Source organism: Mauremys mutica, unplaced genomic scaffold, assembly GCF_020497125.1.
Source record: "Mauremys mutica isolate MM-2020 ecotype Southern unplaced genomic scaffold, ASM2049712v1 Super-Scaffold_100251, whole genome shotgun sequence".
Taxonomy (NCBI): Eukaryota; Metazoa; Chordata; order Testudines; family Geoemydidae; genus Mauremys; species Mauremys mutica.
Genome location: NW_025423295.1, coordinates 325,755 through 467,476, shown reverse-complemented (window position 1 = coordinate 467,476; position 141,722 = coordinate 325,755). Strand labels below are relative to the sequence as shown.

At 51.2% G+C, this 141,722-nt stretch overlaps 1 protein-coding gene and 14 non-coding genes across 15 annotated transcripts; 9 read left to right on the top strand and 6 right to left on the bottom strand.

Annotated features, from left to right (window-relative positions):
- Positions 1-12,414: 12,414 nt before the first annotated feature.
- Positions 12,415-15,126, top strand: CYSRT1 (cysteine rich tail 1). The gene is made up of 2 exons (XM_045001201.1): positions 12,415-12,495; positions 13,147-15,126. The coding sequence occupies exon 2, from the start codon at positions 13,328-13,330 to the stop codon at positions 13,931-13,933; it is 606 nt and encodes a 201-aa protein (XP_044857136.1). The 5' UTR covers positions 12,415-12,495; positions 13,147-13,327; the 3' UTR covers positions 13,934-15,126.
- A 7,285-nt stretch (positions 15,127-22,411) lies between these two features.
- On the top strand, positions 22,412-22,484 carry TRNAR-UCU. Its single transcript has one exon. It is a non-coding gene; the product is annotated as a tRNA-Arg (tRNA).
- A 6,836-nt stretch (positions 22,485-29,320) lies between these two features.
- Positions 29,321-29,402, top strand: TRNAS-GCU. The gene has a single exon. It is a non-coding gene; the product is annotated as a tRNA-Ser (tRNA).
- A 4,363-nt stretch (positions 29,403-33,765) lies between these two features.
- TRNAK-UUU lies at positions 33,766-33,838 on the bottom strand. Its single transcript has one exon. It is a non-coding gene; the product is annotated as a tRNA-Lys (tRNA).
- A 2,285-nt stretch (positions 33,839-36,123) lies between these two features.
- On the top strand, positions 36,124-36,195 carry TRNAG-UCC. The gene has a single exon. It is a non-coding gene; the product is annotated as a tRNA-Gly (tRNA).
- A 1,838-nt stretch (positions 36,196-38,033) lies between these two features.
- TRNAG-UCC lies at positions 38,034-38,105 on the top strand. Its single transcript has one exon. It is a non-coding gene; the product is annotated as a tRNA-Gly (tRNA).
- Positions 38,106-47,354: 9,249 nt separating this feature from the next.
- TRNAE-UUC lies at positions 47,355-47,426 on the bottom strand. The gene has a single exon. It is a non-coding gene; the product is annotated as a tRNA-Glu (tRNA).
- A 7,211-nt stretch (positions 47,427-54,637) lies between these two features.
- On the top strand, positions 54,638-54,854 carry LOC123360350. Its single transcript, XR_006576007.1, has one exon. It is a non-coding gene; the product is annotated as a small nucleolar RNA U3 (small nucleolar RNA).
- Positions 54,855-87,793: 32,939 nt separating this feature from the next.
- TRNAT-UGU lies at positions 87,794-87,867 on the top strand. The gene has a single exon. It is a non-coding gene; the product is annotated as a tRNA-Thr (tRNA).
- Positions 87,868-89,931: 2,064 nt separating this feature from the next.
- Positions 89,932-90,004, bottom strand: TRNAK-UUU. Its single transcript has one exon. It is a non-coding gene; the product is annotated as a tRNA-Lys (tRNA).
- Positions 90,005-95,772: 5,768 nt separating this feature from the next.
- Positions 95,773-95,845, bottom strand: TRNAK-UUU. Its single transcript has one exon. It is a non-coding gene; the product is annotated as a tRNA-Lys (tRNA).
- An 8,768-nt stretch (positions 95,846-104,613) lies between these two features.
- TRNAS-AGA lies at positions 104,614-104,695 on the bottom strand. The gene has a single exon. It is a non-coding gene; the product is annotated as a tRNA-Ser (tRNA).
- Positions 104,696-107,048: 2,353 nt separating this feature from the next.
- TRNAC-GCA lies at positions 107,049-107,120 on the top strand. The gene has a single exon. It is a non-coding gene; the product is annotated as a tRNA-Cys (tRNA).
- Positions 107,121-128,326: 21,206 nt separating this feature from the next.
- On the top strand, positions 128,327-128,399 carry TRNAG-UCC. Its single transcript has one exon. It is a non-coding gene; the product is annotated as a tRNA-Gly (tRNA).
- Positions 128,400-136,492: 8,093 nt separating this feature from the next.
- Positions 136,493-136,566, bottom strand: TRNAK-UUU. The gene has a single exon. It is a non-coding gene; the product is annotated as a tRNA-Lys (tRNA).
- Positions 136,567-141,722: the final 5,156 nt, after the last annotated feature.

The window sequence follows — 141,722 nt, the reverse complement described above, 5'->3', positions numbered from 1 at the left end:
CCTCCCAGGCTTCACACACGAACCATCAGGGGCAGAGGTTCCAGGGGCAGTCAGGGGACAGGGAGAAGGGGTGGTTGGATGGGGCAAGGGTCCCAGGGGGGCCATCAGGAATGAGAGAAGGGGTTGGATGGGGTGACGGGGGGCAGTCAGGGGACAGGGAAGGGTGGATGGGGTAGGGGTCCTGGGGGGGGTGTCAAGGAACGCGGGGGGTTGGATGGGACAGAAGTCCCGGGGAGCGGGGGTGGGCCATGACCCCGGTGGGGGGTGAGGAGGGAACCGGTTATTAAGATTTTGGCAGCTCATCACTGCCCAGGGGGGTGGGAGGCTGAGGAGGAGAGTGGAAGGGCAGTGGCAGGGGGTGAGTATGCGAGCCGGGGATGGGGGAGCTGAGGTGAGCGGGGCAGCAGGTGAGCCGGGGGAGTGGGGGTCTGAGGAGGCGAGCAGGAGGGCATTGGTGGGGGGTCAGGTGAGCTGGCGGTGGGGGAGGAGAGCTGAGGCGGTGGGCGGGCAGGCAGGTGAGCTGTGGGGGGCTGAGGAGGCGAGCAGGAAGGCAGTGGTGGGGGGGTGGGTGAGCCGGCGGCAGTGGAGGGGGGCTGAGGAGGTGAGCGGGGGGTGGGGGGGGCTGAGAAGGCGAGTGGTGAGTCAGTGGCTGACCTTCTACACCTTCCTCAGTCCCACCTCATTCATTCAACAGGGCGACTGATTACAACGTGGGGGGAAGATCTTATTCTACGTCTAGCAAAAGGACATTTTTCTTTTACCTTAATTACACTACCTTAGGGGCCTGCTATAACATATTACCAGGGTGCAATACCACTGTTTTGGCAGGGCAGTGCTGGGGAAGGAGGGTTTGTTTCCATGGGGCGGGCGGTGCTGGGGGGGGGTTGTTTTGGGAGGGCTGCGTGGCATTTGGGGGGTATTTCAGCGGCACAGGGGGGGTTTAGTGGGACCGGGGGGTTTTCAACCCTCAGCTGTTTTCTTTGGAGCAATATTGCCCTCGCCGCTTTATGAGTTGTGCAGGCCTGGACTAAACCAGAGACTCTGGACTCAGCATTCAAGTATCCTGAAATCTGAACTTCGAATCTGATACATTCCCTCCTTGGCTACCATTGTTTGCCCAGCACGGAAGTGCTTCTTGTCCAACAAGACAGCCAGATTGGGGCCCATAGGCATGGAATGGCTCTGAAGGAATCAGCTGTTTCTGTGCTTCATGAAACTTTGGATCCAAATGGTAAAAGACAGTTGTGCCCAATTTAATCATGGCGTCCTTTAGGAGTGTGACCAATGTCACTTAACTAGGGAGCAGGGTTCTAAAAATAGTTTACCTAGGCCACAGGTCACCATAGCTTCCATCTCTGGGGTGAAAATCAACCACCACTACCTGCAATTTCTACCTGAGTTCTTGTCAAATCTTTGACCTTACTTGGAGTAATTTTACACGTCTCTGGTGTAGAATTCTTCACCAACCACACAACAGATCAGTAGTGATAGTGAGGCACAACTCCCCCAAATATGCCCTTTCATTTCTTTAATCTGGTGGCACAGATTTAAATTAGGGACTAAATTCAGGTGCGGTTTAGAATCCCTGTAAAACACCAAATGTCAGGTCTCTATGGAAAATAGGTCTCTTTCTGCAGCTATGTCACATTCAACACGGATTTCATTTTCTACATATTTGCAGCATCTCCCACGGGTGACCTGAACCGAAATGTCACTTCCATTTTCCCATCTCTACCTAGATAGGAATTGCATTTCCCAAATAAAAGGCAACATGCACCTGATTAGGAAGGAGATCTCTTCAGGAGCAACCTCCTGCAGGGCCTGGGCCACAACGGCTTTGGGAGCCCAATGCAGGGGTATCTTGCTGAGTTAAAAGTCATTTACTAGGGAATCCTCTTCCCAGACCGTTATAAAAAATACTGACCTAACGAACTGAACAGCAGAGGGATTGGAATGGTGATGGGGAATAACGGAATCCCTCTGACTTACCCTATCTTCTTCTGTTGTTACAGAGGGTGAAAGGACATTTTCCCCTATCCCTGCCCTGTTGCTGCTCTTTGTTATAGTTCAATATATTTTAAGTGAGGAAAATGGTAGTAAAAGTATCTGCTCTCCAGAAAAACCTGAAGCAACATCAAAGCAACTGGGAATGAAACAATTTGTTTCCAAAGGGGAAACTCGATGACTAACAATTGCTGTGAAATGGAGGAACAGTATAACCGTGCGGCTCAGGGTTTGTTTAGACTAGGAAAAGTGATGGAGTTTAGGTCAGGTCCAGGGGAAAGCTAATGCCAACCACTGCCCCTGGGCTGCATCTGCTCTACAACTATAACTGTCTTTTTACACCTAGATCACTAACTTGAGCAGCCAACGCCATGTGCAGCCCTAGTGGATGGAAGGCCCAGGTAGCTTTTGCCTCAGTGTAGCTTGTTGGGAATCAACCCTCTCTCCCCCACCTGGAGCTGATGAACATTCCTGGCTGGAGGGGGACGCTCCTGCGAGTCAAAAGGAAAGGAGTTGATAGAAAAGATCACAGGACTGACCCCAAAGAAGGGTGAGCTGCAAAAGGCAGAAGCAGGTAACTCATCTGGGGGAGCTGAGAGACCACGGTGAAGATGGTGCAAAGATCACTATACTGGAATTAGCAAATGTGATTTTTTTAAAAACAAATCTTTGGCCAGCCCTAATCAAGGCATTTCTTACAGTTCTCTCCCATTTGGATTTTCTGATATCTAATAGGGAATGACCTCTGATTGAAGCTTTTCCCAAATGCAGAGCATGTGTAGGGTCTCTATCCACTGTGGATTCTGCCATGTCTGACAAGGTCTGAGCACTCAAAAGAAGGTTTTCCCGCACTCAGAGCATGTGTAGGGCGTCTCTCCTGTGTGGATTCTCTGATGTCTGCTCAGGCTTGAGCCCCGACTGAAGTATTTCCCGCACTCAGAGCACGTGTAGGGCGTCTCACCTGTGTGGATTCTACGATGTGTGATAAGCTGTGAGTGCCAATTAAAGCTTTTTCCACACTCAGAGCACGTGCAGGGCGTCTCTCCTGTGTGGATTATCTGATGTGCGATAAGGTGTGAGCTCCGACTGAAGCTTTTCCCACACTCAGAGCACATGTAGGGTCTCTCTCCTGTGTGGATTCCCTGATGTGTGAAAAGGTCTGACCACCCATTGAAGCTTTTCCCACACTCATGGCATGTGTAGCGTGTCTCTTCCAAGTTGACTCTCGCATGTAATAAGGTCTGAGAGCCTACTTAAGTTTTCCTCTGGCCTCTGCTGAGTCTCACAGGCTTTTGCTTTTTCTGGCAGTGCACAACTCCCGGAAACATTTCCTTTGGGTCTTCCTGATAACGTCCCATGTGGTTCTACTTGCTCAGCATCTTCCTGCTAGGGATTCTCCTCCTCGTTCTCACTCACTATCCCAACACCTGATGGGAGACAGAGAGAATCCAGACATAGGTCATTCCCTGTGCCTGAGAAAAAGGAAATGTCAGAGACAGGAATGGAATAAGGGAGAGCCTAGTAGTCTGGCATTAAATGACCAAACTTTTCTGTCTGACCCTTCCCAGTCAGTGAAACCTGCAGTGAAAAACTTTTCCTTGACTTTACTGAATTTGGATTTCCTGTCTTGTTGAATGGGTCCCTGGGAGCTGTCAGGCAAATCTCCATGGAAAAGGGGAGAAGATGTGAGCTTTGTTGGTTGGGAGATTTGACTGTGTTTTGTCTCCTTGTGAGATGGGCAAATTGGAGGAGCTCTTGCAGCATTTCTGATGATTGAGTTAAAAACTGCTACCACCTTTTGTTTTCAAAATAGCTCAGCCCTCAGTGTGTTCAGCCTTTCTGAAAACCTGGCCAACATTTTTGTTGCCCAAATGGCAGCTGAGTTCTTCTGAAAATCTGGCTCTAGGGGTGAGTGTGAGACCTTCTGAAAACTCTGGCCTCTGTGTCTGGAAGCTCTAAGAACCTTCAGAACTTTTATCTTGTGTGAGAGCCTGATGAGAAAACCTTCCTTCTGTAGAACTCAGCAGAGATTTTTCTCACTGACTTACAATCACAATGTTTTATCTTGATCTCAGGTTTAGATACCAACAAAATGCATTTATTGTATTTTTACCTGCAATGTGAAACAAACATCCCTAGTTGGGCAGAGGGATAGAAGTAGGTCTGCCACTAAATCACATTTCCTTTCATCAGTAGCTACCTGAGCAAGGTAGTAACCAGTGGGCAACAGGTGAAAGGCCCATTGTCCATGCTTAGAACACTTCAGCAGCTAGACCTCAGGAATGGAAGAGGCTAATGATCAGTTTCTCCAGGATAGTTACTTCCAAAGAGTGGGATGAAAGTTTTTGGCTGAATATTTCATTTGCTGAAATATTTTGGTTAGCCCAAAATGATTTTTTGGTTTTGTTTCAGCAAGAAAATTGGAAAAAAAATATTCATCTTGGGTCAACCTGAATGTCTATTATTGTAATTATAATGTTGGTTAGGCTCGCTAGCAAGGGGAAAAAAATAACTTGCACCTCTCTTTGTATAAAAGGGCATGCAGCCTGGACTTCCAGGTGCACAGGGGAAACATGCCCATATTCTGTTACTAGTCAGTGGGAAGCTTTGATTTTTATATGGTCTCCAAAGCCCTTCCCAACATCATGTAGAAGATGGGGGAACCAGGAAAAACAATGGATTTGTTTAAATTGGAAGTGAAAAATAATTGAAGGTTTTCTGACGTGAAGTCATTTCCCTGACTAGGAACTGAATCCAGGCTATGGCAGTGAAAGTGCCAAATCCAAACCACTAGACTGCCAGGGAGGTGATGATGTTGTTTTTCTTCTCACTTATGCTACACTTCATTAGGCTACTTTCTGTCCAATTTCTGAAGCAGCTCCATTGTCCACTCCCTGAGGGGCTAAGAGCAGACAGTGCAAGAACCCCTGTACTCAGGGTCACAACCCTGAGCCCAACCCAAGCCACTGAAACAAACTGAAATGATGCTTCAGCTTCCTCCAGCAGGATCACAGAGCAATACAAAGAAAACCCATGAGGAACAATCCTCCTCTGCTTTCATTTACCCCATCGCAACCCTCTCAGCAGCCAACTCTTGCAGGAAGGACTGAGCTGATAGGAGCTCTGGCACAGAGACCAAGGGAGGGGTGTTGCTCCCTCTCGCTGTGAGCTGATCACAGTCTGACTCCGTGTAACGGGGCTCTGAGCTTTGCCATCTTGTGAGTTCTGAGTGCTGAGCCCCCCGGACCCTTCTGCTGGGAGCATGGGGATTGCACAACAGCTGCAAGCCCTTTTCCCGTCTCCTTGTCCTCCTCGGCTTCCCCAGACCTTCCCCACAAATGGTTCTATCAGGCGCTGGAGGGATCTAAGGACCTGCAGGTTTCCCTCACCCATCTCCTAAAGCAAACAGTGATTCCCTTCTCTGACACTCCTGGGCCTGGGCTTCTTTTGAGTTTTTCCCCAGGGGGCCTGATTCCCTGTGAAAATGTGTGTGTGGCATGCTGGGAACCAGCTTGTCTTCCCCCTCTCTGGGAGCGGAGAAGCTTTTTCAGACTCTCCCCCACTAGATGAGTCCAACAGCACCTCCCCCTGGTAGGAGAATCCTAAATTCCACCCTCCCCGCTGGTTACTCTGACCAGCTGATGGCAACAGCATGTTAAATCAACCCCAGCTCTCTGGGCTAGAAAGCAGCATCTAACCAGCCTTGTAGCAGCTCTGGTTTGCTCACTAGAGACATAACGAACCAGGAAAGAAGGCAAATGTCAGACAGGGAACCTCAGCTCACAAATAAACACCCTCAGGGCTCCTTCTACATGGAGACTGGGCGACTGAAGAGACTCAAACCTGGCTGGCTCAGTTGGTAGCACATAACACTTTAAATCCCTTGGTCGTGCATTAAAGCCCCACATTGGGTGGTAGTGACAACCACTCTTCTGCTTATATTCACAGCCCAAAATGAAATAAACTCTCTGTCCTCTCTACCATCTTAGGCAGGTCATGTGTCTTCCTCCCTGTAAGCGTCAGTAAAACATGAAGAGAGAACAAACTGATGTTTGCATCCTGTGTTGAGACAGGTTTTTCTCCTCTTCCATTCTACCCCAGGCAACAGAGGGGGGATAATAACCATTTAATGGATAATTCCAGAGAGAAAAGTTTGGTCATTATAAATAGGATGATCCATTGAATCATATAGAAAGGTGAGGCAGGGAGGGATCCCGAGAGTCAGGACCAAGTATCCCTAGGCCATCCCTGACAGGTGTTTGTATAACCCCTTCTTAAAATCCTCCAATGACAGAGATTCTGAACATTTCCATTGAGGCCTCTGCCATGCAATCAACAACGCTTGGCTCATGGTTAAAGGCCAGGCTGTGATTCAGAAATTTTGGATTCAGTTCCCAGTTTGGTCCCATTATTTTCTGTGCAAACATGGACAAATTACAGCACATCTTCGGGCCTCAGTTTTCCTATCTGTAAAATGGGAACCGCCCTCCAACACTTTTGTCTATTTCACCTGTGAGCTGTTGGCAGCAAGGACTCTCTCTCTCTCACTCTGAGTTGTATAACACCTGGCAGAATCAGGGCCCCCACTCTCGGTCAGGGTCTCTGCAGTGCTTGGCACAACTAGGGCACCCACTCTTGGATGGGGTATCTGCAATGCCCAACACAATGAGGCCCCAATCTAGGAGCCTAATGAGGATACAAAAATCTCCCCTTTCATTTGTTTATTTTAAAAAGTCCATTTTTAGCCTTCAAGTTCAGCCAGAAAACATGGCCCAAGAATCTCAGAAAAACCAAGAAAGTAATAACATTACCCCCAAAGGGAGCATTTTTAAACATCTCATGATTTTTAAGCTGCCCTCTGGATTTTTGAGTCCAGACTCCTAGTTACTGTTCTCAATCTAACCTTGGCTGAACTCTGGAACTGTAACCAGTGACACTGAACTAGTAAGTGGAGTTGTACAAACAATTTTCCTTGGGCTGTTGGTCATCATAGCTTCCTTTACTGGGGTGGAAACCAAGAACTGAGTGTGTGCTCTTTCCACTCCAGTTCTTTCTGAATCCTTGGCCTTGGTTAGGGTAAATTTACACTTCTCTGAAGTAGAATCCTTTACAAAACCACTCCAAATCTCAACAGTGTTAGTAAGCACTGGCTTCCTGAAACATGCTCAGCTTTTCTTTAATTTGGTGGCACAGTTCCAGGCAACGGACTGGATACAGGGCTGGATCATAATCTTTGTTTGTTATCAGAGCTGGAGATTCTATTCAAAAATAGCTATTTTTCTGCAGCTATTAGATTTCCATCACTGATTTTATACACATTTTCAACACCTACAAAGGATAAATTCAACAAAAAGCCCTCGTCTATTTCCTCAACATCTGCATCAAGAAGGGCAGCATTCCCTGTAAGAGAGGATTAGTTAGGAGAGATCTTTTGTTGGGCCTGGGGTACATATCATTTGGAAACCAAATACATGGGCATTTTGCCTAGTTCAAAATCACCTAATGTGGAGTTCCCCAGATCATCTGAGACAATATTGACTTCAACAACTGAACTACAATGTGATCATATGAACTTCCTTCAGTTAGTTGGGTTTCTGCTATTGTTAACCATTTCTGAGTGGAGAATCACTGCTGTGACCTTGTTAGCATGTCCAGTAAATTGGACAGTTCTCTCCTGTTGACAGAACTGCACTTGAATTGTCTCCCTGTCATCATGGAGGGATGGGGGAAAAGCAAAGCTGAAATCACAAATGAGGACTTTAGAAAATGGTCATTTGTCTTAAATTCTCCAATAAATCTGAGCTACATCCTATCAAAGTGAACTAATATCCAACTGGGTGACCAAACAGCCTTCAGGAAAGATAGAAACCCACACCACAGAGAGATAGAATACATGACAGTGGAAGTGTGAAGTGAAATTCCAGAGCAGGTTACATCTGATTATTCAGAATCAGGACAAGAGATCCTCCCATCACATTCTCCTCTGATCCATTCAAACCTGCTTCACTCAGCACTGTCTCAATAGTCAGTTATGTTATTTACAACATGTTTAATATCCCAGCATCCCCATAGTGGGGGACAAAACAGCTACCTTGTAAGAAGTGGCTTTACCAATAGATGGAACCTGGGATTTAAACTCCCAATGATCACACTGTGTTTTGGATCCATTTGAATTCCCCTTCCAGGTCTTTGACACTTACGTCTGCACTCATAGCAACTCTGATATAGGATTAAAGTCAAACCATCATCTCCAAGCACAGACAACGGAGAATGCTTCATCACATGACACTTTGAAAAGTGGATGGATAGAATGTGAAGGTAACCTCTGCCTGGCTCAGACAAAAGGTAACAGTTCTGCAGCGATGGGGAAGGAGGGAATCTCTGAGTCGCCCCGTATCCTTCCGGTGTCACAGAGGCTGAAATGACACTTTTTTTCCTGCCCCTGCTCCTCTTCATTTAGATATAATTTGAAAAGTTCCCAATAGATCTGCTCTTCAGCACAACCCAGAGCAACGTGAGAACAACGGGCAATGATACAATCTGTATCACTGGTGACTAACAATAACTTTGCAATAGGAGGAATGGTATAAATGTGATGCTCCCTTGTTTCTTATGGGAAGGGCTCACTCAAATTACTCATGAGACAATGGAGTTGATAGAAAGGACAAACTGGTCTACCTCAAAACAGGGCAAACTGTAAAAAGGCAAAAATGGGCCACTCATCTGGTCAAACTGAGGGATAATGGTGCTGCAAACAGTTCAAACAGCTTCAAAAGTTACTGTGTGGGAATCAGGAAAATTATTAAAGAAAAAGAAAGTATTGATAGCCCTAGAGGTTTTTATAGTGTGGATCTCCTTGGCAGATTCTCTGATGGCTAACATGAGTTGAGAGCCAAGAGACGGTTTTCCCGCACTCACTGCATTGATAGGGCCTCTCCCCTGTGTGGAGTCTCCGATGCCTAATAAGGTGTGAGCTGCGATTGAAGCTTTTCCCACACTCACTGCATTCAAAGGGCCTCTCCCCTGTGTGGATTCTCTGATGTTCAGAAAGGGATGAGCTCTTAGTGAAGCATTTCCCACACTCACGGCATTCAAAGGGCCTTTCTCCTGTGTGGATTCTTTGATGCTTTATAAGGACTGAGAAGTCACATAAATTCTTCCCACCTTCAGTGCATGTATTTTTTCTTTCCCATGAGGATTTCCTGCTGTGTTGTGGTTTCGTTGAGGTCCGTCTGAGTTCCCCGACAGGAAATACATTTACCCACTTTCTCCCCTGCATGGTTTCCCTGCTCTCTTTCTGGTCTGTGCTGAATCTCACTGGAGTTTCCCGGCTCATGATTCCAGGACACATTCCTTTTCGATGATGTGGAAAGTTCATATTTCCCATGGGCGGCCCAGGGAAATATGAACTTTCCGCATCTCGGCACAAACCCAGTTTTGAGAAAACTTCTTTACAAGGTATCACTGGTTCTCAGCATCAGCTAGTGCTAAAAGGCACTAAAGCTCATTAAAAGGGTTGGACAAATATTTTCCATCAAAACTTTTTTTGGATCGAAAACTAGGGGTTTTTAAAAAACAGAACAAAATCATGGACAATGTCTGCTTTCCTTCAAAATTTGTTGTGGTATTTTTAATTGAAAAGCTGAAATTAGTCTGCCTGAACATGGTTTGGGGTTTCAGAAGTGTGTGGCCAAATATTTGCTGCTTGCTGTGTTTGATTGCTTAAAGAAACAATAAAAAAATTCTGCTTAAAAAAAATCCAAAACTTTTGAACCACCTCAGCTTGCGACCAAAATGCCTGAGCCCATCCAGGCAGAGATTTTTCCAGGTTTCTGATACTCTGCTGGCTTCCTTGACTAATAGCTGTCTGCATAACTTTGGGTTCATTTACCTTAGAACATAAGAACAGCCATACTGGGTCAAACCAAAGGTCCATCCGACAATGGCCAATGCCAAGTGCCCCAGAGGGAGTGAACCTAACAGGTAATGATCAAGTGATCTCTCTCCTGCCATCCATCTCCACCCTCTGACAAACAGAGGCTAAGGACACCATTCCTTACCCATCCTGGCTAATAGCCATTAATGGACTTAACCTCCATGCATTTATCTGTTTCCTAGAGACTGGCTCCATGGGGTCCCTCACAAACTGGAGACGGTTACTGTGGGTTTGTCTTTAGTATAGACTATGTACATACTCCACGAACTGAGCATTTGAGCTTGTCCAGAATCTGGGATGAGCCTATGTTGTGAAAACTGAAATGCTCAAAATAGCACATGCATGTGAATGGACACAGGGTGCTCAAATGAAATTAGCCCAGAGCTTCTCAAACTGGGGGTCAGGACCCCTCAGGGGGGTCAGGAGATTATTACTGGGGGTTGTGAGCTGTCAGCCTCCACCTCAAACCCCGCTTTGCCTCCAGCATTTATAATAGTGTTAAATATATAAAAAAGTGTGTTTAATTTATAAGGGGGGGGGCGCACTCAGAGGTTTGTTATGTGAAAGGGTCACCAGTAAAAAAGTTTGAGAACCACTGAATTAACCCCTCTGGAGCCTCGGGGAATGCGGAGGGAGGGGTCTCCCTTGGTAGGGTCGGGAAGGAGGTAGGTGGTGTAGGATATTGCTCTTCTCATGTGATCCCTCCCCCAGTGGCTAGTTTTAAATGAAGCTCCCCTCCCCTGACATGAATCTCCCTATGGCACTGAAATGAAATACAGACTAGAATTCGGCATTTGAGAAGTGAAGGGGATGGGAGCCCTAATGGAAAAGCTCACAGCTTGGCTCTTCTGCAAGCCTCAGACTGCTGAATGAGCTTTAGGGTGGGGAAGGCTCTGCCTCCCAAACAGCCTGGCCCTGCCCCCTATCCGACCCCCACCCACTTCCTGCCCCCCGACTGCCTGCCCCCTCAGAATCCCCGACCCATCCAGCCTAGTAAAAGGCCATGTGAACCGCCATGGAGTGCCATCAGCGTGCGAGTCGCTACGGGGACCTCTTCCACCAGGGCTCCTGCTGAGAGAAGCCTCACCCGAAAGCGAGTATATCAGGAAAGGAAAGTACTAGCTCAGCCTGCAATGGTGCTAGGAACCCCCCATCTAGCTAGCAACATCCTGCTCCCCACCCAGGGACCCCACCCCTGCTCCCTGTCCCCTGCCTGCCCCCGGCACACCCACGACCCAACCCCCCCCCCCATTCCCTGTCCGCCCCCCCAACCTCTTCCCCCTCCCTGTCCCCTGCCTGCCCCGACCCCTGTCCACCCCCCCCGCTGGGTCCTGACAGACCCCGGCACACCCACGACCCAACCCCGCCCGTTCCCTCTCTGCCCCCCCCAACCTCTTCCCCCTCCCTGTCCCCTGCCTACCCCGACCCCTGTCCACCCCCCCCCGCTGGGTCCTGACAGACCCCGGCACGCCCACGATCCAACCCCCCCCCGTTCCCTGTCCGCCCCCCCACAACCTCTTCCCCCTCCCTGTCCCCTGCCTGCCCTGACCCCTATCCACCCCCCCGCTGGGTCCTGACAGACCCCGGCACGCCCACGACCCAACCCCCCCCGTTCCCTGTCCGCCCCCCCACAACCTCTTCCCCCTCCCTGTCCCCTGCCTGCCCTGACCCCTAGCCACCCCCCCGCTGGGTCCTGACAGACCCCGGCACGCCCACGACGCAACCCACCCCGTTCCCTGTCCGCCCCCCCACAACCTCTTCCCCCTCCCTGTCCCCTGCCTGCCCCGACCCCTACCCACCCCCCCGCTGGGTCCTGACAGACCCCGGCACGCCCACGACCCAACCCCCCCCGTTCCCTGTCCGCCCCCCCAACCTCTTCCCCCTCCCTGTCCCCTTCCTGCCCCGACCCCTAACCCCCCCCCCGCTGGGTCCTGACAGACCCCGGCACGCCCACGATCCAACCCCCCCCCGTTCCCTGTCTGCCCCCCCCACCTCTTCCGCCTCCCTGTCCCCTGCCTGCCCCGACCCCTAACCACCCCCCCGCTGGGTCCTGACAGACCCCGGCACGCCCACGATCCAACCCCCCCCGTTCCCTGTCCGCCCCCCCAACCTCTTCCCCCTCCCTGTCCGCTGCCTGCCCCGACCCCTAACCACCCCCCCGCTGGGTCCTGACAGACCCCGGCACGCCCACGATCCAACCGGCCGCGCTCCCTGTCCGCCCCCCCAACCTCTTCCCCCTCCCTGTCCGCTGCCTGCCCCGACCCCTAGCCACCCCCCGCTGGGTCCTGACAGACCCCGGCACACCCACGATCCAACCCCCCCCCCCCGTTCCCTGTCCCCGGGACTCCCCCGGAGCCTCACCGCACCCAGCCGCTTCGCTCAGCACAGGCAGCGCGTCCCTGCGGGGCCTGAGCCACGCCCCGCTCCGGGCCGCGCGGGCAGGGGGCGGGGCTGCGAGCTCCGGGGCAGGGGGCGGGGCTGCGAGCTCCGGGCCGCGCGGAGGGAGCTCAGGCCCCGCCGGACACACGCTGCAGCTCTAGGACAGGGGCGGGGGGGTAAGGGACAAATTGCCCCACTTGCCCCCCACGTGGGCGGCCCCGCCCTGCCCTGCCCCGCCGCACCCGGCACCTGCCCCCTTCTCAACCCTCCCCCACCGCCCCTGGCCCCCTTCTCCCCACCCGTCACTCAGCCCAGCACTTGGCCCCCTTCTCTCCTCCCCTCCTCCGGAACCTGGCCATTGGCCCCCTTCTCTCCCCTTCCCCCCCACTGGCTCCCTTCTCCCCCCCCCGCACCTATCTAGTCCCCTCCCCCCACCTCTCACCCCTCCCCCACATCTGGCAAGGGAGATGACCCCCTTCTCATCCCCTTCCCCCCACCTGGCCCCCTTCTCTGCTCCCCTCCCTCGGAACCTGATACCAGCCAGTGGAGCCCTCGGCTGTTCCTGGGACCCCCCCCCCCCCAGCACCCGCAGGCGGGGCCCAGGGCAGTGATTGTAACGCTCCTGGCACGTATCCGTGCCCACTGCTCGCTGCTGGGGCTGGGTTTAGCTGGAGTTGGGGGGAAGGGCTCAGTCCCTTGCCTGGCCGGTGGGCTCAGCTGGGCGGCCTGGCCCCTAGGAGCTGGACACCGCTGTGCAGAGCCCTGCCCAGGCCTGTCCAGTGACCTGCCCACCCTCTCCCTGGGCTAATGGCGTCTCTCTCCCCTAGGAGCTGGGAAGATCTGTGGCCGCCCAGAGAAGTGAGCTGGGGCCGAGCCCGTTGGCCTGGGTCAGGGTGCCCCGTGGATGGGCGCAGTGCAGACTTAGCTCCCTCTGCCGTAGTTTGCCCGGTGGCTGGAGGCACCGCAGCAAGAGAGGACCTGTGAGAGCTCGTCTTGCCGCGGGGGAACATGCAGCGTGGTGGCATGGCTGTTGAGAACCCCTACGCCAGCGTGAATATTCAGCTCGAGAACAGCTTCATTAAGCGCTACCTGGGGGAGGAGCTGCCCTCGCCCACTGTCGTCGTTAATCCCAGGGCCGTGCCCACCTCCCCAGCCCCAGAGCAGCTGAGCGGTGCCAGTAAATCGGTGCCACTGCCGCGGGGGAACAGGCAGCGTGGTGGCATGGCTGTTGAGAACCCCTACGCCAGCGTGAATATTCAGCTCGAGAACAGCTTCATTAAGCGCTACCTGGGGGAGGAGCTGCCCTCGCCCACTGTCGTCGTTAATCCCAGGGCCGTGCCCACCTACCCATCCCCAGAGCAGCTGAGCGGTGCCAGTAAATCGGTGCCACTGGGTAGTTGGGATGGTTCAAAAGTCCTGACGCGGAAGTCCAGGGCCCTGCCGTATAACCCGTATGGCAGCCTGAAGCTGCTGAACGACGCTTCCTCGGCCCTGCCCTACACCATCGAGCTAGACAAGCACCAGAAGAGTCCTGAGGTGGGCACGGACAGTGGCTGCTGCTGCTGCTGTAAGTGCTGCCCCTGCTGCCGGAAATGCTGCTGTGTCGTCTCCTAACCCCCCGAGCCCTGACCCCTTGCCACACCCGGACCGGCACCGGGCTGGCCCTGCTGAGACATCGGCCTGAGCCAGCCTCCTTAAGGAGCTGGGATCCTGCAGCAAGGGGGGCTGGGATGGACAGCCCCAGCTATGGTGCCCATCCTAGCAGGAACGGTGGGACGCCTCGGGGGGCAACCGGAGCCCACAGCAGCCTTGCAGTCTCCTGAGACTCTCCGTGATCTTTGGCTCTCTCGGGGATGCTGGGCGTGGGGAAGGGGGGTGACTATTTTTGCCCCGGTTGCAGGGTGGCTTTCTAGACCTTGTTTATCCTATGGAAAGTGAGCTCAGGTGCCATGGTGATGGGCATGTAGCAGTGATGTGCTGCCAGGATCGTGGCCAGGCCTCGGGGGAGTTGCAAGACCTGCTGATGAAGCCTGGAGTGCCTCGTGCAGTGCCCTGTGGTGGAAACTCGACCGCTTGCTCCCACTTCCTGTCTGGCTGGGGAACAGCCCTGATGCAACAGGCCGTGCAGCTGTGCTGACCTCCACGCAGACAAAGACGTGCCCTGGTATCACCCATTGCAGAAGCAAGAACCTGAGCTTGGGGGGACCTAAGCGGTGTTTTATGGGTGCTTGTGTGGATTCTCACTGCCCCTCCCCGTGGGTGGGGCATGCTGGTACAGTCTCGCCTAGCTGCGGAGGCTGCGTGCCTCTTGATTCTGTGGGGAAATGGCCTTGCAAACCAAGGCCTTGTCTACACACAACAGTCATGGTTAATGTGGTACAATTCTCTAGTGTGGCTGCAGTTAGACTGGCGGAAAGGTGCTCATACTGGTCTAGCATTCCAGTAGGGGAAGGGAATGAGCTCTACTGGTACGAAGCACCTGGGTCCTGCTCTAGCTGTGTCCACGCTAGGACTTGGGCTGGTAGAACTGGGTAGGTAACGCTCACGCCCCTGACCCACGCGGTTGAGAGGTACAAACTCTGTTTGCTAAGCAGGCTGGAATGAGGATCCTGCCAGTCCCTGCCTGCTCACCCGCCCGACAAAAGAAGGAAACACCCCCCGGAAAAACAAACAAACGAAACAGCTTGGAGAATGTGCTCGGCTCTGCTCTGGGGACGTGCCATGGCTGGACACGTTGGCCTCTGGGTCTGAACTCACAGTGGTAGGAGACTCTTCTGACATCTCACCCCCCTCGGTGCTGGGGCCTCGCTGGCAGGAGCTGCTTTCCAGGGCTTGGGTGCAGCGCAGGCAGGGGCTGGGCACTTGTACCCCCAGCTTGGTCTGGAGAGGGGGCAGCAGGCCAGCCCTGCTCTACGTGGCACTAACGCCGGCTTTTGGTGTTAGTGCCAGTGCTGCTGTGGGACTAGGGCAGGCTGCAGAGGAGGGTTCAGAATGAAACGGGGAGGGGAGGGGAGGAGAGGGAATGGGACAAGGGGTGTGGAGTCCAGGACCTGCCAGACTCCAAGGTGCTGGGGTTGTCAGCTAGCCAGGAATAGGGTGTAATGAAGTCATTGGGTCTGCTCCCTTGGGGGAGTTTCTGAAGCAGAAGCCCCAGCCCTGATGTGGGGGGCAGGGCCATGGGGAGTAGCGGTGCTGTCCTCCGCACGGGCAGAGGGGCGCCAGCTGGCTGGGTAATGAGCAAGGGGAATGAGGCAGCCCCTCTCTGCCCTTTACACTGGCCGCCCCTTCCCATGCTTTGCAGCCGGCTGATTGCTGCTCAGTCCCTCTGCAGCTTGTCAGTGGCACCCCAGACTTGGCTTTCCTGCCAGATGTCAGGCGTGTTCTGTGCAAGGCCAAGTGGTTTGCACGTGAAACCTGAACCAGACCCACTGTTGTCCTTCATAAACAGCCCCATGCAGCGCTGGTCCTAGCGGCTGCAGCTGCCGGCTCCGACCTGCCTCCCAGGTGAGTTTCTCCACTAGACAAGGGGTGTTTCTCTCGCAGCAGCTGCACTGTGTAAGTGCTGGCACAGCCGGGGTCCAGGGGGTTTGGGGCACGGTGGTAAAGCTCCCCGAGCCCTGTGCTAGCACTTGCCCAGTTGCTAGACCTGCTGCATCACAGGCCACTGTCTCTGGGGCAAGCGCCCTGACTGAGTGGTGCTGCAGCAGCGGGAGGGACCATGCCCAGGGTCCTAGGTGCAGAATCTCAGCTTGCCCGGCTAGGAAGATGCTAACCGTTGTGTAGGCTGGGTAGAATTCAGCTTTTATTTGTGATCTCTACAGATAGTATCAATGTTTATTAGTAAGAATATTTTTAGTTTTATTGATTTAAATTTTCACAGTAGGGGAGGTTATTGGAGGGCCAGAAAATGGAAGGTCAGACAATTATTTCATGACAGTAGACGATGAGATTCAAAAAGTTAAAGGTTTATAACCATTCAGACACAAATTGTTTAAGTGTACAAAGTAAGTAGGCAATGTAAGAGAAATGCTGCGTTGATATAAGGCGATCTGTACATTTGGGGTATTACCAATGGAAATAGGTTTTGGTCATTTGGGTGTGTATGGTGTAATGGATGGTCATGGATATCTACCGATAAAAGTCTTATCCCTCCAACCCTGTTCTGAGAGGTGTGAACAGCCTGGCCCACCCTCTTGATGTGTGCTGACTCAAACCTAATGATGTCAGCATGTAACTAGTTCACTGCTGATCACTGTAGCAGAAACACCCAGCTAATTTTTGCTCACCCTAACCCTAGCTGCCTCCCAGATATCCCCAGGTACCAAAAGCTCCCACTGTCTCCTGCCCAGCTGCCAGAACTTCCCCAGGAATGTTTCCAGCCCAGAACTCTGCAGCAGGGGACGTGGAATGGAATCTCCCTGGGATGCTGGGGGGTGGGGTTCCATGCGGTGGGACCAAGGAGCCATGCCGCAGAGCTCCAGCCCGTTGTGGCCTTCACTCAAGTGCACTGAGCCCCAGGATTGCCCGCAAGGAGTGACCCAGCAGCCCATCTGTGCCTCTTGTCCCTCAGCTGCGTCGCTCCCCCCCCCAGGTAATCTAGAGCAATAGGCCAGTTGTACTCCAACTAGTGCCTCTGAAGACCAGTTTGTCCCTTCCCAGGCGAGTGTGAATGCTCCGTCCCTGGATCACAAGCTGCAGTGTAAAGAGCGTTGCATGGGGTGGCTACAGGACTGCCCTTGCTAGGGACATGTCTGAGAAATCTGGCAGTTCCTGGTGCCCCTGTCACTGTTGCTGTGAATAAAGTACTTTGACCAGTGTCCAGCACTTGTGTTATTTCTCTGACGCTGCTCCGCTCCCCCATCCCCTCCCCGGCTTTGTCACATAGGCCACAGGTCTGTTTGGAGCTCAGCTGGGATGGGGAGGGGAGGGGAGGCTCAGTGTCTCTGGATGGAATAGGGGTTACCGGGTCCTCCCCCAGGATGGGGAGGACTAGCAGGCTCCCAGGGGCTAGATAGGGTGACCGGATGTCCCAATTTTCTAGGGACAGCCCCGATATTTGGGGTTTTGTCTTATGTAGGCACCTATTACCCCCCACCCCCTGTCCTGATTGTTCACACTTGCTGCCTGGTCACCCTAGGGCTAGAGCAGTGTCTCCAACCTTTTACACCCAGGGTCACTTTTTGAATTGAAGGGCAACCGAGGACCTGTCCTGCCCCTTCCCCAAGGCCCTGCCCCACTCACTCCATCCCCCCCATCGCTCACTCTCCCCTACCCTCCTTCACTTTCATTAGGCTGGGGTAGGGGTGCAGGAGGAGGTGCAGGCTCTGGGCTGGGGCCAAGGGGTTTGCAGTGTGGGACAGGCTCTGGGCTGAGCCTGGGGCAGGGAGTTGGGGTGCAGGAGGGGGTGTAGGGTGTGGGCTCTGGGAGGAAGCCTGGGTGCAGGAGGGGGCTCCTGAGGGGTCCAAGAGGGGGCATGGGGTGCTGGCTCTGGGAGTGGGTTTGGGGTGCAGGAGGGGGCATGGGGTGCTGGCTCTGGGAGTGGGTTTGGGGTGCAGGGCGCGTCTCTACCCCGGGCTGGCAGTGATCCATCTCATCCGGGGGGAGCTGCACAGGGCAGGATGAGCTGCTGTGGCTCCATGGGTGACCTGTCCCTGAGATCAGCTGCTGTGCTAACTTCACCATGGTCTGTAAGGCTGGTGGTGGTGCCCATTGGCGTGTGATCGGACCTGAGGGTTTGCTGCTGCTGTTGCCACTCTGCACCCCAAGAGGTGGATTTTGGGGTCTACTGCAGCTGTTGGACCAGCAGGCTGGGGGGGGGGGGGAGTCAAGCATGAAATCAGTACTGTGTTGCCATTTAGATTGCCATTTAACAACTTTGTTTGCCAAAAATACTTGCTAACAATCCTGAATCCAATTTCAATATTAAAAAAAAATCAATATCTTAGCCAAAAACAGAAAATTAAGTTGTTGACAATTATTAGTGACAGGTTTGGTTTGAGGCAGGGAGTGGGCCAGTTTTCATCAGAGAAACAAAAAATGTCGACTGACTTTCCTATAGCCTGTTACTCCTGATAAGAGCCCTCCAACAACTGTAATATGCTCATCTCCTTACTGGTGTATAGAGCAGGGGTCGGCAACCTACAGCACACGTGCCAAAGGTGGCAGGTGAGCTGATTTTTGGTGGTACGCAGCGGCAGGCTGAGCGGCTCAGCCCATCACTGCTCTGGAGTTCCGGCTGCTGCCCTATTGCCAGCTGGGATACCGGCCGCCGGCCCCACTCAGCACCTGCTGCTGGCTCTGTGTGTTACCCTGATTGGCCACTGGGTGTCACTGCTGCGCCAAGGGAGACACCTTCTGTGCATTACTCTGACTGCCCACTGGGTGTCACTGCTGCGCCAAGGGAGACATAAGAACGGCCAGACTGGTTCAGACGCAAAGTCCATCTAGCCCCGTATCCTCCTGTCTTCTGACCGCGGCCAGTGCCAGGGGCCCCGGGGGAATGAACAGAGCAGGGAATCATCAAGTGATCCAGCCCCTGCCGCCCATTCCCAGCTTCTGGCAAACAGAGGCTACAGGCACCATCCCTGCCCACCCTGGCTAATAGCCCTTGATGGACCTGTCCTCTGTTCATTTATCTAGTTCTTTTTTTGAATCCTGTTATAGTCTTGGCCTTCACAACATCCTCTGGCAAGGAGTTCCACAGGTTGACTATGCAACTGCCCTGAGTTCCCCCCCACCCCGGGCTGTATATGGAAAAGAGGATGAGGATGAGGAGAGCCATGATGTGTCTGTCACTAGCTGGTGCCTCAGTTTCCTCTAGGCAGCAGTGCTGCAGGCTCCTTTGGTCAGTTCCCATGCAGCTGTGTCAGGGGAAGGGGGAGTAGAGGCTCATGCCCCCCAGCCCCACACCCCTCCCCCAGCAGCTGGGGAATCCAGGCCAAATGTAACCCTGGTAGCTGGGCCGGGATTAGCCTGGGCCGGGGTAGGGCTGGGGAGGAATTGCGGGGGAGACAGATGCACCTGCTGTGAGAGGAGATCCTCCCATTCCCTGCCAACCCCCCCTCACTCCTTGCAGCACGGTGCCCCCTAGCACTTCTTTCTCTGTCGTGGGGGTGTCTGCTGCCTGCTTCTCCCTTAGCATCATCTCTCCCCACCCTGGGGCACTGGCATTGCCCGTCCTGTGCAAACAGGCAGCCCCTGGTGTGCCCCATGGCACTGCCCTGCAATTGAGGGGGCAGCAATTGGATGGAGCCATATCGAAATATGGGCGTGGGCAAGGCTGGGGACCAGGACTCCTGGGTTCTCCCCCCAACTCTGGGAGGAGAGTGGAGGTTAGGGGGTAGAGTGGGGGAGGGGCAGGGCTGGGATCCAGGGCTTCTGGTTTTCTCCACCTCCTGCAGCTGCCTCTGTCCTTTCAGTGCATTTCCTGTTCCAAATTCATTTGCTGACTTGTGCAACCCACCCCAGAGGTGGCTGCATCTCAGTGTTGGGTGAGGCATCCTTGGCTGCATCACCTCCAGAGCAGGGAGCAGCATCCGCCCATGCAGCCAGGCAATGAGCATTTCCCACAGCCTGGAGCCGAGGGGGAGGCGGCAGCTGCTGTTCCAGCTCCTCGGGGACAGGCCCTGTCAGCCAACAGCCACTTCTTACTCCCCACAGCTAAGGGCGTCGGGTTCCTCCGGTGGGGGTGTGGAGCAGCCGTTCGTTTTCCTGTTCGCACTCCTCTGTGGTGTGAAAATCGGGGAGGGGAGGCAGAAGCCCCACGTCCCTCCCAAAACGACGCCCAGTGGGGGAAGGCAGGACAACAGGGTGGGGCGGGAAGTGGTGGCCAGACTCTCACCGCCAGGGTCTAGTCTAGCTCAGGGTCCAGCTCAACTTCCTCCCCGCGCCACTGGCCCCCAGTCCCCTTCCACCACCAGGTCAACCCGGGCACTAGGGCAGGAACAGGGTGAGGCAGCAAGTCAAGCTGAGCAAGGCAGGCAAAAGTGAGTCTTGTCTTCATGGGCCGCTCCCAATGACGTCCTTTTTGTGTGCAACTGCTGCAAAAATATCTCGGGCAGAGAAGCAACAGGCCAAAACATTATTGTACAGCTGCCAAAGTAGCTCAGTTGGGAGAGCGTTAGACTGAAGATCTAAAGGTCCCTGGGTCAATCCAAGGCTTTGGCAGGTCCTTTCATCCTCTTTGTGCAGGGGTGGCTTGTTCTCTGGGAGCACAGTGGTGTCTGTGCCCAAGATGAGCAGGGCTGATTTAGGGGGTCTAGGAAAAAAGCAATTTTGGGGGCCCCTTCTATTAAAAAAAAGTTGCAATGCTTTATTCTCATGGGGCCCCTGTGGGGCCTGGGGCAAATTGCCCTGCTTGCCTCCCCTCTGGGTGGCCCTGAAGGTGAGTCTCTGATCTTGGGCTCTGCAGTAGGAAAACATAGAATGGGCTTCTGCCCCTAGTTGGCCCACCTGACCTTTACCAAGGAGAGATGGGAGCTGTCTTTCCCAACATGGCAGGAAGAGAGTGAGGCAGAGCAGTCCTCAGAAATGGTGCCAGAGGGCTGCTGGGCAGTGACAGGCAGGGATTGGGGATGAAAACTCCTCTGTGCAGCTGAGCAAGGGCAGTACCAGGGAAGGGGCATCTGTGAAAGTGGCCATGTGGAAGGTGGCAGGGATTTGGGGGCCCAGGAGGAGGCGCTTGATGTTCAGTGCCATGGAGCAGCTGGACTTCGACAAGGTGAGTGTTCAGGAAATGCACATTCATGACTTTAGGGTAGATCAATGGGCAGAGGGTGATTGGAGGAAGGGTCTCCTGGCCAGGGAAGAACGATGGGGCTGGAGTTTTGTTCTTCACATTGGCGGTGCGAGTACAGAAGGGGCTGGAGCTCTGACCAGGGAGGGCATTACTGGTGGGCTTTGTGCTCTGTGGCACTGGTTACTGCTATATTAGTGTGTATGGTCCCCAGTTAAGGCATGAGAGGGAAGATCAAAGGCTCCCTTGCTCTGGACTGCATGGTGTTTGTTGTTGGGGGGGGATTTTAATTGTGTCCGCCGGCCTGAGCACCGCTGGTCCCATTTTCCCAACCTTCAGAGGAAACATTTTTACAATGAGCACTACCTGGCGCAGATCTGTAGTGAGGTCGGCTTAGAGGAGCTCACTCCAGCCACAGAGGGGGTTCACCTTTCTGCAGGGACAGACCAGGACTCGCATTGACCGGATTTATGCTCAGCTTTTGTGTCTTTAGCACGTTGCTTCTCAGATTCTTTCTTGGCCTGACTTGTTACACTTTGACACTTAACAGGCCAGAGTTTGTGCACCTCCCTATTATCCTCACTAGGATCTGATTTCCAAATTTTGAGGAATGACTTTTTGCCTCTAACGGCCTCCATTACTCTGCCATGTACCTAGAGTGGCGTTCTGCTGGTCGTCCTATTGTCGTTTCTGATTTAGGGCAAACGTTTCATCTGAGCCTCTAATTGCAGTGTTTGTAAACGGTCTGCATGCTGCTTGCAGGCACCTAACACTTGTGACAGCAGCTCCTTTTAATTCCCATCTAACCATCTGTACTTATGCCGATAGGTCGACTTTAGGGTTTTAACTTTGAGCGGTAGCTGAGAAGATGGTAAATCGGGCAGAAACCCGTTCGACAAACCTCATTTCCTCGTTATTTCCTGACTTCTTCATTCATCCCCTTTTCCTTATTTCCTGGGTGAGGCGGCGGCCTGCCAGGGAGCTCCCCGGCACCTCTGGCTGCCTGGGCTGAAGGCAAGAGGCAGGCCTGGGCGTGGCGAGGGCCTCCTGTCCCGGAATGATGCTGCAGTGCTTCCTGGTCCCCTTTTCCCACCCACACCGGCAGGCGGCGGCTGCGGGAGAACACGAGGGAGGCTCTCGGGGCGCTAGGCAGCTCTGTGTGGCTGTCAGGGGAAAGAGCCTTCTTCTCTAAAGATGGCTGGCAGAAAGGTGGTGCTCAGCTCTGTAAGCGACCTCCCTAGTAGCCTCGCTGCCAGGGGATGCAGACATTTCTGTATGGTGCAGAAAGAGGGTATTTGGCTTCCAAGTTAATATGAGAAATATGCATTTAGGAGATTGAATTTCCATTTTTTCACAGGGCCCCAGTGGCCTAATGGACAAGGCAATGGCTTTCTAAGTCAGAGATTGTGGGTTCGAGTCCCATTTGGGGTGAAAAACTGCCTCTATATTGCAAGGAAACCTGGGCCTTATTTTCACCAAGGAAGCTGGGAGATGTTTGAACAGAAAATACTGGATCTTGGGAAAAATCCCCCAGAAATGGCATCTTGACAAATGCTTTCTAAACCCATCAGTAGCAAACAGTTAATACTAGTGTTTGTCTGAGACTAGAGGGAAGGGGAGTGTTTACTCCCACACCTCAGTGAGTGAAACAGATGGAAAGAGCAAGGCTGTTCTGAAAGAGAACGGATCTGTCTGGAGACAAAGCATCCCCTGAGAATGAGCAATGGTGTGAAAAGAAGGGGTTCAAATGTGTGTTAGATGTTAGTTAGTGTTAGAGGGTTTATCCCTTCACCCTCCCATTACTGGCTCCTTCTTGCATAGACACAGAGCAGCAGTACCCAAAGTCCGAAGGTGCAAACAATGAGATGTTTATTGGATTGAACTTCCAGCAAGCAATGATTCCAGTTTCCTTCCTCAGTGTCCCCATCCCAGCCCTGATGCCACAGAGCCTTGCCTGTGTCCCTGTTCCCATTCTCCCCCTTAGCAAAACATAGGACATATGGTGACACATTTCCTGATAGGGCCAGGCATCAAGGTGGAAGGTGCTGATATTCCATTTGTCCCACTGCCCCTTGCGTAGTACAGTGCCCTGCACCTTCTCTCCTACGGTGTGCCACACCTGTTCCAATTAGCGTTCCAGACTTCCCACTATAGTGGGCCCGCGAAGGTTGGGTCCAGGTTGTCTAGTACAGGGGGGCGGGGCTTACTCCATTACTTCTAGGTTATTTCCATAGGCAATGTAACACAAGTATACTTAGCAATACACCAGCCGCTGTAATAATCCACAGCAACACCGAGAGCCCTGAGCACTGCAGCATGGTCCAACATCCTGGCCACCACCAAAACACCTCCTCTCCTCCTTCGACAGAGTCAAGCTCTTAACATGTCCAGTTGCTGGCAGTTGCAATACTCTGCCGCTGCAGGTTTTTGTGCTTTTGTCCATATCATAAGTCCATTGAATGTGCACAGAGAAATGGGTTATTGTCCAAACCAACTTAACCACGTGGTGTGGAATCAGGCTGTATGTGCTGGTTTGATTATTCACAGCAGTAAGAGTCACAGGTCTATCTGTGCACCAAAGCCCAGAGAGCAGCATGTAGTGTGGAGTTTGGTTAGGGGCTGGTGTAATTGTGTCCCCAGTGATATGTACATTTCCAGCAAAACACCTCATACACAGTACACCCAATTGTCCACCCCTTGCCACGGGCCATTGGGTGTGCTCCTCCACGGCCATCAGGGAGGGGCACATTCAAACATCTTCTCTGGATTCACACCATTTTACACACCCCTCCATTGATTCCCAGCGAGCAAATCCCCTTCTCATTATTCCCATAGGGCTTGTGGGGCCCACATTAGCTGCCGATTCACTTCCAGATATCATGGTAGCTATTACACAGGCGCTGGCCTCCTAGTCGAGCATTTTGCATTTCATACACATCTTCCCCCAGGTCAGCCTTTTGAAGCCATCCCCACCCACGTCATGAGGTTTTCTGTTCATTGAAACACAACAATGCTAACAACAAGACAAACACCACAGACAAACAACACAAAACATAGATTCATGGTATTATGGGTTAGTCTTTTGCTGGCACCAGCTTGCTTGTAGAGTGTCTGAAAAACAAAAGAAACAATTTCCACACACACCCCTGGTGGGGACAGATTAGTGCTTAGTAATAATAATACCACTTCCTTTTACAAATTTCCTTGCTAATTGCAGGAAAAACAGAAGAATTCCCTCCAGGCTGTCCTTATTTTGTTCTATAGTCAGATAGTGAATTACCCCACTCACGGGTCATTTATGAAATTCATGAGGTGGTGTGCCTCAGTTTCCCCTCTTGTACAACAGACCCAGTTTGCAATAGTTTCTCTGCTGCACCAAGCTTTAAGTTTATTCTCAGGTAATAGCTGAGAGACAGCTTTAGCACTGTACGTATGCACGCACACACACACACACACACAGTGTAGTAGTAGTATACACACACTCCTTAGGGTTAACCTGTCCCCCTTATTTTCAGGCTTGACTTGTTTTTTCACCTCCCTTTCCTGGAGGGCCACAATCTGAGTCTTCCAGTAGCTTGTTTGCTGACTAGATGTATTCATTATTTGCAGCTCCTTTGTGCTGCTACTGATGGGCAGTTCTCTCCTTCCCCCATCAGCTAGGTCATTTGCATTCACACCGGCTTTCAGTCTTGCTTTTGGATCCAAAGCCATCAGCAGCTCAGAGACTGTCTTAAAAGGGACACAATCAACTTCCACCCGAGTTCTGATTACTTTCCACTTTCATCTTCTGCTTCAAAACACACAGATCTGAAAAAGAAACCACAGCCTATTGTGGCTCCCTTTGGAGCCCTAATGGGGTTTTAATTAAGTACCATGTTTTGTTTGCATTTCTTTTACCCCTTCTCCAATATACACTGCACACGTCCTGGGAAAACGCACATTCCTTCCATAGTTTAACCTTCATAACATTATGTTACAAACCATAAGTCTCAGTTTAGGTTTTTAAAACCTTACACAATTACACACAACATTTTGTTTTGTCTAACAGCCCTTGCACTGCAATAAATTTTTTATTACACAACTGTACCCCGATTACACGTCCATCTTGTACAACCAGAGACAGCCAGGGGCAGCCAAGTTAAGTTCCAATAGAAACCCCGGACATTCCTTTAGTGATTTTGCTTACATTACCCAGGAGTCAAATCATTTTGATGAGATTATCTCTCCGCCTGCTGCCTGCAGCCGTCCCTTATAGACCATTTCTGTGGGCAAAGGGCCCATTTCCCCTCAGAATGGCTGTAAAGGCTTCTCGGGACAAAACACAGTGGTGGTAGTAGCCACTTTACCTGACCCTCTTGTATAATTTAATTACAAAGCTTCCATCCAACGTGAGTACACAGAGCTGCACATACAGTTACATTTATATAACTGGGTTTTATTATTAAACCAAAAACTGCCCTTCTTGTAACACCACAACTGTTGCCTTTTACTATTTCCACAACTCCCAAACATTTACTTTCCTCCAAACTCTGTATTATTATTTTTTGCAAAACCCTGGGCGGCTGCACTGCAGTGCTGGGGTGACTCTGCAGGGGGAGAAGCTGCTGTGGAGCAATGTAGAGCAGGTGCAGGAAGGAGCCGGGGTCACTATTCACATTGTGAACTGCACAATTTTCCAAATTTGGGAATGTCCAAGAACAATTCTAAGGGGAAGGTGAATGCAGAGCAGTGACACTGGAGGTGCCCAGACCTCCAGTGGGGGTGGCGTGGAAATTAATAATGGGAAGATCATTTGCGAAATTAGTCATCACTGACAAGATTTGTCTCTTCTTATTTCATGTTACGGTGTTATTTAGCGGAATCAGGACATATTTTTACTATGTTAAACACTTAATTTTATTTAACTGAGCCAAAAACTTAGTGTCACTTATTTTTTTTCCTCTGTCCTAGCAAGAACTAAATGAATTTTGTGACTTTCTGGAAAGTGCAGCGAGATTAAATGTGGGGAATTCAGTCTCTGTGTTTGTGAGCTGATGTTTTCCTCTCACAGGTCAGTGCCTGCATTGAAATACCAAGAGGGATCTAAGGGCTGGTGTACGCTGGGCACAGGGGTGTTTGCAGAAGGGGCGGGGCCTCAGGTGGAAGGGGCGGGGCAGGGCGTTAGTCTCTCCCAGATGGCGGTTCACGCCCTGCCCATGGTGTTGCAATGACAGAGGCTGCTCAGGCTGCACTTGTAGCGAGGTTCCCCCACTACGTGGCCACACAGAGGCTGCAGGAGACAGGCAGGGGGCAGCAGGGGAAGTGGCGACACAGGAGCTCTCAGCAGCAGGGTGAAGGACAATGCCGTGGAGCGGCAGCGACGCAGAGTGAACAGGGCAAACTGAGAGCCAGTTGAAGGAGTGTTGGCAGCAGAAGCTGAGGTTTCGCTTGATGCCTTCCCTTCCCTCCCCCACCCCTGGGGCTTTGCTGCCCAAGGGGAGTGGGGGTTGGGGGAGGAGAGCAGAGGGACATTGGATTGGCCTGTCACACTGCAAGGTGAGAAACTGAGGCACAGCACTGCCCAGTGTACTCTGGGGTGGGGGGGGGGGTTGCTGATGAGCGTAGATTTGAATGTGGTTGTGGGGTTTTCCCAAACTCAGGCTTGATTCTCTTTCCCTTTTAATAGAAGTTCTTATTGGCTCTCTGCCAGGCAGAGCTGGGGAGTGGGGGCATGTTGCCTTTTCCCCAGGCGGAAGGGTGACACCTGCCTGGCGAGTGAGGGTCGGTTTGGGTGACCCCCACTCAGGGCAGGCTAAGGGCAGGTCTCTGCCCTTTACTCAGCCCAGGAGGAGTTTTTTGCACTAACATCCCAAGTGTGCAAGTCCGTCCCCAGAGAGCTGCCCCATAGGGACTGAAAACTCTACTGGAGGTGGACAGGAGCCTGTTGCAAAAATAAAATAACCAAGATTTACCAAACTCCCTGTTACACATTCAATCCTCTCTTTTTTCTATTCTATTAAACTGGGAGCAAGTTACCAGTGACCCAGGGCTGGGGCGGAAGGAGGGTGCAAGTGGGGGGAGGAGCCCAGGGCTGGGGCAGCAGGGCGGGTGTGGGTGGGGGAGCACTGGTGGGGGGAAGGGGAGAGTCGAGAGCTGGGGCAGCACAGGGTGTGTGTGGGGGAGAGCCCAGGGCTGGCTTGGCAGGGACGTGAGGGTCAGGGGGTAGAGCCCAGGGCTGGGGCAGCAGGAGGGTGTGAGTGGTGGGAGGCCCAGAGCTGGGGAGGCAGGGGGTGCAGGTGTGGGGAGGGGAGAGCCCAGGGCTCAGGCAGCAAGGGGATGCGGGGGCAGACAAATTTTTTTTTGCTTAGGGAGGCAAAAAACCTAGAGCCTGCCCTGCCTCCACCTACCATTAGAGCATCTAATCTGACCACTTGAAGATCACTTGAGCTGCAGTCAAGCACTCTACCACTGAGCTATACCCCCACAATGACCTGAGTAGGGAATCGTGATTTCCAGGACTTTGAAGGACAAACCCTGATTCATCGAGCTCCTTTGCCATTCCCAGACCACAGGTGGTTTTAAAAATGGGGTTTGATTAAACTTCTTAAATGTGGTAAACACCACAGCTTGCACACCCACCGATATACCTTCTCCCACTGACATAGCTGCCACCTCTTGCAAAGTGGCTTAACTACACCCACAGGAAAACTCTCTCCCCTCAGCATAGAGCAGTGGTTCTCAAGCTGTGGGAAAGGCCCCCAAAGTGGGACGTGACCCTGTTTTAATGGGGTCGCCAGGGCTGGCATTAGACTTGTTGGGGCCTGGGGCTGAAGCCAAATGTCTGAGCCCCACCACCCAGGGCTGAATCCTTCAAGCTCTGGTTTTGCCCTCCCCTAAGTGGGGCAGGGCTCAGGCTTTGTCTCCCCTGCCTCTGCCAAGTGTGGAGGGGCTTGGTCCCTCTTTCCAGGGCCATGTAGTAAGTTTTTTTTTTTGGCAGAAGGGGGTTGTAGTGAAAGGAAGTTTGAGAAACCCTGGCATAGAGCCTCTGAATATGTCTAGACTTGGCTCCCTGTGGCAGATCAGAGACAGAAAGTGCAGCCATGGAGACACCACACACCAGCCTTGCCTAGCAGGCAAAAATCAAACCTCCACAGAAAAACTTGCCTGTTGTTTTCTAACCCATCTCCCTAAGCCCTCAGCCACCACCAGTCAACAAAGGGGCTTTTCTACACTCTGGTTCTGGTCTCACTGAAGGGTCATTTCCAATTGTTTGCTCAGACCAGCATTAGGGAAAATGGTGCCCTGGGCAAAGCTTGTACTTTGGCACTTCCCCATGGCCCCTGGACGATCCCCACTTCCCCTTTACCACTAGCTCCTGCACTCCCAACCCTTGCGCCTCCTTCACCCCTAACTCCTGCCCCCTCCTGTGCCCCCTTTGCCCTTAACTCCCTGGGCCACCAGCCATAGCCCCTCTCCTGCAGCCCCTTCACATGGCTCCAGTGCTGGGGGCCCCGCACTTGTTCTCCCTTTCCCTGGGCTTTGGCATCACTAGCCCCTGCTTAGCGAGTAGGGTTCAGTGGTTCCCAAAATGAGGGGCATGACTCCTAGGGGGACACAGAGGAACATTCATGGGGGCACCTCAGGGCCTGAACCAGCCCCCATGGAAGGAGCAGCACTCAGCCCCACTCTGTCCCAGCTCTTCCCCAACCCCACCCTCAGCCTGGGACTTTGGCTCCCAACTCGGCCTCAACCCCCTTACCTCTGTCTGCACCCCTCTCCCCAGCAAGCAACAGCCCCACTCCCAGCCCATGTTCTCAACTGTGACTTCCGAGGGGCCACAGCCATGGCTAAGAGGGCACAGTGTGAAATGTTTGGGGACCCCTGGTTTAGGGTGATGTTCTCAATCACTTCTATGAAGTCCAATAAAAGCTATTCCTCACCCACCCACCCAGCCCTCCATCAGGACGGACTAGGTATGTTCTGCTGCCCTTCACTCATGCAGGAAGGATAATAACATTTCATTCTATTCACTCCTAAAGTGATTTGTAACCCACCACCAGCCAGAACTGGTCATTTTGGGAAAGCGGCCCCATCATGCTGCATAGCTAGGCAGAGTAGGTGTGTCTATGCAAACATGGTCAGTTCGTGAAGTCTTTCCCCCAGCTCCTCACTAGATGTGAGGGGGGAGCTCATTCAGCCCTTGCTTCCGCTTAGTATTTAAAAACTCCTTATTGTCCCTAGCTCTGCTGGCCTTAGATTTCTCCTTCTGTCCTTTGTATAACAGCTCAGATGAGGTGGCCAAGTGGTTAAGGTGATGGACTGCTAATCCATTGTGCTCTGCACGCATGGGTTCAAATCCCATTCTCATCGGCTGCGTTTAGTTTTCACCCCTCCTTTGTAGACAACCATCTCCCCCTTTGGTACAATGACAGATCAAACAATGTTGCTTCTTGCAAACAAAAACCTTCTCAGAAACTCAGAACTCCCTTGCTTTAAATAAAATGTCTAAATCCCAGATTTCTTAAAAAAAGAAATTCTCTAGTGCTGTATTTCTTAGTTTTTATCTCAAAAGGGAACATCCTCATCATCTCCCCCAAACACCCTGGGACCTGCCCAAATTATTAAAATACCCTCAACACGAGCAAGGCCAGAGCAGTGAACCAGAGCTAGTGTCTAGGCCAAGCTGTTCTGAAGGAGGCAACTCCAACATTTTCTCCCTGCTTCCCTTGGCAAGGTCTGACTGAGAAAACAAAATTCCCCAAACTGAAAATTTTCTGCTGAAAAACCAATACTAGTCTGTTTGGGGACTTTGATTTGAATGTATTAATATTATTCTCTTCTGATTTATCTCAGTTCAGTGTTTGTCCTCCAGATGTGTGCTATCTCGGAGAAGCCTGCATTGTACACGGTTCCTGGGATAGTCCTTGGGAGTGTGGATCCCTTCAATGGGCCAGCAGTTAGTCTGGCTCCTCCACTGTTACACCTGAAAGGCTGGTGGGGGGCATTTCCCAACCTCATAACATATCTCAGTAACTCACACAGAGCAAAACTTCATAACTTCCCAACCAATGCGAGCACACACAATCCAACACGATATTAATGTTCAACAGATCAAGACTTTTGAAATGATACCACACAAGGCAGACTTTGTACAAACCATGTCATCATTATATGAGAGTGGTGAATATGGGGCTTCCAGGTGCTGCTTTGAGCACAGCCTGCTACACCTGCTCTTCCATTGCAATGGAGACGTACCCTTAGAGTCCATCTCTCCTGAGATAAAGATGGCAGCATGGCTGGCCTGGGTCATCTGACTTGGGCTCCTGGACGTAAAGCTGAGGGGCTAAAAACTGTGGTGCAGATATTTGTGTTCACGCTGAAGCCTGGGTTCAGAAACCCTCACCCCTCATGGGGCCTCAGAGGTTGGGCTCAAGCCCATTTGTCTGCATTGTAATTTTATAGAGGTTGGGAGGGAATTTAGCAAGTGGAAATGGTAAAACCGCATTGAGGGGACTGGCCTGTCAGCTCTTAACACCCAAACTTTCAGTAACTCTATTATCAGTGCCTGCGAGTGTAATTTAAACCATAGGTCCATCTAGCTCTGAATAATTTAAACCATAAGAAAAAACACACTGGGCTAGACCAAAGATCCATCTAGCTCTGAATCTTGTCTTCTGACAGTAGCCAATACCAGTTGCCCCAAAAGCCACTCCGTAAGGCACCACTGGGAGTTGAACCCAGAATCTCCTGTTTACAAAACAGGGGCTTTAACCAGCTAAACCATGGTACCTGCTGTTACTTTAAGCAGTGTGTTTGCCCACACCTGACTCTCTGCCAATCCCCACTGGGCCCTGACAAGCGTTGCTCGTGTTTGGATTCTGTAAAGCAGAGGAGCAGGTGACATTTTGCTCCCAAGGTGTGTGTGCGATTCTTTGGACAGGTCTACACAACAAAATTAGGTTGGTGTAATTACATTTCTTAGGCTGGCAATGCAGTTCTATCAACCTAATCCCAATGTAGATAGTACCTCAGCTATCAGAACTTTCTGGAGCTATGAAATGGGAGGAGCTCAGCCTCTGTAGCAGGAATGCAGGGCAGGTGAGTCCATGGCAGGCATGGTGGGATACTGGTGGAGGCCAGTTATGGTGATATAATGAACAGCAGCATTTAAACTGACAATTTGTCACTTTAAGTTTGCTGCACAAAGCTCTAAGCCTCTCGTCTAGGTGGTTTTATTTTGTCACCAAAACAGAGCAGTTTTGTCACCAGACGTGGTATTGCAGTGTGTGCACCAGCCACAAGCTGCTGACCGAGGGAGTGTTGTGTGTTTTTCATACACTTGAGCAATATAATGATGATGAAATAACTTTGTAGTGCAGACCTGGCCAAAGATTCACACACACACACACACACACACACATAGAGCTTGCAAGGAAAACCTCACCTGCTCCTCTGCTTTGCAGAATCCAAACACAAGCAAAGCTTGTCAGGCCTCAGTGGGGATGGCAGGGAGTCAGGTGTGGGCAGAGACTGTGTTTTAGCCAGAGGCAGGCACCATGGCTTAGCTGGCTAAAGCACCTGTGTTGTAAACGGGAGATCCTGGGTTCAACTCCCAGTGGTGCCTTGTTGAGTAACTGTTAGGGCACCTGGTATTGGCTACTGTCAGAGGACAGAGCTCGGTAGACCTGTGGTCTAGCCCAGTGTGGCTTTTCTTAGGGTTTAAATTACACTCACAGGCACTGATAATAGAGTTACTGAAAGTTTGGGAGTTAAGAGCTGATAGGTCAGTGTTCCAAGCCCATCACAGATGACCCCCTCCCTCTGGGGCAGGTCTGAGCTCTCACACCAAAGGGCTCATTGTGGCTGCCAGAACCTGTGAGCAGCTCATTTAGTTTGCACTGAGGGTTGAGTCCTGCTTTGTGCACTGTGTGTGAGAATGAAAATCCTAAACCGCCCTTTGAAATAACAAAAGCAGCAGGATGTGTAATTGTCCCTGCCCCAAAGCAGACAGACCAATGGAGAAATGCCATTGAGTCCAGGGTAACACTCCACTGCCATTTTACCTGTTTTGCTTGCTAAACTCCCTCCCAACCTTGAGGGCTCCCAGAGCCCAGTATTGAGCTTGAGCCGAGATGTCTACGGTGCAAATTTACCACGGCACTAGCCTGGGAGCCTGCACTGGCACGGGGCAGCCGTGGGTGTTTCATTGCAGTGTGGACATAGCCTAGCATTATGTCTACACTGCCATTAACACACCCAAGTCACTATTCTCAAACCCTGGGTCAGTTGATTCAGGCTTGTGGGGCTTGTGCTGCAGGGTTATAAAATTACAGTGTAGACACTTGGGCTTGAGACCAGCCTCCGAGACCCCACGAGGGGTGAGGGTCTCTGAGCCGGGGCTCCAGTCTGAGCCCCAGGAGCCCAAATCAGATCATCCAGGCCAGCCGGGCCAGCGGGATTTTGTCACAGTATAGATGCCCTCTCAGGGTATGTCTACACTGCAATGTAAGCCCAGGGTTAGCAGAAGTCATGTCAGCAGCCCCAGCACATAAACCTAAACCACGAGGGAAAGACCCACCCCTCAAATAAGCTGGGCAGTGTCCTTCTGCCTACGGTTCGTAAGTCCAGCAACCAAAAGTCCTTTAACATGAGCCATCCCCTCTCTGCACCCCACTCACAGCTGTTGTCCTTAGTCAGTGCAAGCCCAGAGGTGCCTCTGTAGAGTTCACCTGCCATCCTGGGTGGAAAAGGGGGAAACTAAGAAGGCACCGTACTCACTATGGTGTCTAGGGACTCACTCATCCCTCCACAGCCACCCTGTCCTAACGTTGGTCTAACACCTACATGTTAGTATTGACAGCCAGACCCCGGCCCACTTGGCTTTGGAACCCCTGTCCCCTGCCTAGCAAGTGATATTGAATTGAGGGTGAGTCCCTCAGTCGGGGTCTGCCAAGCACAGTTGTGCTGCCCTCGATTCACACAACAAGGATAACAACCCTTTATTTTACTCCTGCCCCTGTAACATGGAGACTGGGAATCCAACACCAGCCACGAGTGATCATTTCGGCAAGCAACCCAACCTATTTCTAACATACTGTAAAATCCACATGCAGACTCATACACGAAACCTTGCAAGAAAATCTCCCTGAGGGGGTCTGAAGCACCTGCTGCTGGAGGGAAGGAGGGAGCTGTGGGTTGGGATTGTGGAGCAGCGTGAGGAGCAGGGGCCTGTGGGTTGGGATTGAGGGGTACTGGGAATAGGAGGGGGCTGTGGGTTGGGATTGAGGGGCACTGGGAATAGGAGGGGGCTGTGGGTTGGGACAGAGGAGAAGGGTGAAGAGGAGCAGGCTCTGGTTGGGAGTGAGGAGCAGTGAGCATAGGAGGGACTGAGGGCTGGGATTGAGGGGCACTGGGAAAAGAGGGGACATGGGTTTAGGCTGAAGAGCATCTTCATTTGGGGATCCAGCAGGAAAGGGGAAGGCAGCAGGTGATTCTAATTCCTTAGGGATATTCTGTGTGTTTGTACGTGTGTGTGTGTGCAGGGAAGGAACATGCTCTATGCCCAGAGGCCTTTATTCCTCCAGGCTGCAAGGACAGAGGGGCTGTCATGAAGTTGCCCCTTCAAACCCACACACAAAAAGGCCCTTCTGAGGAAAGGGAAAATCCTGCAGAGAGAAAACAACATCAAAGAGGACTCCAGCAAGACAGCTGAAGATCTTGGTGAGTAGTTTATCACCTGACCAGGGACTTGAACCCTGGACCCTCAGATTAAAAGTCTGATGCTCTGCCAACTGAGCTAGCCAGGCTCACATAGGAAAAGTGCAAGTTGGTGCAGAGGAGAAACTAGTCAAGAAAACAAGAGCGGGAAACAATAGGGGAAACTTACTGCTCTTTCTGGCCTGGTCAACACTACGAGTTTATATCCAATTTAGCAGCGTTAAATCGCATTAACCCTGCACCCGTCCACACAACGAAGCCCTTTATATCGATATAAAGGGCTCTTAATACCGGTATCTGTACTCATTCCCGACGAGGGGAGTAGCGCTGAAATCGGTATTGCTATTTCGGATTAGGGTTAGTGTGGCTGCAATTTGATGGTATTGGCCGCCGGGCACTATCCCACAGTGCACCATTGTGACCGCTCTGGACAGCAATCTGAACTCAGATGCACTGTCCAGGTAGACAGGAAAAGCCCCACGAACTTTTGAATTTAATTTCCTGTTTGCCCAGCTTGGAGAGCTCATCAGCACAGGTGACCATGCAGTCCCAGAATCAAAAAAGAGCTCCAGCATGGACCGTACGGGAGATAGTGAAGCTGATCTCTGTATGGGGAGATGAATCTGTTCTATCAGAACTCCGTTCCAAAATACAAAATGCCAAAAAGTTGAAAAAAATCCCCAAGGCTATGATGGACAGAGGCCACAAGAGGGACTCAACACAGTGCTGAAACTTAAGGAGCTGAGACAAGCGTACCAGAAAGCCAAAGAATGAAATGGACGCTCACGGAGGGAGGGACGACTGATGACTGTAGCTATCCCACAGTTCCCGCACTCTCCAAAAACCATTTGAATTCTTGGCTGAGTTCCCAAAGCCTGAAGGGTCACAAACATTGTTGCGGGTGGTTCAGGGTATATGTCGTTCCCCCCCACCCCCACCCCCGTGAAAGCAAAGGGAAAAAAATCATTTCTCGCCTTTTTTCAATGTCACCGTATGTCTACTGGATGCTCCTGGCAGACGCGGTGCTGCAAAGCAGCATCCCCATCCCTTCCCTTCCAGATGGCAGACGGTACAGTAGGGCTGGTATCCGTCATCGTCGTACCGTGAGTGCTCCTGGCTGGCCTCGGTGAGGTCGGTAGGGGGTGCCTGGGCAAAAACGGGAATGACTCCAGGTCATTCTCTTCTTTAAGCTTTGTCTAATGGAGATTCAGTCCTGCCTGGAATATCACAGCAGCTGGAGGCTGCCCTCCCCTCCCCGCTTTGAGCTCTACTTGCAGAGGCAATAAAGTCAGTGTTGTTTCAAATTCCTGCGTTCTTTATTACTTCATCACACAAATGGGGGGATAACTGCCACGGTAGCCCAGGAGGGGTGGAGGAGGAGGGAAGCAATGGGTGGGGTTGTTTCAGGGGCACCCCCTAGAATGGCATACAGCCCATCATTTCTGCGGGATGTCTGGGGCTCTGACCCGGAGCGGCCGTTTGCCTCTCTGGTTCTTTAGCAGGCTTGCCCGATAGTCTAGACAGGACTGACTCTCCCTTTAGACAAAACTTATGGAAGGGAACGACCTGGGGAGTCATTCCCATTTTTGTCCATACGCCCCCTGCTGACCTCACTGAGGCCAGCCAGGAGCACCCATGACAGCAGCAAACGATACAGTATAACTGGTCACTGTCATTGTCAACTTGCAAAGCAGCAGACGGGACGGTATGGCTGGTAACCATCTTTCCTAACTTGCAAAAGGCAAGGGGATGCTGCTGTGTAGCGCTGCAGTACCACGTCTGTCAGCACCATCCAGTAGAGATACAGTGACAGTGAAAAAAGGCTGAATGGGCTCCATGGTTGCCGTGCTATGGCGTCTGCCCAGGCAATCCAGGGAAAAGGGTGCAAAATGATTGTCTGCCGTTGCTTTCACAGAGGGAGGATTGAGTGACGACATTTACCCAGTATCACCCACGACACTGTTTTTGCCCCATCAGGCTTTGGGATCTCAACCCAGAATTCCAATGGGCGGGGGAGACTGCGGGGACTATGGGAGAGCTACCCACAGTGCAACGCTCCGGTAATGGACACTAGCCTTGGTACAAGGACGCACACCGCCGAATTAATGTGCTTAGTGGGGCCACATCCACTCGACTTTATACAATCTGTTTCCAAATACAGGCTTCTGTAAAATCAGAATAATCCCACATCTTAGACATACCCTGTGATTAACAACTTTGGTGGCTAATTGAAAGGCTGATGGTTCAAACCCAAGCGAAGATGGAGTTGTTGTTTTTTTAAGTGATGAGAATCCAGTACATTTTAACAGGCAGAAAATCTCCTCAATGCTGCTCTAGCCTCATTGGGCAAGGATAAGGGAGACTCTTGCCAGATGCATTGGTGTTATAGTGGTGCGCATAGCTGCTTTCCAAGCAGTTGACCTGGGTTCGATTCCCAGCCAATGCAGGGATGTGACATTTTCTCTACTGTGAATTAGTTTTATTTCAGTCATGTTGTATCAGTTTATCAATGAAAACTCCGTATAGCATAACACTCTGCCATATGAAATCATGGAACATGTGCTCTTCCTGGGGATTACACTGGATGAGAAGCTGGATATGAGTCAACAGCACCCTTGTTGCCAAGAAGGCTAACAGCAGATTGGGCTGCGTTAGTAGAAGCATTGCCAGCAGCTTGAGGGAAGTGTGTTCATTTCAAACCTGCAGCTTATTCATTTCATGTGGTGACCCCTCCTACTTCTTGTGTTATGAGAAGGAGTAAATAATACTCCCTTCCTTGGTCCTTTAGAAGATATTATGTGACCTCCTCCCCCTTGTTGTATCCATGTTGGTCCCAGGACATGAGAGACAACACCGCAAACAACAAGGTTCAAAGTCAATGCACATGGGAGAAGCATCTTGTGTTTCATTCCTTATGTCCTACTCCCATCGTGTGGCCATTTCCTTTTCTTCCTTTCTGTCAAAAGCTTTGGTGTTTTGCACAGAAACATTATTTCCCCAGGAGAGACCCAGGAGTGAGGGCTGCATTCCTGTACCAAACAGTCACTAGAAGGGGGCAGACAAAGGCCTTTAGGACGAGGCGTCCGTCACTGTCAAAAAATCATCTCCCTCCTGTGGTTCCGTGGGCAGCAGGAGGAGCCGCAGCTCGGTGGCCCCTGGCAGCAGCACTCCTGGGGTGGCCAGAGCAGCAGCAGGCCCCCTGGGGCTCCCCCCCCCCCCCGCCGGGGCAGCAGCTGGAGTGGCAGCAGGTTGGCAGGGCTTCTCCCCTGGTAGCGGGTGCTCATTATCCATCAAATAAATCAAAACACTTCCACCTGCAAGTGGATTTAGCCCAGGACCCTCAGAGTCAGCAGCTCTTACACCCCCCACTGAGCTCTCTGGTCAGGTGTCCTAGCGCCGGAAGCCTCCTGTTTAGATCCTAAAATAGCATTTTTGCAGTGGAGGCGGGGGCTGAAATTTTGGACTGGACATTGTAGCTCCACCGTTATTTTATTGAATTGCTTCAAAACAGCAAGTGTAGAAAGTCTCCTAAGGGCCGACGCTCTCCCATGGAAACAGCTGCCCCTGCTCTCCAGGAGTCTGTGCGTTCCACCCAGCAATGTACAAACCTCTGCACTGAAGGGGGGTCAGACAGTGACGGTAACACAAATCTTCCGACTGTTAACCCAAGTCCCTTCCTTTCTTTAACCCAGGACATGCCAGTCAACTGTTAGCCCTGGTGTTATCTTCATCTTAAAATACCTCTCAGGACATTGAACAGAGGAAGTGAAACCCCCTCCCCCGAATGGCTCCCTGTTGAGGCGTTGTACCCTACCTTCCCCTGGAGACTGTCTGGTTTTATATCCTTAGACCTTTTTCTCTTCAAACCCCTTATCCCAATTTCTGGGCCACCACCACATTTCAGAGTTTAGAATTTACTCTCCTCACCCTGGTATGGCACTTTCCATGTGAATTAGACAAAGTGAGTGGGGGAAGCTCCCTTGCTAATGAAAACCGATACTTTGGGTGAGGCCTGAACTCATAACCCCAGCAGTGCACCTCCCTCACTAGCTAGATGTGCCCCTGTTTGTGCTTCATAGACAAGCTTGGGAAGTAGGGTAGTTACCTGTGTCTGTGCTTAACCACTTTGGTGACCTAATTGAGAGGCTGATGGTTCAAACCCAGGTGAAGATGGAGGTAGTTTTTTTTTTAGTGACGAGACTCCAGTACATTTTAACAGGCAGTAAAATGCCTCCATTCTGATCTAGCCTCATTGGGCAAGCATAAGTGGTGTTTTTGCCAGATGCATTGGTGGTATAGTGGTGAGCATAGCTGCTTTCCAAGCAGTTGATCTGGGTTCGATTCCCAGCCAATGCAAAGATGTGATGTTTTCTCATCTGGGTATTGGTTTAATTTCAGTCACATTGTATGAGTTTATCAATGGAATGAGAGAATCAATGGCCTGCAGGTCATTAAACACCCAGTGGAGGAAGAAAGGGGCGGGACTATACAATGAGCTCTTGGAGTTATCCTGTTATTATAATGTTTGGTTTATTTTTTATTTTTTTCCCTTTACTTTATTTGGTTTATTTTTTTTAAAAAATTTCTTTACTTCCCTCTCCATTTTAGAGCCTTTAAGGTCAGAAGGGACCAGTGTGATCATCTAGACCGACCTGCTGCACCTTGCAGGCCAAAAGACCCCACCCACCCACTCCTGTAACAGACCCGGGAGGGGAGGCAGCTCTGTGCACTGCCCCTACCCCAGGCAGCACATGGACGACCTCTGCTCCCCTCCCCCCATGGGTGTGCAGAGATGTGCCAGCAGCACTGAGGTGGCTCCCTGCCCACTCTGCCTCTGTCCCTCCGTGCCACTCCCAGAAATGGACGGCATGTCCCAGCATCCCCTGGGGCGTGGGGAGTGTCTCCATGCACTGCCCCTGCCCCGAGTACCAACTCCGCGGCCCCCATTGGCCAGGAACTGCAGCCAATGGGAGCTCTGGGGGCAGCTCCTGCAGGGAGCAGCACACGGAGACCCCCTGGCCCCGCCCACCAAGGAGCTGCTGCCGCAGGGTTGTGTGTACTGGTCACTTTGGGAGCTGCAGTGCCCGGGGTAAGCGCCACCCCTCCTGCACCCCAACCCCCTCCCCCAGCGCAGAGCCAGCACCCCACTCCCAAATTTACTCCTTCCTTTCACCCAGAACCGTCCTTCTTCTCCTGGGCTGCAAGTAGCCACCCCTGGGAAGCCAAGAGGCAGGCACAGGATTCTACCTCCCAGCAGCCAACTGCACCTCCCCAGGCTTTGCAGAACGACTGGTGACGCTCTACTAACCCCACTTAGCCGCACTGAGGCGCTTAGCTTCTGCCCTGCCTTCCTCAGCTCGACTTTCCTCTTTTGCCCCATTCCTGCCTCACTCCCTCCTTTGACAAGTCACACAGAAGAGCCGGCCACCATAGGCCAACCTCCCAGGGCAGAGGAGACCAAGCCACAAGACTTCAAAAGGTGACTGGCCCAGATCCTCTAGCTTTCCCCTGCTGATGCCAAGGCTTTTTCTCAGCTCATTTCACCACTCTCTGCCCTGCAGGGGTTGGGGTTATCACAGGTGTTACCCAAAATTGGGCCAGCTAGTAAGCGTAGGGAGGACTAATGACCCACCAGAGTTTGGCAGAAAGCAGCACGTTTGTTATACTGACAGCTAAGCTCAAAAGAAGAAGGGGGAGGGTATCACACCCACATTTGCATACTCTCGCTCCCAGGACAGGCACAGCACTGAAGATGTCAGGATTCTGCAAGGTAAGTGTCCCACAGCGCAGCTATGGACGGTGCGATGAAGGTAAGTCTCGCTGAGGCACAATGAAATGCAACGCAGAGAACCACTGGCCAGGTGGTCCGGGCGAAGGGCATTCACTGGAGGTACAAGCTTGTGAGTGCTCCCCTGAGCACAGGGCCCTTCCCCTTTTAAGGGCCTGCACCTCATGCCCTGCGACTAGAGATGACTTGGCTGCATCTGGTGGGTCACACTCCACCTTGGGCAGTGTCCATGCTCTGGGTGTGTGAGTGCTGCCTAATTAGCGTCCCAGACACCTTGTCTACCTGGGAGCTCTTCTGCTCTTCAACCAGCCCATTCATCCCACCAGCATTCCAGGAGGGAGCGGGAGGGGAAAAGCCACTTCACAGGCATTCAGAGAGGGAGAGGAGACAAAAGTGGGAGCAGGGGAAGTATAACAGATCTTCTGAGCATAGAAATCACTGCTGCTCCTACAACAGCAGGGACAGGCCAGGAAGAGCTGGGAAAATGAAGCCCACATGTTTCTGCCTGGTTTCAAACCAGGAACCTTTTGTGTGTTAGGCAAATGTGATAACCACTACACTATAGAAACTCTGTCCCAATCTTTACCCCTCCCTTCATAAGGACATAAGAATGGCCATACTGGGTCAGACCAAAGGTCCATCCAACCCCACATCCTATCTGCCAACAGTGGCCAATGCCAGGTGCCCCAGAGAGACTGAACCTAACAGGTAATGAGCAAGTGATTTCTCTCCTGCCATCTATCTCCACCTTCTGACAAACAGAGGCTAGAGACACCATTCTTTACCCATCCTGGCTAATAGCCATTCATGGACTTAACCTCCATTCATTTATCTGCAAAAAGAAAGAGGCGTACTTGTGGCACCTTAGAGACTAACAAATTTATTTGAGCATAAGATTTTGTGGGCTAAAACCCACTTCATCAGATGCATGCAGTGGAAAATGCAGCAGGAAGATATATATATATATATATATAAACACAGAGAACATGAAAAAATGGGTGCTGCCATACACACAATAACAAGAGTGAGCAGTTAAGGTGAGCTATTATGAGCAGGAGAAAAAAACCTTTTGTAGTGATTATCGGGATGGCCCATTTCCAACAGTTGACAGGAAGGTGTGAGTAACAGTAGGGGGACAAATAAACATGGGGAAATAGTTTGACTTTGTGTAATGACCCATCCACTCCCAGTCTTTATTCAAGCCTAATTTAATGGTGTCCACTTTGCAAATTAATTCCAATTCAGCAGTCTCTCATGGGAGTCTGTTTTTGAAGGTTATTTGTTGTAATATTGCGACTTTTAGGTCTGTAAATGAGTGACCAGAGAAACTGAAGTGTTCTCCAACTGGTTTTTGAATGTTATAATTCTTGACATGTGATTTATGTCCATTTATTCGTTTACGTAGAGACTGTCTGGTTTGGCCAATGTACATGGTAGAGGGGCATTGCTGGCACATAATAGCATATATCACATTGGTAGATGTGCAGGTGAACTTGCCTCTGATAGTGTGGCTGATGTGATTAGGTCCTATGATGGTGTCCCCTGAATAGATATGTGGACAGAGTTGGCAATGGGCTCTGTTGCAAGGATAGGTTCCTGGGTTAGTGTTTTTGTTGTGTGGTTGCTGGTAAGTATTTGCTTCAGGTTGTGGGGCTGTCTGTAAGCAAGGCCTGGTCTGTCTCCCAAGATCTGTGAGAGTGAGGGATAGGTTGTAGATCCTTGATGATGCAGTGGAGAGGTTTCAGTTGGGGGCTGAAGGTGACGGCTAGTGGGGTTCTGTTACTTTCTTTGTTGGGCCTGTCCTGTAATAGGTGATTTCTGGGTACTCTTCTGGCTCTGTCAATCTGTTTTTTCACTTCAGCAGGTGGGTATGGTAGTTGTAAGAACACTTGATCGAGATCTTGTAGGTGTTTGTCTCTGTCTGAGGGGTTGGAGCTAATGTGGTTATGTCTTAGAGCTTGCCTGTAGACAATGGATTGTGTGGTGTGCTCTGGTGAAAGCTGGAGGCATGTAGGTAAGTATAATGGTCAGTAGGTTTACGGTATAGGATGGTGTTTATGTGACCATCGCTTATTAGCACTGTAGTGTCCAGGAAGTCGATTTCTTGTGTGGACTGGGCCAGGCTGAGGTTGATGGTGGGATGGAAATTGTTGAAATCATGGTGGAATTCCTCAAGGGCTTCTTTTCCATGGGTCCAGATGATGAAGATGTCATCAGTGTAGCGCAAGTAGAGTAGGGGCATTAGGGGATGAGAGCTGAGGAAGTGTTGTTCTAAGTCAGCCATAAAAATGTTGGCATACTGTGGGGCCATGCGGGTACCCATAGCAGTGCCACTGACTTGAAGGTATACATTGTCCCCAAATCTGAAATAGTTATGGGTGAGGACAAAGTCACAAAGTTCAGCCAGCAGGTTTGCTGTGACATTATCGGGGATACTGTTCCTGACGGCTTGTAGTCCATCTTTGTGTGGAATGTTGGTGTAGAGGGCTTCTCCCTCCATAGTGGCCAGGATGGTGTTTTCTGGAAGATCACCAATGGATTGTAGTTTCCTCAGGAAGTCAGTGGTGTCTCGAAGATAGCTAGGAGTGCTGGTAGCATAGGGCCTGAAGAGGGAGTCTACACAGCCAGACAATCCTGCTGTCAGGGTGCCATTGCCTGAAATGATGGGGCATCCAGGATTTCCAGGTTTATGGATCTTGGATAGCAGATAGAATACCCCTGCTGCTTTTTTGGCCTGCTGCTTCTCTGTCTGGGAGGTTTTTGTCAGCCCTGGCACACAAAAAGGGCATCACTGCGAGCACCCACGAAGGCAAGATGAATTTTTGCCTGCCTTGCTCAGCTTGACTTGCTTCCTCACCCCATTCCTGCCTTAGATCCTGGGTCACCTGGTGGCTGATGATGGTCCATTGTCTCAAGCGGTGCCAGAGCCTGACACAGTGCCCCTGGGCAGCCTTTGCTCTGCACATGCCAGCCATGCATATTTGCAAATACTTTAAAGCTCCTGTCAGTAAGTTCTGGGGACAGTTGCTCACCATCAGAGGAAGCTCCCTAAAATTGGCCTGTCTCACCCAGTGGTACATTGACCTCTGTTCAGACTGAGCCAAAGGTGGGGGCCTCGCTGCTGTGGCCGCCGCTGCTGTGAGGGCGGCCACTGTTGTGGATGAAGCCATCCTGCAAGCACCTTCCACTAGAGAGGGGGGCCTCCCCCTTCCCCCCTTCCCATACCCGGTGCTGCACCCAGTGGGGTAAAAAGAAAATACAGCCATATCGGAAGAGTCAGTTGCGTTCTTTGCGGTTGCCCCACCATTCCCCTCGGGCCTGAACTACCCTCCAGCTCAGCCACCACTGAAAATTGAAACACAAAACAGTAGAGCCGTACAAGGCTTCAAAGCCCACCAGGCCCAACCCCTCTTCCAATACGTCAGAAAAGCCGCACTTCTCCTGACTAGGTAGGGACGTCCTATCGCTCCACAAGAAGTGGAAGGCCATCGTGTTCGGTCTCAGCAGCACTCATGGAGCAGAGGGAAATAACTGGCTGAGGAAATTCCCCACAGATGGGTCTTGAGCATCACAACCTTGTAGGTAATGACAGGTCCACTTACGCCACCGGCCGAGCCATTCCTCACAGGCCAGCAACTGCTTCTCCCAGTTCACGTTCCCCACCTTGTCCCCAACCGAACGCTAGAAGGCCCAGCCATCAACCTGCCCACTCTTGCAGCCCTCCTCTTCCGCCCTGACTGATAGGGGGGAGTATTGAGCCTCCCTCCCTTAGGCCCTTCAGCATCCCTGTGGAACACCAACGCCGCCCAAGTGACTTTGGGCCAGTAGGTCAACCAATAGGGCTGCCTCCTAGGCCAGGCTGCAGCCCAGCTTCAGGACTGAGAGGAAATGGAGCTCGCATCCCTACCTACAGGACTCCAGACACAGCCAGGCTTCTGGATCAAACGTCTCCTCTTGTGCTCAAGTCACAACAGCTAGCGGGCAAAAGACAGGCTTTCATGGCATTGGAGAAAGCAAGACAGAGCCTTGGAAGACCCAGCAGGCTTTGTGGCACAGGGGGCATAAGGAATTGTCCTCAGATCCCACCAAGACTTCAACTCAGATTGCAGGATTCAAAGTCCCGAGTGCTGGCCCTTACACCATGGAACCCCCAGACCTCTGCTGAGGATGACCCTGTGCAGGCAGCCCTGCATTTGCTCACCAAGTTGTCATGCAGCAGTTTGCTGCAGCTCCCAGAGGCCTTTCTTAATCCAGACTGAGAGGCCAGTGGGCATGTGAGGAAGTTGCCCCTTCAGTCCCAGGCCCTTCCTAGTGAAAAGAAGGTGATGTCAAATAACATCCTGGAGAGATGCCTTCTTTTATTTTGAGGGGAATGGTTCCTTTTTCACCTAACCAGGGACTTGAACCCTGGACCCTCAGATTAAAAGTCTGATGCTCTGCCAACTGAGCTAACCAGCCTCACATATAAAAGAAGCAAATGTCATGCAGCAGAGAAACTAGTCATGAAAATGAGAGCAGAAAACAATGCAGAAAACCTGCTACTCTCGCTCTCTTAGCAGTCCTGGCCCCAGCCTGCTCCTCCATCCAACGCCCTGAGGCCTTATTCTTTTTTTAGTTAAATATCAAATCCAGGAGAAAACACAGTTATACAAAGCAAAACGAAATCACAAACAGAAATGTCATTGGAAATACAGAAATAAAAAAGGAAAATGCAATTCCCATCACTTTATTGTTTCTGGGCCATTCCTGTATCGAGAGCACCCGCGAAGGTCCCTGTGTGCTTACGAGAAACCTGGAGGAACTCATACCACAGCCTGAACATGAAACTCAACTGCTCCCAGGTGCTGCAGTAAAACCCTTTCCCTGCTGTGACGTTGCACCCCATAGGATTTTATGAAAATATACTAATGAGTGTGAATATAAAGTGACTGGACTATGCTTCATGCAAAAGGTCTCTTGTAAGGTATCATTACAAAGCTTATAATCTACTGTGTGTGCTCATCCTATTTGTATGAACCGATCATTCCTGTATCTGAAATTAGAAATATGAACTATAACTCTGAGGTCCTGTTGTAATGATGCAAAGTGTGGGCCATTAGTAGTGGTTTGGACTCTTGATGGCTCCCATTGACCAGGACAATAGACTATAGATGGCTCTGTCCTGCACCATTTAATTTGGTCTTATTAAAATGTAACTAGCATGTTACACTTGTGTTTTTAAAGGTGGCTTCCCCAAGCAATCCCAAGTTGTTCTTCCCACAGCTGCACACTCTCCTCCACCCCAACCCCCTGACTGAGCCCACACCCTGCACCCAAACTGTATCCCAGAGCCCAGCGCCTCTCCCTCCCTCAGCAAACTCCACCCCAGAGCCTTAGGCAGGTGTGTGTGTGGGGGGGGCAGGACTTGGTCCCATTCTGGGCACCACCAAAAATTATACAAACCTGCCTCCCGTATCCAGTCCAACCTTCTGCTGATGCACCTCAGCCCAGACCCCTGCAGGGTTTGAAGCTTCCATTGCTTAAATTCCAGGACACTGAGGGATTTCAGCTCCCCTTTGCCCAGAGGGAACCTTCACCCCACTCCCAGCCAGGTTCCTGTCCATGACATCACTGTAGGGGGCCTGGGTCCCGCTGGGTCTTTTCTCTCTCTGTGACAGGACAGGGTGCAATAACTGGGGCATCTGAGCACCCAGGACCTTCTGTGGGGCTGCCATTCCCCTTCCCCTGCTGTGGTCTCATCAGTCATTGACTCCAGCCTTTTTTCTATCCATCGTCAGCACCATCCCAAGCCAGCTGCACTCGCCTCAAAAAGACAGAGAGTCCTGTGGCACCTTACAGACTAACAGACATATTAGAGCATGAGCTTTCATGGATGAATCCCCACTTTGTCAGATGAATGTAGTGGAAATTCCCAGGGGCAGGTTTAAATATGCAGGCGAGAATCAGCCTAGAGATAAGGAGGTTAGTTCAATCAGGGAGGATGAGGCCCTCTTCTAGCAGCTGAGGTGTGAGCATCAAGGGAGGAGAAATTGCTTTTGTAGTTGGCTAGCCAGGCACAGAATTCCCACTCCATTCATCTGACGAAGTGGGGATTCACCCAGAAAAGCTTATGCTCCTGTACGTCTGTTAGTCTATAAGGTGCCACAGGACTCTGTCTCTTTTTACAGATCCAGACTAACACAGCTACCCCTGTGATACTCAAAAAGACAGTGTCCCCTGGTGGGTGTAAATCACTGACCTGAGCACTGACTGCCCCTCTGTATCCTTGCCTCTCAGTCTGTGCAGATGGGACCTTGCTCTCCAGTGCTGGAGGATTCACCCTTCTCATCTACCCTAGTCCCAAGCAGCACAGTGGGTGGGAATCTTACATGTACAGAGGGGAGTTAGGAGCAGAAACCCCCCCAGACCTTCCATGCAATTGGCACTTGTCCCTCACTGAGCAGGATTAAAACTCCTGCAGGGAGACTGGTGGGCCACATCCCCTCTGGGCATGAGCAAAGCAGCAGGGTGAAAAAAGGAACCTGGAGAGGCTGGGAATTGAACCCAGAACCTCTCATATGCAAAACATGTGCTCTACCACTGAGCTACATCTCCAGATGGGCTACAGGCTGCACTCAGAGCCCTCCTGTTTCCAGAGCATCCAGTGGCCTAACAGCAGCATGTGGGACACATTCCCTGCTCTGAGGGCCAAACTTGCTGTCCTGGAGGTTGCTGGTTCTTAGGGGTCACTTTGCAGCAGGGCCAGATTCGATGTGTGGGGCAGAGAGAGTGGGTGCCCTGGACTCAGGGTGCAGAGATACAATCAGGCCTCTCCCCAGCATTGGGTGGGGGGTGCTGCCACCTCCTGCTGGAAGGTAATGGGAGGGGAGGGGCGCTGTGAGTCGCTCAACACCTGACCCTGTTGGCAGCAGTGGTGTGGGAAGCTCCAGGTGTTTCTAGGATCTGCTATTGCCACCTGCCTGTGAAGTCCAGCTTTCCCCAGCACATTCACTGTGGTGCAATTGGGTCACTGTTTCCATGGCTGAGCAGCAAAGAATCACTCCCAGTTTCCCTTCTATCTGCGGCAGGATTAGCCTGTGTTATTCATTCCCCGCCTTGATAATTCAACCAGTCCCTTTCCTACTCAAATCCCCAGCACCTCAGTGATCCTGGTAGCAGGAGTTGGGTCCTGAGATTTTCAGGGTTCTTTCCCCCTCCACCTGGAGTGAACTCAGCTTTTCCCCCATCCCAGACAATCCATGAAATAACAACAGGGGCATAAAGAAAGAGGGGAGGGAACATCTCACGGCCAGGGCTGGATGTGCCCAGGGCCCCCTGCTTGTCCATTGTTTCCATGGAATTTGGCCCCCTGCTTTGCACAAGGGACAGAGAAGGATCTTGCTGTTCCTGTGTCTGTGCAAGGAAAATTGTGCTTCCCTAGGAAAGAGAGGAGGGAAATGGCCCCATGGTGGGACAATAGCCTCAGGATTAAGACCTAAGGACTCAGGCTGAGAACTGATATAACTCCACTCATCTAGGATTTAACAAATTGTCTTCCATGAAGCAGGGCCAGTTCCAGAGTTTTTGCCATCCCAAGCGGAAAAATAAAAAAGCTGCAATCAATGGCAGCTCTACCTCTGCTGCTTTCGATGGCTGAATTGCTGCTGAAGCCTCCTCTTTCCATTGGTCGCCTCAGTCACCTGCTTGCTGTGCTGGTGCCTGGAGCCAGCCCTGCCATGGAGACACTGGGAAGATGGGGGAATCAGGAAATAAAAACATGGATTTATTTACATTACAAGTGAAGAATAACTGAGGTTTTTTTTGGTTTAAAATCACTTTTCCTTGACTGGGAATTGAACCCAGGTCTTGGCAGTGAAAGTGCCAAATCCTAACCACTAGACCACCAAGGAGGTGTTTATGTGGGTTTTCTTCTCACTTATACTACACTTTCTTGCTTGTGTTTGGATTCTGCAACACAGAGGAGCAGGTGACGTTTTCCTTGCAAGCTGTGTGTGAATGAATCTTTGGCCAGGTCTGCACAACAAAGTTGTTTCAGCAGAATTATATTGCTCTGGTGTGTGAAAAACACACAACGCTCCCTCGGTCGGCAGCTTGTGGCTGGTGTGCACACTGCAATGCCACGTCTGGTGACAAAACTGCTCTGTTTTGCTGACAAAATAAAACGACTTCGATGAGAGGTCTAGAGCTTTTTGCAGCAAACTTAAAGTGACAGAGTAGACGCTGCTGTTCATTATATCACCATAACTGGCCTCCTCCAGTATCCCACAATGCCTGCCATGAACTCGCCTGCCCTGCATTCCTGCTACAGAGCCATGGGCCCCTCCCCTTTCATTGCTCTGGGAAGTTCTGACAGCTGAGCCTGCTGCTCTGCTCCAGCAGCCAGGAGCAAATCACTGCCATGGATGCTGCGCTCTCCCGCACTGTGAACACAGAGCAGGGTGGCAGGAACTTCCTTACATTGGGGGGGGGGGCACCGGCATCTGAATGGGACACCCCCATGACACCCCTTCCCTCAAGGAGGCTCTTACCTTCTAAACAGGGACGGCTGTTTTCTAGTAAAATCACTAAAAAGGAAGGAGAAAACTCAAAAGAGGTTCCACCTGGCGCTCATGTCCGTGAACCCAAATACTCTCTCAGTCCTCAAAGAGAGACCTGGAGAAGGAGACTGGCTGCAGCAAAGCCACAGGGGTCTCTGAGGTTTCCCTGGCCCCTTGCCCCTGTCCTGCCTGGCTGATGTCAGCATCTCTCTGTGAGGTCATCACCTCCCCACCACCTTTGACCAATAGTCTGAGGTCCTGCAAAAAGCCTTTGTGATGTCACTGCCACACCCCTCCCTTGCTGTGCTAATGTCCTGCCCCAGGCCAGGCACTTGGGAGGTTTGAGTTACTCCCTGTGGATCACCCCACCCAAGGAGCGTTCGTTCTAGGAAGCAAGCCGGCTAGACAGGAAAACATCAGATGCTGCTCCCAATGCTACACTCAGTTTTTCAGAAATTAGTCGACCTTATGGCCACAAGAGACCATTAGAGCATCTAATCTGACCCCCTGCATATCACAGGCCTCCTGTATGACACAAGAGCTACTTTTGGGGCAAACACATTCCAGAAAGGCATCTAGTCTTCATTAAATGACATCAAGAGATGGTGAATCCACCACTTTCCTTGGTAGCTTGTTGCTGTAGCGAATCATCCTCGCTGTTCAATATTTGTGCCTTAGTTGTAATATGAATTTGTCTCTTTTCACCTTCCAGCCACTGAGTCTTGCTATGCCTTTCTCTGCTAGATTACAGAGCCCTTTAATACCCAATCTTTTCTCTCCATTAAGGCCCTTCAACACTTCAATGAAGTCACCTTTCAATCTTCTTTTGATAAGATAAACAGGTTGAGCTCTTTCAGTAGCTCACTAGAAGGCATTTTTCTCCAGCTCTCAGAACATTTGGTGGCTCTTTGCTGCCCCAGCTCCAATTTCACAACATCTTTTTCAAACGAGGACACCAGAACTGGAGGCAGTATTCCAGTATCAGTCTCACTGATGATGCCGTGTCACCTCCTGTGACATTATTGACATAATCTGTAACTGTATAGATCACCGTTGCGACCACTGTTCTATATTTGCGGCCAATATGGTAGAAAGGTTGTCGTGTAAGGGGTCTATGGAGAGGTTCTGATTGGCTGATTATAATGATGCTATCTCTAGATGTGTATCATTTTTGTAGTTGACGTTATGAATATTGGCTCTATGCTGCCCGTATTTCAAACTTGTGCTCTGCTTCTGGGAAACACCCCAGACAAGTTGGTGTCAGTTCTGCCTAGCCTGCTTGATGACCCATTAAGTACCATCAGCTATACAATCGACCCATTGAGAGAAGGCAGATATGCCTTGTGCCTCAGCAAAGTATGCAGGGACCTGCCTATGGACAGAACTCAGGTTTTTCTATGCCACGTGCTGTATAGAGTGTCCTTGGGACAAAGAAAGCAAAGACCACATAACAAGAGACTATAAAACGCTGATGCCTCGTCTCCATCTTGTTTTCAATACTGCTTCATATCCCTGGAGGGACTTCACTACAAACTGAAGCTCTCTTAAGGACCGAATGACCCATCCCAGCTGTGGATGGACTCCAGAGACTTAATTTCAAGCTGCAGATTATTCCATCACTGCTACAAGCCTGAACCAAGAACTTTGCCATTACTGAAGGGTTAAAATCCATGTGCATTTTATATAACAACCTGGTCTATGGATTGTGCCAGCTCTTTTCCAGACCCAAAGTCCAGAGTATGGTCAAGGGACCAGAGACCTAGGAAATCGTGATCAGCTAAGAGAAAGCTGGGTGAACAGAAAGCCTTGCTTGCTAAGATAGGCCTGGTCAGCAAATTGCCAGGTATTGGAGCTAAGAACTAAATAATTGTGTCTTATTCAGAGTTGCAGATTGAACAAAGAGAATTAACAACACCCACAGGAAAACTCTCTCCCCTCAGCATAGAGCAGTGGTTCTCAAACTGTGAGTCAGGACCCCAAAGTGGGTCATGACCCTGTTTTAATGGGGTCACCAGGGCTGGCGTTAGACCTCAAGCTTTGGTTTTGCCCTCCCCCACGGGGGCGGGGCTCAGGCTTTGGCTCCGCCCCCCCACCCAGTGTGGACAGGCTTGGTGCTTGGTCCCTCTTTCCAGGGCCATGCAGTAAGTTTTTTTGGCAGAAGGGGGTGGCAGTGAAAGGAAGTTTGAGAAACCCTGGCATAGAGCATCTCCATTACTGAGCTGCAGCAGCATAGACTCACTGTTTGAAACATTGACCTGGCCTTAGCCTCTGAATATGTCTAGGCTTGGATCCCTGTGGCACCGTGGGTGATCAGACACTGAAAGTGCAGCCATGGAGACACCACACACCAGCCTTGCCTAGCTGGCAAGAATCAAACTTCCACAGAAAAACCCCTATGGTATCATAGCCCAGCTCCCTCAGCCACAACCACTTAACACAGGGGCCTTTCTACGCTCTGGTTCTGTTCTCACTGAAGGGTCATTTCCAATTGTTTGCTCAGACCAGCTTCCCCAGCACACTGTCTGCTGTGCAGCTCTGTACGTGTGGCCATGGCTGAACAGCAAGAATTCCTGCCCATTTCCCTACTGGCTGGAGCATGGCTAGAGTGTGTCTGTGATTAATGATGCTGCTGTAGATTGTTCATTCCCTGCCTTGGCAATTCAGACAGCCCCTTTTCCCGTCGTATCGCCAGCACCTCTGTGAGTCCAATAGCAGGGCAGGTTTTCTCTGGGCACTGAGGTTTTTCAGGGAGTTGGTGGCTCCTTTCTTTCCTCACCCTGGAGTAAACTCAGTTTTTTATTCTATCCTTGATGACTCATGGAATAACAACAGCAGCATGAAGAGGAGAGGGAATATCTCACTGCCAGGGGGTGGAGGGTGAAGGTGGACACGTCCCCTCTGTTTGAGTATTGCCATTGCAGGAGAGAAGGTTTCAATGGAATCGAATGCCCTGGCTCAGACCAGAGACACAGGGAGGTTTTTCTGTTCATGGATCCATGCAAAGGAAATTGTGTCTCTGTGTGAAACTGAGGTCGGAAATGAAACGTCCACATGGTGGTGCCTGAGGCAGAAGGGACCCCTATAGGATTAGAACAGGACACATTCTCAAGCAGCATGTTTCTTACTTTGCCCATCTGTAAATTTGGATTATTATTGATGGAAATATTTTGCCATTGGGTTGTGTGTTTCCACAGAAATTGACATTTACCAACAAACACGTAATTCTTCCAAGCCTGCCGAGTCTGCCCTTGGTGAGTTTAGAGGGACACATTCCCTCTTCCCACTCCCCATGCCAGGCCTGGACTCTCCATGCTGCCCACTTCCCACACTGCTGGGATCATTCCCTGATCTCCCCTCAGAGCTCTGTCCCCCACTCCCACTTCTGGGATCCCCTCCCAACACTGTCTAATGCTCTGTTTCCAGGATCCCTCCCCATTCCCTTCCTCCCCTCTGAGCAAAAACTCTGCATTATTCCCACACTGGGAATTAAACCCAGGCTGCTTTGGTGAAAACCAGGAATCCTGACCACTAGACCCTATGGGACTGGGATTGGGATGTTTGTCTGTTAAAACAACCCCTCAGAAGAGCAGCAGCGCCACCCAGTGAGGGTTGCACACAGGGCTGCATTAACCCTTCAGGTGCTGAGGTTTCCCTCTCTCCATTCCCAGTGCCTGTGATCAGGAAACAGACATCAGGGCTCCCAGGTGCTGCACAGACCATGACTGAGATCAGGGTCCCATATTGCGCTAGGTGCTGTACAAACCCTGGCCAACACTGGGACACCCAGGGGGTTCCCCTCAATTTCTCTGAGCCTCTGCTGCCCAACTTCTTCTGACTCCCTCTGGATCACCCTCCCCCCTCGCAAAAAACCCACCTTTCCAAACAGTCCTTCTTTCCCTGCCCCCTAATTCTGCTTTCACACCCTGGGACCATCTCCTCTCTTTGTCTCTCCCACCCCCCAGGTAAAGCAGAGATGGAGGCAACTTCAGCCACTGGAGACAGCCCCAGCGAGCACTGCAGCCCGCCCTGGGGACGGGGGTGTTTGCAGACACAGGAGGGGAGCAGCTGGGAGTGGTGGGTGCTGGTAAGAAGGAGGCAGGAGAACTAAGCCCAGAGATGGGATATTGGGCAGCTCCTGGGGGCGGGGCTCTGGCACAGCCCGGGGGCGGGGCAGCTCCTGGGGCGGGGCTCTGGCACAGCCCGGGGGCAGGGCAGCTCCTAGGGGCGGGGCTCTGGCACAGCCCGGGGGCGGGGCAGCTCCTGGGGGCGGGGCTCTGGCACAGCCCGGGGGCGGGGCAGCTTCTAGGGGCGGGGCTCTGGCACAGCCCGGGGGCGGGGCAGCTCCTGGGGGCGGGGCTCTGGCACAGCCCCGGGGCGGGGCAGCTCCTGGGGGCGGGGCTCTGGCACAGCCCGGGGGTGGGGCAGCTCCTTTGGGCGGGGCTCTGGCACAGACCAGGGATGGGGCAGCTCCTGGGGGCGGGGCTCTGGCACAGCCCGGGGGCGGGCCGCTCCTGGGGGCGGGGCTCTGGCACCGCCCGGGGGCGGGGCAGCTCCTGGGGGCGGGGCTTTGGCACAGACCGGGGGCGGGGCAGCTCCTGGGGGCGGGGCTCTGGCACAGACCGGGGGCGGGGCAGCTCCTGGGGGCGGGGCTCTGGCACATTGTGACGCGGGAGCCCAGGCGGTGCAGCTGCTCCCTGGTGGCCACGTGCTGCCAGCAGCGCTGGAGCTGCCCAAGCCGGAGCGGAGCCGCTGTTCTACGCTGCAGCCAGGATCTGCCCCCGGCCCCGCTGGGATCCAGGTGGGGACAGAACCTGGGGCCCGGGGGTTCCCCGCTGTGTGGCGGGCGGGGGCGGGAGGGGAGGGGAGGGGAGAAGCCGGAGCTGCAGGCGGGGGAAGGGCAGTGGGGCAGGTGGGGGTTGAACGGTCTCTGTGCAGCCGAGAAAGTCCAGGGGGAGAGTGTGTGTGAGTCGAGGGGGGAGATACCTGCCTCCTTCTCCTGTCTGTGCCACTTCCCTCCCCAGTACTGGTAACAAGTCTCTCTGGTTCTCCCCCTTTTCTCTCCCCTCACCACACAGGACTGTCAAACCCAAGGAGATTCCCTCGTTTTTCCTAAAATTATTGACTCTCTAGTCTCTTATTTTTCCTGATTTTTTTCTATAATTCTCAAATGTCAATTTAAATTCTCCTCATATTTGGGGGGCTTCCCCCACCCCCATTTAATCTGCAGCAATTCATCCTTGTTGGGGTGGGAAATTGTTGCCCTGAGTCATTCCCCAAAAGGGATGGGGGTTACTGGGTGCTGTTTGGGGGAGCCCTGAGACACAGCTCCCTCTGGGGTGGCGATTGGGTGGCCGTTCTCTGCCAGCCACAGGGCATGGCTGGGGCACCGGTGGGGAAGGAGGAACCAGTGTCCCCTATGGCGCCTACCCAGCCCCTTTGGTTCTGCTCCTTTCTCGCATTTTGTTCAGAGAGTTTATTACTGTGGAGGCTGAAAAATGTCTGTGGATTTAGCCCTGGCAGGAGGGGTCAGGTCTACACTGTAATAAAGAGATCGAGCATTTCCCAGCAAGCCCAGGTAGTATATATTGTGTGGATTCTGCTCACATAACAGAGAAAGTTGCCTGTGCAGCTCACAAGAGTAAATAGGGTCAGACCAGAAGATATCTTCTTTCCACGTGGGAATTGTGCAGGGACGAACAACAGACCTAGTGCAGCTGTGTTGCCACTGTCTACTAGCCCTGAAATGGTTCCGAATGCCTTGGGTCAAGTGGCACCAGTTCTAAAAGTAAGGGTGATTTAGTGCTGTGGTTCTCAAACAGGGGTATCCAATGGTCTTCCAGGGGGTACAGCAACTCATCTAGATATTTGCCTAGTTTTACAACAGGCTACATAGAAAGCACTAGCAAATTCGTAACAAATTAAAATTCATAGATTGGTTTGTTTATACTGTTCTCTATATTATACACTGAAATGTAAGTACAATATTTATATTCAAGTGATTTATTTTTATAAATATTGCATCTGATTTTGTAAGCAAGTAGTTTTTAAGTGAGGTAAAACTTGGGGGTATGCAAGAGAAATCAGACTCCTGAAAGGGGTACAGGTGTCTCTAAAGGTTGAGAGCCACTGATTTAGTGCAGGTACCACCGGTAACATAGAACCCTGCAAAAACTTCTAGTGCAGATGAATTTGAGAGCAAGCCGGAGAGAAACAGCTGCGGAGCATGCTAGAAAGGGATGACGTGTCCGGATTGTCTGTGCCTGACAAGCTGTCATGTGGTAAGGAGGAGCCTGTGAGAGGTATGGCAAAGCAAGAGGGTTTGATTGGTCGGTAGGAGCTCCACATGCTAATCAGGAGGTGTGTTTCTGTAAATAGCGACATAGACATTTTCTAATGGTCAGTGTGCTAAAGCTGTCCCGATTGTGCTTTAATGAAATGGGGACTTGGTTTTAGATTTTTGTTCTTTAATTCGCTGGGGGTGAAACCCATTTTATGAAAACATTCACCGTGGGAAGAAACCTTTTGCACATTAGCCTGGGTGTGTAGCCGAGCACTGTTTTGTTAAGACTATACTTTCAGGGATCATTTCTATAGTTTGTAACTAGAGAAGTGTGGTTGAAAGTGTCTGATCTCGCTAACCATGATGAGGAATTAAAGTGTTTTCTTCTGAACATGAAGTGAGTGGACAGTGTTGTTTTAATGCAGCTGCTGTTTGCTATTAATGATTGTTCTTGCTTTCCTTTTAAGAAACTGAGAAGAAGAAAACACAGACTGAGGGGTTAGTCCTTATAAAATAAGTTTAAAAATAAGTGTTTTGGTTTTCTTTTCTCTTATCTGAATTTGTTTAAAGCTTTTGTTCAGTTCTGTTTTGTGGCAAGTCTTAATTTGTTTTGGTGGAATTTGGAAGAAAAGTAAAAGTAGTGTGAAAGTGGTGTTTTAAAGGTTTCTAATTCAGTACTTACTGAAAGATTTTTAAAATTTCTTTATGGTGTTCTCTCTTTTTTTCTTGTCATCTATTTCAGAATTTAGGTAGGGTCCTGTGTCTGCACGTTCTCTTCCTTTTCCCTTTTCTTCAGCCAAGGTTAGATTGAGAACAGTAACTAGGAGTCTGGACTCAAAAATCCAGAGGGCAGCTTAAAAATCATGAGATGTTTAAAAATGCTCCCTTTGGGGGTAATGTTATTACTTTCTTGGTTTTTTCTGAGACTCTTGGGCCATGTTTTCTGCCTTAACTTGAAGGCTAAAAATGGACTTTTTAAAATAAACAAATGGAAGGGAAGATTTTTGTATCCTCATTAGGCTCCTAGGCTTCATTGTGTTGGGCACTGCAGATACCCCATCCAAGAGTGCGTGCACCAGTTGTGCCAAGCACTGCAGAGACCCTGACCGAGGGTGGGGGCCCTGATTCTGCCAGGTATTATACAACTCAGAGTGAGAGAGAGAGAGTCCTTGCTGCCAACAGCTCACAGGTGAAATAGACAAAAGTGTGGGAGGGCGGTTCCCGTTTTACAGATAGGAAAACTGAGGCCCGAAGAAGTGCTGTAATTTGTCCATGTTTGCACAGAAAATAATGGGACCAAACTGGGAACTGAATCCAAATTTTCTGAATCACAGCCAGGCCTTTAACCACGCGTTGTTGATTCCATGGTGGAGGCCTCAATGGAAATTTTCAGAATCTCCATCATTGGAGGATTTTAAGAAGGGGTTATACAAACACCTGTCAGGGATGGCCTAGGGATACTTGGTCCTGACTCTTGGGATCCCTCCCTTCCCCACCTTCCTATATGATTCAGTGGATCATCCTATTTATAATGACCAAACTTTTCTCTCTGGAATTATCCGTTAAATGGTTATTATCCCCGGTCTTGCCTGGGGTAGAATGGAAGAGGAGAAAAACCTCTCTCAACAGAGGATGCAAACGTCAGTTTGGTCTCCCTTCATGTTTTACTGAAGCTTAGAGAGAGGAAGGAACCTGACCTGCCTAAGATGGTAGACAGGACAGAGAGTTTATTTCATTTGGGGCTGTGAATATAAGCGGAAGAGTGGCTGTCACTACCACCCAATCTGGGGCTTTTGCAACCGCCTCTGCACACTGCGTGGACATCTTCAGAGAACTATCCATGATGACTCCAAGATCTTTGTCTTGATTGATTGTAGCTAAATGAGCCCCCATCTGTAGCAGGTGGTTACCCCGCTCCTGCCCTGAAGGGCTTAAACCAGCCCTGGGGGAAGGTTGTGGCTGGGAGCTGCTAAGCTGGGCTGATTGGGAAGAGGCTGCAGCTGGGTTATGTCCCAGTCAGGCTACAGTGGCCTGTATAAAGAGGCTGTGAGCCAGGAGCTCAGCAGTCTCCCTCTGCCTGTAGAGGGAGATGGGCCCGGCTGCAGGGAGCTGGACACAGGGTACCTGAGTGGAGCAGGGCTGGGGACAGGCAGAGGAGCTCGGGAGTTCCGGCCTGGAAAGCCCCAGGCTGCAGCCTAGCAGAAGGCAACAGGTACTGGGGGTTGCAGAGGGCAGCCCCTCAGCTGACAGAGCACCAGAGTCCAGAGAGGGACATGGGGGCTGGAGGACAGGCGGATCACCAGCCTTCAGAGGGTGCTCCGGAGCTGGAGATCGAGCTAATTCCCTGAGAGACCAGCAGGAGGCGCCGCAGGGATGAGTCTGCACATCTACACCATCATATTGTATGTATAGTTGGGGTTATTTTTTCCAATGTGCATTACTTTATATTTATCCACATTACATTTCATTTGCCATTTTGTTGCCCAATCACTTAGTTTTGTGAGATCTTTTTGAAGTTCTTCACAGTCTGCTTTGGTCTTAACTATCTTGAGCAGTTTAGTGTCATCTGCAAACTTTGCCACCTCACTTTTTACCCCTTTCTCCAGATCATTTATGAATAAGTTGAATAGGATTGGTCCTAGGACTGACCTTTGGGGAACACCACTAGTTACCCCTCTCCATTCTGAGAATTTACCATTAATTCCTACCCTTTGTTCCCTGTCCTTTAACCAGTTCTCAATCCATGACATGACCTTCCCTTTTATCCCATGAAAACTTAATTTACATAAGAGCCTTTGGTTAGGGGCTTGTCAAAGGATTTCTGAAATTTAAGCATACTATGTCCACTGGATCCCCCTTGTCCACATGTTCAAAAACTTTAATCAGTAAGACACAATTTCCCTTTACAGAAACCAAGTTGACTTTTGCTCAACAATTTTTGTTCTTCTATGTGCCTGACAATTTTATTCTTTACTATGGTTTCAACGAATTTGCCCGATACTGATGTTAGACTTACCCGTCTGTAATTGCCAGGATCACCTCTAGAGCCCTTTTTAAATATTGGCATTACATTAGCTATCTCCCAGTCATCAGGTACAGAAGCCGATTTAAAGGACAGGTTACAAACCATAGTTAATAGTTCCGCAGCTTCACATTCGAGTTCTTTCATAACTCTTGGGTGAATGCCATCTGGTCCCGGTGACTTGTTTATGTTGAGTTTATCAATTAATTCCAAAACCTCCTCTAGTGACACTTCAATCTGTGACAGTTCCTCAGATTTGTCACCTACAAAAGCCGGCTCAGGTTTGGGAATCTCCCTAACATCCTCAGCTGTGAAGACTGAAGCAAAGAATTCATTTAGTTTCTCCTCAATTACTTTATCGTCTTTAAGCGCTCCTTTTGTATCTCGATCCTCCAGGGGCCCCACGAGTTGTTTAGGAGGCTTCCTGCTTCTGATGTACTTAAACATTTTATTACCTTTTGAGTTTTTGGCTAGCCAATCTTCAAACTCCTCTTTGGCTTTTCTTATTAAATTTTTCACTTAATTTGGCAGTGTTTATGCTCCTTTCTATTTACCTCACTAGGATTTCACTTCCACTTTTTAAAAGATGCCTTTTTATCTCTCATTGCTTCTTTTACATAGTTGTTATGCCACGGTGGCTCTTTTTTAGTTCTTTTACTGTGTTTCTCAAATTGGGGTATACATTGAAGTTGGGTCTCTTTTATAGTGTCTTTAAAAAGTGTCCATGCAGCTTGCAGGGATTTCACTTTAGTCACTGTACCTTTTAATTTCTGTTTAACTAACCCCTTCATTTTTGCATAGTTCCCCTTTTTTAAATTAAATGCCACAGTGTTGGGCTATTGAGATGTTCTTCCCACCACAGGGATGTTAAATGTTGTTATATTATGCAGTTTCTTTGGAGCAACTGCAGTTAGTCGGGAGAGTACACACGGGCAGAGTTTCCCCTCCTGAGTAGGTCTTGGTTAGATAAACAGTTAAGGCAAGCATTTATACCTTTTGTGTCATACAGTAATGAGCAACAACTGCATTTTGTTTGTACATATTCTTTTCTGATCTGTTACTTCTCTCAGCAATTTCTGTTACAGTCTGCATTCTGTTCTTCTCTAACACAAGGTTGAAAACCAGCATCTCTTACAGTTCTTTTCCACTCGCCCAATGTGCCCTGGACGTCTGCAGGCTGCATTAGCCAATCCAACCATTCGGCACTTGCAGATGGGCACCTCTTGTTGTGCCTAAGTCTTGTACAGCTGTGAAAGGCTGGTAGAGGCCGATATTTTCCCCTCTTTTTAATCAGCACTAATGCCAGGCCAGGGCTGGGCAGAGAGAGAGAGCAGCAGGTTTCCCCTATTGTTTCCTGCTCTCTTTTTCTTGACTAGTTTCTCCTCTGCACCAACTGGCCCTTTCCCTTTGTGAGCCTGGTTGGCTCAGTTGGTAGAAGTAGCAAAGAGTCGTGTGGCACCTTATAGACTAACAGACATTTTGGAGCATGAGCTTTCGTGGGTCAGTTGGCAGAGCATCAGACTCTTAATCTGAGGGTCCAGGGTTCAAGTCACTGGTCAGGTGATAAGCTACTCACTAAGGCCTGGTCTACACTAGGACTTTAATTTGAATTTAGCAGCGTTAATTCGAACTAACCGCTCAACCGTCCACACCAGGAAGCCATTTAATTCGAACTAGAGGGCTCTTTAGTTCGAATTTGGTACTCCACCCCGACAGGTGGAGTAACGCTAAATTCGACATGGCTAGCTCGAATTAGGCTAGGTGTGGATACAAATCGAACTTAGTAGCTCCGGGAGCTATCCCACAGTGCACCACTCTGTTGTCGCTCTGGACAGCAGTCCGAGCTTGGATTCTCTGACCAGCCACACAGGAAATGACCCGGGAAAATTTGAATTCATTTTCCTGTCTGAGCACTTTGAATCTGACGTCCTGGCTGGACATCGGGGCAAGCTCCGCAGCACCTGCAATGATGCAGAGCTCTCCAGCAGAGGAGTTCATGTTATCTGTGAATAGAAAGAGGGACCCAGCATAGACTGACTGGGAACTCTTCGATCTGATCGGTGTGTGGGGCGAGGAGTCTGTGCTTTCGGAGCTGCGCTCCAAAACACGGAATGCGAAGACCTACGAGAAGGTCTCCAAAGCCATGAGAGACAGAGGATACAGGCGGGATGCAACGCAGCGCCGCGTGAAAATCAAGGACCCCAGACAAGGCTACCAAAAAATCAAAGCGGCAAACGGACGCTACGGAGCCTGCCACCACTGCCCCACCAGTGACCGTGGACTCTGACGATGGGACAGTGTCGACGGCCAGTTCCTCGGTGATGTTCGCGGACGGGGAAGATGTGGAAGGGTTTGTGGAGGACGAGGCAGGCGAGAGCGCTTACAACGCTGGTTTCCCCGACAGCCAGGATCTCTTCATCACGGAGATCCCCCAACAACCCTCCCCGGCCATTAACCCGGATCCTGAATCAGGGGAAGGAGCAGTCGGTAAGTGCTTTAACCATGTTAACTTTTGTTCTTAATATAACAGGAATCTTAACTGTGTGAAAAGGAGGACTCTCTATATATGGGGATAGAACAGAAATCATCCTTGGAGATCTCCACGAAGCTCTCCTTGCGTTAATCGAAAAGCATCAGCAGGAGGTTCCTGAGGAGAGCTGCCTTATTGGGTGCTCCGTGGTAGCACAGTTTTCCATGCAAGGCTTTCATGAGGTACTCAGGGACCACTGCCTCTCCGAGCACGGCTGCATCGGGCCCTGGTTCGTGCCAGCTTTCACGCAGCATGCACTCTCTATCTCCTTCAGTGACCCTCCTCAGGGTGATTTCGCTCGGAGACTCCTGCATCTAATTAGGTTAATTACTGTAATTTTACGCCTGGTCCAAAGTATTTTTAAAAAATCTACGGACAGACGGCATAGCACAGACTCAGCACGCAGCTGCGTGACGAGCGTAACGGAAAGCCAAAGAATATAATGGACGCTCATGGAGGGAGGGGGGAATGAGGACGCAAGGTATCCCACAGTTCCTGCTGTCTCCGAAAAGTATTTGCATTCTTGGATGAGCTCCAAATGCTTCTAGGGTCAAACACAGTGTCTGCGGTGGGTCAGGGCATAGTTCGGCAATTTGCGCACACACCCCACCCACCACCAGAAGTGAAAACAATCCTCTGTTGACTCTTTTACATGTCACCCTATCTTTACTGAATGCTGCAGATAGACGTGATGGTGCAGCACTCAACACCAACATCCTTGCTCCCCCCACGCTATGGATGGCTGATGGTACAAAATGATGGAAATCCGTCCTCATCATCAGCCTATTGGCACATGGGGCAGTGCAAAAGGGCTGGTAACCATGCCGACTAGCATCAGTAAGGTCGATCAAGGGTGCCTGTCCCTAATTTTTGATGGCAGATGGTGCAATATGGCTGGTAACCATCCTCATCATTGCAACAGGGGGCTGAGCTCCATCAGCCCCCACCCTTCATTTTTAATAAAAGATTCAATTGCCCCTGTACTAGCAGAGGGATGATGGGCTCCTTCATCCACACTCCTTAATGTCCTGCCTGGACTATCATTGCAGCTGGAGGCTTCCTTCCACTCATTTCTCACAAACAAGTCACTGTGTCTTATTCCTGCATTCTTTATTACTTCATCACACAAGTGTTGGGACAATGGTATGGTAGCCCAGGAAGGCTGGGGTAAGAACGGAATGAACAGGTGGTGTTGTTGCAGGAGCACCCCCTGTGAATAGCATACAGATCATAATTTCTGCAGGATCTGACACAGAGCAGCTGTGCTCTCTGGTTCTATGATACAGTGGTTATCTAGTACACTTGCCTATATTGTAGGCAGGACTGATTCTATTTTTAGATACCAAAAAGGAGGGATTGACTCAGGGAGTCATTCCCAATTTTGGCTTTTGCGCCCCTGGCTAAGAGCAGCCAGGGGCACTTATGACAGCAGCAAATGGTACAAAAGGGCTGGTAGCCATGATCATCTTTGTTCCAATTTATGGAAGGGTTTGGATGGTGCAATATGGCTGGTAACCATCTCTGCTGTCATGCAAAAGCAAAAGCATGCTGCTGTGTAGCGCTGCTGGCCCGCCTCTGTCAGCGGCATCTAGTACACATACGGTGACATACACAAAAGGCAAAACAGTGTCCATGGTTGCCACGCTATGGCGTATGCCAGGGCAATTCTGGGAAAACGGGCTTGAAATGATTGTCTGCCGTTGCTTTCCCGGAGGAAGGAATGACTGGCGACATTTACCCAGAATCCACCGCGAAAATGATTTCTGCCCCAGCAGGCACAGGGGTCTCAACCCAGAATTCACAGAGACAGCCTAGACTCAGTTAATTGTTCGCAAAAATGTATCTTTGCAAGGAATTCACTCCTTGTTTCCCATCTCACAGCTTCCACTGTCTCCAGACCTGCCACAGCATCCCCCTCACAGAGGCTGGCAAAGATTAGGCGGCGAAAGAAAAAGACAAGGGACAAGATGTTCGAGGAACATATGGGCTGCTACCTAGCAGAAGCGGACCAGCAGAGCCAGTGGAGGGAGACTGTCTCTCTGTGCCAGTGCTCACACAGCGAACGGGAGGAGAGGTGGTGTGAGGAAGACAAGCAGGCGACTGAAACAATGCTTGGACTAGTGAGGGAGCAAACGGACACGCTCAGGCGCCTTGTGGATGTTCTGCAGGACCGCAGGAGGACAGAGACACCCTGCAGTGTATCTGCAACCGCACTCCCCCGCCACAAAGTCCCATACCCCCCTCACCGAAAATAATCAGGAGGAGGGGCGGCCGGGGACGTGAATACTGTCACTGCACCACAGCACAGTGCTCAAGTACCCAAAAGCTATCATACCCTACATTTGCCGAAGTCCTTCACTTCCAGACTCACAGTAGTCCCAATCCCAGTCCCATCCCCTAACTGTCTACTTAATTAATAAACATGCTTTGCTGTTAATTACTGTTTCCGTTATGTTTTTTCAAAGAAGACTGTGTTTGAATGGGGGGCGTGGGGAAGGGGGTGGTTAATTGCATAGGACAGTCACCTTTCCCAGGGTACAGACACGGGGGCAGGATCAGCAGCGGGTCACACACACGGTGCAGTCAGTAGGCACCCTGGTCGGTTTTTGGAGGTGGTTTCCAGGATCTGTGTGGGCGGGGGAGATGTGACTTTGCAGCGGGGGAGGGCGGTTACAGATCTTATACAGCGGTCCTTGTCCTGGACCGCTGAGTCACGCAGCTGAGGAATCTGTATCCGTCCTCCTCCACCACAAGGTCACATATCCGCCCGCACACAGAATTCCATAAAGAGGGATGGCAGGCTCCGTTGAAAGAAGCCTTCCGGCACTGCGGACCGCTCTAGGAGCAGGAGCCTGTCATTCCTTGAGTTTAGAGGCGGTCTTTACATCACCGCACACCCTACCCAGCACAGCCTGCGTCCCAGTTTCAACCCTTTCACGAAAAGTCATGAATAAAGAAACCTTTGTTAAGTAATAATGGGACATGTATTTTATTTTTACACGTGTGCTGGAAGTGGGGGTAACGGGGTGAACGGGGTATGTAACCGAAGAGGAGAGTCAACAGTCAGTGGGTAAAGAAACAGGGGCAGGTTCAGCTTCTCTGTAAAGAAACTGAACAGTCACAGGTCACGCTGCTCGCTGGTATTTGAAGAGTTCCTTGTCGCTGTCCCAGGCGCCTGTATAGGGCTTCATGAGCAAGTGCATTAGCGGGCAGGCTGGGTCCCTGAGGATGACTATAGGCATCTGCACATCCACAACAGTTATTTCGTGGTCCGGGAAGAAACTACCTTCCTGCAGGCATCTGAGCAGCCCACAGTTCCTGAAAACACACGCATCATGAACCTTGCCCGGCCACCCGACGTTGATGTTTGTAAAACGTCCCCTATGGTCCCCCAGTGCTTGCAGCACCATTGAAAAGTAGCCCAATTTCTCAGCAGCTGACTGTGGAAGAGGTGGACGATAAAGTGCGAGGAGGAGAAAACGGCGATGATCGCAGCGGGCTCCGTGCTTGCAGTGCTGTGGTGTCCGCGCTGTCACTGACCAGAAAAGTGCACGAACAGATTGCCCGCAGGCGCTTTCACGGAGGGAGGGAGGGAGGTTGTGATTGACGGTTCAATGACGACACTTACCCAAAACCACCCTCGACACATTTCTCCCCCCAGCAGGCATTGGGGGCTCTACCCAGCATTCAAATGGGCAGCGGGGACTGCGGGAACTGTGGAATAGCTTCCCACAGTGCACCGCTTCCAAAGTCGACGCTGGCCCCGTGAATGTGGACTCAGAAATTCGAATTAGTGTATTTAGTATGGATACACAAATTCGACTTCATAAGGTCGAATCCACAAATTCGAACTAAGTTGATTCGAAATAGTCTTGTAGTGTAGACAAGGCCTTAGATCTTAAAAATCTGTCTTTCTAGAGTCCTCTTTGGTGTTACTTTTTCTCTTCAGGATTTTGCCTTTCCTCAGAAGGGCCTTTGTGTGTGTGGGATTGAAGGGGCAACTTCCTGACAGCCCCTCTGTCCTCACAGGCTGGAGGAATAACATAGAGCATGTTCCTCCCCTGCACACACAGACACACACACAGAATGTCCCTAAGGAATTAGAATCACCTGCTGCCTTCCCCTGTCCTGCTGGATCCTCAAACGAGGATGCTCTTCAGCCTAAACCCATGTCCCCTCTATTCCCAGTGCCCCTCAGACCCAACCCACAGCCCCTCCTGTGCTCACTGCTCCTCACTCCCAACCAGAGCCTGCTCCTCTTCACCCTTCTCCTCTGTCCCAACCCACAGCCCCCTCCTATTCCCAGTGCCCCTCAATCCCAACATACAGCCCCCCCCCCGCCTTTTTACAGTGCTCCTCAATCCCAACCCACGGCTCCCTCTTTCCCTCCAGCAGCAGGTGCCTCAGCCTCCTTCAGGAAGATTTTCTTGCAAGGTTTTGTGTATGAGTCTGCATGTGGATTTTACAGCATGTTGGAAATAGGTTGGGTTGCTTGCCGAAATGATCACTTTTGTCTGGTGTTGGATTTCCAGTCTCCATGTTACAGGGGCAGGAGAAATAAAGGGTTGTTATCCTTGCTGTGTGAATCGAGGGCAGCACAACTGTGCTTGGCAGACTCCGATTGAGGGACTCACCCTCAATTCAATAGCACTTGCTAGGCAGGGGACAGGGGTTCCAAAGCCAAGTGGTACGGCCCCTGGGTTCTAATACTAAAATTTAGGTGTTAAACCAACTTTAAGACAGGGTGGCTGTGGAGGGATGAGTGAGTCCCTAGACAACATTTCATTTACTTTTATGATAAACTTGATGGTACTTATATTGAAGACAGGCTTAGCGACTAGTAAAGCCATTATGGTTTATAAACTACTAGCTTCACCAGTGAAGGACATAAATCCACACCGTCTAGAGGTCAAGCATAGGAGTTTATTACACACAGCGCTGTCGGAGTGTCAACTTGCTTATTAGGCTCAGTGACACTGTCAATCAATTGATTAAAATAGAATATATAGATTTTCCATGGGTGGGGGAAAGTGACGGGGTAGGCAGTTCCACACCCCGGGATAGGTTTTGCAGCAAGACAAGATAAGCACATTAGCCAACTGTCATAGGTCTCACCCCCACTTGGAGCTGTTGAGTTCACAAGATAGGGACCTGCATGGACTCCTCTAAACTAAAATCCTAGTTTACATCTGATACGCTGCCACCACCCAATAATGTACGTGTATTGGGACACAGTCCTTCCCCAAAATCCTTGGGGATCCCAAGAGCCCCAAATCCATGGAGTTCTTACACCCAGGAGAAACAAACCATTCCCCCCTGCTTCCTTCCCCCTCCCCTGTCCTGGAGAGAGATAGCTTGATTCAAACTTCTTGAATCAAACACAAAGGGAAACAAACCATTTCCCCCCTCCCCCTGAATTTCCACAAGAGAAGGAATTAACCAAGTCCAAAGAAAAGAAAAGAATTTATTAAAGAATAAAAAGCAAAGTAACTTGTCTCTGTAATACCAAGGTGGAACAATACACAGAGTCTAACCTATAAACCTGGAGAGAATTCCCCCTCCTCCTTTCTTTCTCAGTAAAAGCAAAGTAACAGCAAACAGGAATAAAGCATTTCCTTCAGCAAACACATAATTGCAAATGTAGAAATCAAATTATAAGACTAATCCGCCTTTCTAATTAATACTTACTATTGAATAGTAGGAACTACTCCAGGAGAACTTGGAGACATGACTGGCCTCTCTTAGATCCAAAAAGAGAACTTTAACAAAGAACACAGACAAAGGCTTCCCTCCACAGAGATTTGAAAATCTCTTGTCCCTGATTGGTCCTCTGGTCAGGTGTTCACAGGTACTGCTTGTTAACCCTTTACAGGTAGAAAAAAACCTTAACCCTTAACTAACTGTTTATGACACCAACAGGTTATATAATGTCTCTGGCCATGGTCTTAAATTAGCAAGTTAACAGTTAATGAATACTTTGATAAAATGTTATTAGTATAAAATATCTATGTTGAATTCTGATTTGGGGTCCATTGGAATGGAGCAACTCCTTTGATTGTCCAACAGGTACATTCCTAGGGGTTAAAGCAAAGAAACAGTGAAAGTATATGGCAATAAAGATTGTTTTCTGTGTGTCTAAAGGCAAGGTATTGGTTACTGACCTGTGCCAACTTTTCATAAACTCAAGGTTGGATCTGTGGGAAGAACGTCTCCCTACAGAAGCGACTAACACAATAGGAACAGGGATTCTTTGTTCAATCTGCAACTCTGAATAAGACACAATTCTTTAGTTCTTAGCTCCAACACCTGGCAATTTGCTGACCAGGCCTATCTTAGCAAGCAAGACTTTCTGTTTACCCAGCTTTCTCTTAGCTGATCACGATTTGCTAGGCCTCTGGTCCCTTGACCATACTCTGGATGTTGGGTCTGGAAAAGAGCAGGCACAATCCATAGACCAGGTTGTTATACAAAATGCACATGGATTTTAACCCTTCACATCCAGGAATGGCAAAGTTCTTGGTTCAGGCTTGTAGCAGTGATGGAATAAACTGCAGGTTCAAATACAGTCTCTGGAGTCCATCCACAGCTGGGATGGGTCATTAAGTCCTTTGTACAGAGCTTCAGTTTGTAGCAAAGTCCCTCCAGAGGTATGAAGTAGGATTGAAGACAAGATGGAGACGAGGCATCAGCCTTGTATAGTCTCTTGCCATGTGGTCTTTGCTTTCTTTGTCCCAAAGACACACTATCCAGCACGTGGCATAGAAAAACCTTAGAGTTCTGTCCATAGGCAGGTCCCTGCATACCTTGCTGAGTCACAAGGTGTATCTGCCTTCTCTCAATGGGTCGATTATATAGTTGATGGTCTTTAACTGGGTGATCCACAGGGAGTAGCTCAAACCTCCACAGTGCCTGGCCAGAGGCAGGACATTAGCACAGCAAGGGAGGGGTGTGGCAGTGACATCACAAAGGCTTTTGCAGGACCTCAGACTATTGGTCAAAGATGGTGGGGAGGTGGTGACCTCACAGAGAGATGCTGACATCAGCCAGGCAGGACAGGGGTGAGGGGCCAGGGAAACCTCAGACACCCCTGGGGCTTTGCTTCAGCAAGTCTCCTTCTCCAGGTCTCTCTTTGAGGACTGAGAGAGTATTCGGGTTCACGGACATGAGTTCCAGGAGGAACCTCTTTCGAGTTTTCTCCTTCCCTTTTAGTGATTTTACTAGAAAACAGCCATCCCTGTTTAGAAGGTAAGAGCCTCCTTGAGGTTTGAAACCTGTTCAGTCTGATCCATCTGGTGACAATTGAATTCTAGGCATGGAAAACACGAACTTAAGGAGGCAGAATTTTATTCTGCACCTGGGATTTTGTCCCTTAGAATCACTGGGGACATTAGGATTTGTCCTTTTGGTTTCACCTTTTCTTCCATCCATCTCTCCCTCCTCTCTTCTTCTCTTGCTTCTTTTGTCCTTTCTCCTGTTCCCCTCCCAACACCAGGAGGTGTGTGTGTGTGGGCCGCAGGGGACTGCTCTGCAGCTCCCACTGTGGGAGGTCCACCCAAAAATGTGGGGCTGAAATAGTGCTCAGGCAGTGATCCCCACCAGTGCCTGGGCCATCCTTTGGGCTCTCTGGTGAGAACCCTCAGCCTCCCGTCCTCAGTCTCTACCCTGATTGGCTGAGCAGGGGGTTATTGACAGGGAGGAGACTCAGGTCCTTGTTGTTCTCTTTTAAGACTAAGTAAATAAGTCATAACCACTTCTATGTTTGATGAATTTTGCCGCTCCTCTGCATTAATTGTCTCTGAACAGTTCATGATTCTCTCTAACACTGCAGTTCTCCTAAAATACTTGCTGAATAATTACTGTGCACTGTTGTTGGTCTGGAGCTCATCTGAGAGCACTTTATTCAGGTCAGTCAATGGATGAAATTCAAGATCTGATGGTTAGTTTGAAAATCAGGGCTCTTGGGTCCTATTCCCAACTCTGCCACTGGCTGGCTGTGTGACCTAAAACAAGTCAATTCTCCTTTCTCAGCCTTTGCTTCTCCCTCTTTCAAGTAGGGATAATAATGATCCGCTCCTACCTACGTCACGGTGGGTGGAGGATGGGGATCCATTGGAGAGTGTCACTAGGAGTAGTGCATAATATGAGTGTCCTATCACGTTTACTCAGAACAGATTATGACATAATAGAATAGCTGAAATAGTCTATTTGATTTGTATTTTTTTATTTTGAAATTGTGAAGAGCAGCAACATCTTAGCTAAGACTGAAGCATGTTATCTAATTTTTGAGATCTAAGTGTCTCCCCTTTGTGTGCGAAGAGACAATTTAACACACTGTGACAAACAGGAGATGCTTTTGTTTTGCAACAAAATATTTTTGCAAAGAACTTTCATCCCACTTTTGATTTCGAGAAACAAACTGGTTTAGTCTGAAGGGGATTTTCTGACAGAAATGGTTTCAGTGAAATTTCCCCACCATCTCGATTCCTGGGCTCTATCCCTGCCTCTGGGGGTTTTTGCTGTTTGTTAGAACAGGAGTCAAGACCGATGGCTTCTCTTTCTGGCTCTGCCACTGCCTTGCTGTGTAGGTCCTTGGGTACGTCACTTCCCTTCTCTGGACCTCAGGCTCCTCCCCATCTGTCCAATGGGAACAGGGACAGTTCTCGAACTCTGGGCAGTTGTGAGACTGAGTGAGATAAGGGGAGTTAAACCCCTCTGTGAAGGAGAAAGGGGAGTTTCTTGGTGTTTAGCATGAAGTAATTCTAAAGTTTGCTAAAATGTCTAGTCTGTGGAAACAAGAAATAGTCGTGGCCAAACTTTTTAACCACTGCCTTTTTTAAAGCCCATTCAGGGATGTGAGTCCCTGTCTCTTAGGTACCTGGGCTTCTTTGCCAGCAGGAGAGAAGAGGTTCCTGCCTCTGTTTTTGTGGCCTTAACAAACCTGGTGTTGTGACCCAGTTCTCGTCTGAGATCCCTGAAAAAGAACATCTTCCCATCCATGAACAAGACAGGACCTATCTTTAAGAGGGGAACAAAGAGACCCCTGGGCCTTACAGTCTAGCTAGCCTCACTTCCATAGCTGGAGAGATCCTGGAATACATTCTTAAACAATCAGTGTGTCAGCAGCACCTCCAGGACACTTTGGTTCTTAGGACTAGTGAGCATGGATTTGTCAAGAACAAATCATTCCAAACCCAGCCTCTTTCCTTCTTTGGCAGGGTTCTGGCGTAGTGGAGGTGGATAAACAGTAGATGGGATCTAGGACATTCTCACAAGCAAACAAGGGAAATGCGATCTAGCTGCAATCAGTGTCATGTGGGTGCAGAGCTGATTGAAAGCCCAGACTCCAAGAGCCCTTCTCCATGTCTGGCTGTCCAACGGAGAGGGTGCACCGAGTGGGTCCGGCCGGGATCAGTCCGGGGTCCGATACTAGTCAATATTTTCATGAATGATTTGGAAAATGGAGTGGAGAGCAGGCTTCTAAAATTGGCAACTGACACCAAGCACTTTGGAGCACAGGATTGGAATTCAAAACGCCCTGAACAAATTGGAGAATTGGTCTTCTTGAGCCAAACTCCATGGCTGGGCCCCTCTCTCTAGACTGGGCTGAAGTGAAACCCCAGAGCCAAACCCTCCCCCTCCTGGGCCGTGCGCTCCGACCTTGAATGGTCAGATGGTGCTTAGCACTTTCCAATAGCGGGAAGGAGGAGGAGGTCGGGGCGCTGAGGGCGGGGGGGGGGGTGAATGGAAAGGCCGGGCAGAGCGGACAGGGTGGGGGAGGGGATGCCGGGGGCAGGGCTGGCGGGAGGGTCACAGCGGGGGGGGGACACTGCGGGGGCAGGTTGGGGGCGGGGTTGGAGGCCTCTGCCCTGTGCTCCCTCCCCCGCTCGGATTCCCCGCGGGATTCGAATCCCAACGGCCGCAGCGCATGCCGGGGGGGGGCGGCAGCGAAGCCTCGGGGCGAGGGAACCGGGGCCTCCCCCCACGCGCAGCGTCTCTGTCCCGCACTTTCTCCGCCAATCAGGGAGCGGGGAGGGGCGCGGCGAAGTGACGAGTTACGGCCCCTCCTCCAATGAGGCCGCGTGTGTGTGAAAGGGAGAACTACGCTTCCCAGAGTGCACCGGGCGGGGCGTTGTCTGAGCAACCTCCCGTCACTTCCGCTCTGAGACGAGCCAGGAACTAAAACTCCCAGCCTGCCCTGGGGCGCCTCCATCCGCTCCAGCCCAGGTAAGGGCGGGTCCCTGGGTCAACCTGACACCTCCCCCCCCAATGCAACTCCTCATCCCCGCCCCGCCCCCAGAGAGCCCCTGCCCCGCCCCCCTCCGGCTCCTCATGCGAACTCATGTGTCCTGGGGTCCCGGCCCGGCCCTGCCCCCTCCCCACAGTGCCGCGTCCCCAGTGCCCCCCCCGCCTGCTTCTCCCCTGGCCTCATCTCTCCCCACTCGTGGGGGGGGCAGCTGTTGGATGGAGCCATATGGAAATACGGGGGTGGGGCAGGACTGGGAGCCAGGACTCCTGGGTTCTCCCCGAGCTCTGGGAGGGGAGTGGGGGTTAGGGGGGTAGAGTGGGGGAGGGGTTCAGTGGGCTTGTTGTGGGTGCAATTAGACCCTCACTTCTCTGGTGGGGGCGGGGCTTCTACTGTCTGCCTGGGGGAGGGGGAGGTCTATGATGTCACAGCCCATGGTTGGGGGGGGCGTTGAATCATGATTCTGAAGTGGGAGAGCAACTTCCCTCGCTCCCACTCACTCTCCACTAGGGGGCTGGGCTGGGATCTCTAGGGAGGGGAGCACAGGAAAAAACAGTCTCCCCTATGGAACCCAGGAGTCCTGGCTCCCAGTCCCCCTGCTCTAGACCCCCTCCACTCCCAGGGCCAGGGATAGAACCCAGGGGTCCTGGTGCCCAACCCCCTCCTGCTCTGACCACTAGACCCCAATGTCCTCCCAGGGTGGTGCAGGGGTCACTGGGTCTGTGTCTCAGCTCTGCTAAGAGCCTTGACTGATTTTCCCAAAGTGCTTCCTTCTGAATCCAGCACATCTGCCCCTCCCAGCCCGGTCGTTGCCCACCCCCGTGTGGGGGCACCAGCACTGTGCCGGGTCGTGATGGGAAATTGTCCAAGCTGGCCCAGGAGAGACGTGTGTGTCCCTGCTGCCCCCTGCTGGTGTGTGTGTGTTGGCTTTGCAGGCTTTTGTATCCTGCAGCAAGTGACACACACACACATTTACGCACAAAGGGACTCACACAATCCCAAGAACACTCACACACAACACACCCAGAGGGGCATGCTAGCCCAACCCCCAAAGAGAGAAACAATCACATCTCCAGCCATACTCACAATCACACACACACACCAGAATATTCACAATTGTGCTCAGAGACACAACCGCACACAGTTCACTCCCACTCCTCCCAACACAAGGACCTCCTGCCCCACACAGCCTGTGCTGAGGCCTGTGGAACTCACTGCCACTGGACAGCTCCCAATGAGAATGGACCTTTCCAGGAGACCAATAGACATGGCCGTGGCGACAGACGGGGCTGGGCTCCCAGGGTCTGACCCGGGCTGAGACTGGTTTTGACCTAGAGGGGTCTATCCAGCAGGGGGCAGCGTGACCCACACACAAACCCACCAGAAGCACCTTTCTTAGCGGGTCTCCCAGACCATCCCCCGGGTTGGGTAACAAAGGGGCAGCACAGGACTCTGGGCCGTGTCACAACCCAGCCCCAGCCCCTCGCTCCCACAAGCTGGCGAGTTGGGTAACTGCCGAGGGATTGCACAAGAGGATCAGAGCCAGGGAGAGAACCCAGGAGTCCTGGCTCCCCCCCAACACACACTCTAACCACTGGACCCCACTCCCCTCCCAGGGCTGGGGATAGAACCCAGGAATTCTGACCACCAACCCTCACCCGCTCTGACCACTTGACCCCACACTCCCCTTTTAGATTTTAGTCCCGCTGCCTCTTTACCCACCCACCCCATCTGTCCATCGCTTTGCTGCAGGTTTTTGGGGTGTCACCCCTGCTCCGCATTCCCCCAGTGCAGCCCCTTTCCCTCCCCCCAACCACATGTCCTCTCCCCCTCGTGCTGGATCATCTGCTTGGTCCCCTGTCCCCTCTCGGGACTCGCTGTGCGGCGTGGCTGGGGATTGTGCAATGGCCCAGCACCAGGCAACGCAGAACAGACACCACACGCCCTGCCCTGCCTCACCTGAACTGCTCTCCAGGTGCAGCACAGCCCAGTGCCTGCACCTTGGCACTCCTGCCCCACAGGGGGTGAGCTGCAGCCCCCGCCACACTCCGCAGAGGGGAGAAGTGTCAGGCCAGCCAGCCCTTGTAACATGGGGAAACCACCATTAGGGTCGACGGTATGGGGGCTGTGACATACAGAGAAACAATTGTGCCGAAAGAGGGCAGCAGTGCGCGCGCGCACACACACACACGCAAACATACACAAACACATGCATGAATCCAGCCAGCATCAACACAACTGGTAACAGATGCAAACACATGCACAAATCCAGCCACATGAACACACACACTTGCACAGCCACAAACACAACACCCACAGCTGTAATAACACCCCTCCCAGAAAACCCTTGCAGAAAACCACACAAACATGCAGAAATCAATCCATCCATCCATCCCCCCTCCCCCCCACACACTCCCCATCCCCATTCTGTGCACACACCTTGGGTCACTGCGACACTGAATACTTCAATTGGATGGGGGAGCCCAGCACCATGGCTATTCCCTGCCCCCCAGGGCTCGCAGGGGGGGGGATTGGGGGCACAGGGGGCACGATCCAGTGCCAGCCAAGAGGGGGTTAGAGGTGGGGATGGGGCCGTGGTTTCTGCACCACCCGGTTCCTGGCACAGGCTCCTTCGAGGATTTGCATTTCTTGGTAGTTTTCACCCTAGCACCACTTCCTGCCCAGCCCCCTCCTGCTGTGCAAGATGGTTCGGGGGGGATGGGAAGAACCCAGGAGTCCTGGCTCCCAGCCCCACCTGTGCTAAGGTACGAGACTCCACTCTAACCCCAGCGCTGGGACTGGAACCCAGGAGTCCTGACACCCATCTTCCTTTCCTCTAACCACTAGACCCCACTCCCGCCCCTTTGGGGAGCCAGGACTCCTGGGTTCTGTCCCCAAATCTGGGAGCAGAGTGGGGTCTAGTGGTCAGAGCAGGAGGAGCCAGGAGTCTTGGGTTCTACTCTCAGTGCTGATGTGTGACACTGGGTCTGTTTCTCCTCCCACTTTTTGGGTGTGGAGCCTGTAAACTCTCTGGGGCAGGGCCTGTCTCTCGCTGTGTCTGGGCAGTCTCTGGGGTTTGGTTGGCTAGTTCCCAGCACCAATAGAAGGGGGAAGGGCCAATGGGAAATCAGGTCCCTGAGACTGACAGTCCCCAGGGGCAATGGGGAGAGGCCAAAGCTCCAAGTTAGCCGCACTGACAGGCCAGGCAGTGTAATGAGGGAGTCACCAGGCCAGGGGGTCCCATCCTCCGTGGGAGCTGGAACTGCCTGGGCCAGAGTGGGGCGGAGCTAAGGAGAGAGCAGGAGCCCGAGAAGAGCCGGGGAGCAGAGCTGCACCAGCCGGGGAGAACCAGAGCAGATCCATGCTGGGAGCCGAGCCGCAGCAGCACGAGCCGTAGAAGCTGCCCAGGGAGCAGATCTGTGCTGGGAGAAGAGCTGCAGCAAGCGGAGCCAGAGGAGCAGCCCAGGGAGCTGGAGGCAGAGCCGCAGCGGCACTGGGGCTGGAGGTGGGTGCAGTGAGCAGCGTGGGAGAGCGAGGGGGGCCCTGGGCAGAAGGCCCAGTGCAAGGAGATGCCACCCGTCAAGAGATCTTGCAGGCCAGACTTTTGGGGGTGGGGGGATCATATCCCCTACATGGGGGCTGACACTGGGAACAAGGGGCCTGTCACCTAGAGCGTGTGGCCACTGCCAGAGCAAGTGTCCAGCCCGTGGTGTCCCTGCAGCACAGCCAGGGCCTGGGGAGGAGGCCTGGGACATGTGAGGGAGAGACTGTGACCTGCCCTGACCCTCCAGAGACGCTGGTTGTGATCTCCCTGCACCACAGAACAGGGTGACGTGTTTTCCTTTCCCATCTTTCCTTGTGTTTTACACTGATTGCTGGGTAATAAATGGTGTTTGCTTGAAGCACATGCAATGAGGAGTGGGTCAGGGAAGTGCCCAGAGTGGGGACACTGTAGCCCTGTTCAAGTGATCATGGCAAGATTGGGGGTCATCAAACCCCCCAGGATTCCTGGGCCCAGCCTTGTTGGGGTTACGAGGTCTCTGCCACACAGGAGAGTAGAAAGATCGTCCTTGGGGTCAGGCACCCTCTGGGTAAGGGGGTGGGGACTCAGATCCTTTCTCCAGCCAATTGCACCAGGGTCATGTATAAACCAGGGAAGTTCCCCACAATAGCCAGACCTGAACCCCCTCTACACTTATACTCTGTCCTCATTGCTTCTCTGTCTCTCTTACTCTCATCTCTGCTGCTCCCCCTCTGAACTTTTTCAGCACTCAGGACTCTGTATCCTGCAATCTGAGTTCAAATCTCAGTGGGACCTTGTGTCGGCTTGTGGTAAAGCCCTGGAGCTCAGAGTGCTCCACTTCCCTGTCTCTTGTTGTACAAGAACAAGTCTTTCCCATCCTGTTATGTGACTCAGGCCTCTGGGTGGGACGGCTGCAGTGGGTTAGGGCTCTAGAACTGGCTACTGACACCTGAGGGTTGGGATTCTCATGGCTTCACCTGATGCCCACAAGTTTGGCACTTGCCTCTGTGCTTTTCCTCTTGCCCACCTGGCGCTTGAGGGAAGGAGGGCCAGGGCCAGGCTTCATAGTCAGGGCTAGGCAGGAGGGAGGCAGAGTCCCAGACTGGAGCCCAGCACCTCTCCTCCTCTGGGCACCTAGAGCAGAGGCAGCTGGTGCTGACAGCTCCAAGGGAAGGTTTAAAAGCCACAGAGCAATGGAAGGTGGGCCAAGAGGAGGGCAGGACCATGCCTATGTGTGGCCTTCAGACAGGCACAAAGACACCTGGCCAGGCTGCTCCCTGCCGTGCCAAACCCCCACTGAAGGCTACCGTCAGGCCAGCATGCAGGGCGGCTGCTGATGCTCTGTGGCCAACATCAGAAGAAGGTATGAAAGCAGGGCCAGGCCCCCTGGTGGGGCCTCTGACTGTTCCCACTCCAGGTGCTCACTTTGGAAGTGGAGCCGTCCATTTTTTTGGCAAGTCAGGAATGGCAAAGGCGAGACTGGAAGCACCTGGGACTCAGGTCCCAGACTCTGTGACGCCCAACCCCCAACTCCTTCCCAGGGCTCTAGTTGAAGCCAGAGCATTGGCCTGAGCGGCCAAGAAGAGGTTCCAGCTGTGAAGGGAGCAGGACTTGCAGCACAAAGTGAGCACAACCACGAGGGGACTCAAATCCTGAATCATCTGATCCACAGGGAGATGCCTTATCCTTTAGGCCACATGATGAGGGGGTCTAAGCACTTCTTTGGAAAAGCCGGACACTGTGTTTCTCAGGTCATCTATTGAGGGGGCCGAGATGCTCTGGACACAAGAAGTCGAGTTCCCAGTGACACGGGAGACTTAATTCTATGGGGCCAGGTGCAGGGCTTTGGCAGGGAGGCTCGGGCATGGGGGATTGTGGTGCAGCGGACGGATCGGCTGTCTAGGTACAGAGATTTAGTCTCCCTGAGGAGGAGGAGGAATCCTGCTGACATCTGGTCTGGCTATTGTGGGGAACTTCCCTGGTTTATACATGACCCTGTTGGAATTGAGTGGAGAAAGGATCTGAGTCCCCACCCCCTTACCCAGAGGCTGCCTGACCTTGAGGACTATTAGGATACAGATATTCAGGCCTGTCTGCAAAGGCCTGTACTTTAAGAATTTAGGTGTATTTTTATCACTTAGCTAGTTATAAAGATATAAAAGAAAGAATAAAAAATCACTGTCTGTCTGTGTAATGGCCTTCTCTTACTGTGACAGTCTGAGGCCTGGTTCTTCGGCTAAACAGCAAAGGCAGCCATAAGGTGGGAAGTGAATGGTCACATCCTCACATTCCCAACTAGTCACACTGAAATAAGGTGCGATTGGGCTGTTAGGAATACAATCCTGCCCTGATATTCCTATCACCTCCAGAGAAAGGGAAACTTAGTTTGGTAGCATCCTGTCTGGCAAGAACTCACTTATCAATAGACACAGGTGGAAAACCCTTATGTCTGTATAGATGTAGTTGTGAAATCCTCCCTTCTGTATTGTTTTGTATGTTTATTTGCATGGTCTCTGTCTGGTTCTGTGATTGTTTCTTTCTCCTGTATAATTCATTTTGTTGGGTGTGACCAGTGAAGGTGGTGGAATATAACCATGTTACAGTATATCAGGACTGGTTAGTCTAGAGAAGGAGTGAGGGTGCCAGGCAGCGCGGTGGTCGGGGCCACATGGTGAGTGTCCCGCTGAAGCCCTGGCCGCCCCCCTTCTCTCTCCCTCCGCTCCCTCCCCTCCCACTAGACCGGGCGCGCACTCTGCAGCACAGGGAGTCCACTGGCTCCGGCCACCCTGTGGGGTTTTTTGTTTTGTTTTTCCCCTGCTTTGCCGGCCGCGCCATTGTTTTTCCCACTGCCCCCCTGCTTTGCTGCTCCAGCCCCACCGTTTTTGTGTTGTCCCCCCCCCCACTTTGCTGCTCCAGCTGCACTATGATCCCCCCGCTTAGCCGCTCCACCCGTGCCGTTTTTCCCCCCTGTTTTGTTGCTCCGGTGGCCCCACCCCATTTTTTTTGCTTGGGGCGGCAAAAAAGCCAGAGCCGGCCCTGCCCACACCTGACTCCCTGCCATCTTTACAGAGGGGCCTGACAAGCTTTACTTGTGTTTGGATTCTGCAAAGCAGAGGAGCAGGTGAGGTTTTCCTTGCAAGCTGTGTGTGAGTCAGTCTTTGGCCAGGTCTGCACTACAAAGTTGTTTCAGCAGAATTATATTGCTCTGGTGTGTGAAAAACACACAACGCTCCCTCGGTCGGCAGCTTGTGGCTGGTGCACACACTGCAATGCCACATCTGGCGACAAAACTGCCCTGCTTTGCTGACAAACTAAAACAACTTCGATGAGAGGCCTAGAGCTTTTTGCAGCAAACTTAAAGTGACAGAGTGTCAGTGTAGACGCTGCTGTTCATTATATCGCCATAACTGGCCTCCTCCAGTATCCCACAATGCCCGCCGTGAACTCGCCTGCCCTGCATTCCTGCTACAGGGGCTGGGCCCTGTTGCATCGCAGAGGAGCAGGGACAGAGTCTGACAACCCATGTGATCATAAGCAGAGAGAGTTCTTTATTCATTTCCAGCATACTCTTATATCCCATTATGGCAAGCAATCAAACAGTTGCTAATTGGTTAATTCAATATACACAGCCGCAGCTGTAACCCCATCCTAATTAACATCCTACACACCTGTTTGACTTATCATCCTATTTACAGTGCTGGCCGATGAGAGCGCACCCAAGGTCAGCCCTTTATACACAATTCCCAACGTTATCGGCTCGTCCCAGAAGCCTAAACAATCTCAGCATTTCACACTCCATTGCCAACACTTCCCCCCTCCACCCAAAATCAAAAAGGAGGGGAAAAAAAAAGGGATAAAAACATTAGCAAAACATTTCCAACTTATAACAACATAACACCACAATCTATCACAAACCAAAATTAAAACTTTATAAAGCCAACCTATATAACCATGCAATTCTTAACATAACCCCAACAACACCAAACAAAAACAAAGCACAACAAATAAATGGTGTAAATTCTACAGGATTCCCCCCTTCTCTATAGCACACCAACTTGTGGCAAACTTCTATTACCAAATCATCCCGCAGATGTCAGGCGATCAAACTGACACTGAGGGAGGGGGGGTCCTAGAAAAAACACAACATAAACCACATAAAACGCAAAAGACAATTCTGGCCAGAAAAGAAACAAACAAACAAACACCACAAAACAACATAAAACACATAACATAAATTTAACTCTGTAAATAAATGCATGGTATATCAAATACTAAGCAGCTAACATCCATATTCCTCAATCATCTAAAAAACAAAAAACAAATATACCCCTACTGGGCAATCAATAATTACATACAATATACAAATACCCTTAGTACCATCAGTCAAAAAAAAAGGAAAATTACATCATCAATTAAATCATTTACAGTAATACAATTGCATCCTGACTTACTTCTAAATTCAACTGCTATTCCCTCCAGCAACCACAGAGTTAACTTTGTACTCTGCCTAACATTACTCGCTAGTAGTTAATTACCTTTTCTATCAACTACACCCTCAAGGTTATCAACCAGTATTCCAAGCTTGTTGTCTGTTGCCCGCCGCCTGGGCCCGATCCTTTTTTCCTCTCCAAGTTCTCTATCTATTGCGCGCCTGCCTGGGCCCGATCCAAAGCACTTTACATAAAGGTATTTTGGGTCACATAAATTCAAAGCCATTCTCCCAAATTTCCTAGATTTATGCCTACAACTCCCCGCTTTAAGAATACTCAACAAACCTTTAGGCCGAATCTTCTCAAACCTTAAAAACAAAAAACAAATAGGCTCTAAAAAACAGGGGTTAGTAATGGGGAGGGGTAATATCATTTACAATCCAATTAGGGAGGGCAATACATGCTAAAAAAAAAAATTCCACAACACAGGGCGCAGCCTGCAAAATAAACCCCCAAATCCAATCAATACCACAGTTTTTAGCAGGAGTCCCAAATTTTTTCCTGCCAGTGTGCAATTCTTTGCTTCTTTACCAGGGTCAGTTCTCAATGTCTTTTTAGTCAGGAATTTCTAGACACTGGCAATATCAATGATGTGAGTGTTTTTTCTCCTGTTCCACCACCATCGTGGTTCAAGTTCTACGGGGGAAATTATCAGGACATCATCCTATACATTCAGGCAAAGCAAAAATTATCTCAATCAATGAAATCATTCAGGGAGGATCAAACAAAAAAAATCCTGGCATAGCAAACAAGCAACTTTCCTCCAGGGGCCCAGGTTGTGTACATCGTGTGGCTCTTTCAGACATTCCATCCACCACTGCAGCAGACATCTCTGATACTAACACAGTTGCAATTTCTTCACTGCTACTGTTTGCAGCCTCAAATCCCGAATGAGCAGTGGTAATATCTTGGACTAGTTCAGGAAATAGTTTTCCAGGCACTGCTTCTAAAGGCTTTAAAGTTTCAGCTGAGGTTTCCATAGATGTTACAGTTTCTGCAATGATTTGTTCTTCAATTGCTGCAGCTGTAACAGGCACAAATGTTTTTTGAGCCCCAGAGCTTTCAATACTAAAAATGGGTGAGCCAGTATCTGCCAGCTGCACAGCTAAATTCCCTTGCTCCTCTTCGTCTCCCTTTCCACACACAGGCAGTTCTTGAGGACACATGTCGCTCTGTAGAGGGGCCCCATTTACAACTGCCCCTGGGCATTCTGATACTAGGTTAGATGGCGCATCTCCTACATCATTCTGCATGGGGGCCTCAGCTGCAACCGCTTCGGTGTGCTCTGATTCCAAGGTAAACACAGTATCTTCTACCTCTGTCGTCCCAGGTGCCTCAGTTACCCCACTCTGCATTGCATCCCCAATAAAGGCTTCCTGAGTGATTTGCCGCCCATCGGATCCCTGAAGCCGAGCAGTTCGGGTGGGCTTGCGCAAAGTGATGTCCATAGCAAAGGCAGTTTGGGGAGGGCCAGTGGATCCAAACCCTCGAGACCCGCGGTCAATCGGGGTCGATCGGGGCACACATCCCTTGAAAGGTATTAACTGAGCAAGACGTGTACCAGCAGTTATAGTCACAGGGGGACAGAGGGCACGTACCATTATCCCAATATTCCCCGTATAGTCGGCATCAATAAGGCCAGGCAAAACAAAAATACCTTGTTTCGATGTCGACGAACGGCCAATCAAAAGGGCACTCAGTCCAAATCCTAATGGACCATCGGTGTTGGAAGGAAGAACTTGAACCTCGTCAGTCTCTAAAACTACATCTGTCGCTGTGGCCAAGTCCACTCCGGCACTGCCACGGGTTGCTCCAGTGAGGTGTTCCAGGCAGCCGGGTTGGCGGGTGGAGGCACTTGTGTCGTCGCGCTCCTCCGAGGGGCGCTCCGTGATCCGTTTCCCGGCAGCGGTGTTCCATCCTTCGTGTAACGCGCCCAACAGTCGGCGGCGCGATGTCCAAACTTATCACATCGTGTGCAAGCGCCAGTTGCAGCTTCAGGTGACACATCAGAGGCCCGCTGCCCATTTTGCATAGGGCAGTTCCGCCGGAAATGCCCGGGTTTTCCACAACCAAAACAGGGGCCGGCTGGCCGGGTCGGTCTTCTAGCCCCCCGCTGTCCCCCGAGCAGGGGTTGTAACACCACGGCCAGTGCAGAGGCCTGTGCCTTAGCATGAATTGCCGCCTTATCCGTCTCCTCAAGCATAGCGGCCCTACCACATGCCTCGATCATTTCCATCAGGGTCGCAGTCTTGGGCAAGGTGGCTAATATACGGCGGCAAGTGGGATTTGCATTCTGGGTTGCAAGATCAAGTCCAACTGCAGTTCTGGCCTCTGGCGTCAGATTAGGAGATCTATCAATAGCCTCTCGAAGGCGATCCAAAAAGGTGGAATACGGTTCCGATGGGCCTTGTGTAATTTTAGCATAGGGAGGGGTCGGCTTTCCCATCTGGGGCACCGCTTTAAAGGCAGCCAAAGCTAGTTCCTGTGATTGCTGCAGGATCCGGGGCTCAAGGCGAGCTTGCAAGTGCGGGTCAACAAAGCGACCGGCTCCCAAAAACATATCAGCAGTGGCCAGGCGCCGAGGATCATCATCCGGTAAATCCAAATTGCGGACAAGAGCCAAGTCAACTCTCTTAGCCCAATCATCTTTCCACAACAGTTTCTGTGTAGGTGTAAGAAGCATATCAGCTAGCTTAATCGCATCGTACGGACACATTGCTTGGCCAACAAATACCTGTTCAATGATAGACTGTACATACGGATTATCTAGTCCATAAGCCATGATCGATTTCTGTGCCTCACGGATCAACTTCCAGTCCAAAGGGGCCCACCGTCTATGATTAGGGTGTTGAGGGTCTGGCGTAATCACCGGAAAGGCCTCGGGTGTTAGACCTTCAAGGATGGCTTCTCTTAAAACCCCATGCCAGCGCTGTACCGGATCCGGAGGGTCTCCAGTTGGAGGGTCCCCGGGGCCAGGCGGGGCGGGGGGGCGAGTTGAATGAAAGCACTTGTGAAGATGCGACCGCGATGATCCAGGTGGAAAACTTTCCAATTGGTCCAACTTATCACACATATGCTGCAGCTGTCGACCCTGGCGCTCCATCTCCTTATAGAAGGCATCAAACTGAGTAAACTGAGTAAACGTAGTCAAATCGGGATATGGGTTTGATGGCACACGTTCCACCCGAGCCCCCTCTGTCCCCCCGCAATCGAGGCACCCCCAGGCCCCGTGGACACGGCATGGCTTTGGAGGGGGTGCATACGGCAAGGCTGTCTCCATAGGCTCGGGCGTATCGGGGGGTAACGGGACCGTAGCAGGATCAATCATGTCGGGGCCGATAGCCACATTGGAGGGTAGTGGGGCCGTAGCAGGGGCAACATCATCCATAGGGTAGGGGTTGGAAGCCAAAGGTATCACCGTGTCCTCACCACCGAAAAACTCTCTGGCTCCAACCGGCAACACAGAAGGCATTCCGGGCGTTGGGCGGCAAAGCTCAGAAAGGGCCGCCTGCACTCCTGCCTCGGCCGCGAGAGTTTCTACTATCTCCTTCGCCTTATTCCATACTGGACTCAGGGAGAAGGCCTCCTTATCGCCCCGAGCCACCGACTTCCAAAGCTCGGAGCCTAGCCGCTCCCAAACAGTTTTATCAAAAATTGTACTTGGTTGAACAGAAAGTCCCCTTCTCCATCCCCACCGCAGCAGATGGGATAACGTATCAGAGGGGAGCTTCTCTCCCTGCCGCTCCGCGATGCGCATCAAATATTCATGCACCGTCCTTTCTTCCGCTGATGCAGCGGTTCCCATGTTAGCTGCTCACCTCTGGGCTGGGGTGTGCCTCCCTTTTCAGACGCCCTGCGGCTTGCCGCTCGACACTGAGCTCAGGTGCGCCCCTCTTTTCGGACGCCCTGCGGCTCCTAGCCGCTCGACACTGAACTCAGGTGCGCCCTTCTTTTCGGACGCCCTGTGGCCGCCGCTCGACACTGAGCTCAGGTGCGCCCCTCTTTTCGGACGCCCTGCGGCTCCTAGCCGCTCGACACTGAGACTCAGGTGCGCCTCCTTTTCCTCCTTTCAGTTCAGGCCACCAACACTGTCCTCATTCAATCACGTCGGGGTCACCATTTGTTGCATCGCAGAGGAGCAGGGACAGAGTCTGACAACCCATGTGATCATAAGCAGAGAGAGTTCTTTATTCATTTCCAGCATACTCTTATATCCCATTATGGCAAGCAATCAAACAGTTGCTAATTGGTTAATTCAATATACACAGCCGCAGCTGTAACCCCATCCTAATTAACATCCTACACACCTGTTTGACTTATCATCCTATTTACAGTGCTGGCCGATGAGAGCGCACCCAAGGTCAGCCCTTTATACACAATTCCCAACGTTATCGGCTCGTCCCAGAAGCCTAAACAATCTCAGCATTTCACACTCCATTGCCAACAGGGCCCCTCCCCTTTCATCGCTCCGGGAAGTTCTGCCAGCTGAGCCTGCTGCTCTGCTCCAGCAGCCAGGAGCAAATCACTGCCGTGGATGCTGTTCTCTGCCGCACTGTGAACACAGAGCAGGGTGGTGGGAACTTCCATACATTGTGGGGGGGTGGTGGCACCGGCATCCGAATTGTGACGCCACTATGACACCCCTTCCCTCGAGGAGGCTCTTACCTTCTAAACAGGGTCGGCTATTTTCTTGTAAAATTGCTAAAAGGGAAGGAGAAAACTCGAAAGAGGTTCCTCCTGGCGCTGACGTACGTGAACCCGAATACTCTCTCAGTCCTCAAAGAGAGACCTGGAGAAGGAGACTTGCTGAAGCAAAGCCACAGGCATCTCTGAGGTTTCCCTGGCCCCTCGCCCGTCTCCTGCCTGGCTGATGTCAGCATCTCTCTGTGAGGTCACCACCTCCCCACCACCTTTGACCAATAGTCTGAGGTCCTGCAAAAGGCCTTTGTGATGTCACTGCCACACCCCTCTCTTGCTGGGCTAATGTCCTGCCCCTGGCCAGGCACTTTGGAGGTTTGAGCTACTCCCTGTGGTCACCCCACTCAAGGAGCGTTCGTTCTAGGAAGCAAGCTGGCTAGACAGGAAAACAGCGGACGCTGCTCCCAATGCTACACTCAATTTTTCAGAAATTAGTCGACTTTATGGCCAGAAGAGACCATTAGAGCTTCTAATCTGACCCCCTGCATATCACAGGCCTCCTGTATGACACAAGAGCTACTTATGGGGCAAATGCATTCCAGAAAGGCATCTAGTCTTCATTAAATGACATCAGGAGATGGCAAATCCATCATTTTCCTTGGTAGCTTGTTCCTGTAGTGAATTATCCTGGCTGTTGAATATTTGTGTCTTATTTGTAATATGAATTGGTCTCTTTTCACCTTCCAGCCATTGGGTCTTGTTATGCCTTTCTCTGCTGGATTAAAGAGCCCTTTAATACACAACCTTTTGTCTCCATTAAGGACCTTCAACACTTCAATGAAGTCACCTTTCAATCTTCTTTTGATAAGCGAAACAGGTTGAGCTCGTTCAATAGCTCACTGGAAGGCATTTTTCTCCAGCCCTCAGAACATTTGTTGGCTCTTTCGTCATCAGACATCTCAACTGCAGCTGGATGTGGTTCTTGTTCTTCTGCACAGCACAGCTCCTGGAGAAGAGGGATCTGCAAATGTACATTCCTATGATACCTTTGTTTAATTGATGAAAACATAAACTAGACACTTAGAGGATTGGAACTGATTTCAGCTGATGGACAGCTTTGCTAGGGTTTTATGCTTTTGGACAGCGAAATGTTGAGTGTTTACATTCATATCAAGCACCCCCGTATAGTGGAGCTCCTGAACAGAATGGAGAATGGAAATGAAAATGTTTTCCTTTTTTTTAAAAAAAAGAAAGAAGGTTATAAGAGAACACAGGAGTTTGACCAAGTACCACTGTGAGCAGCAAGAAGCTATCACTGAGCTATACCCCCGTGACAACAGGAGTATAGAATTGTGATCTCCAGGACTTTGAAGGACAGACCCTGCTTCATCGAGGTCCTTTGCCATTCCCAGACCACAGGTGGTTTTAAAAATGGGGTTTGATTAAACTTCTTAAATGTGGCAAACACCACAGCTTGCACACCCACCGATATAGCTTCTCCCACTGACATCGCTGCCACCTCTTGGGAAGTGGATTAACTGCACCCACAGGAAAACTTTCTCCCATCAGCATAGAGCAGTGGTTCTCAAACTGTGAGTCAGGACCCCAAAGTGGGATGTGACCCTGATTTAATGGGGTTGCCAGGGCTGGCATTAGAGTTGTTTGGGCCTGGGGCTGAAGCCAAACGTCTGAGCCCCACCACCCAGCACTGAATCACTCAAGCTCTGGTTTTGCCCTCCCCTAACTGGGGCAGGGCTCAGGCTTTGTCTCCCCTGCCTCTGCGCAGTGGCTTGGTCCTTCTTTCCAGGGCCATGTAGTAAGTTTTTTTTTTTTGGCAAAAGGGGGTTGCAGTGAAAGGAAGTTTGAGAAACCCTGGCACAGAGCCTCTGAATATGTCTAGACTTGGCTCCCTGTGGCAGATCAGAGACGGAAAGTGCAGCCATGGAGACACCACACACCAGCCTTGCCTAGCAGGCAAGAATCAAACCTCCACAGAAAGATGCCTGTTGTTTTCTAACCCATCTCCCTAAGCCCTCAGCCCTCAGCCACCACCACTTAACAAAGGGGCTTTTCTACACTGTGGTTCTGGTCTCACTGAAGGGTCATTTCCAATTGTTTGCTCAGACCAGCATTAGGGGAAATGGTGACCTGGGCAAAGCTTGTACTTTGGCACTTCCGCATTGCCCCTGGACGATCCCCACTCCCCCTTTACCGCTAGCTCCTGCACTCCCAAACCTTGCACCTCCTTCACCCCTAACTTCTGCCCCCTCCTGTGCCCCCTTTGCCCTTAACTCCCTGGGCCACCAGCCATTGCCCCTCTCCTGCAGCCCCTTCACATGGCTCCAGTGCTGGGGGCCCCGCACTTGTTCTCCCTTTCCCTGGGCTTTGGCATCACTTGCCCCTGCTTAGCGAGTAGGGTTCAGTGGTTCCCAAAATGTGGGGCATGACTCCTAGGGGGACACAGAGGAACATTCATGGGGGCACCTCAGGGCCTGAGCCAGCCCCCATGGAGGGAGCAGCACTCAGCCCCACTCTGCCCCAGCTCTTCCCCAACCCCACCCTCAGCCTGGGCCTCTGGCGCCCAGCTCGGCCTTGACCCCCTTACCCCTGTCTGCACCCCTCTCCCCAGCAAGCAACAGCCCCACTCCCAGCCTTGGTTCTCAACCGCGGCTTCCGCGGGGCCACAGCCATGGCTAAGAGGGCACAGAGTGAAATGTTTGGGGACCACTGGTTTAGGGTGATGTTCTCAATCGCTTCTATGCAGTCCAATAAAAGCTATTCCTCACCCACCCACCCAGCCCTCCATCAGGACGGACTAGGTATGTTCTGCTGCCCTTCACTCATGCAGGAAGGATAATAACATTTCATTCCACTCAATCCTAAAGTGATTTGTAACCCGCCACCAGCCAAAACTGGTCATTTTGGGGAAGTGGCCCCATCATGCTGCATAGCTAGGCAGAGTAGGTGTGTCTGTGCAAACACGGTCTGTTCCTGAAGTCTTTCCCCCAGCTCCTCACTAGATGTGAGGGGGGAGCTCATTCAGCCCCTGCTTCCACTTAGTATTTAAAAACTCCTTATTGTCCCTAGCTCTGCTGTTCTAAGATTTCTCCTCCTGTCCTATTTCTAACAGCTCAGATGAGGCGGCTGAGTGGTTAAGGTGATGGACTGCTAATCCATTGTGCTCTGCATGCATGGGTTCGAATCCCATCCTCATTGGATGCGTTTAGTTTTCACCCCTCCTTTGTAGACAACCATCTCCCCCTTTGGTACAATGACAGATCAAACAATGTTGCTTCTTGCAAACAAAAACCTTCTCAGAAACTCAGAACTCCCTTGCTTTAAATAAAATGTCTAAATCCCAGATTTCTTAAAAAAAGAAATTCTCTAGTGCTGTATTTCTTAGTTTTTATCTGAAAAGGGAACATCCTCGTCATCTCCCCCAAACACCCTGGGACCTGCCCAAATTATTAAAATACCCTCAACCCGAGCAAGGCCAGAACAGTGAACCAGAGCTAGTGTCTAGGCCAAGCTGTTCTGAAGGAGGCAACTCAAACATTTTCTCCCTGCTTCCCTTGGAAAAGTCTGACTGAGAAAACAAAATTCCCCAAACTGCAAATTTTCTGCTGAAAAACCAATACTAGTCTGTTTGGGGACTTTGGTTTGCAAGTATTATTGTTATTATTCTCTTCTGATTTCTGAATCAGTTCAGTTCAGTCTTTGTCCTCCAGGTGTGTTTCCACCTGCTGAGTTGTGGGGGAGAGAGGCCAAGTCATGATGTCTCTTCCCCTCTTTCATAGTTTCTTCCAACTTGCTAGGAAGCGCCTTTGTTACCATGTGAGTCAAGCATTGTCCATTGTCTCTGTGCTATCTCAGAGAAGCCTGCATTGTACACTGTTCCTGGGATAGTCCTTGGGAGTGTGGATCCCTTCAATGGGCCAGCAGCGAGTCTGGCTCCTCCCTTGTCACACCTGAAAGGCTGGTGGGGGGTATTTCTCAACCTCATAACATATTTCAGTAACACAGAGCAAAACTTCATAACTTCCCAACCAATACGAGCACACACAATCCAACAAGATATTAATGTTCAACAGATCAAGACTTTTGAAATGATACGTCACAAGGCAGACTTTGAACAAACCATGTCATCATTATATGAGAGTGGTGAATATGGGGCTTCCAGGTGCTGCTCTGAGCACAGCGTGCCACACCTGGGCTTACATTGCAATGGAGACGTACCCTTAGAGTCCATCTCTCCTGGGATAAAGATGGCCCACACCTGACTCTCTGCCAATCCCCACGGGACCCTGACAAGTGTTGTTCGTGTTTGTATTCTATAAAGCAGAGGAGCAGATGAAGTTTTGCTCCCAAGGTGTGTGTGTGATTCTTTGGACAGGTCTACACTACAAAATTAGGTTGGTGTAATTACATGACTTAGGCTGGCAATGCAGTTCTATCAAGCTAATCCCGGTATAGATAGTAGCTCATCTGTCAGAACTTTCTGGAGCTATGAAAGGGGAGGGGCCCAGCCTCTGTAGCAGGAATGCAGGGCAGGCGAGTTCACAGCAGGCATGGTGGGATACTGGTGGAGGCCCGTTATGGTGATATAATGACCAGCAGCATTTACACTGACATTTGTCACTTTACGTTTGCTGCAAAAAGCACTAGGCCTCTCGTTGAGGTGGTTTTATTTTGTCACCAAAACAGGGCAATTTTGTCACCAGACGTGGTATTGCAGTGTGTGCACCAGCCAAAAACTGCCGACCGAGGGAGCGTTGTGTGTTTTTCACACATCTGAGCAATATAATGATGCTGAATAACCTTGTAGTGCAGACCTGGCCAAAGATTCACACACACAAACACACACACAGCTTGCAAGGAAAACCTCACCTGCTCCTTTGCTTTGCAGAAGCCAAATGCAAGCAAAGCTTTTCAGGCCCCAGTGGGGATGGCAGCGAGTCAGGTGTGGGCAGACACTGTATTGCTGCCACAGGCAAGCACCATGGCTTAGCTGGCTAAAGCACCTGCCTTGTAAACAGGAGATCCTGGGTTCAATTCCCAGTGGTGCCTTGTTGACTAACGCTTGGGCAACCTGGTATTGGCTACTGTGGGAGGACAAAACAGAGAGCTCTTTGGTCAGTCCAGTCCGGTATGGCTGTTTAAATCATACTCACAGGCACTGATAACAGAATTACTGAAAGTTTAGGAGTTAACAGCTGATAGGTCACTGTTCCAGCCTGTCAGATGATCCTGCTTCCTCTGAGACAGAGGCAGGTCTGGGCTCTCACACCAAATGGCTGCTTGTGGCTGCCAGAACTTGTGGGCAGCTCATTTAGTTTACACGGAGGGTTGAGTCCTGCTTTGTGCGCCATGTGTGACAATGAAAATCCTAAACCACCCTTTGAAATAACGAATGCAGCAGGACGTGTTATTGTCCCTGCCCCAAAGCAGACAGACCAAGGGAGAAATGCCATTGAGTCCAGGGTAATACCCCACTGCTGTTCTACCTTGTTTGCTTGCTAAACTCCCTCCCAACCTTGAGGGCTCCCAGAGCCTGGTATTGAGCCTGAGCCGAGATGTCTATGCTGCAAATTTACCACCCCACGGCCCTAGCCTGGGAGCCTGCACTGGCACGGGACAGCCGTGGGTGTTTCATTGCAGTGTGGACATAGCCTAGCATTATGTCTACACTGCCATTAACACACTGAAGTCACTATTCTCAAACCCTGGGTCAGTTGATTCAGGCTTGTGAGGCTTGTGCTGCAGGGTTATAAAATTACAGCATAGACACTTGGGCTTGAGCCCAGCCTCCGAGACCCCACGAGGGGTGAGGGTCTCCGAGCTTGGGCTCCAGTCTGAGCCCAGATGTCTACGCTGTAGTTTTTAGCTCCACAACCTGAGCCCCAGGAGCCCAAATCAGACCATCCAGGCCAGCGGGATTTTGTCACAGTATAGATGCCCTCTCAGGATATGTCTACACTGCAATGTAAGCCCAGGGTTAGCAGAAGTCATGTCAGCAGCCCCAACACATAAACATAAACCACGAGGGAAAGACCCACCCCCCAAATAAGCTGGGCAATGTCCTTCTCCCTACGATTTGTAAGTCCAGCAACCAAAAGTCCTTTAACATGAGCCATCCCCTGTCTGCACCCCACTCACAGCTGTTGTCCTTAGTCAGTGCAAGCCCAGAGGTGCCTCTGTAGAGTTCACCTGCCATCCTGGGTGGAAAAGGGGGAAAATAAGAAGGCACCCTACTCACTATGTTGTCTAGGGACTCACTCATCTCTCCACAGCCACCCTGTCCTAACGTTGGTCTAACACCGACATTTTAGTGTTGGGACCCAGACCCCAGCCCACTTAGCTTTGGAACCCATGTCCCCTGCCTAGCAAGTGCTATTGAATTGAGGGTGAGTCCCTCAATCAGGGTCTGCCAAGCACAGTTGTGCTGCCCTTGATTCACACAACAAGGATAACAACCCTTTATTTCTCCTGCCCCTGTAACATGGAGACTGGGAATCCAACACCAGCCACAAGTGATCATTTCGGCAAGCAACCCAACCTATTTCCAACATACTGTAAAATCCACATGCAGACTCATACACGAAACCTTGCAAGAAAATCTTCCTGAGGGGTCTGAAGCACCTGCTGCTGGAGGGAAGGAGGGAGCCGTGGGTTGGGATTGAGGGGTACTGGGAATAGGAGGGGGCTGTGGGTTGGGACAGAGGAGAAGGGTGAAGAGGAGCAGGCTCTGGTTGGGAGTGAGGAGCAGTGAGCACAGGAGGGGCTGTGGGTTGGGTCTGAGGGGCACTGGGAAAAGAGGGGACCTGGGTTTAGGCTGAAGAGCATCTTCATTTGGGGATCCAGCAGGACAGGGGAAGGCAGCAGGTGATTCTAATTCCTTAGGGATATTCTGTGTGTGTGTGTGTGTGTGTGTGTGTGTGCAGGGAAGGAACATGCTCTATGCCCAGAGGCCTTTATTCCTCCAGGCTGCAAGGACAGAGGGGCTGTCAGGAAGTTGCCCCTTCAAACCCAACACAAAAAGGCCCTTCTGAGGAAAGGGAAAATCCTACAGAGAAAAAGTAACATCAAAGAGGACTCCAGCAAGACAGTGGAAGATCTTGGCGAGTAGTTTATCACCTGACTCGGGATTTGAACCCTAGACCCTCAGATTAAAAGTCTGATGCTCTGCCAACTGAGCTAGCCAGGCACACAAAGCAGAAGAGCAAGTTGGTGCAGAGGAGAAAGTAGTCAAGAAAACAAGAGCGGGAAACAATAGGGGAAACCTGCTGCTCTCTCTGGCCTGGTCAGGGGGCTGTGCCGATCGGGTTTCCACAGTAAGTTTGACATCAATATGGTGATCCATGGGAAGCTTGGGGTCCCCAGGTTGTCTAAGGAGGGGTGAACCAGCCCAGGTTGGAAACGGAGCAGGTCAAAACTCCCCTGCTGATCAGTAGTGGGGTCGCGCCTGTGAATAGCCCCTGCAGCGTAGCCTGGGAAAGACAGTGAGACACGGTCTCTTTTTATACACCCCCTACCCCCGCAGAGACTGTATGGGGGGATGGGAGCTCCCATTGTGGGGATCCTGAACTGGTGGGAGGGAGGCACCATGTACCAGGGATCCCGAAACGCGGAACAGGGACACCCACACACTAGGTGTCTTGCAGCAAGAGCTGCGGTCTTGATTTACAAACTGCAAGTGATGGGGAATTTACCACCTCCCTTGCGGAGCTTGTTCCAGTAGATAATTAGCCTCACGGTTAAAAAACGGTCATTTCCAGTTGGGATTTTCTGACATCGACTGCAAACCAATGGGGCCTTGTTCAATCTTTGTCTGGTGAATTAAAGAACCCTTTAAATCACATAAAGTATTTAAACCAGTGATTAAATCGCTTCTTAACCTCCAATCAGTGAAATCAATTGAGCTTCTTCAGTCTCTCGCTGTAGACATTTTCCTTGTTTTTAAAGGCAAAAATCCTGATCTTTCCAACGGGAGCTGCTGCTTCAATGTTCAGTTTGGGGAGGGATTTGGCTGCACTCAGAGATCTGCCCGCGGGTTAGAATCTGCGATCCGAAGGGTCAAACGCAAACAGCGTTTTGATGGGACCATTAGTGCCGCCCCCATGTGGCCAAAGCTTAGAACTGACCAGCAGAGTTTACAGCTGGAGCCTGGGACGCTCCTGAACAAACTGGGCACGAAGCCTCTCGCGTGGGATCCTCGCTGTGCAGCAGGAGGCGGAGGGAAGCTGATTGTCAGGGTTCAGGGCAGCTCCCTGCCAGGCTGAGCCGGTGTCTGTGCTAAGCTCGGCATCAATCAGGTGATTCTGGGAAGTTCGGGGTCCCAGGCTCCCAAAGGAGGGTGAAGCAGGTCACCCCTGGAGCAGGGTAAAGCTGCAGGGTGACAGTGGGGTTGCTGCCCCTGTGAACAGCTGCTGTAGCACCGCCTGGGCAGGACAGGGAGAGCCAGTTATACCCCCCCCCCCCCACAGCCTGTATCGGGGGATGGGAGCACTCAGACCCTGGGGATGCACCCACCAGAGATCTGCTGGGGGGGAGAGTGGCACCCACACTCCCAGGATCTTGTAGAGGGGGACAAGGGCATCCACACTCCGGGATCCTCTGCAGAGGGACGGACACCCACACACCCAGGATTCTGTCTGGGGGGCAGAGGTACCCGGACACCTGGGCAGGGGATGGGGGGCACCAAAACATCCGGGATCTTACCTGGCAGGACAGCGGCGCCTGCAGCTCGACATGAGATGGGGGCTGGGGAAGCAGGAGCATTTCCAAGTTCCAGGCTGTCCCCGTCTGGCCAAGGCACAGAGCTCACAAGCAGAGTTTAAAGCTCCAGCTGCCAGGCTGTAAAATAAGCCGGGCCCCATGGCTGATGCCTGTGATCCCAGCGCCTGGGGAGGCTGAGGCTGGTGGATCGCTTGAGCTCAGGAGTTCTGGACTGCAGGGGGCTGTGCCGATCAGGTGTCCGCACTAAGCTCGGCATCAATATGGTGATTCCCGGGGAAGCTTGGGGTCCCCAGGTTGCCTCAGGAGGGGTGAACCGGCCCAGGTCGGAAATGGAGCAGGTAAAAACTCCCATGCTGATCAATAGTGGGATCGCACCTGTGAATGGCCCCTGCAGTGTAGCCTGGGTGAGACACGGTCTCTTTTTATACAGACACCGCCCGCAGAGCCTGGAGGGGGGGCATGGGAGCACCCACACGCTGGGGATTCTGACTGGGGGGGAGGGACGCCCACCTGCAACACGGATCTTGAAAAGGGGAACAGAGACACCCACAGATCCTGGCTGGGGGCAGGCAGGGGAAACCACACACTGGAGCTAGTTCATGGGGTGGGGGACAGAGACACCCACCCGAGATCCTGGATGGGAGCACCCACACGATGGGGATCTTGAACTGGGAGGAGGGAAGCACCATGTACCAGAGGTTCTGAAGGGGGAACAGGGACACCCACACACCAGGTATCTTGCAGCAAGAGCTGCGGTCTTCATTTACACAGGGCAGTGATGGGGAATTAACCACGTCCCTTACAGAGCTTGTTCCACTAGATGATTAGCCTCATTGTCAGGGCCGGCTTCAGGAAGTGCGGGGCCCAATTCGAACAGTTTCGATGGGGCCCCGGCAGGGACGACTAAAACAAAAAAACCCTTAAAAAAAACCCTTTCATTTCTTCCATGTATTATTTACTTTCCATGACTATATAAATAATAACAAAATTATCTATTACATACATTGCATCATATATTAATTAGCTGATTTGCACTTTCATGTTAGGAAAATAATTTGTTTTGATAGTTGTACAACTGATGTTCTTCACTGTTTATTTTATTACAATTTATAAAATATTTCCTTATTAATATAAAATTGCCCCCATCCTTCCCCCCCCAGCGCCGCCCGGCCCCGTGGAAACAAACCCTCCTTCCCCAGCTCCGCCCCATTGAAACAAGGTTCAGGGGCAGAGGGAGGAAGAAACGGCACACATGGGGTGACCAGATCACAGCAGTAAAATAGGACCTGTCCCCTCCCTGCTCAGTCCCACAATCACACCCCTCTTCACCCCCTAGCCCCCCGCTGGCTTGCTGCATCCCTCCTAGTCAGTTCCCATCCACCACTCGCCTCCTTTCACCTTCTCCCTCCCCTGCCAGAAACCCCCATGCCCGCCCCTAGAGCCCCAGCTGGCTCAGTGCGCCCCACTTTGCCCACCCCCCACATACCCACTCACCCTCCCCGTCCCCCCAGTATAAAGCCTCATTCAAAGCCCCAGGGTCACTATATCACTGCACACAGAAGTCAATCAATGCAGTTGTAGATAAATCTCTGCATTGTGCATTTTTGTATAACTTGTATATCACTTTGTATTGAACCTTGGTAATATGTTATAGCAGGCCCTAAAGGTAGTGTAATTAAGGTAAAAGAAAAATGTCTTTTTGCTTGGAGTAGAATAAGATCTTCCCACCACTTTGTAATCAATTGCCCTGTTGAATGGATGAGGTGGGACTGAGGAAGGTGTGGAAGGCAGCACCTCCAGACACCTGCAACCCTTGGAGAGGGGCTGGGAGCCAGACCAAGGAGCTTGCCCAGCCTGAGTGGGACGGAGTTTGGGTGCTGGGTGCAGGCTCTGGGCTGGGGCACGGGGTGGGGTGCAGGAAGGGTGGAGGGGTGCAGGCTCTGGGAGGGAGTGCAGAGGGCTGGGTGCAGGCTGTGGGCTGGGGCACGGGGTGGGGTGGGAGGGAGTGTGGAGGGCTGGGTGCAGGCTCTGGGACAGAGTTTGGGGGCCGGAGAGGGGGTGCTGGGTGCTTGGGGGGGAGGGGAGGGGAGGGGACTGCCATCACATGTGGCTTCCTTCCTCCTCTGCTGCCCCTCACCATAGCCTCAGCGGGGGATGGAGCTGCCCCTTGCCCAGTGTTTGCAGGAGTGGTGGCTGGGGGGAAACCCAGTCAAACTCTGGTTTTACTCTTTCGTTGATGGGTCACTTTAACCCATTACACACCCTTTCCCGCCTCTCTCACCCCGCTTTTCTACTGGGCTTGTTTGCTCTTTTCGGTGGAGCCAGATGAAAACCACAAACCTCAGTGAGAGCAACAGGCTGGAAGACTAGACTGAACCCACCACCCAGCCTAGTCCATCCCAGAGCCCAGGACTGAGGGCAAATGTCCCCCCACCCCCAGGCCACCTGTTTCCACTCCTGGCCTCTCCCAGCACTGCCAGCGATTCTGTATGGCTGCATGAGGCGGGATTTCAACCGGACCCCCCTCCGCTAAATTCACCCCTGTTTTGCAACCACTCTGCACCAAGAGCACCTTCCTTCCCTGCCCTAGCTGCTGGATGGCTAGAAAGCTGAGCTGGGCATTTGATTGATCTGGAATATTATCATGCCCCCCCTCAAAAAAACCTTAATATCCCCACAGCTTTGGGGGAGGGGAATAGCCCCCCCCCCTGAAAGCTGGTCTAATTTATTGTTGTAGGGCAAACGAAGGAGCCATAGTTTAATGGAAATATTCAGCCCCTACAGAGATCTTGCAGCAGGGAAAGCAGAGTTGATGGGAAGGGAACTGGTCTGGATAGGAGCCTCCGTCCTCTTTCTTTGCAAAATAATTTGGAGAGGGGAATCAGATCATGCCGTGCCTCAGTTTCCCCTCTTGCCAGGAAGGGTGGGGGGGGAGAGAAGTCTCAGCCTGCCATGTTGCAGACCTTTCCCATTCTCCCCTCTTGATGTATTTGGTTTCCTCCTCCAAACCTCCCTCTCTCTCTCACCTGGAGTTCACAGCACTAAGTACCGGCTCGGGGCTTTTTTCCTGGGTTACATGATCCCGACTTTAGTTTTGAACCAGACACAGGCAGGCACCAACTCACCCTCAAACAGCAACACCACGAAAACCACAACACCAGCCCAACATTACAATCCTCCCGGGAATCACAGGGTCAGACACTCACGGCTGGAAGCCCCAGCAGCTGCTCAGGTGAGTGAGGTGCACGGCAGAGATTCCTGTCTCCTACCGGACCGGAAGCTCCCTCGGCGTCTCCTCCAGGTCAGTGCTGGGGGTGGGGGAGGGGAAGGAAGGCTGCAAAGCACATGTGCCTTCCCCCCCCTCCCCCCTCCTGACCTGCAACACCCAGGCGGCTGCCTCTGCCTCAGCCGGCCAGGGTCTCTCGTTGCCTAGCAACAACAGCTGCTGCTTCCGGGAGACGCTGCCAGCGCGGGGCCCTCTCAGGCGCGGGGCCCAATTCGGGGGAATTGGGCAAATCGGCCTAAAGCCGGCCCTGCTTGCAGCCCTTCTCTTCCGCCCTGACTGATAGGGGGAGTATTGAGCCTCCCTCCCTTAGGCCCGTCAGCATCCCTGGGGAACACCAACGCCGCCCGAGTGACTTTGGGCCAGTAGGTCAACCAATAGGGCTGCCTCCTAGGCCAGGCTGCAGCCCAGCTTCAGGACTCAGAGGAAATGGAGCTCGCATCCCTACCTACAGGACTCCAGGCATGGCCAGGCTTCTGGATCAAACATCCCCCCTTGTGCTCAAGTCACAACAGCTAGCGGGCAAAAGACAGGCTTTCATGGCCTTTGAGAAAGCAAGACAGAGCCTTGGAAGACCCAGCAGGGTTTGTGGCACAGGAATTGCCCTCAGATCCTACCGAGACTTCAGCTCAGATTGCAGGATTCAAAGTCCCGAGTGCTGCCCTTACACCATGGGACCAATAGGGAACCCCCAGACCTCTGCTGAGCTCTGGTGTGTATGACCCTGTGCGGGCAGCTCTGCATTTGCTCACCAAGTTGTCATGCAGCAGTTTGCTGCAGCTCCCAGAGGCCTTTCTTAATCCAGCCTGAGAGGCCAGTGGTCATGTGAGGAAGTTGCCCCTTCAGTCCCAGGCAGTACATGGCCCTTCCTAGGAAAGAACAAGTCCTGGGGAAAAAGGTCAAATAACATCTTGGAGAGATGCCTTCTTTCCTTTTTGGGGAACTGTTCCCTTTACCTGACCAAGGACTTGAACCCTGGACCCTCAGATTAAAAGTCTGATACTCTACCAACTGAGCTAGCCAGGCTTACACATGAAAAAAGCAAATTTCATGCAGAAGAGAAACTAGTCATGAAAATGAGGGCAGGAAACAATACAGAAAACCTGCTACTCTCGCTCTCTTAGCAGTCCTAGCCCCAGCCTGCTCCTCCATCCGGCGCCCTGAGGCCTTATTCTTTTTTCAGTTAAATATCAAATCCCTGAGAAAACACAGTTATACAAAGCAAAACGAAATCACAAACAGAAATGTCATTGGAAATACAGAAATAAAAAAGGAAAATGCAATTCCCATCACTTTATCGTGTTGGGGCCATTCCTGTATCGAAAGCACCCGCGAAGGTCCCTGTGTGCTTACGAGAAACCTGGAGGAACTCATACCACAGCCTGAACATGAAACTCAACTGCTGCCAGGTGCTGCAGTAAAACCCTTTCCCAGCTGTGACGTTGCACTCCATAGGATTTTATGAAAATATGCTAATGAGTGTGAATATAAAGTGACTGGACTATGCTTCATGCAAAAGGTCTCTTGTAAGGTATCATTACAAAGCTTATAATCTACTGTGTGTGTTCATCCTATTTGTATGAACCGATCATTCCTGTATCTGAAACTAGAAATATGAACTATAACTCTGAGGTCTTGTTGTAATGATGCAAAGTGTGGGCCATTAATAGTGGTTTGGACTCTTGATGGCTCCTATTAACCAGGACAATTGACTGGAGATGGCTCTGTCCTGCACCATCTGTGAGTCAGGCCAGGAAGAATGAAGGCTTGGGGGGGGGGGTGTCTCACAGGACATGTGACGATGTCGCCTGGTACAGGAATCCATCTTAAACCTGGGGCTCTTCCCCAAGAGAGAGACAAAGAATTCCTGCCTTGTACTAAAGCTATATAAGGGGGTGGAACAGAACAAACATGGCTGCAGTCATGAGACATCCCCAGCTACCACCTGAGCTGGAACAAGGGCTATAACAGGTGAAAAGATTGGACCCAGACATAAAATAAGTCTAGTCTGTGAAAGAAGCTTATTGGAAGATCTCTGAGGGTGAGATTTGACCTGTATTGAGTTTCATACTGTATTAGGCTTGGACTTGCATGTTTTTGTTTTATTCTGCTCTGTGAAAAATACAAGGTCCATAGAGAAGGAAAAGAAAATGCCCTAGAAAAGTCTTTGTGTGTGTGTGTGTGAGAGAGAGAGATGGGTGGGAGGGTGTCTAGAAACCACTCTCCTCTAGTTTCTTTTCTCTGATTTCCTGTAGAAAATCTGAAGCAGGGAGCAAAAACCATTGCCTTCTCTGAGGCTTGAACTCAAGACCTTCAGATTATGAGACTAACACGCTGCCAACTGTTCTAAGAAGGGATGGAAAAGTTTGAGGCTCAGTGTATATAGGACTCTCCTACAGCAGTGACTGGGGCAGGGAAGGAGCCAGGGATGTGCTGGAAGAAGCAGGGAGCTCTGGTGACCAGAGACTTTTCGTGGCAGCTTTCACAGCAGCAAAGAAATCAATTCAGGCTGCCAGTGAACAATCTACTGGAACTAATGGCAGCACAGGGGGGATGTTTCCAAGCTGTGCACCTACTTCCACATTTTAGAACTTACTCTCCTTTTCCTAGTAGGGCACTTTCCATGCAAATTAAGCAAAGCAAGTTGGGGAAACTACACAGGTAATAAAAACCAGTGCTCCAAATAACGCTTGAATTCATAATCCCAGCAGTAGCCCCCTCTGCGCTAACCAGTTGCACCAGTGCAGGTGCTTCTCAGGCCTTGGCTACACTTGCAAATTTGCAGCGCTGCAGCAGGGTGTGAAAACACACCCTCTCCAGCGCTGCAAATTGCGGCGCTGCAAAGCACCAGTGTGGTCAAAGCCCCAGCGCTGGGAGCGCGGCTCCCAGTGCTGTACGTTATTCCCCACAGGGAGGTGGAGTACGGACAGCGCTGGGAGAGCTCTCTCCCAGTGCTGGCGCTTTGACTACACTTAGCGCTTCAAAGCGCTGCCGCGGCAGCGCTTTGAAGTGCAAGTGTAGCCAAAGCCTTAGGCAAAGCTGGGAAGCAGGCAGTTATCAGTCTCTGTGATTCACACCTTTGCCTGGTAATTGAAAGGCTGATGCATCAAACCTAATTCAAGATGCGGCTTTTCAGCCATGAGACTCCAGGACATTTTGACAGAAAGAAAATCTCCTCTGTTTTGGTTTAGCCCCATTTGACTCCTTCTGCCCGTCTTCTCCCCCTCTCCAGTCTCTTTCCTTCCCCACTGGGGCCGTGCAGAGAAGAGCCCCAGTCAGTCTCTGTCACAGAGTCTGTATCCCATAAAGGGAGGGAGGGGTTTCTCCAAAACATTGATAATGTGGGGGGAGGGGTGGGCATGGTTAGGGGGAGAAATGATGGAGAATTAACAGTGGGGCCCAGAGAGATTCCCCCAGATTGGGGAGATCCCCTGCTGCCCCCCATCAGCCAGCTGTGGGAAGAACAACTTGGGATTGCTTGGGGAAGCCACCTTTAAAAACACAAGTGTAACATGCTAGTTACATTTTAATAAGACCAAAGCCTCCTCAATCCCAGGGTCACGATCACTGGAATGATTTTGCCTTGATATTTTACCAGCCGCAGACACAAAGTGAGTCAAATTACAGTTTCCGTTTGGAGTCAGTGCACACACAAGAATCCGGAGGCTTTTAATTATCCAAACCTGCCGCCCCTGTCCAGCCCAACCTTCTGATGATGCACCTCAGCCCACACCCCTGCAGGGTTTGAAGCTTCCATTGCTTAAATTCCAGGACACTGGGGGATTTCAGCTCCCCTTTGCCCAGAGGGAACCTTCACCCCACTCCCAGCCAGGTTCTTGTCCATGGGATCACTGTAGGGGGGCTGGGTCCCACTGGGTCTTTTCTCTCTCTGTGACAGGCCAGGGTGCAATAACTGGGGCATCTGAGCACCCAGGACCTTCTGTGGGGCTGCCATTCCCCTTCCCCTTCTGTGGTCTCATCAGTCATTGACTCCAGCCTTTTTTCTATCCATCGTCAGCACCATCCCAAGCCAGCTGCACTCGCCTCAAAAAGACAAAGAGTCCTGTGGCACCTTACAGAGTAACAGACGTATTGGAGCATGAGTTTTCATGGGTGAATACCCACTTAATCAAACGCATGTGGCAGAAATTTCCAGAGGCGGGTACAAATATGCAGGCAAGAATCAGTCTAGACATAACGAGGTTAGTTCAATCAGGGAGGATGAGGCCCTCTTCTAGCAGCTGAGGTGCGAACACCAAGGGAGGAGAAATTGCTTTTGTAGTTGGCTAGCCAGGCACAGAATTCCCACTCCATTCATCTAACGAAGTGGGGATTCACCCACGAAAGCTTATGCTCCTGTACGTCTGTTAGTCTATAAGGTGCCACAGGACTCTGTCGCTTTTTACAGATCCAGACTAACACAGCTGCCCCTGTGATACTCAAAAAGACAGTGTCCCCTGTTGGGTGTAAATCACTGACCTCTCTCCTCTCTGAGCACTGACTGCCCCTCTGTTTCCTTGCCTCTCAGTCTGTGCAGATGGGACCTTTCCCTCCAGTGCTGGAGGATTCGCCCTTCTCATCTACCCTTGTCCCAAGCAGCACAGCGGGTGGGAATCTTACATGTACTGAGGTGACTTAGGAGCAGAAACCCCCCACAAGGACCTTCCATGCAATTGGCACTTGCCCCTCACTGAGCAGGATTGAAACTGGCGCAGGGAGACTGGTGGGCCACATCCCCTCTGGGCATGAGCAAAGCAGCAGGGTGAAAAGAAGAACCTGGAGATTGAACCCAGGCCCTCATACATGCAAAGCATGTGCTCTACCGCTGCACTACATCCCCAGCTGTGCTGTAGTTTACACTCAGAGCTGTCCTATTCCCAGAGCATCCAGTGGCCTAAGAGCAGCATGGGGGACACATTCCCTGCTCTGAGGGCCAAACCTGCTGTCCTGGAGGCTGCTGGTTCTTAGGGTCACTGAGAACTGATAGAACTGCACTCATCTGGGATTTAACAAATTGTCTTCCACGGAGCAGGGCCAGATCCAGTGTTTTTGCCACCCCAAGTGGAAAAAAAAATAAAAAAGCTGCAATCAGCTGCAGCTCTACCTCTGCTGCTTTTGGCCTCCAGTCCTTCCCTCTGAGAGGGACCAATTGCTGCTGAAGCCTCCCCTTTCCATTGACCACCCCACAGACCTGCTTGCTGTGCTGGTGCCTGGAGCCAGCCCTGCCATGGAGACACTGGGAAGATGGGGGGAATCAGGAAAATACCAGGGATTTGTTTATGTTGTAAGTGAAGAATAATTGAAGCAGTTTTGGTTTAAAGTCACTTTCCCCCTGACTGGGAATTGAACCCAGGCCGTAGCAGTAAAAGTGCCAAATCCTAACCACTAGACCACCAGATGATGAAGCTGTTTTTCTTCTCACTTATGTGACACTTTTTTAGGCTACTTTCTATCCAATTTCTGAAACTGCTCCATTGTCCATTCCCTGAGGGGCTAAGAGCAGAAAGTGCAGGAATCCCTGTACCCATGGTCACAACCTGAGACCAACCCAAGCCACTGAAACAAACACAAATGATGCTTCCTCCAGCAGGATCACAGAGCAACACAAAGAAACCCCATCAGGAACAATCCTCCTCTGCCTTCATTTACCCCATTGCAACCCTCTCAGCAGCCGACTCTTGCAGGAAGGACACTGAGCTGATAGGAGCTCTGGCACAGAGACCAAGGGAGGGGTGTTGCACCCCCTCAGTGGGAGCTGATCACATTCTGACTCTGGAGGAGGAGGGAAAAGCGATGGCCACATGATGGGGCCAGTATGTACCACAACATGGTTCTTTTATGTGGGATGACTCTGAACATTGACTGATCTCCACTCCCTTGGATTTGAAGAGATGTTTAGTTGGGCACTTAGGAGGCTGAAGCAATTTTATGGATGGTGACACTACGATTGAAGGGTTATTTAATGTTGTAGAAATTGTTAAAAACACTTAGTTTAAACTGGAACTGCCTGTTATTAAAGGCTGGTTTCCCCACGTCAGTTCCATAAACTCTGCTAGAAACACCCTGGGTTCTCTCATGCCTTGGTGGGAACCAGGGGCGGCTCTAGACACCAGCGCGCCAAGCAGGCGCTTGGGGCGGCCGTTTCCCGGGGGGGCGGCATTTGGCTCCGGTGGAGCTCCCGCCGGCATGTGTGTGTGTGTGTTGCGGGGGAGTGCTCGGCAGCTCCCACTGTGGGAGGTCCACCCAAAAATGTGGGGCTGAAATAGTGCTCGGGCAGTGATCCCCTCATTTGACCCTGTGGAATGTAGAATTCCAGCCCAGGGGAGCCTGAGAAGGGGAGGAGTCAGAAATGCCCCCTTCAATTATTACCTCCTCTCCAGAGCACAGGTCAGAATCTACCATCCTTTCTCCCCCCAGCCCCTGTGCCAGGATCCCTCAAACAGAGCCTGGAGTCCTGCCCCTGGCGTCTGTCCCTGTTTTGACAGGGACAAAACACTCAAATCCCGCCTGGTGCGAGGAGCCAGTTTTGCTCTTCAAATTCTGTCGTTCGTACATTTCCAGGCCTGGGAATGTCCCACAACCAGGGGCGGCTCTAGGCACCAGCTAAACAAGCTGGTGCCTAGGGCGGCAAAATGTAGGGGGTGGCATAAAGCTGCGGCCCCAGCTCATCCCGCCGCTGTGAGCCGAGGAGCGGCCCGTCCCCTGCAGCCGGGGCAGGGCCGCGCTACCGGCTCCACTTGGGGGAGAGGGATGGCCCCTTACCGGTAGCGCGGCCCCGCCTGGCTGCAGAAGATGGGCCGCTCCTCCTCCGCTTGTTCCCCGGGTCCTACACAGCGCTGCAGCCGCCTGGCTCCGGGGGGGCTGAGCTCCACCCCGCTCAGAGCCGCGTGGTCCGGGGGCGGGGCTGCGAGCTCTGGGCCAAGCGGCTCCTCCCCTTACCACGCGGCTCTGAGCGGGGAAAAGCTCAGCCCCCTCCAGAGCCACACGGCTGCAGCGCTATGCATGGCCGCTTCTCGAGGCGCGCGGTGAGCCGGGGATAAGCAGCCAGGGCCGGGGGGTTGACTAAGGGGCAAGGGGGTTGGCTAAGGGGCAGGGAGTCCCGGGGACACTCAGGGGGCAGGGAGGGGGCGGTCAGGGGCCAGGGAAGGGGGGGTTGGATTGGGGGGGTCTCAGGGAGGTGGTTGTCAGGCACCCCCCGACTCCATTACCCCCCAGGCCCAGCCCTGACCCCCAGCTCCAAGCCCAACCCCTTTGAGCTGGGCACCCTCTGACCCCATCCCCCCCACCCCAGACCCCCAGCTCTGAGGCGAGCCCCTCTGAGCCAGACAACCTCCGACCCCCATCTCCTCACAGTCCTGAGCCCAGCCCCTGTGAGCCGGGCACCCCCCAGAGCCCAGCTCCCCACCCAGCCCTGGGCAACAGCAGCACCACCTCCAGGCAGTGACAGCCCATTGGCACCAACCATCACCATCACCCAGCAACAGCCCATTATGTAATTGCAAATGTAGACAGACCAGTAAAGCATTTAATGTTTTTAAATCATGTATTTGGTGTATTTTCAAATTATTACAAATTAATTTTCACTAGTTATTTTTTACATTTCCAAATACATGTTACTATAGTATTGCAACTTTTTTTATGGAAGAGGCCCCCAAAATTGCTTTGCCCCAGGCCCCCTGAATCCTCTGGGCGGCCCTACCCAGTGTGTGTGAGGAGTCGGGGAGGGAGGGAAACGGGGTCTCCTGGAGCCGAGCCCGGGCTGCGATGGCGGCGAGGGGCTCCTGGAGTGTGTGAGGAGGTGAGTGGCCGGCTGGGTTCGTCGGTGCTGAGCAGGTAGCCCCACAGCCAGAGATCCTCGCCTTCCCGCCCGCCGGGGCTGGGCCAGGGCACCGTGAGGCTGAAGAGCAGCATGTCCGGGTGGCTCTCCAGGTCTTTGGCCGCCAGCATGTCGGGGGTGAGGGCGGTGAGTGCGAACTGATCCACCTTGGCCACCAGCAGTGCTGCGAAGCCCAGGGAGGGGGCCGTGTTCTTTGCGCCACCCCGTAGCCGCGCCGCCACCTGGAAGTACTCCCGCTCCACGCCGCCCAGCAGCTCCACCCGCATGGGGACAGAGTCGCAGCTGGGCCAGGGCTCGGCTGCAGTGTGCTGGTAGGGGATCCCACATTTGGGGGGGAGCCCAGTGCTGGGGCAACAGGGGTTGTGGGGGGGGTCACTGGTGGGCGGGGGGGCTCATGTTTGGGGACGGGGGGGCAGCCAAAAATTTTTTTGCTTGGGGCGGCAAAAAACCTAGAGCCGGCCCTGCTCACAACAGCATTTAACGGGAGGTTGCCTGCAGAACAGTTACACTGCACAGAGCTCCTGTGGAGGAGGGGTGGGAATTAGTAACATTTTGAGGATCGTTTGGGAAATGAGCCTTTGCTGACAAGGTTTGTCTCTGTTCATATTTCACCTTCAGGTGTTAGGGATCTTTAGTATATTTTTGGGAGGTTAATAACTAGCTCCTCAAGTTTATTTACTCAACTTGAAAATTGGTGTCACTTGATTTTTGCATCTCCCTGTGAAAATACAACTGACAAGTGGCTTTCTACAGGGGGTCATGATGTTAAAGTTGAGGAATTCAGTCTCTGTACTTCTGGGCGGGGTGTGTTGCTTTTTTACAGCTGCCTCATGGCCAGGCACACTGGGCTGTTAGATGCACCCACTGTCCTTGCCAGGGGCCCTTGCTGAACCCTGGGCGGCTGCACTGCCGTGCTGGGGTGACTCTGCAGGGGGAGAAGCTGCTGTGGAGCAATGTAGAGCAGGTGCAGGAAGGAGCCGGGGTCACTATTCACATTCTGAACTGCACAATTTTCCAAATTTGGGACTAGATTCATCGATTCATAGACTTAGGGTCAGAAGGGACCATTATGATCATCTAGTCTGACCTCCTGCACAATGCAGGCCACAGAATCTCAACCACCCACTCCTGTAACAAACCCCTGACCTATGTCTGAGTTATTGAAGTCCTCAATTCGTGGTTTAAAGACCTCAAGGTGCAGGGAATCCTCCAGCAAGTGACCCGTGCCCCACACTGCAGAGGAAGGCGAATGTCAGAGAACAATTCTAAGGGGAAGGTGAACGCAGAGCAATGACACTGGAGATGCCCAGACCTCCAATGGGGGCAGCGTGGAAATTAATAATGGGAAGATCATTTGTGAAATTAGTCGTCACTGACAATATTTGTCTATGTTCCTATTTCACGCTGTGGTGTTAGTTAGAGGAATCAGGACAGATTTTTACTATATTAATTAAACACTTAGTTTTATTTAACCAAGCCAAAAACTTAGTGTCACTTATTTTTTCTCTGTCCTAGCAAGAATGAATTGAATTTTGTGACTTTCTGGAAAGTGAACCGAGATTAAATGTGGGGAATTCAGTCTCTGTGTTTGTGAACTGATGTTTTCCTCTCACAGGTCAGTGCCTGCATTGAAATACCAAGAGGGATCTAAGGGCTGGTGTACGCTGGGCACTGAACTGGCAGAGCGACGTCTCTCTGGGTGTGACCCCCCCAAACCCATATAGTTAAGGTGACCTAAGCCCTGGTTAGATAGTGCTAAAGAAAAGGAAGAATTGTTCTGTCAATGCAGCTATTACAGGGACGGGAAAACCCCTCCACTCACTGTCTACTCCAAAGTGCTATAGCAGTGCCACAGCAGCATTTTAAGTCTTGACAGAGTGAAAGTAGATCTGGCTCCAGTTTGCACTCTGGATGCTCAGGCACTAAGACTACAATAATAACAACAGCACAGTGCTTGCGTAGTTGGCAGGATTTGAACCTACGCGGGGAGACCCCAATGGATTTCTAATCCAGCACCTTAACCACTCGGTCACAACTACTTGCTGTACAGTTGTGTCATTACATGATAATTCTGTTCTCACTGAATTGTCACTTCAAATTGTTTGCCCAGACCAGCTTCCCCAGCACACTCACGGCTGCGCATCAGTGTAAGTGTGTCCTTGGGTGAACAGCAAGAATTCCTGCCCATTTCCCTTCCGGCTGGAGCAGGATGAGAGTGTGTTTGTGTTAATGACATTGCTGTAGATTGTTGTTCATTCCCCACTCTGACAATTCAGACAGTTCCTTTCCCATTCAAATCTCCAGCACATCATTCCAATAGCAGGCGGCAGGATTTCTCTGGGGCACTGAAATTTTTTCAGGGGGCTGGTGCATGAACTTAGCCTTGCATTCCACCCTTGATGTTTCATGGACTAACAACAGCAGCAGAAAGAAAGAAAGAGCGGAGCCAATATCTCCCTGGCAGGGATGCAGGTGCCACGTCCCCTCTATCTGACCATCGCTTTGCAGGAGAGAAGGGTTCACTGGAATCGAATGCCCTGGCTCAGACCAGAGACACAGGGAGGTTTTGCTGTTCACGGATCTGTGCAAAGGAAATTGTGTCTCTGTGTGAAATTGAGGCAGGAAATGAAACACCCAATGCCCTAAGGAATGTGGGTGAAGGGCTCGGGCTGAGCAATGATTTAACAGGGGGTTGTTTCAATTTATTGGCCTGATTAAAACGATGGCTAAAAGCCCCCTGTAACAGGGGCTGCGGGACAGGACAGGCAGTTCTGCACGGAGTGTTCAGAGCTGCCCCCTATCTGCCCTTTCTCTGCACCGCCTCTGCTCCCAGAATGCACCAGGCCCTGGACTGAACTCTTCCCCTGTGGGCCGAGCTGGTTTTGTTTGCTGTGATCAAGAAAAAGATATTCTAGCACTAGAAAAGGTTCAGAAAAGGGCAACTAAAATGATTAGGGGTTTGGAGAGGGTCCCATACGAGGAAAGATTAAAGAGACTAGGACTCTTCAGCTTGGAAAAGAGAAGACTAAGGGGGGATATGATAGAGGTATATAAAATCATGAGTGATGTTGAGAAAGTGGATAAGGAAAAGTTATTTACTTATTCCCATAATACAAGAACTAGGGGTCACCAAATGAAATTAATAGGCAGCAGGTTTAAAACAAATAAAAGGAAGTTCTTCACGCAGCGCACAGTCAACTTGTGGAACTCCTTACCTGAGGAGGTTGTGAAGGCTAGGACTATAACAATGTTTAAAAGGGGACTGGATAAATTCATGGTGGCTAAGTCCATAAATGGCTATTAGCCAGGATGGGTAAGAATGGTGTCCCTAGCCTCTGTTCGTCAGAGGATGGAGATGGATGGCAGGAGAGAGATCACTTGATCATTGCCTGTTAGGTTCACTCCCTCTGGGGCACCTGGCATTGGCCACTGTCGGTAGAGAGATACTGGGCTAGATGGACCTTTGGTCTGACCCAGTACGGCCTTTCTTATGTTCTTATGATCCTGTTGGCTCAGGTGACAGGCCCCAGCCACCGGCCGAGCCCCGCGGCCACGCTGCTGCTGTTACCGCACTAGCCCCTCACACCCCCATTCCCTCACTGAAGCCAGGAGAAGGTTTGCAGGGAGGAGGTGGGAAGGGTTTGACCCCAATATCCCAGAGCTGATTCTCCCCACAAAGGGGTGTGTGCATGTGGTGGGTGCCATGTGCAATGCCCTGTGCCCATGAGGAGGGGACCGGAGCTCTGCCAGCAGGAAGATTTATCCTGCAGGAGCCCTGCCTCCCTCCCCCAGGGGTTCCCCTGGAGCAGAGAAGCTTTGAATCCTCGCTGGAGACTAGAGACGCCCGAGCAGCACGAGCTGCCTGGCAGAGGTTCTGGATCAGGGCCTCACGGGCACATTGGGTTCATTCCCTCAGGGCTGCCCTGCCCAGTGCCAGGGCTGCTCTCACTCCCCAGCACAGAGGGGGCTGCAGGCTCTTTGCCAAGCTGGGTCCCAGCTCAAGGCAGATTTAACACTAGCAGGGGGCCCAGGCATGTGCTGGTGCCGCTCAGGGAGGGAATCTGGGCCAAAGACTGATTAGAAATTGGGTAACACTGAAGTGGGACTAGAAAGACCCTTGTTGGGACGTGGCGGGTAGGTAGCCCCCATTGTGTACCCTGCCCTCGCCGAAAAGTCTCTGGGAGTGTGGGTTCTTCCTGATGGACCACCAACACGTCTCACTGGTCCTGATGTCGGCTGCTCCTTTGTTGATACTGACAAGCTAGTTGTGGGCGTTTCCCACTCACCCCATAGCTCCGGGATGCACAGACAGCAACACTGGTGTGGAAGAAACAAACTCCACTCTCAGGTTTCAAGATCCTTAAGATCACTGACTTGCCAATGTAATTGTTGGGGGGTATAGCTCAGTGGTAGAGTGTTTAACTGCAGATCAAGTGGCCCTTAGTTCAAATCTAAGTGCCCCTTTAAAAGCCTGGTCCTTCAACAAAAAGAATTACATATCCATTGTCATTATGTTCAGGAGCTCCACTGTCTACGGATGAATAGAAACACTCAACATTTTCCTATGCAAATGCATAAAAACCTAGCAAACATGTCCCTCGGCTGAAATCAGTTCCAATCCTCTAAGTGTCTAGTTTATGTTTTCATCAACTAAACAAAGGCCCATGAAGACACATTTGCAGGTCCTTGGCCTCCATGGGCTACAATGTGCAGAAGAACAAGAACCACGTCCACTTGGGAGGCATGGACTAGTCTGTATTACATTTGGTAAGTAAGTTGCCATTGGGACTGAAAATTCTACTGGGGGTGGACAGGAGCCTGTTGCAAAATTAAAATAACCAAGATTTACCAAACTCCCTGTTACACATTCAATCCTCTCTTTTTTCTATTCTATTAAACTGGGAGAAAGTTACCAGTGACCTAGGGCTGGGGCGGAAGGAGGGTGCAGGTGGTGGGAGGAGCCCAGGGCTGGGACAGCAGGGCGGGTGTGGGTGGGGGAGCACTGGTAGGGGGGAAAGGGGAGAGTCGAGACCTGGGGCAGCACAGGGTGTGGGGGGGGGGAGAGCCCAGGGCTGGCTTGGCAGGGACTTGAGGGTCAGGGGGTAAAGCCCAGGGCTGGGGAGGCAGGGGGGTGCGAGTGGTGGGAGACCCAGAGCTGGGGAGGCAGGGGGTGCAGGTGTGGGGAGGGGAGAACCCAGGGCTCGGGCAGCAGGGGGATGGGAGGGCAGACAAAATTTTTTTTGCTTGGGGAGGCAAAAAACCTAGAGCCGGCCCTGCCTCCACCTACCGTGAGGTAGGTAGGAGCCAGGGGTGGCTCTAGGAATTTCACCGCCCCAAGCATGGCAGCACTCCACGGGGGGCGCTCTGGCAGTCGCCGGTCCCACGGCTCTGGTGGACCTCCTGCAGACGTGCCTGCGGAGGGTCTGCTGGTCCCGCGGCTCCGGTGGAGCATCCGCAGGCACGCCTGCAGGAGGTCCACCGGAGCCGCCTGCCGCCCTCCCACCAACCAGTGGAGCGCCCCATGCGGCATGCCGCCACAAGCATGTGCTTGGCATGTTGGAGCCTGGAGCCGGCCCTGGTAGGAGCGGATCATTAGTATCCCTACTTGAAAGAGGGAGAAGCGAAAGCTGAGAAAGGAGAATTGACTTGTCTTAGGTCATACAGCCAGTCAGTGGAAGAGTTGGGAGTAGGACACAAGAGCCCTGATTTTCAAACTAACCATCAGATCTTGAATTTCAGATGTTGAATGACCTGAATAAAGTGCTCTCAGATGAGCTCCAGACCAACAACAGTGCACAGTAATTATTCATCAAGTATTTGAGGAGAACTGCAATGTTAGAGAGAATCATGAACTGCTCAGAGACCATTAATTCAGAGAAGCAGCAAAATTTGTCAAACATATGACTGGTTCTGACTTATTTACTTGGTTTTAAAAGAGAAGAACAAGGACCTGAGTCTCCTCCCTGTCAATAACCCCCTGCTCAGCCAATCAGGGTAGAGACTGAGGGTTCTCAGCAGAGAGCCCAAAGGATGGCCCAGGTCACTGGTGGGGATCACTGCCCGAGCACTATTTCAGCCCCACATGTTTGGGTGGACCTCCCACAGTGGGAGCTGCCGAGCACTCCCCTGCAACACAGACACACACACACACACACACACACACACACACACACACACACACACACACACACACACACACACACACACACACACACACACACACCGCTCCTGCTGTTGGGAGGGAAACAGGAAAAAGGACAAAGGAAACAAGAGACAAAGAAAAAGGAGGAAGGGAGGGATGGAGGAAAAGGTGAAACAATATGGACAAACCTTAATGTCCCCATTGATTCTATGGGACAAAATCCCAAGTGTGAAATAAAATTCTGCCTCCTTAAGCTCGTGTTTTCCATGCCTAGAATTCAACGGTCATCAGACTGAACAGGTTTCAAACCTTGAGGAGGCTCTTACCTTCTAAACAGGGACGTCTGTTTTCTAGTAAAATCACTAAAAGGGAAGGAGAAAACTCGAAAGAGGTTCCTCCTGGCGCTCACGTCCGTGAACCCGAATACTCTCTCAGTCCTCAAAGAGAGACCTGGAGAAGGAGACTTGCTGAAGCAAAGCCACAGGGTCTCTGAGGTTTCCCTGGCCTCTCGCCCCTGTCCTGCCTGGCTGATGTCAGCATCTCTCTGTGAGGTCACCACATCCCCACCACCTTTGACCAATAGTCTGAGGTCCTGCAAAAGCCTTTGTGATGTCACTGCCACACCCCTCCCTTGCTGTGCTAATGTCCTGCCCCGGCACTTTGGAGGTTTGAGCTACTCCCCGTGGATCACCCCACTCAAGGAGCGTTCGTTCTAGGCAGCAAGCCGGCTAGACAGGAAAACATCAGACGCTGCTCCCAATGCTACACTCAGTTTTTCAGAAATTAGTTAACTTTATGGCCAGAAGAGACCATTAGAGCATCTAATCTGAGCCCCCTGCATATCACAGGCCTCCTGAATAACACAAGAGCTACTTTTGGGGCAAAACACATTCCAGTAAGGCATCTAGTCTTCATTAAATGACATCAGGAGATGGTGAATCCACCACTTTCCTTGGTAGCTTGTTCATGTGGTGAATCATCTTCGCTCTTGAATATTTGTGCCTTATTTGTAATATGAATTTGTCTCTTTTCACCTTCCAGCCACTGGGTCTTGTTATGCGTTTCTCTGCTTTAATACCCAATCTTTTCTCTCCATTAAGGCCCTTCTACACCCCCCAGAGCCCAGACCCCACAGCCGGGGCCCCAGACACCCCCACAGCCCCAGCCAGGGTCCTGCCAGATCTTCCCTGGCCCCCAGTCCCCAGAGTCCCTGGCCAGGGGCCCCAGACACCCCCAGCCCCAGGGAGAGCTGGACACTGGCGAAGGGGAGAGAAAATGGGGCACAAGGGGGGGGGGACAGGGAACTTCTCAGGGGTTGGGGGAGGGGGGTCACCCTGGGGGCTGCTCGTGGCTCTCTAGGGAGAAAGGGGGGAGGGCGGGGGGCGGGGGGTCCCCACGGGGGGGGAGCGGTCAATCCGAGGGGCTCTCAGCCCCCCCTTTCTCCCCCCGCTCCTCGGGGGTCACCGGCTCCCTCCCCCCCCTCGCCCCTTTCCCACGGAGGGCCCGGGCCGGGCACGGGGGGGTTAATGAAGGTCTCTCTCGCCGCGATCTGCGCATGCCCAGAGCCCCAGCGGCACAAACCTTTCTCCGCCTCCCTCGCTGACGTCACTTCCGCTCCAGGGAGAGTGCGGAACTACATCTCCCAGCCTGCCCCGGGGGCGCGTCAGCCCTCCCCAGCCCGGGTGAGGGAGGGGTCAGCAGCTGGAACTGCGCATGCTCCGTGCGAGCCCCGCTGCGGGCGGGAGAACAAAGCTGCTGCTGCCGCCTCCGTGTGAGCCGGTGAGTGAGAGACCCCGGGGGGGGGCGGGCACGTGACTCTGCCCCGGGGAACCTGGGAGAAGCCGCGGAGCCGCCCCGGCCCCGGGAGCTGCAGCAGGATCCGCCCCGGCCCCGCTGGGATCGGGGGGGTGGGAGAAGCCGGAGTTGCGGGGGGGGGCGGAAGGTCGGTGGGACGCGGGGGGGTCAGAGGGGGGGAGTTAATTGGCTCCTGTCCCTGTTTGCGCCTCTCGCCCCCGGTACAGAGTCTCTCCGGTTCTGCCCCGTTTCTCTCTCGGGGTCTCGCTCGGGCTGTAACATCCGGGGAGATTCGGGCCCCCCCCCCCCCCCGTGATCCGCTCTCTCGGCTCCCCTGTCCCCCCCCCCCGGTCTCTCCACGAGTCTCCAATGTCCAGTTAAAATCTCTCCCATGGGGGGTCCCCCCCCCGTTTTACCTGCTGCGATTTGTCCTTGTCCGGGTGGGAAATTGTCCCCCTGGGTCAGTCCCCAGCACGTGGCTGCCCCTGTTGGGGGGTGGGGGGAGGGTGAGATGCCGGTTCTCTGCCGGGGGGGCGGGAGGGGCACGTGTCCCCCGTGGGGGCTGCCCGGACCCCGGTTTCCCAGTTACTGCCCCTAACTACCACCTGCCCATCCCCCACTGCTGCCCCCTTCCCTCATCCAGGGACCTGCCAGCTCCCCCCCCCCCTTTGCCGTCTTAAAGCAGCTCCTCACAGGGCTCCCTGCTGCCCATGGGAATGGTGGGGGGAGCCATCACTTTGTGTATATGTATTGGATAGTAATATAAAATCCAGTCCAACAGCCCCCCTTTTCCCTCTAGTTATGTAGCAGTAATATAAAATCCCCTCAGATCTCGACGGTGTTCATAGACTATCAGGATTGGAAGGGACCTCAGGAGGTATCTAGTCCAACCCCCTGCTCAAAGCAAGAACAATCCCCAGATTTTTACCTCAGTTTCCTAAATGGCCCCCTTAAGGATTGAACTCACAATCCCAGGTTTAGCAGGGCAGTGCTCCAACCACTGAGCTATCCCTGCCCCCTCTCATGTTATCAGTTGCGTAGTTTCTGATATGTATTCTCTGCAAATCTAAAAATTATCCTAAGCCCCACTTTTTCTCTAATTGTCTATTTCTAAATGACTATGGCCTGAGATTTTTCCCTGTCTCTTTAATTATAAAATACTAAGAAAATCTCAAATTTACACCTTTTCTCAGATTCCTGAACATGGATATAAAATGTTGGCAAATGTTGCCCATTTTCTCTCTATTCAGTTATCAGATATTGATGTGAAACACTCAGATTTTACGTCGTATCAACACCTGATATAAAATCCTTCTGATTTTCCACTTTCCTCTCTAAACGGATTTAATACCCATCAAACCCAGAGGCCTCCCCCTGTTTGGGGGATCAGTGGTTCCCAGCTGGTAACAGGAGAGTTGGCTGGACCCTTTTCTTTTCTCCAGCTGGCACTGGGTGAGGAGGTCACTCTGAGTGCAGTGTGGGTCCAGAAGTGTCCCAAAGCCCATGACAAATGGCCTCTGGGAGGGGTTGCTTCCCGCAGTGCGAAGATGTAGCTAGTGACAGGGCATGGACCTTTCTTGCCCTTTCATTCTCCTGTTAAAGCAGCACCCCCCAGGGATCCCTCTGCCCGTGTGACTGGCCAGCAGGAGGCAGTGATAACTTTCTATCCACTTAGCAGACACAGTGAGGTAACTGTTGCTGGGGTAGGGGATGGGGTGTCTGTGTGGGGAGATTGCAGCTGGAGCTGAAGGGGCATTGTGGGAGGGGGAGGCCTCTGGGTGACTGGGCAGGGGGTTCTGGAGGTTTGGGGGGGTGGGTTCTGATGTGCCCAGCCCTGAGGCTGTGGGTCCTGGAGGTGGGTAGCACTGGGGACTTGTTGGTGCAGAACAGTGAGGGTGGGCGTTTCTTGGGGAGGCGGGGCAGGGGGCTGGAGGGAGCCTGGTGCTGTGCCAGGGGCTCAGTCATGCCCAATGCACAGAACTGGGTGGGGGAGTGCCAGGCGCTAGGTCGGGATGCCAGACAAGCAGAGGGAGGGGTCCCATTGTAAAGCATCAGAGGGTCCCAGGCAAATGGCCTGGCAGGTCCTGCTGGAGGACAGGTGGTGTCCTAGGCAGGCAGTAGGGGAATCCTGGGCAGGCAGTGAGGGACTGAATTCCCAGTGAGGGGTCCCCTGGGGGGTGGTCCCTGGCTGTTGGGGGCTCTTGGTGGGGGGAACCTTTAGGATTCCCAGCCTGCCAGTGATGGTCTGGTGGGGCTTCTCTGGCCAGTGGGGTGCTGAGGGGTATCTGGAGTTCCTGTTCAGGGATTTTGGGGTTGGGTCCCAGGGAATATCTGGTGGGACTCTGGCTGCGGGGTCTGGGCTCTGGGTACTGGGGGTGTCTGGGGGGCCCTGGATGGAGGCTCTGGGGGCTGCTACTAACCATGCTCCTTCTAGCTCATCAGCTTGTGCCAGAATCCTGACTCCAAGCACATCCCAGCATTCCCCAGCCAGGCCCAGTCACCATGATAACTTTCTATCCACTTATCAAACATCTTGAAAACTCCAGGACCTTCCAGTTCCATTGGGAAAATTTGTGCCCCGAGTCCTTATACTAGATCTTGGGGGAGCGGCAGGTGGGAAGGGGGCTAGAAATGCCACACAATGGTCTCTTCCACAGCATTCTGGACTCATTCATTCTGAAATCTGGTTTCATTGAGACCATTGTTAATCCAGAGTCACTGCATGGAAAGACAAGGAGTGACTCCAGATGGACAGTGGGGCAAATGAGATCAGCAGTTCTCCCTGTGAGGAGGGGCTCTCATTAGCTGCTCTCCCCAGAGAGCTAAAGGAGGGAAGCTGCTCAAACGCTCTGTCCCTCTCTGCCCGGGATATTGGGGTTCAGCTTCCTGGGTCAGACGCTGCAGCCTCCATTGTGATCTGGGAGACCAGGCATGTATTGCAGCATCCCTGGGCAGAACCACTTTCCAGTGATCAAGAAAAGGATCAGACAGAGGAAAAGCTGGTTCTTGACTCCATATTCCCCCTGCTGGGGTGTGACTGCCGGGGGGTCAGTGTCCGAGGGAATCCCCCACAGTGACTCCTTTGGTTCTGCTCTTTTCTAGCCTTGTGTTCAGAGACTTAGTTATGAGATTGGGGGAGGGAGAAGGAAGGTTAAAAATCTCTCTGTGGGCTTACCCTGGCAGGAGGGGCCAGGTCTACACTGTAATACAGAGATTGAGCATTTTCCCAGGATGGCAGAATCTAGGATGTCTGTCTGCAGGGAAAGGGCCTGGGGGAATCGTCCTGTGACATTAACTAAAGCCTGTTCTGTAACCCCCACAACTGCCCTTCTCACGCTCCCAGGCTGCAGAATGACGTCCGTGTTTCACTCCAGCTCATCCCATCCTGCCATGGGACAGGGGAGAGAAATGGCTGCAGAGGAGCCTGTTCAGGTAGGGATTGTCGGGGGGTAGCTGGTGGGTTCCTGCAGGAGGGAGAGGGACAGCAAATACACCGGAGATGGGAAGATTTGCACAGTCTGGTTTGGAGCCGGGCAGGAAATGCACAAGGTGGGGAAGGGAGGAGGACAGCTTGTGACATTCCTGCTGGGGGGAATTTAATGAGTGGCCCAGATTCTAGGAACAGACCCATGAGATTAGGAGGTGGAAATACTCCAATTTGTGAAACAGAAAATAACCCTCCTACATAGGGCTAGGAAAACTGACCAGACTCCCAGTGCTGGAGCCTGACCTGACTGACCAGCCGCTGTGAGATATGAAGGGGGCACCCACAAGTGAGGTTTAGGGGAGATTCCCCTCCCTTCATATCCAGCTCCTCACAATGGGGAGGGTGTTGGGCTTCCTACGAGGGAGCTCTCCCTGGTCCCTGCTAGGGGCTCCATCTCCTGTATCGGTCTGTGGCTAGTAGGAGTGTGATGGATCTGCTGGGAGAGAAAAGGGACTCTCTATTCGTCCCCTTAACCTGGTGTTTCCAGGATGCTCTGAGTGGGGTGGAGGTGGGACTCTGACTGTGATCCACCCAGAGCTTGCAGTTGATTGACTTCTCTCCCCCACAAATAGTGGGGCTGTGAGTGAGGCAGCAGGTACTGAGTGTTGGACTCTTGCTCTTTCAGGGGCCAGTGACCTTCAAGGAGGTGGCTGTGTATTTCTCCAGGGAAGAGTGGGCTCTGCTGGACCCTGCTCAGAGAGCCCTCTACAGAGACGTCATGCAGGAGAACTATGAGAATGTGACCTCGCTGGGTAAGGATTCCTGTCCCCTCAGTTCTTGGAAGGGGAAATGAAGAGATACGGTTCACGCCAGCCCCACAATGCCACCTCTGCTCTGTCCTGTCTCTGCATCACCCCAATATGCCAGTGACCCACACACTGCCACAGACCCTGCCCTGCTGCAGAACACAGGAACAGTATTGCACAGTGTCAAATATCTCCTGTTTGCATAAGTAAACTTCTTTGAGATGGGGCGACCACATCTGAACGCAGTGTTATGCTCCTACAAAGCACACAGGATCTTTATAGCGGAAGGTAAACACGCGCACACACACACACACACACACCCTCTGCCAGAGCAGTTCATAGTTACCAGTCTGTTGTAGCTCGAGTCAATCTAATGGCCAATTACACTGAGCACGAGTGTGGGGCTGGGCTCTTGTCGGTCGCAATCCAATGCTCCGGGAGTGTGGCAAGATGAACCCAAAGTCCCATGGCCAAGCACCCTGGTTCTTATAGGGTTTTTTCCTTTGTGGAACTCTATGGATTTTGCTGTATCAGTTTGTGATCGGTTACTTCTTAACTGGTGTAAACATTCCAGTGCACCTCTGAGAGGGTCAGCCTGTCCTTTGCTCTGATTTAATCAATTGTCCTCAGGGGTGCCAGCCTTTACCTCAGGGTCATCAATCTGCCCTTCGTTATGGAATGCACGTTGATGATTCTTTGATGTCCTTTAAGTCTCTTGACTCCTTCTTCCTTTACTCTGGCTATAACAATGGCCTTTACACCTTCTCTTTTCCTGATGCATACATCCTCATTCACACAAACCCACTGAGAATACAAACAGTAGTATTTCATATCGAGCAAAAAGGCATTGCAAATGAAACCTTGCCTTCAATGTTTCTCTAATCTACTTAACATAGACACAATAGAGAATCCTGTCTCTTATTTACTAAACCTTAAAACAAAGACATGTAGATTTAACTAGAGTGCCTAATTTGTAATACATAGAGGAAACCATAGTAGACAGTGTAACTTATCCTAAAACAAAAGGTACCTCAATCAGTCAGAAGGATTGTTCTGATCTGTCATTCCTTTCCCTATTCAAACAGGGTGGCTGACAGGATGAAATCAAATCATACATTAAATTCTCTCAGTACATTATAAAATCCAGCTCCTACAGCCGTATTCGAGATGTGGGCGCACCATAGATTTGTATACAGGCAATATGATATTTTCTGTCTTTTCTATCCCTTGCTTAATGATTCCCAACATTCCATTCGCTGCACATTGAGTGGATGTTTTCAGAGAACTATCCATGACTCCAAGATCTCTCTCTTGAGTGGAAACAGCTAATTTACACCTCATCATTTTGTATGTCTAGTTGGGATTATGTTTTCCAATGGGCTGCACTATGTGCTATCCTGACATCTAGTACTGCTGAGATCCTGCATTCAGTCATATCCCTGCCCTTCCTGTTCCCTTTCTCCACTGAACCCCACCAGCCCATGGTTACTGTCCCCAGCTTCCCCAGGACACTCTCATTGTCTCTGGACCTCTCCGTCAGCAAGAAGCAGTGGCAGGGAGACTTGCCCTCTCTCTGGAGTCTTGGATTTCTGGGACATGGATTTACTTTCTCTGTGTTTTGGGAGCCTCTTTGAAATTGAGTGTCTGTGACATTAACCACAGTGCAATCTGGAGTGTTGAACAGCTGTGTCCCCTCAGTTTCCCAAGCTGGGGTGACTTTTACACTGATTTACTGTGAGAGCAGCCGCTCCTGGGCAGGTAACACACAGTCTCCAGCATGTAACTCACTCCCAGCTACACATTATTTAGTGCTGCTAGTCAGCGACTCAGGAGTTACAGTGTAGCACAGGAAAACCCCAGAAAAGTCTCTGTTCCCAGACTTCCCCCAGAAATGTGCATCTTTCCCTGTCCAGCACACTACTGAACAAGGCAAGCTCATATGAAGTCTGTCATTTCATCAGTGGAAACTGACATGCACCAGCCTTGTTATCCCATGTAGATGAGTGGACTCACCCCTGCGGCACCCCCTGCTGGTGACTTCTGGGAATTAGCTCATTCCAGCTCTGGCGCACCCTCTGCAGGCTGGTGATCCGCCTGTCCTCTGGCCCCCCATGTCCCTCCCTGGATCTGGTGCCCCTTTTACCTGGGGTGCTGCCCTCTGGCAGTAACCCCTCAGTCTTGGGTCTCCCCTCCCCAGGGAACTCCCACCCACTATTCCCACCTCGGCTCAGTATAAGGCCAGTCATCGTCTAGCCCCACACCCTGGGGCAGGCTGCAGTATCAGCCACTCATCACTGGTAAGGAGGGTTTGGACCTGCTGCCTTTGCCTACCGCTGGGCTGCCCTCTGCAGCCCCCCAGTACCTATTGCCTTCTGCTAGGCCGCAGCCTGGGGCTTTCCAGGCTGGAGCTCCCCAGCTCCTCTGCCTTTCCCCAGCCCTGCTCCACTCAGGTACCCTGTGTCCAGCTCCCTGCAGCCAGGCCCATCTCCCTCTACAAACAGAGAGAGACTCTATCTGCCCCTGGCTTCTCTGCCTTTATAGGGCCAGCTGAGTCTGTTTGGGGCGTGGCCCCAGCTGCAGCCACTTCCCCCAAGCAGCCCAGCCTAAAAGCTGCTTTCTCCAGCCACAGCCCCCTACCAGGGCTGTTTTTAACCCTTCAGAGCAGGAGCGGACGTCCACCCCGCTACATCCCAAATGCAGTTTCCAACACACTTTAATCCAAACACGCTAGTTGGATAAAACAATAAAACAAGATTGTTAATTACCAAAAAAAAAGATTTTAAGTGACTACAGGTAACAAGTCATAAAAGTCAGAATTGTTTACAAAAGAAATGCAGATAAACCACAAATAAATTTGTTAGTCTCTAAGGTGCCACAAGTACTCCTGTTCTTTTTACAAACTAACGTGTAAGTCAGGGGTGGGTAAACTACGGCCCGCAGGCCACATCCGGCCCCTGAGCTCCCGGTCGGGGAGGCTCCCCCGTCCCCTCTCCTCCCCTCCTCTCCCCTGTTGTCCCCTCGCCCCCGCTGTCCCCCTGCAGCCTCAACATGCCGCGCCACCAGCGCTCTGGCCCACCGCTCCTGGGCAGTGCTGCAGCGGTGGGGCTGCGAGCTCCTACTGCTCTGAGTGTCATGGTAAGGGGGCTGGTCTGCGCGCTCCTGAGGGACCCCGTGTCTAGCTGCAGCAGGCCGCGTGGCTGTGGTAAGGGGGCCAGGGCCAGGGGGTTGGATAAGGGGCAGAGAGCCCTGGGGGGCAGTCAGGGGACAGGGAGCAGGGGACGGTTGGGCGGGTGGTCAGGGGATGGGAACTGGGAGGTTGGATAGGCGTTGGAGTCCCGGGGTCTGTCTGGGGGGGGGGTGTGGATATGGGTTCATATCCAGGACCCCACCCCCTACCCAACCCCGCTGCTACCTGTCCCTTGACTGCCCTGACCTCTATCCACCCCCCTGCCCACTGACAGACCCTTGGGACTCCCACACCTATCCAGCCCCCGTCCTCCCAGAACCTCCGCCCCATCCAACTGTCCCCTGACTGCCCCCTGGGACTCCCTGCCCCTTATCCAACGCCCCCACCTCCTTACCATGCTGCTCAGAGCAGCGTGTCTGGCAGTCACGTGGACCACGCAGAGCCAGACACACTGCCCCGCAGGAGCGCACAGCCCCGCCCCTCAGGAGCGCTGCCCGCGCGGTGGTGTGGCTGCGGGGGAGGGGCTAGCCTCCCCAGCCAGGAGCTCAGGCACTGGGCAGGACGGTCCTGTCGGCTGGATGTGGCCCGTGGGCCGTAATTTGCCCATCCCTGATCAAGGGCATAAACCTATTGAGTCAGCAAGACATGCAGGGGTATGTCTGTGTGCTGAGACTTCCGAGGCTTTTCCATGCCCTGTGCTGTGAAGCTTGTGTTTGGGACACAGGAAGTACAAGCCACATGGCAAAAGGAATATAAAGGGCAGCTGCATCATCTCCATTTTGTCTTCAATCCCTCTTCCTACCTCTGGAGCAACTTCTCTACAAATTGAAGCCTGGAACAAAGGACTGAAAGACCCATCGAACTTGTGGATGTGTTCCAGACGGACTTTCAAGCCAGCAGCTCAACAATACTGCTAATAACCTGATATATAGATTTTGGAATGCATCTCACTGCTTTCCCATTTAACAACTTTTTTTGTGTCGTGTCCTGTCTTGTCTTTCCATGCTAAAGGATTGGCTGGCAGTGTGGTCTTTTGGGTAAGATCCAAACCTATAGTGATCTTGTAATGTGGCTGACCTTTTGGGGTCAGAAAAACATTTTGTATATGAGCAGAGTTTTTAAATAACCTCTCACTGTACTGGACCTAGGTGCTGATTGGGAGTCGGAGAACTGGAATGCAATAAAGGGGGCCTGTGATTTCTTTTTTCAGCTTCTCGATAACCCGTGTGTGGGATCAGAAGCACAGTTTGTGACTGGTCGTTGAGTTTAACTTCAGTGTTAACCACCAGTTTTGGGAGCATCTGCTCTCCCTTTTTCATCCTGCCCTGACCCTGGCATTTTCAGTGTGGACTGCCCCAGGCACACCCGTCACACTAAGCACTGAAGTTAAATTAATAGAATGTTTTTTATGACAAAGTTATGAAATCAAGTGACCTCCTTTGTTTTCTTTCATCTGAGCAGGGTTTCCAATTTCCCAACCTGATGTGATCTCCCAGCTGGAACAAGGGGAAGAGCCATGGGTCCCAGACCTCCAGGGTTCAGAGGAAAGAGAGATCCTGAGAGCTCCCTGCACAGGTGAGGAAATATTAAACCAACTCAGAATCTATAAGTGCCTGAAGGAAACATCTGGGATGCCCTACAATGCCCTTGGAAGGTCTCTCAGTTCAATATTGTCCCTAGTAGGGGTCGTATCCTTAGGGTAAATATAGCTCATGGCTTCCTGTAGACCCTAGCAGACACCAGGCAGTAGCTTCCTCCCTTCCCCCTGTGAATTTGGATGGGATGTGAAGCCTGAATTGAACCCATCCTCTCTCCTGTTTGGGGAAGAACTTGGGAGAGTTCAGTTCCTGATTTTTATTTGACCTCTCTCCAGTACTTGTATTGGTTTGGCCTTCCCCTTTCCATCCCTGTTTGAGGTTTCTGTCTCTATCACAGCAGGTGACGCAATGGTATGTGAGAAAGAGGAGCAGAATTCTCAGCAGGAAAATGTTGAGCAAGTGGATAAACACAGAGAATTATCGCAAAGATCGAAAAGGAATGTGTCCTGGAGTCATAAGCCGGAAAAATCCCATGACATTCAGCACAGACCAGAAGGAGAGCAGGGAAACCAGCCAGGGGAGAAAGTGGGTAAATGTATTTCCTGTCAGGAAACTCAGAAGGACCTCAAGGAAACCACAACACAACAGGAAATCCTCAGCAGAAAGAGAAAAAATACATGCACTGAGTTTGGGGAAAACGTATGTGATTACTCCATCCTTATAAAGCATCACAGAATCCACACAGGGAAGAGGCTCTATGAATGCAGTGAGTGTGGAAAACCTTCAGCAAAATTCACACCTTATTAGGCATCAGAGAATCCACACAGGGAAGAGGCCCTATGAATGCAGTGAGTGTGGGAAAAGCTTCACTAGCAGTTCAAGCCTTTCTAAACATCAGAGAATCCACACAGGGGAGAGGCCCTATGAATGCAGTGAGTGAGGAAAAACCTTCAGTGCAGCTCAATCTTCTTACCCATCAGAGAATCCACACAGGGGAGAGGCCCTATGAATGCAGTGAGTGTGGAAAATGCATCACTATCAGCGCAGGCCTATATCAACATCAGAGAATCCACACAGGGGAGAGGCCCTCTGAATGCAGTGAGTGTGGGAAAATGCTTCACTATTGCAGCTCAACCTTCTTACATCAGAGAATCCACACAGGGGAGAGGCCCTATGAATGCAGTGAGTGTGGGAAAACCTTCAGTTGCAGCTCATTCCTTATTACCCATCAGAGAATCCACACAGGGGAGAGGCCCTATGAATGCAGTGAGTGTGGTAAATGCTTCAATTGCAGCTCAAACCTTCTTACCCATCAGAGAATCCACACAGGGGAGAGGCCCTATGAATGCAGTGAGTGTGGGAAAAGCTTCACTAGCAGCTCAGGCATTTATAAACATCAGAGAATCCACACAGGGGAGAGGCCCTATGAATGCAGTGAGTGTGGGAAAGCCTTCAGTTGCAGCTCACTCCTTCTTACCCATCATAGATTCCTAACTGTGGAGAGTCCCTTTGAATGCCGTTAGTGTGGTAAATGCTTCACTAGCAGCTCAATCCTTCTTACCCATCAGAGAATCCACACAGGGGAGAGGCCCTATGAATGCAGTGAGTGTGGAAAATGCTTCACTAGCAGCTCAACCTTCTTACCCATCAGAGAATCCACACAGGGGAGAGGCCCTATGAATGCAGTGAGTGTGGAAAATGCTTCACTAGCAACTCAGGGCTTTATCAACATCAGAGAATCCACACAGGGGAGAGGCCCTATGAATGCAGTGAGTGTGGGAAAACCTTCAATCGCAGCTCAGTCCTTTATCAACATCAGAGAATCCACACAGGGGAGAGGCCCTATGAATGCAGTGAGTGTGGGAAAACCTTTATTACCAGCTCAGACCTTATTAGGCATCAGAGAATCCACACTGGTGGAGACCCTATAAATGCAGTGAGTGCGGGAAAACCTTCTGTGGGCACTTAGCCCATGTTAGTCATCAGAGAATCTGCAAGGGAGATCAACAACATAAACACCTCTAGGGCTATCAATACTTTTTTTTTCTCTAATAATTTTCCTGATTCCCACATAGTAACTTTTAAAGCTGTTTGAACTGTTTGCAGCATGGTTATCCCTCAGTTTGACCAGATGAGGGGCCCATTTTTGCCTTTTTCAGTTTTCCCTATTTTGAGGTGGACCCATTTGTCCTTTCTATCAACTCCATTATCCCATGAGTAATTCGAGTGTGCCCTTCCTATCAGGAACCAGAGAGCATCACATTTATACTATTCTTCCTATTTCAAAGTTATTGTTAGTCACCAGTGATACAGATTGTATCATTGCCACTTGTTCTCACGTTGCTCTGGGTTGTGCTGAAGAGCAGATATAATGGGAATTTTTCAAATTATAGTTAAATGAAGAGGAGCAGGGGCAGGAAAAAAGTGTAATTTCAGCCTCTGTGACACTGGAAGGAGATGGGGAGACGCAGAGATTCCCTCCTTCCCCATCACTGCATAACTGTTACCTTTTGTCTGAGCCATGCAGAGGTTATCATCATCCATTCTATCCATCCACTTCTCAAAGTGTCCTGTGAGGAAGAGTTCTCAGCTGTCTGTGCTTGGAGATGATGCTTTGACTTCTTTAATCTTATATCAGAGTCGCTCTGACTGGAGATGAAAGTGTCAGAGACCTGGAAGGGGAATTCAAATGGATCCCAAACACAGTGTGATCATTGGGAGTTCAAATCGCAGGTTCCATCTATTGGTAAAGCCACTTCTGGCAAGGTGAGTGGTTTTGTCCCCCATTATGGCAATGCTCGGATACTAAAAATTTTGTAAATAAACATAACTGGCTATTGAAACAGTGCTGAGTGAAGTATGTTTGAATGGATCAGAGGAGAATGTGATGGGAGAATCTCTTGTCCTGATTCTGAATAATCAGATGTAACCTGCTCTGGAATTTCACTTCACACTTTCATTGCTGTGTATTCTGTCTCTCTGTGATGTGGGTTTCTATCTTTCCTGAAGGCTGTTTGGTCACTCAGTTGGATATTAGTTCAGCTTGATAGGATGTAGCTCAGATTTATTGGAGAATTTAAGACAAATGACTATTTGCTAAAGTCATCATTTCTCACTTCAGCTTTGCTTTTTCCCCATCCCTGCATGATGACATGGAGAAGGTTGAGGTGCAGTTCTGTCAACATTAGAGAACTCTCCAATTTACTGGACAGGCTAACAAAGAAACAGCAGTGATTTAAAATCTCTACTCAGAAATGGTGAACAACAGCGAAACCCCAACTAACTGAAGGAAGTGCATATGATCACTGTGTAGTTCAATTGTTTAAGTCAATATTGTCCCAGATGATCTGGGGAGAAAATTCCATGGTAAGTGATTTTTGAACTAGGCACAATGCCCATGTAGTTGATTCCAAAGCCTTTGTAACCCAGGCCCTACAGAAGATCTTTCCTAGCTAATCTTATTGTATCGGAGATGCTGCCCTTCATGATGCAGATGTTGAGGAAATAGAAGTGGAGTTTTGTTGAATTTATCCTTTGTAGGTGCTAAAAAGGTATATCGAATCAAATCAGTTTTGGAAATCTAATAGCTGCAGAAAAATAACTATTTTTGAATAGAAACTCCAGCTCTGGTCACTAATGAAGATTGTGATCCAGCCCTTTATCCAGTCCCTTGCCTGGAACTGTGCCACCAAATTAAAGAAAAGCTTGGCATGTTTTGGTAAGCCTCCATGTTTTGGTAAGCCTCACTAACACTGCTGAGATTTGGAGTGGTTTTGTAAAGGATTCTACTTCGGAGAAGTGTAAATTTAACCCTACCCAAGGCCAAGGATTTGGAAAGAGCTGTGGCTGAAAGAGTCCACACCCAGTTCTTGGTTTCCACCCCAGTAAAGGAAGCTATGGTGACCAATGACCCAAGGAAAATTGTTTGTACAACTCCATTTCCTAGTTCAGTGTCACTGATTACAGTTCCAAAGGATGCCAGGTTACATTGAGAACAATCATCCTTCACCATTTGGATCCAAAGAGAGAGTGCTTCAAAGGACATTCCTTCCCCGTGGATCCCAAACTGGCTGCCTGATTGGGTAACAAGGACTTCAAGGCTGTAGAAATGATGGTAACCAATGAGGCAATGAATGTATCAGGCTCCAATTTCAGACTTCCGGATACTCGCATGTTGAGTTCTGATTCTATGGTTTTGTGTCTGATGCTGTGGCTACACAATAAAGCTGATGTTGGTGCAGCTGCACCAATGTAGCTGCGCTGCTGTAGCGCTGCTATTACAGACGCTTTCAGCCAATGGGAGAGATTTCTCCCATCGGACTTGATTAGTCCAACCCTCGCAAGCGGCAGTGGCTCTTTTGGCAGGAGAAGTTCTGCTGCTGATGTATCGCTATCTACACAGGGGGTTTACGGCTGTGTAACTACATTGCTCAGTGGTGTGGATTTTTCACACATCGGAGTAATATAGTTAACCAATAAATGTCTTTAGTGCAGACCAGACAGTTCTCTCTTGTGTTTTATGCATTTACATCACTTCTCCTCTATCTTCTCTCACTTTGAAAGATTAAAAGTGTGACACGAGAGGCATTTTTCCTCATGATGCAAAGATTCCCTCATAGGAGATCCCTTCCACCAACACATACTGCAGAAGATCCTGAGATATCTGAACTCACAGAAGTGGTTGGGACAAACCACAGCTTGAGCCAAGGTTCAGTTGTTGGCAATGGGCATTAAAAGAAAACTAACATATATGATAAGAATTTGTGATCTTTGAATATGTTTTTGTTACCTATTAAAATGAGATTATTGGTGAAGTTATTAGTTAAAGAAGAAGAGACTAAATGTGTGATAATCTGAAGTATTTTGGAAAACTGAAAGTTGTCTTTTTTTGTTTTGTTTTGTTAGTCGTACAGGAAATGATGGCTAATCTTGAAAAGTTAATTTGATTTAATTTACCCCCTGTAGTGTAAGGAGTTCTGGTCAAAAAGGTTGGGGTGGGAGAATGTGTGTGAGAGTGTGTATAAGAGAATATTGGCCAAGTATCGAATTTAATATTTTGTGTTTTCAAATAGAATTTTTTTGCTTAGTTTCAAAGTCAATTTCTATTCAAAGGAAAGCTACTTGAGGAGATAAGTTGTATAAGTTTTTACCCACTTAGACTGTAAGGGTCACTGTCTTCCCCACTTCTCTAATTTGCAAAGGAAAGGCCTGACATCTGTCACAGGATGTGTCCAAGCAGGTAGGACAGCTGCACTCATCAGCCATCAATATAAAGAACAAGACCGAAATCCATTGCCTTTCAGGTCAATAAGCCAGCTAAAGGCTGGTCGATGTAGAAAAGCTGTGTTGGCATAGCCACATCTCTCAGGGGTGTGAAAAGTCCTCTCCACTGAGAGAAGTAGTTAATGTGACCTGAGCCCCAGTGTAGGCAGTGTTAGGTTGTCAGAAGAATATTTCCAGTGTTTGAAGTGTAGACACAGCCTTAACATCAATTCCAATTTTGACCCATCTCCCTATATGTGAGAAAGTTACTCGTATGGAGGGCTGAGCCAGCCATTGTCATTTTAGTATCTTATTGTTCCTCTCTCTGTTTTTTGTGCTGGCCTTTCTGTTCTATCAGGGGGTGACGGTATAGCTCAGTGCATCTGTGACAAAAGCTCATTGGTGCCAATTGGCAAAGGGGTCACTGTTCTTCACAAGCAACTCCTGTGTCAGACCTGAAAAACTCCCCACACCTAATACACTGCTTTTATGATAGTTATCCAGGAAGCATAGCAGTGAGATCTCTACTGAAAGCTTGTAAAATTATTGATACTTCCTACTCACTGCGAGAGGTGTGTCCAAGTCATAGTTAAGGGGTAAATGTAAGTACATGGAAAATTATGCCCATATGTTATTGTTGTGAAAGTGAGTCACCCCAATCATAGGTCTTGTTGGGGACGGCCCATTCCAGTGGGAGGGAATTGGCACCTCTCCCTTGCTAGCCAGTTATGTGATGTATTGCTCCATTGTCAGCCTCTGCACCAACCTAGAAAAGCCAATGGAAAAGCATCAAAGACAAATTATAGACATCAAAACCCTGTGGAAGTGACAAGGACAATATGAGAATGAGGAGATCATCCTTTCTGTGAATAAAGACAAAAGACTGATTCAGTTCATAACAGGGTGGAGAAAAACACTCTGGGTCCATTCACCAAGGAGATTCCTAACGACCAGTGATGCTTCATGAAAGGCAGGGCCATGGCGCCTAGGGACTAGCAATCAGTGAAAATTGACTGAATTGTGAGGTGAAACTCTACTTAGATAGGATAGCTAACTATTAAGAAGTGTAGGTTGCATTTTCTGATTTTGTTTAGTTGGTAACAGTTAGTTTCCATCGCACACATTTGTTTGTTTAAATCTCTATCGGTTGTTAAATAAATTTCTGCTTGTTTGATAAACTATACTCAAGTGCGGATGTGAGATACAGTAGCAGTGGTCCACAGTAAAACTAGTAACTCTGGGATATACCATTGCTTTGGGCAGAGAGGATCTGGGATTTCTCTGAGTATCTGGTGATCCGGGCTGGACCCCAGAGGGGGACACAATGAAGGAACTCAGGGGTTAGGGTGGCTGCTGTAGCTCAGAGGAGGGTCCTTGAGTGCCTGACTGGCTGGGTGAGTTTGGTCACTAACATCCAGCTGCCAAATGCAAAACTCCCTCTTCCTAGTGGAAGGTGGCAACAAGGAAACTCTCAGCCCTCAGCTCCCTGAGAAGGGTCACAATATGTCTCTATGTTGAATCACCTGTCAAATTCACACAGGGAAAGCTCCCTATAGCATAAAACTCTGCCATATGAAATCATGGGAACATGTGCTCTTCACTCTGTGAAAGCATGTAAAGAATCCAAGCGCTGGAGGACAGGGTTTGGGTCAGAGTGACCTAGACAAATTGGAGGATTGGGCCAAAAGAAATCTGAGGAGGTTCAACAAGGAGAAGTGCAGAGTCCTGCACTTAGGAAGGAAGAATCCCCTGCACTGCTACAGCTTGGGGACCGACTGGCTAAGCAGCAATTCTGCAGAAAAGGACCTGGGGATTACAGTGGATGAGAAGCTGGATATGAGTCAACAGTCCCCTTGTTGCCAAGAAGGCTAACAGCAGATTGGGCTGCGTTAGTAGAAGCATTGCCAGCAGATTGAGGGAAGTGTGTTCATTTCAAACCTGCAGCTTATTCATTTCATGTGGTGACGCCTCCTAGTTCTTGTGTTATGAGAAGGAGTAAATAATACTCCCTTCCTTGGTCCTTTAGAAGATATTATGTGACCTCCTCCCCCTTGTTGTATCCATGTTGGGACCAGGACATGAGAGACAACACCGCAAACAACAAGGTTCAAAGTCAATGCACATGGGAGAAGCATCTTGTGTTTCATTCCTTATGTCCTAGTCCCATCGTGTGGCCATTTCCTTTTCTTCCTTTCTGTCAAAAGCTTTGGTGTTTTGCACAGAAACATTATTTCCCCAGGAGAGACCCAGGAGTGAGGGCTGCATTTCTGTGCCAAACAGTCACTAGAAGGGGGCAGACAAAGGTTCTTTAGGACGAGGCGTCTGTCACTGTCAAAAAATCATCTCCCTCCTGTGGTTCCGCGGGCAGCAGGAGCAGCCGCAGCTCGGTGGCCCCCGGCAGCACTCCTGGGGTGGCCGGAGCAGCAGCAGGCCCACTGGGGCTCCCCCCTGCCGGGGCAGCAGCTGGAGTGGCAGCAAGTTCACAGGGTTTCTCCCCTGGTAGCTGGTGCTCATTATCCATCAAATAAATCAAAACACTTCCACCTGCAAGTGGATTTAGCCCAGGACCCTCAGAGTCAGCAGCTCTTACAGCCCCCACTGAGCTCTCTGCGTCAGGTGTCCTAGAGCCGGAAGCCTCCTGTTTAGATCCTCAAATAGCATTTTGCACTGGGGTGGGGCTGATCTTTTGAACCGGACATTGTAGCTCCACCGTTATTTTATTGAATTGCTTCAAAACAGCAAGTCAAGAAAGTCTCCTAAGTGCCAGGCTCTCTGCCATGGAAACAGCTGCCCCTGCTCTCCAGGAGTCTGTGCGTTCCACCCAGCAACGTACAAACCTCTGCACTGAAGGGGGGTCAGACAGTGACGGTAACACAAATCTTCCGACTATTAACCCAAGTCCCTTCCTTTCTTTAACCCAGGACGTGCCAGTCAACTGTTAGCCATGGCGTTATCTTCATCTTAAAATACCTCTCAGGACATTGAACAGAGGAAGTGAAACCCCCTCCCCCAAATGGCTCACCCTGTTGAGGCGTTGTACCGTACCTGCCCGTGGAGACTGGTTTTATATCCTTAGAGCTTTTTCTCTTCAAACCCCTGTATCCCAGTCTATGGGCCACCTCCACATTTCAGAGTTTAGAATTTGCTCTCATCACCGTGGTATGGCACTTTCCATGTGAATTAGACAAAGTGAGTGGGGGAAGCTCCATGGCTACTGAAAACGGATGCTTTGGGTGAGACCTGAACTCATAACCCCAGCTGTGCGCCTCCCTCACTAGCCAGGTGTGCCCCTTGTAGGTGCTTCATAGACAAGCTTGGGAAGTAGGGTAGTTACCTGTGTCTGTGATTAACCACTTTGGTGACCTAATTGAGAGGCTGATGGTTCAAACCCAGGTGGAGATAGAGGTAGGTTTTTTTTTTAGTGATGAGACTCCAGTACATTTTAACAGGTAGTAAAACGCCTCAATTCTGCTCTAGCCTCATTGGGCAAGCATAAGCAGCACTTTTGTCAGCTGCATTGGTGGTATAGTGGTGGAGCATAGCTGCCTTCCAAGCAGTTGACGTGGGTTCAATTCCCAGCCAATGCAGCGATGTGATGTTTTTGCTGCTGGGAATTGGTTTAATTTCAGTCACATTGTATCAGTTTAGCAATGGAAGGAGAGAATCAATGTCCTGCAGGTCATTCAACACACAATGGAGGAAGAAAGGGGCAGGACTATACAATGAGCAGGTGGAGTCATCCTGGTATTACAACATTTGGTTTATTTTTTTATTTTTTCCCTTTACTTCCCTCTCCCTTTTAGACTCAGAGCTTCAAGGTCAGAAGGGACCAATGTGATCATCTAGTCCGACCTGCTGCACCTTGCAGGCAAAAGACCCCACCCACCCACTCCTGTAATAGACCCGGGAGGGGAGGCACCCGGAAGCCAAGAGGCAGGCACAGGATTCAGCCTCCCAGCAGCCAACTGCACCTCCCCAGGCTTTGCAGAATGACTGGTGACGCTCTACTAACCCCACTTAGCTGCACTGAGGCACTTAGCTTCTGCCCTGCCTTCCTCACTCGACTTTCCTCTTTTGCCCCATTCCTGTCTCACTTCCTCCTTTGGCAAGTCACGCAGATGAGGCAGCAGGAAGAGCTGGCTGCCATAGGCCAACCTCCAAGGCAGAGGAGACCAAGCCACAAGGCTTCAAAAGGTGACTGGCCCAGATCCTCTAGCTTTCCCGTGCTGATGCTAAGGCTTTTTCTCAGCTCATTTCACTACCCTCTGTCCTGCAGGGGTTGGGGTTATCGTGGGTGTTACCCAAATTTGGGCCAGCTAGTCAGCGTAGGGAGCACTAATGACCCACCAGTTTGGCAGAAAGCAGCACGTTTATTATATTGACAGCTAAGCTCAAAAGAAAGGGGGGGGGTGTCACACTCACGCTCCCAGGACAGGCACGGCACTGGAGATGTCTGGATTTCTGCAAGGTAAGTTTCCCACAGCACCGTGATGCATGGTGTGATGAAGGTAAGTCTCCCTGAGGCACAATGAAATGCAACGCAGAGAACCACTGGCCAGGCGGTCTGGCAAAGGGCATTCACTGGAGGTACAAGCTTGTGAGTGCTCTCCTGAGCACAGGGCCCCTTCCCCTTTTAAGGGCCTGCTCCTCATGGCCTGTGACTAGAGATGACTTGGCTGTATCTGGTTGGTCACACTCCACCTTGGCAGTGTCCATGCTCTGGATGTGTGATCGCTGCCTAATTAGCATCCCAGACAACCTTGTCTACCTGGGAGCTCTTCTGCTCTTCAACCAGCCCATTCATCCACCAGCATTTCCAGGAAGGGAGCGGGAGGGGAAAAGCCACTTCACAGGCATTCAGAGAGGGAGAGGAGAGAAAAGTGGGAGCAGGGAAGTATAACAGACCTTCTGAGCATAGAAATCACTGCAGCTCCTACAACAGCAGGGACAGGCCACTAGGAGCTGGGAAAATTAAACCCACATGTTTTCTGTCTGGTTTTGAACCAGGGACCTTTTGCATGTTAGGCAAAAGTGATAACCACTACACTACAGAAACTCTGTCCCAGTGTTCTGCCCTCCCTTCATAAGACCATAAGAATGGCCATATTGGGTCAGACCAAAGGTCCATCCAACCTCACATCCTATCTGCTAACAGTGGCCAATGCCAGGTGCCCCAGAGGGACTGAACCTAACAGGTAATGAGCAAGTGATCTCTCTCTCCTGCCATCCATCTCCACCCTCTGACAAACAGAGGCTAAGGACACCATTCCTTAACCATCCTGGCTAATAGCCATTCATGGACTTAACCTCCAATCATTTATCTGCAAAAAGAACAGGAGTACTTGTGGCACCTTAGAAACTAACAAATTTATTTGAGCATAAGCTTTCCTGGGCTAAAACCAACTTCATTGGATGCATGCAGTGGAAAATACAGCAGGAAGTATATATTCACACACACACACACATACACACAGAACATGAAAAAATTGGGTGTTGCCATACACACTATAACGAGAGAGATCAGTTAAGGTGAGCTATTATCAGCAGGAGAAAAAAAACCTTTTGTAGTGGTTTTCATGGCCTTTGAGAAAGCAAGACAGAGCCTTGGAAGACCCAGCAGGATTTGTGGCACAGGAATTGTTCTCAGATTCCACTGAGACTTCAACTCAGATTGGAGGATTCAAAGTCCTGAGTGCTGGCCCTTACACCATTACCAGCAGAGCACCTGTTGATTACCTGTTGATTGCCAACTACAATCTATTGTCCTGGTTAATGGGAGCCATCAAGAGTCCAAACCACTGTTAATGGCCCACACATGGCATCATTACAACAGGACCTCAGAGTTATAGTTCATATATAGTCACAGGTGCTCTGACCAGCAGAGCACCTGTTGATTACTTCCAGCAGGGAGGACTCTGTGGGCAGGGGCGGCTCTAGGCATTTTGCCGCCCCAAGCACGGCAGGCAGGTTGCCTTCGGCAGCTTGCCTGCAGGAGGTCCGCCAAAGTCGCAGGACCCTCGCGGCGACCGGCAGAGCGCCCCCTGCAGCTTGCTGTCCTAAGCACGCGCTTGGCATGCTGGGGCCTGGAGCCGCCCCTGTCTGTGGGGACAATTTTTTCTGGCAGGGAGGACTCAGTGGGAACATGCCTCTCTGGCCAGCCCTGCATTTGCTCAAAAAGTCAGCACCCAGCACTTTGCTACAGCCCCAGAGGCCTTTCTTCCTCCAGACTGTGAGGCCAGTGGACAGGTGAGGCAGTAGCACCTTTAGTCCCAGGCAGTAAAGGGCCCTTCCTAGGAAAGGCCATGTCCTGAAAAGGAAAAACTAAAGTCAAGGAGAGTCCTTCTGAAACTCTTTGGTGATGTCACAGGAGGAAAGTGTTTCTTTGCATGACCAGGGACTTGAACCCTGGACCCTCAGATTTAAAAGTTGATGCTCTGCCAACTGAGCTAGCCAAGCTCACATTTTAAAGAGGCAAATTTCATGCAGAAGAGAAGCTAGTCAAGAAAAATGAGGGCAGGAAACAATACAGAAAACCTGCTACTCTCACTCTTTTAGCAGTCCTAGCCCCAGCCTGCTCCTCCATCTGGTGCCTTGAGGCCTTATTCTTTTTTTCGTTAAATATCAAATCCAGGAGAAAACACAGTTATATAAAGCAAAACGGAATCACAAACAGAAATGTCATTGGAAATACAGAAATAAAAAAGGAAAATGCAATTCCCATCACTTTATCGTGTCGGGGCCATTCCTGTATCGAGAGCACCCGCGATGGTCCCTGTGTGCTTACGAGAAACCAGGAGGAACTCATACCACAGCCTGAACATGAACTCAACTGCTGCCAGGTGCTGCAGTAAAACCCTTTCCCTGCTGTGAAGTTGCACTCCATAGGATTTTATTAAAGTATGCTAATGAGTGTGAATATAAAGTGACTGGACAATGCTTCATGCAAAAGGTCTCTTGTGAGGTATCATTACAAAGCTTATAATCTACTGTGTGTGTTCATGTATTTGTATGAACCAATCATTCTTGGATCTGAAACTAGAAATATGAACTATAACTCTGAGGTTCCGTTGTAATGATGCAAAGTGTGGGCCATTTACAGTGGTTTGGACTCTTGATGGCTCCCATTAACCAGGACATATAGAATGTAGTTGGCTCCGTCCTGCCACCATCTTGTTGAGTCAGGCCAGGTAAGAATGAAAGGCTTGGGGGTCTCACAGGACATGTGAACCATGTCCCCCGGTACAAGGAATCCATCTTTAAACCTTGCAATCCAAAGAGTGGGTATTCACCCCACGAAAGTCATGCTGCAAAAACGTTTGTAGTCTATAAGTGCCACAGGATTCTTTGTGTTCTACAGAACCAGGACTAACACGGCTACCCCTCTGGACCACATCTTAAACCTGGGGGGCTCTTCCTCCAGGAGAGAGACAAAAAGATTCCTGCCTTTGTACCAAAAGCTGTATAAAAAAAAAAAAAAAAAAAGGGGTGTGGAACTGAACAAACATGGCTGCAGTCATGAGACATTCCCCCAGCTACCACCTGAGCTGGAACAAGGGCTATACCAGGTGGAAAGATTCGGGTCCAGACAAGAAATAAGTCTAGTCTTTGCAGAAGCGGAGACCTTTCCCTCAGTGCTGGAGGATTTGCACCTTCTTCATCTACCATTTGTCCCAAGCAGCACAGCTGGGTTGGGAATCTTAAATGTACAGATGTGACTTAGGAGCAGATAAACTCCACCCTGACCTTCCATGCAATTGGCACCTTGCCCCTCACTGAGCAGGATTGAAATTCCTGCCAGAGGAGACTGGAGTCCCCATCCCCTCCTGGGTATGGAGCAAAGCAGCAGGGTGAAAAGGAATTGGAGATGCTGGGGATTGAACCCAGGGACCTCATACAATGCAAAGCATGTGCTCTACCACTGAGCTACATCCCAGGAAAGGCCATATGTGCTATAGGATTACACTCAGAGCCCTCCTGTTTTCCAAAGCACCTAGTGACCTAACTAAAGCGTCATGAGGGACACATTCCCTGCATCTGAGGCCAAAATAATACATTGATGATAATAAGAAGTATATAGAAAAAAATTTTGCAGTCACTATGGGCATAACTATGATGATTGTTTCGTGATTCACTCTTAATATCATTGGCACCACACACTGCCTTTTCTACCCTTTAGTCTTGCAGTTAACAAAGGGTAGAAAACTAAACATCACATCAATAAGACAAGGGAGTGTTTGAGTTTTCATATACATCCTGTTACCTGATACACAGGGGTTTGATGTAGCAGCTTTCAATCACTCTGTTTCTGCCGGGATTAAAGTAACATTTCAGGCTGTCACAGAACTGAAAAAGGGAGATCCCTTTTTTGGACAGGTTACGCCCTCCGCTTAAGGTGTTTGTCTGGCTGGCAGCCCTGGTTTCCCAAGGTTTTCTCCTGAAGGGAAAAAGAAAGGTTTTCTGTGCAAAATACTAAAAACTTTTAACAGAGAGGAGGTAAAGGCCATGGCAACATGATGGGGCCAGTATGTAGCCAACATCAACATGGTTTCTTCTATGTGGGATAACTCTGACCACTGACTGATCTCCACTCCCTAGGATTTGAAGAGATGTTTAGTATTGGTGCCAACCTGGAACCTATAAGGCTGAAGCCAATTTTTATGGATGTGGGACACTACGAATGAAGTGTTTATTTAATGTTGTAGAAATTGTTAAAAACACTGAGCTTAAACCTGGAACTGCCTGTTATTTAAAGGCTGGTTTCCCCAACCGTCAGTTCCAATAAGCTCTGCTAGAAAACACCTCTGGCTTCTCTCCTGCCCTCGTGGGAACTGCAGGGAATCGTCCTCCGACAGCCAGCCGTGGCTCCAGGCTGTGTTTTTCTGGGGAGTGGGACGTGGAATTGGGTTTGTTTGCTGTTGAGAAGGGAGCCAGCCAGTTCCTCAGGGAATGAGAATTCCCAGCATCTGCCCAGCCCCAGGCTTGCTGCCGCTGTCCCAGCCCTCTGATCCCCTGGGGGCCCTGTGTGATTTGACACTCAACAATTAGAGCAGGCCGGAGCAGCATCGCTGCAGGCAGAGGACAAGCCATGGGCCGGGCAGATAAAAAGGAATTTAGCCAGCCAAAAAAGGTAAAAATGGCAGTGGAGTATTACCATGTGGACTCAATGGCATTTCTCCCATTAGTCTGTCTGCTTTGGGGCAAGGGACAATGAACAATACGTCCTGCTGCAAATTCGTATATTTCGAAGTGGCAGTTTAGATTTTCATTTCCTCACACCAGCATCAAACCGGTGCAACAAAGCCAAAGAAGGACTCAACCTTTGCTGTAAACTAAACAAGCTGCTACACAAGATTCTGGGCAGCACACAATAAGCATTTGGGTGAGAACTCAGACCCTGCCCCTGTCCCAGAGGGAGGGGTCATCTGTGTGGAGGGACTGGACCACAGACCTATCAGCTCTTAACCTCCCGAAACTTTTCAGTAACTCTGTTATCAGTGCCTGTGAGTGTAATTTTAAAAAAAACCATAATAAAAACCACACTGGGGCCAGACCAAAGGCCCGTCTAGCTGCTGAATCTTGTCTTCTGACCAGTAGCCAATAACAGGTACCCCAACCAACATCCAGCCAACAAGGCACCACTGGGAGTTTGAACCCAGGATCTCCTGTTTACAAAACAGACCGCTTTAGCCAGCTAAGCCGTGGTGACCTGTGGGTGGCTAAGGTCACTCTGTCTGCCCACACCTGAGTCTCCCATGCCATCCCCACCAACGCACGGCCTGACAAGCATTGCTTGTCTTTTGGATTCTTCAAAGCAGAGGAAGCAGGTGACATTTCTCTTACAAGTTTGTGTGTGAGTGAATCTTTTGGCCAGGTCTGCACTACAAAAGTTGTTCACTTCAGGCAGAATTAATATTTGCTCAGATTCGTGTAGTGAAAAACACACAATGCTACCCTCTGGTCGGGTCAGCTATTGTGGCTGGTGTACACACTGCAATATGCCAACGTCTGGCGATCAAAACTGCCACCTGTTTTGCTGACAAAGCATAAAACGACTTCCAATGAGAGGTCTAGAGCTATTTGCAGCAAACTTTAAAGTAACAGAGTAAATGCTGCTGTTCATTATAATCAACCAATAACTGGCCTCCCTCCAGTATCCCACAATGCCCTCTGTGAACTCGCTCTGCCCTGTATTCCTGCTACAGAGGCTGGGCCCCTCCCCTTTCATTGCTCTGGGAAGTACTGACAGCTGAGACCTGCTGCCACTGCTTCCGGCAACCAGAGCAAATCACTTACGCCGTGGATGCTGCTCTCAACCCCGTCCCGTCACATGCGAACACAGAGCAGGGTGCGGGAACTTCCTTACAGTGTAGGGGGACCACTGGCATCCCGACACTGTGACCACCGACAAGGCCCCATGACAACCCACTTTCCCTCGAGGAGGCTCTTACCTTCTAAACAGGGACGGCTGTTTTTACTAGTAAAATCACTAAAGGGAAGGAGAAAATCTCCAAAAGAGGTTCCTCCTGGCACTCACACGTGCCTGAAACCCGGAATACTCTCTCAGATCCCTCAAAGAGAGACCTGGAGAAGGAGACTAGCTGAAGCAAAGCCACAGGGGTCTCTGAGGTTTTCCCTGGCCCCTCGCCCCTGTCCTGCCTGGCTGATGTCAGCATCTCTCTGTGAGGTCACCACCTCCCCAACCAACCTTTGACCAATAGTCCTGAGGTCCTGCTAAAGGGCCTTTGTGAATGTCACTGCCACAACCCCTCACCTTGCCTGTGGCTAGTGTCCTGCCCCTGGCCAGGCACATGGATGTTTGAGCTACTCTCCCTGTGGATTCACCCCACTCAAGGAGCGTTCGTTCTAGGCAGCAAGCCGGCTAGACAGGAAAACATCATATGCTGCTGCCCAAAGCTACACTTGCAGTTTTTACAGAAATTAGTCAACTTTAAGCCAGAAGAGACCACTATATCCAATCAATATTTGACCCCCCATATTACAGGCCACCTGTATGACACAAAAGCCTACTTTTGGGCAAACACATTCCAGAAAGTGCATCTAAGTCTTCATTAAATGATATCAAGAGATGGAGAATCCACCACTTTCCCCTAGAAGACATTATCCTCCAAGCCCTCATAACCTTTGGATGGCTCTTTGCTATTTAACCGAGCTCAACCAGTTTAGCTTATCAAAAGAAGATTTGAAAGGTGATTTCACTGAAGTGTTGAGAGGGCCTTAATGGGAAGACAAAAGATTGGGTATGAAAGGGCTCTTTAAAAAAAAAATCGTGCAGAGAAAGGCATAACAAGACCCAATGGCTGGAAGGTGAAAAGAGACCAAATTCCCCATAAATATTACATCTAAGGCACAAATATTCAACAGCGAGGATGATTCACGACAGGAACAAGCTCCCCAGGAAAGTGGTGGATTCTAATTCTAATTCCTTATGAAATAATTCTGTGTGTTTTTGTCTGCAGGGAGGGAACATGCTATATGCGCAGAGTACTTTTATTCCTCCAGCCTGCAAGGACAGAGGGGGATGTCAAGGAAGTTGCTTCTTCAACACCCCCCCGCCCCGAAAGTCCCTTCTTAGGAAAGTCAAAATCCTGGAGAGAAGAAAGAGTAACACCGAACAAGACACCAGAAAGACAGGTTTATATTATCACAGAGAGAAAGTTTTCACCTGACCAGGGACTTGAACCCTGGACCCTCAGATTAAAAGTCTGATGCTCTGCCAACCTGAGCTAGCCAGGCTCACATATGAAAAGCACAACTTGGTGCAGTATTGAAGCTAGTCAAGAAAAAGCGAGACGGCCACAATAGGTGAAACCTGCTGCTCTCTCTCTCTTCCCAAGCCCTGGCCTGGCTGGGTATTAGAGCTGGTTTAAAATAGACGGGAAAATATCGCAACTACCAGCCATTCATAGACTGTACAAGAAACTCGAGTCACACTACAGAGAATCCCATACAGTAAGTGCCAAATGGTTGGATTGGCTAAATGCAGCCTGTAGACATCCATGACACACTGGGATAATAGAGCCAAGTGGTCCATCCACCATCATTATTTCAAAGGGATAAAGATAATGTTCGCAAGGTTCACAACTGACTCAGCAGTTGCATACAAAGTTGCATGTTTGGCAGCAAAGCGGGGTGTGTTGGGGTATACGGCGCGGCAGAAGTGGCAGAAGTAGTGGGGGGACCCAGACGTGGCCTGGAGTTGCAAAGGTGCGGGGGACAACACAAAAATGGTGGGGCGGAGCAGTCAAAGTCTGGAGGGTAGGACACGGCCCAGCTGGAGCAGCAAAGTGGGGGGGCGTTGGGACAACACAAACAATGGTGGGGCTGGAAGCAGCAAAGCAGGGGGGTGTGGGAAAAAACAACGGTGCGGGCCGGCAAAGGTCAGGGGAAAAACAAAAAAAAAAAACCCTACAGGGCGGCCGGAGCCAGTGGAACTCCCTGACTGCAGAGTGCGCGCCCGGTCTAGTGGGGGGGGAGGGGAGGGAGCGGGGGGGAGAGAGAAGGGGTTCGGCCAGCGCTTCAAGCGGGTCACTCACCACGCGGCCCCGACCCCGCCGCACCGCCTGGTACCTCCTCACAACCTTCTCTAGACTAACCAGTCCTGATATACAGTAACATGGTTGATATTTCCACCACCTCCACAGTTACACCCAACAAAATGAATTTCATACAGCAGTACCAGTAACAATCACAAGACCCAGACAGAGACCATGCAAATAAACATACAAAACAATACAGAAGGGAGGAATTCACAACTACATCTAAACAGACATAAGGGTTTTCCAGCTGTGTCTATTGATAAGTGAGTTTTGGCCAGACAGGATGCTTACCAAACTAAGTTTCCCCTTCACCTGAAGGTGGATGGAATATCAGGACGGGATTGTATTCCGTAACTAGCCCCAATAGCACCTTATTTCAAAGTGGCTAGTTAGGGAATGTGAGGATGTGACCCATCTACACTTCCCTACCTTATTGCTGCCTTTGCTGCTTAGCCGATAGAACCTAGCCCTCAGACTGTCACAGTAAGAGAACGGCCATTACACAGACAGACAGTGATTTTTTAATTCTTATCTTTATATCATTATAATTATCTAAGTGAAAAAACTACACCTAAATTCTTTAAATACAGAGCCTCATGCAGACCTGGCCTGAATCTCTGTATCCTAACAGGTCCTCGAGGTCAGGCAGCCTCTGGGTAAGGGGTTGTGGACTCAGATGCCTTCCACAGGCCAATTCCACCAGTGTCGTTGTAGAAACCATGGAAGTTTGCCACAATAGCCATACCCCAGATGGCCCCCAGTACACTCTGTCCTCCATTGCTTCTCTCTCGCTCCATCCCCCCATCTCTGCTGCTCCCCACCTTCTGGCTTTCCCTCATCACCTGGCCCCACAGCACTTCCTAGCCACCAGAGCCCCCTGTGCTTTCCAGTATCTGCAGATGTGGCCTCGACTATTGATTGCAAAGTAAAGTAAACCTTCCAGGAAATGGCCACAGCTTCTGGGAATGCCCAGTGAGCGGTGAACAGAGTTTGGCTCCTGGCTCACAAGGCAACTTAAAAGCTGGGTACCTTAGACAGGGGCTTCAACCCCGGTCCCCCTCAGATTAAGAGCCTGATGCTCTAGCAATTGAGCTACTCCTGCGGGGATGTTGAAAAACAGCTTCACCTATCTACCACAAGAGTGAGCAGGCAATGCAAAAAGAGAGACAAAAAAAGTCCCTGAACCCCCTCCTATTTTTCTGCACAGCTCCACTGCCTAGCAGCAAGATCCTCCTCCTCCTCCCTCCTGTGCCTCATTGTGACTAAATCTCCACACCTAGACAGCCGGTCCGACCGCTGCAACCCATTCCCCCATGCCTGTACCCTCCCCAGCCAAAGCCCTGCACCTGGCTCCAGACAATTAAGTCTGGTGTCTTCCGCTGGGAACTCGACTTCTTGTGCCCAGAGCGTCTCGACCACTACCCCTCAGCAGATGACCCTGAGAACCACAGTGTCCGTCTTTTCCATAGAAGAGCTTAGACCCCCTCATCATGTGGTCCTAAAGGATACGGCATCTCCCTGTTGATCAGATGAAATTAGGATTTGAAGTCCCCTCGTGGTTGTGCTCACTTTGTGCTGCAAGTCCTGCTCCGCTTCAGGGCTTTGAACCTCTTCTTTGGTCACTCAGGCCAATGCTTCGTGGCTCCAGCTAGAGCCCCTGAAGGAGTTGGGGGTTGGGCGTCACAAAGATGGGACATGAGCCCCAGGTGCTTCCAGTCCTCGGCTTTGCCAATCCCTGACTTGCCAAAAAAATGGCTGGCCTCCACTTCCAAAGTGAGCACCTTGAGTGGGAACTGGAAAGAGGCCCCACCACGGGGGGCTGGCCCTGCTTTCCAATCTACCAGTCTTCAGATGTTGCACACAGAGCATCATCAGCCACCCTGCAATGCTGGCCTGACGGTGGCCTTCAGTGGGGGTTTGTCATGCCAGTGAGCAGGCCCTGGCCTGGTGTCCCTTTGTGGCTGTCTGCTGGCCACGCATAGGCATGGTTCTCTCCCTCCTCTTGCCCGTGACCTTCCAAGCTCTGTTGCTTTTAAAACCTTTGTCCCCTTAGGAGCCTGTCACAGCACCAGCCGCCTCTGCTCCAGGTTGCCCAGTAGGAGGAGAGGTGCTGGGCTCCATGGCCTGGGACTTCTTTGTTTCCTCCCTCCTGGCCCAAAGGGCCCTGACTAAGAATGCCTTGGCTCTGGGGGGGGAAGCCTGGCCCTTCTGGCCCTCCCTATCCTTCAAAGCGCCAGGTGGGCAAGAGTAAAAGCACAGGGGCAAGTTCCAAACTTGTGTGGCATCAGGTGAAAGCGACCGTGAGAATCCCAACCCTCAGGTGTCAGTTCTAGAAGAGCCCTGACCCACTGGCACAGCCTCATCCCACCCAGTCCCCCAGAGTGCCCGTGAGTCACCCCAACAGGAGGGGAAGAGACTTGTTTCTTAGCATGGCTGGAGACAGGGAAGTTGAGCACCTGGGAGCTCCAGGGCCTTTAAAACCAAAAGCCAACACATAGGTCCCACTGAAGATTTGAACTCAGAATTGCAGGATATCAGAGTCCTGAGGTGCTCTTGCCACATTACAACCAGTTCATGGCAACCTTTTCTGCACATTGGGTGACCCTCACAGGGCCAGCTCATGTAAGGGACTGTTGGCCCCTTACTAAAACTTAGTGGGGGGTTGGTTGGCTAGTTCCCCATCCCCAATAGAAGGGGAAGGGCCAATGGGAAATCAGGCCCCTGAGACTGACAGTCCCCAGGGGCAATGGGGAGAGTCCAAAGCTCCAAGTTAGTCCGCACTAGACAGCCAGGCAGTGTAATGAGGGAGTCACACTAGGTCCAGGGGGTCCCATCCTCCCCGTGGGAGCTGGAACTGCCTGGTCCAGAGTGGGGCAGAGCCTAAGGAGACAGAGCAAGGAGCCTCGAGAAGAAGCCAAGGGAGCAAGCTGCAACAGGTTGTAGTGCCAGAAACCTGCTCCCTGTAGGAACTTTGCTGCCTGCAGCAGTTACTGAGCCCCTCAGGTTTGTTCTTAATTATGCTGACATTGTCCTAATTGATCAAAACTTGACAGTGGTTTACTCCTAGGCAAAGGCCAGTCCCTGGCCCCTTTGGTCCAGACATCCTCATTCACATCTGGCCTGTGTGTGACTAGATGTCAGTAAGATGAAATTTATCGGGACGCGGGGGCAAGAGCCAAAAAAAAAAGCCCGGCGGCTCCGCCCCCCAACCCGCCAGCGGCAAGTGGCACAGCCCCAATACTCCACCCAGCTCTCGAGCTCTGAACCCCTGATAACACCCCCAGCTCCCCCATCCCCTTGCTCCTGGGCCCGAGCCTGGGCTCCGAGCTCCTGCAGCCGAGCCGCGCTCCAGGTCCCTCCTGCAGCACCCGTGGCAAGGGGCGAACCAGGGCAGCCCAGGTGCCACGGGCCCTCCCGGCAGAAGCGTGTCTGCCCTAAAAACATGTGTGTCTCTGCCCCCTGCCCACATGGGTCCTGCCCGCTCCGCACTGCCCCCAGCCCCACTGGCGCTGCCCCGCAGGCTCCCAGTGTGCTGGAGCAGCCTCCATGCTGCGCTCGTCCCCCCGGCCATGGCCATGGCCCTGTGTGGCAAACCTGGGAGGGAGGAGGATGTCCGCCTGGCTTGGGGAAGAGGCAGGACCAGGGTGAGGATTTGGGGAGGGATCCAATGGGGGAAGGAGAGGGCGGAGTCGGTGGGCGAGTGTCCCACCGGGCTCTGCCTGTGTGCCGGAGCAGAGGGCAAAATTGTTTGTTTGTCCAGTGTCCCGACCAAACATCAGTCGGGATGCGGGACAAACAAGCAAATATCGGGACGTCTGGTCACCCTACATCAGGCTTCAAGTTGAGAATCATTTCCCCTTCCCGGGGAGGGGAGACTTTTAAAGGCGCTCTCTGTGCGACTGCACATGGTTAAGCAAAGAGAACAAACCCCCAATCCCTCCTGTGCTTTGGGAGCCAGGTTTGTGGTGGGCATTTCTGTAGTTCAGATGATTTCATGCCTGGGCATTGGGAATTCTTTACCAGTTTCTCTGGCACTGGGGCAATTTTGTGCTTACAGCTGTGATGGCCAAGCAGTTAAGGCATTGGAGTCGAAATCCAATAGGGTTTTCCTGCGCAGGATCAAATCCTGCTCACACCGAGTCCTGTGATTTAGCCAGTCCCTCATCCGGGCAATACCTCTGTACAACCCCCTGAGACAACTCTCAATTCTCTCCCCACCCCAAGTAAATCCTGTTCTGCTCCTTTCATAGAGATGCCTGGGACACCCCCTCACACTGTGTCCTGAGGGGTCAGGCAAACTCTCAGCACCTGAAGCCTCTGCCACTCACCTGGTGCCCCATAGATCAGCCAGAG

Bases quoted from the DNA above. Each gene is read 5' to 3' on its own strand.
- CYSRT1 (XM_045001201.1), top strand. From the start codon at position 13,328: ATGCAGCGTGGTGGCATGGCTGTTGAGAACCCCTACGCCAGCGTGAAT.